Source organism: Opisthocomus hoazin, chromosome 5, assembly GCF_030867145.1.
Source record: "Opisthocomus hoazin isolate bOpiHoa1 chromosome 5, bOpiHoa1.hap1, whole genome shotgun sequence".
NCBI classification, from domain to species: domain Eukaryota; kingdom Metazoa; phylum Chordata; class Aves; order Opisthocomiformes; family Opisthocomidae; genus Opisthocomus; species Opisthocomus hoazin.
In genome coordinates this window covers 50,574,626-50,702,324 of record NC_134418.1, presented here as the reverse complement: position 1 = coordinate 50,702,324, position 127,699 = coordinate 50,574,626, and the positions used below count along the sequence as shown (strand labels likewise).

General features: G+C 47.4%; 4 protein-coding genes across 7 annotated transcripts; all 4 read right to left on the bottom strand.

The window, feature by feature from the left end:
• Positions 1–22,938: 22,938 nt before the first annotated feature.
• PKD2 (polycystin 2, transient receptor potential cation channel) lies at positions 22,939–59,744 on the bottom strand. Of its 2 annotated transcripts, none has more exons than XM_075421243.1 (15): positions 59,321–59,744; positions 52,634–52,747; positions 46,306–46,439; positions 45,709–45,959; positions 44,749–44,973; positions 43,953–44,181; positions 35,309–35,479; positions 33,974–34,155; positions 32,795–32,915; positions 30,570–30,668; positions 29,446–29,567; positions 28,501–28,618; positions 28,083–28,246; positions 27,158–27,305; positions 22,939–26,150 (listed from the first exon to the last, which is right to left on the bottom strand). In XM_075421243.1, the coding sequence occupies exons 1-15, from the start codon at positions 59,742–59,744 to the stop codon at positions 25,917–25,919; spliced, it is 2,736 nt and encodes a 911-aa protein (XP_075277358.1). In that variant the 3' UTR covers positions 22,939–25,916. The 2 variants fall into 2 exon arrangements, with proteins under 2 accessions (XP_075277358.1, XP_075277359.1); XM_075421244.1 differs by lacking the exon at positions 59,321–59,744 and adding an exon at positions 57,672–57,718.
• A 457-nt stretch (positions 59,745–60,201) lies between these two features.
• Positions 60,202–64,681, bottom strand: SPP1 (secreted phosphoprotein 1). Its single transcript, XM_009932280.2, has 7 exons — positions 64,580–64,681; positions 63,270–63,336; positions 63,117–63,167; positions 62,106–62,210; positions 61,952–61,996; positions 61,437–61,685; positions 60,202–60,954 (listed from the first exon to the last, which is right to left on the bottom strand). Exons 2-7 carry the CDS (start codon positions 63,321–63,323, stop codon positions 60,544–60,546), a joined length of 915 nt encoding a protein of 304 aa, XP_009930582.2. The 5' UTR covers positions 63,324–63,336; positions 64,580–64,681; the 3' UTR covers positions 60,202–60,543.
• Positions 64,682–92,418: 27,737 nt separating this feature from the next.
• Positions 92,419–97,845, bottom strand: MEPE (matrix extracellular phosphoglycoprotein). The gene is made up of 5 exons (XM_075422207.1): positions 97,760–97,845; positions 97,004–97,075; positions 95,366–95,413; positions 94,525–94,617; positions 92,419–94,410 (listed from the first exon to the last, which is right to left on the bottom strand). The coding sequence occupies exons 2-5, from the start codon at positions 97,061–97,063 to the stop codon at positions 92,419–92,421; spliced, it is 2,193 nt and encodes a 730-aa protein (XP_075278322.1). The 5' UTR covers positions 97,064–97,075; positions 97,760–97,845.
• A 2,099-nt stretch (positions 97,846–99,944) lies between these two features.
• On the bottom strand, positions 99,945–125,518 carry LOC104327380 (integrin-binding sialoprotein). 3 transcript variants are annotated; one of them, XM_075421236.1, is made up of 10 exons: positions 123,022–125,518; positions 116,784–121,355; positions 115,869–115,942; positions 115,722–115,769; positions 103,683–103,747; positions 103,552–103,602; positions 103,352–103,423; positions 103,100–103,162; positions 101,009–101,110; positions 99,945–100,701 (listed from the first exon to the last, which is right to left on the bottom strand). In XM_075421236.1, the coding sequence occupies exons 2-10, from the start codon at positions 116,882–116,884 to the stop codon at positions 100,111–100,113; spliced, it is 1,167 nt and encodes a 388-aa protein (XP_075277351.1). In that variant the 5' UTR covers positions 116,885–121,355; positions 123,022–125,518; the 3' UTR covers positions 99,945–100,110. The 3 variants fall into 3 exon arrangements, with proteins under 3 accessions (XP_075277351.1, XP_075277352.1, XP_075277350.1); XM_075421237.1 differs by lacking the exons at positions 103,683–103,747; positions 123,022–125,518 and having other exon boundaries at positions 116,784–116,872; XM_075421235.1 differs by lacking the exons at positions 99,945–100,701; positions 101,009–101,110; positions 103,100–103,162; ... (2 more) ...; positions 103,683–103,747; positions 123,022–125,518 and adding exons at positions 112,931–114,833; positions 114,990–115,244 and having other exon boundaries at positions 116,784–116,872.
• Between the last annotated feature and the right edge of the window lie 2,181 nt (positions 125,519–127,699).

Sequence of the window (127,699 nt, the reverse complement as noted above, 5' to 3'; positions counted from 1 at the left end):
ATTTATTGGCTTAACCTGAAAAAATATACTGGTTCCATGCTTTAATTAGCACCTACATTCACTGGCAAGAAATTCAGTCCAAAGTGATGTTTATCAGGTCAGCAACACAGTCTCAACTGCTAACATGGTCACAGTCTACATGGGACAGCAACAAAAGCATCCTCTCCACCCCAGTGCACGTCTCATGCCCTTTTCTATTTGGGAATCTTTACTGCTCTAGAGTGTACTTGACTGATGCCATCAAGTTTTCTGACAAAGCTCAAGTGGTGGAAACACTATTTTTTAAATAAAGGTGACTGTGTACTTTCTTACTCTGCCAGTTCTTCAGTCCATTTAGGAGGTGCACGCGCAGTACAGTAACAGCATGGGGGACACTTGCCTAGCAGTACTGCCTCACCAGTGCACCTGCCATCTTCCAAGAAAAGTCCACACACACGGCTCCTCCTCCACCTTGTAGCTGACCCGATTTTCTCTTTGTGCGCAGCCTGTGTGTTGCAGTAAAGCTGCATCAGCCGGCCCGAGACGAGGTTTCGCTGTGCGAGATGAGGAAGAACAGGAGAAGGGGATGAACCGAGGCAAGGCGAGGCGTGCCACCCTGCCGTGCCCCCTCCTCTGCCCTCACCTTCCCCTCTCTGTTGGTTACCCAAGGGCCACCATGCGCTACCGTCCCGCCAGCCATCAACCATAACCTGGCTGCCACACATTGCCCTCACTCCCGGCAGCCGACCACCGCCCGCCCAGGATGCCCCGCTCGTCATTCAAGGCAGAGTGACAGAACTGGAGAAGCAGTATGAGCGCATGCTCTCCTTTTCTGTCAGAAATACTTGGAAGCAGTGGTGCAGACCTGGGGCAATGACACCAGGCAGAGGAGTGAGGTTGAAGGTGCATAGGAAAAAACCCACCTTGTTCTCCAGCCTCCCTTTGCAAGCTTTGCAACGAGTACCACAGAATGAGGCTTTCTACAATGGTAACCTGTAGCTGTGCTCCAAAATGTTTCACTGTGACTTTTGAAACAAGTAACATGGATCCTGTGGAAAAACATTTTAATCAAACACTGTTATTCACAGTTGAACTGCATGAGAGGAAACAGACAGCTGTAGAACAGTGTCCCAAATAGAACTGCAAGCAGAGTTTTATCATCTTGACAAAGACGTGAGGTCCTTGCTCTGAGCGAGGTCGTTAGTTAACTCATATGCTCAGAGGCTTTTGCCATAGCCAGCAGCGACTGCCCACAGCGGTGGCACAGGAGCAGCTCCACCGCAGCAGCAGCTCTTGGAACGCCGCACCAACGGCTTTCCCACACGTCTGATTTCTGTAGTCAGACATGGGTTTTCTGCAGAAGCCACTGTTACTTTCCACAACATCTGCTACAGAATCGTGGAGTGGCATTTGATGTTGTCAATAAATAGTTGATATTTTAACAGACATCAAATGCTTTCAAAAACATTACGTTTCATACCCTTCTTCATTCAGCTATGTCACACCTCTGCATAAGCACCCAGCAAACCAACTGAAAAGTAAAAGATGAAATAGTGCAATACGGATACAGTCACAGATTCACAGACACAATAGCACACATTAAGTTAAATTCTCAGTTTCTGGTTTAGCCAGAAGGGGATCTTGTACAGAAAGGCATTGACATAGACCTGAATTTTAGGGAAAAACACATGTGACCTTAAGAACACATGCACAAATAGAATAACACACACAAAAGAGATCCTCAACATTACAAAGAGCTCTGAAAAACTAAGGAAAGAACTTGCTCAATCATTAATATTTCTGTATTTAGTTATTTACATGTACTCAGTTTTCAGGCAATAGGTTATGAGCCTGTTAACTTTTAAAATCTATCATCTACCTGACTCTCGCAGTTCACTATTAATTTATACTTCAGTAAAATAACTTAAGTTTATGAAAATAAAAATTTCTTCTTTTTCTTAGATTGTCAGGAAATGGTCACTTTACAACTATACTAACAGATTCTCTACATTTACACCAATATGATTGAACTATAAGTCCAACCTCCTGTATTTCTATGCACGTAACTAACAATTAGAACCAAATATGAATGAAATCATGGTTTAGTAGTACTTGGGCCTTTTATTAGTTGTTGATAGATTTTCATTTTACACTATATCAAAATGGACAGACATTCAAACTAACAAAATGTATACACAGATAGAAAAATTTTGGTTTTGTTTTGCAGTGGGATTATGAGACTGAACCTTAACACAATCTTGGGATGCACTGGTGTGGCAAATATTTCTAAGTATTCAAGCAAAAGATTTGTGCCATATCAGCTGTATTTCCCATCTATGGAGAGCATATGACTACTTGCTTTTGCTATGGGTGAATAGATGTAATAACCCTAAGCATTCTACATTGCTCCTGTTCAAGCCCAGAATTCAGGACACGTACATTCCACTTCTGTGGCACTTCTTTGCTCATATTAGGCTCTTTGATGTTCAATGACGTGATTTGTGGAGCAGAAATATTATCTGTGCTATAAATTTAAGTTCAAGACTTTTGCAAGATGGTACAAAGTTAGAAGAGATCGGCAAAATGAAAACCAGGTTTCTCAAAATGATTGTTCCAGCTGTACTTAGTGACTGAATAAATTTTTAATTTGGAGAGAAAGCCACTTTATACTCAGCAAAGAAGCTGGAAGTATCTATGTTAACTAGATAGGCAAGCCAATATTTTCTTTGCTTTTACTTCTTTTCATTTACTTCTCCGATTCCTTTCAGAATGGTTTTGTTTCTTCTAAGGCTTAGATATTTCAGCTGCAAGGGAGGATGCACACGGGGTCTCTGGAAACATTTTGACATATGTATCTCTGGACATGCAGTAGAGGTAAATAACTGCCTTTTCTGTTTATTTCCCCTAAGGGACATACTCTGCATTAAAATGACCTGAGTCATTCCATGCAGACTTGCACTGAGATATCGGGTATCAAGCTTACTGTGATAAAACCTCTGTATACTAGTTCCAGTACATCGGTATCAACATATAAATATATATTGAATTTATTTCCATATATTGATATGTGGATAATTTATGTACATGGAATTGCTGTCCTATCTCGCATCCCATAATTCCATGGAAAGGATTTGGTTTAGGTTTAAACAACACATCACTTAGGACAGCCTCACTGGGTTAGGTGTCTTTTCTGTTTGAGGTCTGGGAGAAGAGTAATAGTATCACATTGTTCTGTGAGATGTGACCCCACCCACCTTTCTCTCAGCTTTGTTTTTAGGATTTAGCCAATGTCTGTTTTTACCTGCTTCATTTACATCACTATATCATCATTATATCATCACTGTTAATAATATATATTATTTTTAATAAAGAGATCCCAAAAGCTTGTGGAAAGGAAAAAAACCCTGAGACTAAACAGTGTTTTATACAATTCTTTCTTGGGGCAATATCTGTGATGTTATTTTAGCAATCAAACCATCAACAGGATCAAATATTATTTAGCTACTTGCCAGGTGAAGAATTTATCCTCAAGAAATACCATGTGAGCACTAAATCCTAACCTACTCTTTTGCTCAGATTTTATCTAAGCATTTAAAGTCAATGGCAATACAGAATAGAATCACAGAGTATATTTCATAAAAACTATTTAAATAAGGAAAAGGTCATCAAGATTTACAATTACAATTACATGCTTCATATTACTCAGATTTGCAAGCATGCATGTTGTTAGTTATTCACAGCACAATTTCTCACTGAAGGGAGGCAAAGATAAACGCAGAAGTTGAATGCCAGTTCTGTTTCTTCTTTTATGTTCAGGATGTCAAGGCAAGGGAGGACAAGCATCTTTTCCATTCTTCTGCCTCACTGTTCCATATTCAGAGTGTTTGGTAGCAGGCCAGGTGCTCACGGCCTTGCTCACAATGCTTTACAGTGCTTCAGATACATTGGTGAGCTTTCAACAATTGGGCGTTCTGGTCACAGTGACAGGCAGTGACTAAAACAGACTTTTAAACTTTTCACCTTGCGCTGTGTTAATTGCATTTGTAAAGGAAAAAAAATACCAATTTTCATTAGACCTCATTTGGTTATACAAGATAAATATTAAAATGAGCTATAGCTCCCTCTTACAGCAAAGTTTGAGATGTTGCACTGCTGTGTAAAATGCCTATCCCCAAGACAAGAGCTTCCCATGCAGCTTGTGAGGAGTTGCCGCTCTCATTAAAATGCAACAGTACTCTGGATTTAAATAACAACATACTTTGTGTTCATTTAATTCAGACACTCTGGCTCTACTATGAAATGGTTTGCAGGAAATAATTTACCTAAATACTCCGGTACTTGCTCATTGGTTGCTGGGTTAGGAAATGTCCGGTGAATAGTGCTTGCAGTCAGTACGCCCTGCCTCCCTCTCTAAGGTCCAGCAGGACCCTAGTTAGAATTATCAGCCAAAGCACCAGAGTGACTTGCAGCTATTGGGAACAGATATACACAGGTATGTTATCCATTGTATTGACAGTTCAGTTTCTGAGCCAAGGGCGCATTTTAACGTTACTTTTTTAAATATATGGGAAGCGTATGATCTCTGTTCATGTCTGAATTTGGTCATAACTGAACAGTCACCTTTCTAACTTTCCATCTTTCTAATGGAATGAACCAACATGCTGAAACTATTTATGAACTTTAGATCCAATCCTGACCTGAAGACTTTGGCCCTTTGCTATTTCTAGCATTGCTGGGGCTTTTTTGGTTTGTTATCAATAGTACCTGTGTCACTGCTCTTTTAAGACTTTTCCTAGCATTAGACTTAGAGCATTCTGTACTCTTTTATTAATCTTACCTTAGACATTTTTGATGCCCAGTCTTGTTTCAGGTTTTGCAGATTATGAATGTGAGCCATACAACAATCGTGATTTTTTTCTGAGTGTTACTACTGAAGACTCAACTGCTGTGGCATTGAAAAACAGACAGGTGACAGTCCTACTAGTATGATAAGGTGGTTCCTTTATGACAAAGAACATTTCACAGCTTGAGAATAAGCAACAATAATGTTACTTGCAAGATGGTAATCTACTTCCAGTAGAATTATAATAATATTTTGTTAAAAAAATCCGAGGCTAGATTAGTTTTAATGCTCTGCTTGGCTCAGAGCTGCAAAGACTGTAATATACTACTGCATTTTAACCTAAAGAACTCAGTAGAACTTCTTTACATCCAGAACATAAGTAGTCCTTTGTAAAATTTTTGAAAGCTGAATCAGTGTTCATCCTATCAACTATGTCCAACATCATTAGAGATGATACCCAAGAGAAGAATGTCCTGTGTTAAATGAAAACACTTCATTTCTTAACTGTGCAGCTTCCTTGATAGTTGCAATAACCACAAACGGCTGAGGCATAGAGGGAAGATAATGTGGCTTTATGAATTTCTTATTCCTGCCTCACTTAAGCCTCTATCTCATGGAATTGCTATGAATTTCTCCTTCAATTCCTTCCTTTGTGCAGAAGGCAACAGAGATATGAATCAAGAAACAGAGCTTTCAGGATTACAATCTACCATCACGACTGTTTTCTTCAGAATGGAATAAGTTAGAATTTGTGTTTCAATGCTGAAACATGTACCTCTGAGAATGCACCATCATTCTTGGTGGTAAAATTCTGATCATAAAATACAAATCTGTTCAACTCTTTCAGTGGTGTTTTGTATTTAGAGATTTGATTGATCTTCAATTCAGTTTTTATCTTTCCAGAACATTCAGAGGTGGGATGCTACTTAAAAGCAAATGAAAGGATCTGAGCTTTTGGTCAGTTCACAGTAGGTTCTAAACTTAGCACTTTGACACTTATGAATTCAGGATTCTTGATGACCTAATCACTAATTATTGCATTGCTTTGATGGTAAGAAGTAGTGCTGCTGGGGAAAATGAAAGCTTCAGAGTACAAAAATCGGCAGAAAGTGTTCTGTACCTTTAGTTTACTTACACACTTCTCCTTTTGAAGCAGAAGGAAATGGTGAGGAGATGACAATGATGTGGTTGTTGCAAAGAAAGAGGCAGAAAAAGTACTCCAGTTCCTTGTACTACACAGAAATGAAAGTGGAATTAGAGAAGTTGTCTTTGGAGAAAAAAAATCCATCAGCCCGGATTTAAAGCTATAGAACTCTACAGCCCACAGAATTGTAGCTTGTTCTTAAAATTTCAACATTTAAAGAGTTAAAAATGTGATCACACAGACTGTGTTCCAATCTGAAAAGAAAATAAAATTCTGTATACAACAGTGGCTTCTGAGAAAGGAAATAATCAAATTAAACTACTTACATTTTGAACAGACTTTGACATGTTATTGCACAGATAGTATTTACCAAGAAACTCCTAAACTTTTCTTGCTTTATACTACTCATTTTAGCAGTTAGCCATCTACAAGAATGTATTTATGCGAAACAAATGTTTCTTCCTGCACTGTGCAATGCCTAACTCTGTGTTTCACTCTGCAGAGAAGTTAACATACTGCCTGTATGATTTCATTTCCATCGAAGTGGCCCATGTGACCAGAGCAAATCAGAAGTGTTGCCCAGGAAGAATTCCTACTCATCTCAATGAAAGGACAGACTGTCACTCCTAAGTGCATCACTTATTTGCTCCCAGTGATTTTAATGAGAATGCCCTCACGCTAGTGAACTGACACCAGCACAATCTAGTCATCAAACTGTTAGCTGAGCTCTGCAGCTACGTGATGAGATTTATAAATGCTATACCTTAGTTGAATGAGCAGAAATTACACGTCATACTTCACTGACACACTATAGGCTTTAAATTAAGATTATATTTCTCTCTTTTTATCCAGCATCCTACTTTCCATATATATCTGGATCAGAAGACGACAGGACTAATAAATTGCTTGAAATTGATCACTCATGGCAGACTAATTTCTTGCATTTTTGAAAAATTCAAATTAGCAGTGGGCAGTAATGCCAACCTGTTCTCATTCAAGATTGAAGTTAGAACAGCAGGACCACTACGGCAGAGAGATGAGAATTTTCCTTTCTTTCTTCATTCCAAGGGAGAGGCACACAAATCAAGCTGAGAGAAAGGCAGAAGTGAAGTAATAAATATGCCCTTGGTTCTCCCCTTTTGTTTGGGCATTGACTAGTACAATTAGATCGCTTGCATAACCCAGGAGATACATCACAGAATCACAGAATGTTAGGTGTTGGAAGGGACCTCTGCGGATCTCCGAGTTCAACCTCCCTGCCAAAGCAAGGCCACCTACAGCAGGCTGCACAGGACCTTGTCCAGGTGGGTCTTGAATATCTCCAGAGAGGGAGAATCCACAACCTCCCTGGGCAGCCTGTTCCAGTGCTCCGTCACCCTCAGAGGGAAGAAGTTCTTCCTCATGTTCAGACGGAACTTCCTGTGCCTCAGTTTGTGCCCATTGCCCCTTGTCCTGTCACTGGGCACCACTGAAAACAGCTTGGCCCCATCCTCCTGACACCCACCCTTCAGATATTTATAAGCATTTATTAGGTCCCCTCGCAGCCTTCTCTTCTTCAGGCTGAACAAGCCCAGCTCCCTCAGCCTTTCCTCGTAGGAGAGATGTTCCAGTGCCCTCACCATCCTCGAGGCCCTCCGCCGGACTCTCTTCAGTAGCTCCTCATCTTTCTTGAAGTGGGGAGCCCAGAACTGGACACAGTACTCCAGATGGGGACTCACTAGGGCAGAGTAGAGGGGAAGGAGAACCTCCCTCGACCTACTGACCACACTCCACTTGATGCACCCCAGGATCCCACTGGCCTTCTTGGCAGCCAGGGCACACTGCTGGCTCACGGTCAACCTGCCATCCACCAGCACACCCAGCTCCCTTTCCACAGAGCTGCTCTCCAGCAGGTCCACCCCAAGCCTGTACTGGTGCATGGGGTTGTTCCTCTCCAGGTGCAGCACCCCCCATTTGCCCTTGTTGAACCTCATCAGGTTCCTCTCTGCCCAACTCTCCAGGTCACGCTGAATGGCAGCACAGCCTTCCAACATATCCTGACAGTCCTCCCAGTTTGGTGTCATCAGCAAACTTGCTGAGGGTATGCTCTATCCCTTCATCCAGGTCATTGATGAAGAAGTCGAACAAGACTGGTCCCAGTACTGACCCCCCGGGGAACATCACTAGTTACCGGCCTCCAACTAGACTCAGTGCCGCTGATGACAACCCTCTGAGCTCTGCCATTCAGCCAGTTCTCAATCCACCTCACCGACCACTCATCCAGCCCACACTTCCTGAGCTTCCCTAGGAGGATGTTATGGGAGGCATTGTCGAAGGCCTTGCTGAAGTCAAGGTAGACAACATCCACTGCTCTCCCCTCATCTACCCAGCCCAGTAGGGATATAAAAAAAAGTGATTAGTAGGAGAAGGGAAATGACTCCAGAATCCCCGAGGTTAAAAGGCTTTCAGTACGTGTGTGTGTCTGTATGTTGATACGATGGAGATCCTTAATAATTGCTTTGTAAAAGCTTGACCTCGTGACAAGAATTAGACTCTCAAGGATCTCGTTATACCCCAAGGTTAATGGTCCTGACTTGTTTCTCACAGTCTTTTCTATCTCCCCACCCTCATTAGGGATGGATTTTACAAGCATTCTTTTAGGGGTACATGGCTCATTAAGCCATTTTTCATTAATCTGCTCCAAATTGGTCTTGATATGATCCCTGCTTTCCACTGCAGTTGGCTTAGGAGCTGAATTATCCCTGACATTTGCTCCTTTCGGCAGGATCATAGCAATAGGGTACCAGGGATCAAGTGGTTTATAGTGTCAAGACTCATGCATTGCTTGGGCTTAAAAATGACAGAACTGCCTGATACCACTGTTTTCCTGAGATTTTTGTCATTTGAACTTAAACAATTGAGAAGTACAGAATTTAATCATTCTGATTATATCACTAACTCGATTGAAAATGTGGTTTTGTCTATGAAAATCCCTGTTTCATTTTGCTTGCATTTACCACTAAGTGGTTTAATCTGGGGTCTAGGAAACTTTAAAATATTAACTTATGTTTAGGTTTTATATGAAATTGTTCAGTCTGGTTGAAGAGTTTTCTTGTAAATTCTCCTTCTGAACTACTTTAAAATAATTAAAAACAAATCACAAGCTTGTTACTTTCTGAAGAGGTACTGTAATTTGTTTGAACTGATTAGTCTGAAGCAAGTTTTATGATAATAATCTTACAAGCTACTGCTTTTAAATTTTATCGCTTTCAGTACAGAAAGTAAGATTTTTATATTTTCAGTGCCAGTAACAAAGTAATTGCTTATTCCTTCTAATGAATGTTCCATTTGCTGTAATTAATAGCATAGCACTGGTAAATAGCAGGGGCTTTATGTTTCTACTAACCCTTGTTCGTCTGCAGCAAACCAAGGATACAGTGGGAAGTATTTTTCCCCCCAGTTACCTCCATGTGTCATGTGAGGCACTCGTTTTTGACTTGCTCAGTATGAGCATTCTTTTCATGCATTGCCTAAATTACAACTTTTTCATCTGTTGGAGCAGCTGTTACGATCTCTCAGCCATAAATTTTATTACTAGCAACCACCCAGTGTTACTGCCACATAACAGGCAAGAACACATATTAAACTGACTAGAGACAGCTAATACTGACAAGCATGCCTCCCCAGTGCTGCCTGAGAAGCAACTTCCTCCTCTTTGACTTCTTTTACAACATGACTGAAGTCCAGCTTTCAAACTAATCAATAATTATAGGAGAGACATCCAATTTCAGTTAGGATTTTCTTTTTTCAAATTGAAAATTGCATCTTTTCAAGTGAATCGAAGTACTATTTGACAAATGTCTGCATTTATCAATGAAGGTGGGTTCAATCGCTTCTATCAGCGTTCTCACTTCTATCCCAGGCCTTGTTGCAGTTCAAGTACAGGTGCAATTACAGCGCCTACTAAATAGATTACAAGTGACAGATTTATCATTAACCTCCAAGGTTGAAAAAATTCAGAACGTCATAAAACCCTTTTTATTGTTTGTTAATTTATATTTGTATTTGTCTTTTATTTTGGTTGTTACAGCTTTCAACAAGATACTGCCTTCAACAGAAAACTGTAGCTAAAAAAATACTTAATAATCAATAATATCAATGGTTGGAGCAGTTTTGCTGCAAAGAATTATTCCTGTGGAATTTGAAACAGGATAGTAAGCCTGGCAGTAGAACAATTTGAATGGCTTTTGATAAAGCAGGGAGAAGACTAGACACTATAGAAAACAAATTTCATTTTCAGAATTGCTGCCTTGTTCTCAAAACTCATGCTAGCAAGTCAGTTATTTAATTGACTCTGTAAAATATTTACATGTAGTTGTAAAACTACATAGAATCATAGAATTATTTAGGTTGGAAAAGACCTTTAAGATCATCAAGTCCAACCACTAACCTAGCACTGTCAAGTGCACCCCTAAACCATGTCCCTATGCACCACATCTATACATCTTTTAAATACCTCCAGGGATGGTGACTCAACGACTTCCCTGGGCAGCCTGTTCCAGTGCTTGGCAACCCTTTCAGTGAAGAAATTTTTGCTAATGTCCAATCTAAACCTCCCCTGACAAAACTTGAGCCCATTTCCTCCTGTCCTATCACTTGTTACTTGGGAGCAGAGACCAACACCCACCTCACTACAACCTCCTTTCAGCCAGTCGTAGACAGCGAGATGGTCGCGTCTCAGCCGCCTCTTCTCCAGACTAAACAAACCCAATTCCCTCAGCTGCTCCTCATAAGACTTGCATTCTTGACCCTTCACCAGCTTCATTGCCCGTCTTTGGACACAAGGATGAGGAAGAGGCTGACGTACTCAGTGCCTTCTTTGTCTCAGTCTTTAATAGTAAGACCAGCTGCTCTCCAGGTACCCAGCCCACTGAGCTGGAAGACAGGCACAGGAAGCAGAATGAACCTCCCATAAACCAAGGGGAAATGGTTAGCGACCTGCTCCACCACTTAGATACACACAAGTTTATGGGGCCAAATGGGATCCATCCGAGGGTACTAAAGCAGCTGGCAGACATGCTCACCTTATCATCATCTATCAGCAGTGCTGGATAACTGGGGAGGTCCCTGACTGGAGGTTGGCACATGTGATGCCCATCTACAAGAAGGGTCAGAAGGAGAATCCTGGGAACCACAGGCCTGTCAGCCTGACCTCAGTGCCGGGGAAGGTTATGGAGCAGATCACCTTCAGTGCTATCATATGGCACGTACAGGATGACCAGGCTCACTCAGCAGAGATTTATGAAAGGCAGGATGGGTTTGCGTGGCAAGGTTTTGGTAGCAGGGGGGACTATAGGGGTGGCTTCTGTGAGAAGCTGTGAGAAGCTTCCCCCATGTCTGATAAAGCCAGTCCTAGCTGGCTCTAAGACAGACCTGCCGTTGGCGAAAGCTAAGGCAATCAGCGACAGTGATAGCGCCTCTGTGATAACATATTTAAGAAGGGGGAGAAAAAAAACAGTGGTGAAATGGCAGTGAAGAGAGAGGAGTGAGATGATGTGAAAGAAACAACTCTGCAGACACCAAGGTCAGTGAAGAAGGAGGAGGAGGAGGTGCTTGAGACACCAGAGCAGAGAGCCTTCCCTTGCAGCTCATGGTGAAGACCATGGTGAGGCAGGCTGTCCCCCTGCAGTCCATGGAGGTCCACGGTGGAGCAGATATCCACCTGTAGCCCGTGGAAAGGACCCCACGCCAGAGCAGATGGATGCCTGAAGGACGCTGTGACCCCATGGGGAGCCCACACTGGAGCAGGCTCCTGCCAGGACTTGTGGAGAGAGGAGCCCACACCAGAGCAGGTTTGCTGGCAGGGTGTTTCACCCCATGGGGGACCCACGCTGGAGCAGCCTGTTGCTGAAGGACTGCACGCTGTGGGAAGGACTCACGTTGGAGCAGTTCTTGGAGAACTGTCTCCCATGAGAGGGATCCCACACTGGAGCAGGGGCAGACTGTGAGGAGTCCTCCGCTTGAGGAGGATGGAGTGGCAAAGACTAAGTGATGAACTGACCATAACCCCCATTCCCTGTCCCCCTGCGCCACTCGGGGGAAGGAATGAGAAACGGGATTGAAGTTGAGTCTGAGAAGAAGGGACGGGGAGGGGGGAAGGTGTTATAAGATCTGGTTTTATTTCTCACCATCCTACTCTGATTTGATTGGTGATGAATTAAACTCCCTTTTCTCCCCAAGTTCAGTCTGTTTTGTCTGTGACAGTAACTGGTGAGTGATCTCTCCCCGTCCTTATCTCGACCTTCGAGTCTTTCATCATATTTCCTCTCCCCTGTCCAGCTGAGGAAGGGGAGTGGTAGAGTGGTTTTGGTAGGCAGCTGGCATTTATCAAGGCCAAAGCAAAAGGCTGATCTACTTCTATGACAACGTGACCTGCCTAGTGGATTTGGACCCTAGGAACTACCGACTTGTCAGCCTCACCTCTGTGCCTGGGAAGATCATGGAACGGATCCTCCTAAAAGCTATGCTAAGGCACATGGAGGACAGGGAGATGATTCGAGACAGCCAGCATGGCTTCACTAAGGGCAAGTCCTGCCTGACCAACCTAGTGGCTTTCTATGATGGAGTGACTAGACCAGTGGACAAGGGAAGAGCTATGGATGTGATCTATCTGGACATTTGCAAAGCTTTCAATACATTCCCTCACAACGTCCTTCTCTCTAAATTTAAAGAAATACAGATTTGATGGGTGGAATGTTCGGTGGATAATGAATTGGTTGCAAGGGTGCAGCCAGAGTGTAGTGGTCAACGGCTTGATGTCCATATGGACGCCGGAGAAAAGTGGTGTCCCTCAGGGGTCCGTACTGGGACCAGTGCTGTTTAACATTTTCATCAATGACTTAGTGAGATTGAGTGCACCCTCAGCAAGGTTGCAGGTGACACCAAGATGAGTGGGGCAGTTAACACACCAGAAGGATAGAATGCCATCCAGAGGGACCTAGACAAGCTCGAGAAGTGGGCCTGTGTGAACCTCATGAGCTTCAACAAGGCCAAGTGCAAGGTCCTGCATCTGGGTCGGGGCAAACCCCACTATCAATACAGGCTGGGGGATGAAGGGATTGAGAGCAGCCCTGCCGAGGAGGACTTGGGGGTAGTGGTGGGTGAAAAGCTAGACATGAGCCACCAATGTGCACTCACAGCTCAGAAGGCCAACCATACTCTGGACTGCATCAAGAGAAGCGTGGACAGCAGGTCGAGGGAGGTGATTCTGCCCCTCTACTCCACTCTCATGAGACCCCACCTGGAGTACTGTGTCCAGCTCTGGAGCACTGTGTCCAGCTCTGGAGCCCCCAACATAAGCAGCACATGGATGTGTTTGAGCAGGTCCAGAGGAGGCCCACAAAGATGATGAGAGAGCTGGAGCACCTCTCCTATGAGGACAGGCTGAGAGAGTTAGGGCTGTTCAGCCTGGAGAAGAGAAGGCTGCGGGGAGACCATACCGCAACCTTCCAGTACCTGAAGTGGGCCTACAGGAAAGGTTGGGAAAACATTTTCAGGAGGGCTTGTTGTGATAGGGCAAGGAGTAATGGCTTTAAACTAAGGGAGGGTAGATTTAGACTGGATATAAAAAATTTTTACCATAAGGGTGGTGAAATACTGAACAGGTTGCCCAGAGACGTAGTGGAGGCCCCATCCCTGGAAACATTCAAGGCCAGGTTGGATGGGGCTCTGAGCAACCTGATCTAGTGGAAGATGTCCCTGCTTACTGCAGGGCGGTTGGGCTAGATGACCTCTATATGTCCCTTCCAACTCAAAGCATTCTATGATTCTACGAGGGATAGGCTGTGGATGTTGTACCTGGACTTTGACACCATTTCCCACAGCATTCACCTGGAGAAACTGGCTGCTCGTGGCCTGGACAGGTGTATTCTTTGCTGGGTAAAAAACTGGCTTGATGGCCAGGGGCAACGAGTGGTGGTGAATGGAGTTAAATCCAGCTGGCAGCCAGTCACAAGTGGTGTTCCCCAGGGCTCAGTATTAGGGCCAGTTCTGCTTAATACCTTTATCAGCGATGTGGAGGAGGTGATCGAGTCCTCCAGCAGTAAGTTTGCAGATGACACCAAGCTGGGCAGGAGTGTTGATCTGCTTGAGGGTAGGAAAACTCTGCAGAGGGGTATGGATAGACTGGATCGACGGGCTGAGGCCAGCTGCCTGAGGTGCATGCTAGACACTACTGACCTTTCAAATGACACATCTAAAAGGTGCATAATTGTCCTGGGTTCGGCCAGGACAGGGTTAATTTTCACCAGAATCCAGGAAGGGGCACAGCCGGGTGGGCTGACCCAACCCCAACCTGGCCAGACAGAGCCGGGTATTCCATACCATGTGCCGTCATGCTGGGTTCCGGGGGTAGGGGGGGCGGCGCGGCGGGGAACTCACTCGCGGCTCGGGAGCGTGCGGCGCCGGCCCTGTCAGGGAGAGCAGCTCTCTGGTGTCGTGCAGTTTGTTCTGTGTATTCCCCTTTTCTGTATCGTTGTTGTTGCTGTTCCCTCTGTTTGCTGTTCTGTTAAACTGCCCTTATCCCGACCCACCAGTTTCTGCCTGTTTCTTTCCATTCTCCTCCGCACCCCGGCGGGGGGAGGGGCGGCCACGTGGTGCTTTTGTTGCCGGCTGCAGCCCAAACCAGAACAATAATTTACAGTGACTCGGGAATTGGGCCTGTTATTTTTCACAGTGTACATAGGCTTTCCAAATTGTATTGGTTCAAGCAAAGACTTAACAAGTGCCTAAGTGACTCAGCAGCTCTTGCTATAGACTTACACGCCTTGCTGAAGTCGCTACTACTGGCTGGCTGCTTTGGGCTGCATATGAAGTGCCATCTTCTTTCTTGAGTTCTGTGCTGGTAGATACAATAAAAAAAAAATATGCAGACTATACATTCACTACCTGTGCAGAAAGACATCTGCTTATTTTGGGTTTTCTGGGAGGCACAGAGGGAATCTTACTTGTAGAGTAGCATTCTACTGAGGCAGAGAATGCCAACCCATTCTGCAAGGAATTTGGAGTGTAAGGAAGCGTGTAAGCCACCGAAGCCAAATCTGAATACAAGGCACAGAACTACTTAGCTTGGCTCCTGTCTGGTTTCAGGATAGAGACATATTTTTGCCACAAGACAAAAAGATCTTTTTGTTATTACCAGTACAATTACCTCTTGTATTTTATTCTACTGTAAACATATCCCACTGCAATCTCTTCTGCCTCATTAACTAAAAAAAACCCTGCAGAACTAATTTGTGGCTTTTAATTGCTCTTTCTTTAGAATCAATGCTTTATTCGTTCTTACTACCAGTGAGTGTATACTTAACCAAAAAATAAATCAATAGAGATTCACAATTCCAGAGGTTGTTCCAGCACAGATGAAGGAATAAAAAAAAAGGTACCTTGAAAAGCCACAAAGAATTTATGTCTGCTAAACAATTGATGTTGACAGCCCATAAAGATAATTAATACATCCACTAAAGAGAAAAGAAAGAAAATAATTAATATAACATCAGCAAAAGAAAAAAAGTGTATGTCTATCTCTTTTCATCACAGAGACTAAATGGTTACAGATTAAGAGCTCAAAATGACACAGTTTCTTTACATGTGGGAACAGATGGATAAATTCAAGGGCAGCAGTCTCCACTAGATACTTTCCAGCAAGTATTTTGAAGTACAGAATGTATGGACTACTATCAAGAAGCTAGCAGACGAGAGGAAGAGTCAGACAATGAAGATGCACAGATATCTATACCAGAAGTTACACAGTTTCTGGAAATGACAATCAGTGAAACTTTTTTTCAACTCCATTAATGTAATATGCTCTAGAGTCTAAAACTCTAAGTCCAAACCACCCTTGTAGAGGAAAAGCATCTAAGTGCAGTTCTTTGGAATTCCTTAACTATAGGTCCCTTCCAACCCAGACTTTTCTGTGATTCTTCAACTCTGTATTAACAAATTCTTGGCTTGAAAAAGTGGTTGAAATTACTTACTTTCAAGGCATTCCACAGAAGGTTACAAGGGAAATCCAAAATTGTAAAAAGGCAACGTAGTGCCTCAACAAATGGCTAAAAGAGGGAGGATTGAAAATAAATACACAGTTTCAAAAGTGCAAGAGCAGCAATGATAGAATTTGAGGCATGGAAAGACTATAAGATACACTAATAGACTGAAAGGACTGGGATGATTTAGTCCCAATATATTTGTTAAACAGTATTGGGAATATAAATTAACTTTTGTGCTTACCTGGTAGGATCAGCCTCAGCAGTTCTTTTAACAAGTTTTTAATATAGTTACTGTAATTTAGAAAATGTTTTAGGATTCAAATGATTCTGTTTCTTTGAGAATCACTTTCCTTGTGTACACAGTATATTTACTTTGCTACTAAAATATGATCCTAACATATGATTATTTTTGTGTTCTAGACATAAGTATATATGTGGATATTACAGGAAGGCTGTTTATTTGTTAAGATACTGGCTGATTTAATATCCAGCAGGACTTTGCCAAGCATCATCTTCACATGGATAAATTATTTCAGAGTAGACAAGTATTCTGCAAAATTAAAATGCATCAATATAACCCTTACCTATCCAGCAGACAGTTCTGGGCAACCAAACAGTATCCTGATTACTGTTCTTTACACACAAGCAGTCCTCCTCACATTTTTGTCTTCTCTTTCAAAAAGCTTAAATTAGAAATATTTTTTTGAGTGTAAACAACAACAAAAACATGCAACACTGCCAGCCAAACCAGAAAGCTCTGGCCTGGTGAAAGACCAACTAATGTTTTTATTTTAAAGTTTTCAAGCCAAAATTGCAGCCGCCTTCACCATGTTAATTACTCTCATCCTAGCACCTATACAGCCAGTTTGATGACTCTAGCAAAAGCAACTGGACAAAATGTGGTGAGTGTTGCTAATCTCCTGATAAACGTTTACCTTGTTTTTATGACTGAGAGTGCTAAAAGATTTTTCAGTTTCTTCCCCTATATCTTTGGTATTGGGACCTTGACAGGCTGACGAGGTGGGCCTGTGTGAACCACATGAAGTTCAACAAGGCCAAGTGCAAGGTCCTGCACATGGGTCAGGGCAATCCCAAACACAAGTATGGGCTGGGTGGAGAGTGGCTCGAGAGCAGCCCTGAGGACAAGGACTTGGGAGTACCAGTGGATGAGAAGCTCAACATGAGCCGGCAATGTGTGCTTGCAGCCCAGAAAGCCAAACATATCCTGGGCTGCATCAAGAGAAGCATGGCCAGCAGGGCGAGGGAGGTGATTGTGCCCCTCTACTCCACTCTCGTGAGACCCCACCTGGAATACTGCATCCAGCTCTGAAGCCCCCAACATATGCAGCACATGGGTGTGTTGGAGCAGGTCCAGAGGAGGCCCACAAAGATGATCAGAGGGCTGGAGTACCTCTCCTATGAGGACAGGCTAAGAGAGTTGGGGCTGTTCAGCCTGGAGAAGAGAAGGCTCCGGGGTGACCCTATAGCAGCCTTCCAGTAGCTGAAGTGGGCCTACAGGAAGGATGGAGAGGGACTTTTCACAAGGGTGTGTAGTGATAGGACAAGGGGGAATGGCTGTAAACTAAAAGACGGCAGATTTAGATTAGATATACGGAAGAAATTCTTCCCCATGAGGGTGGTGAAACACTGGAACAGGTTGCCCAGAGAAGCTGTGGATGCCCCCTCCCTGGCAGTGTGCAAGGCCAGGCTGGATGGAGCTCTGAGCGACCCGGTTTAGCAGAAGATGTCCCTGCTCCCAGCAGGGGGGCTGGAACCAGATGATCTTTAAGGTCCCGTCCAACCCTTACCATTCTATGATTCTATATGACATACATTATGCTTGAAAAAATAATTTCTAATATATGCACACTTTAAAACAACTCAGTGCAACCCCCTGGAAATTCGCAGTATGTTTTACAACATTATTTGGCACAATGTCTGACAGTGCTGTCACATTTACTACACTGCAAACCTGATGCCTGTAATACTTGAAAAAGAGCAAGTTAAAAGGACAAAGGTACATTGTGCAGAAGAAAACTTATATTTGAGTAACTAATCAGACCTAGTTACTGCCTCTGCAGTCTGTCGCTATTTTACACTTCTGTCTTTGATGAAAGCACTTCACAACTGTATCTCTGAGGCTGTGCAATTTCTGAAGTGCTGCTGTGACGTTGAAAACCATCCTTATACAAAAAGATAAAGACTTTACATGGAATCGAAATAATCACAAAACGCGGGTAAGAGAAGTTATCAGGCATACCTATTAACCCACACAGCTCATCAACCCAAGAACAGGCAAGTCAAAATGTGTTCATAGACGCAGACACTTTCTATCAGTACTTGCCCTTGTTTTTGACTACATTCCTGCTGCAGAAATCCAAACATCACTCATGCCCAATCTAGCCTGTTAAAATAAGTAAATCATGCTTGTCCAGTCTCATGCACTTCCTTCATATTTTGAGGGAAATAATCTTTGCCTCCATAGGGTTTTGAGTCATGTTGTCTAAGCAGATCATTTCACTCTGAAGACAGCTGCCTTACCAATATTCTAGGCACCCTTTTTCTTCAAATAATACAACACTGCAACTATTCCCTTGCTCTCCAGTATTATGAAGTAGCCACCTGCCTCCCGTAAGGCACTGATTATATTTCCATTGACCTAGTGGGCAGCAGAGTCAAGTGCTCAGGATGCAATACCCCGCTCTGTATGACTGCAGACAGGCACCTCAGGTTACTTGACAAAAAATATTTCTGGACACGCACTCGCATCAGTCCACGGTGAGTCAAACCTCTTCAAAACCATCCCTGTTATGGATTTGTAGACACATATTTTCTGTTTGCAGATATTCTCTGGCGTGCTGATAAATATCACAAGTATTCAATTTTTTCTTTCCTGGATGAAAAATTTCAGTGTTCCTCACTACAGCCTGATAGTGCTAGGTTTTCTGCACATCTTATTCAAACAGTCTTCTAAAAGAGACCATCATTTAATTTGGAAAAAAAAAAAAAGGGCAATGGTTTTCTAATATTAGCTGGTAAATGCCATTTTCGTAAACATTAAATTGCTGTCTCTTGAATATTCAGTAAAGTGCAATCACTCAGTGTTTAGCTGTGTATTTTTACACAAAATGTATAGCACAGGATAAGAGAGTATCATCTGATAATGTAAATAGCAGCAATGCCAACAAAGACTCCTGGAGTTGCTCCTCTGGATCTTCCATGTGACACGCTTCTGTTTTCTAAATAATGGTTCTAAATAATTTTCTAAATAATCATTATGGTTCTTACAGAGATAAACAACTTCTTTCAAGCTAAATATTTCCCTCCTTTTTTTAATGGCTTCTCCTTCTGTCAGATAAAGCCTTACATTCATCTCACAGCTTGCTATCAAAAAAAGGGAAAAGACTTCTGACATAACATAAATGCTTTTGTCTCCCAGTCTGAGTCTCTCTCCTATTGCCTGTTGGGCATGAATTAACAGCCAGCTAGACAGTTAAATCTCTTGTCAAACCTGTTTCTTCGCTGAATTGTTTTAAATGACTAAGCCAGGAAACCCAATTGGCCTTTATTACACAGCTCTAACATCATAAGAACATTGAAAGAAACGGAAATTTCTTACCAGGAGAAATGCATGACTCACCCTAGGATTCCTTCCCTGCCTTCCAGGGGAAGCAACGACAAAGCAGTAATTTTTTCGAAATGGAAGCTGGAGGTTCTTGCAAGCAGACTTGCAGCCTGTTTAGAAAAACAGGGAGAAGTGTCACAAATTTTAGGCAAATTATCTGTGCTCAAGTTTCTAAAGCCATGCCTCAGTAAATCCTCCTTGGTCCTTGATAAGCGTTACTATGATGAAATAGATCATATTGGAAAAGGAATTCCTGCTAAAGGAATCTCCTTCTCTTGATATTTACCTGACTTAGCAGGACTGATCGGCCGAGCACAGCTAGTATTTTTACGCTAACATTATCCAAAGCTCGGTAACATATGACAGTTTTAAAACCAGAACAGCTGCAAGCCTTGTCTATATGATAAATATGAAAACCAACTTCAGCAGCTCACGGCCAAATGCCGAGCGTCTCCAGCCCTTGCCAGGCTTGCCGTCCTGCTGCTCACAGCTTCCCATGATGGTATCTCTCGGTATACAGCCATCTGCAGCCAGGGAGACAGGGAACTTGCTATTACAGTGTCCATCTCAGCTGCAGGAAAAGTCGATAGCAGCACAAAAGCATGCTTACCTCAGACGTTGGAATGAACTGGTAATGGCAAGCTGAGCCTGAGAACAGCAGGTTTTTGTTCTGTTTCTCAGAGTTTTCATCATGTCGCTCTCCACGAAACAGTGAAAAGCAGCAGCCTGTGCAGGCACACGCAAGCATTTGTGGCACTCAACGCACTGTTAAGAGTACTTCAAAAATATCTTAGATGTGACTTACCTGAAAACAAAGCTCAACTCTTCTCAGTGGAAAGATATTTTTCATAAGTACAAGTCTCAAAATCTGGACAGCAGTTAAACAATTCTAGCTCTATAGCAGTTTAATATTGTTGATTTGTTTTGCATGAATAGTCTTTCAATGAGCATTTAGTCCTTGGGAACATCTGCTAATCTATTTTTACTGATTTCAAGACTTTGCAAATGAATGAATTTACTTGTCTAAATTTTTGTCAAAATGTCACCAGCAAAGCCGTGGCTGATGCAAACATCACCACTGGCATTCTCAGTATTGCATTTATTACCAATAACCTCTTGAGAGCCACACAAACCCAGTACTCCCCGAGTCTCAAAAACCTTCTAGCTCCCACTGGGGGTAGGCCTGCTCCAAAATACCTGAACTCCTGGCTGCAGGATAGCTGCTCTCACAACAAGTCCAAATTCAGGTTTGTTACAAACAGCACCAGTTTGCTGCCTTCAGGCCTGCTTTTTGCTTCCTGGGATGCAATTTCAGTCTCCCTGAGTACTCCTTAGAGCAGAAGCAAAGCAGAATTGCTGCCAAAAATCTCCAGTCCAAGGAAAACTTGCTTGCGACCCCACTGCTGTTTTAGCATTACTGACATTTCAGCAGTGGCATGTTTATAACACTCCTTGAACCAAGCTGGGACCAGCTGAATTTGCATGTTAACACATCAGGGCGTGGGTGACACATCGGAAGGAGACAGCTCTTACGAATGTCAGGCTACTACCCAAACCATTAAGCTGTCCCTCTGCCTTTCTGTACCTATTTTACATTACCAGTGCTTAAAGCCTGGAAGGACCATTACGGCACAGGAGGTACACAGACATATTATGAAATCAGAATCAGAAATCTTCTAATGCACTCCTAGGTTCCTGAAAAAAAGTCAGAACCCAAGCTGCTGTAAGATTGCACAAAGGGAAAAAGGTTTCTGACAGCTTTTTTGTATCTCTCCATTGTGGAGGACTGGGTTCTTTTGCAAACTATTTATTTTCTTTTGAAATATCATGTTGTATCATCTTTTCTGGAAGACCCAGAGCACAAACTAAACTCGTACTGATGGGGTATATAGCAGTAATGTTTTCTTCTATTTAGCATCCTTTAGTAAATAATACTTCATCATTTGTTTGCTAGTAATTGAGAACTGATTTTTCTTCCAGCCATCCACAGCATCTTTCAGGTGAAAACTGGGCATAACCCAAGTTACTACTAAAAAAGGTTTTCAGCAAAACAGAAGACAACTGTGCTTCTGAATAAATTCAGTTTACATGCAAAAAAGAAAGAATGCTTGGCAAGCATCAGAATTTCAGCAATTCCGTTCAGAAAAGAGACTGACACTACTCAAGCATCTCTGAAATGTTAGGCTCTGCCTCCCCTCTTAAATGCAGTGCTGCTTCTGTATCTTCCTGCCACAGGTTACCTGTGTTTCCTGGGGGGCTCGTTGCTGCCCTGGGGACCCCAGGGGGGCCACCCATGGGGAGGGGCTAGGGACGTAAAAAAAGAGTGCTTGCAGAAAGGACTCTGGAGAAGGACTCCTCCACCTCCAGTTGCTATCCTCTTTGCTCACGTTGCACGTTCTATATAAGCAGGGAACCAAAAAAGCCCTGTTGGTGCCTAAATATACAAGTAACAATTGCTTGCAGGCGTTTTACCATAACGTTAACTTTTTTCTCCTTTTTCTCCATTTTTTTTTTCCTCATTTAGATTTACTGGAGAAGAGTATTTGAATACGCAACACATCCAAGTGATGCCCACGGGATATGGAAGAATTATGTGGCTCTCACTCCAGATATGCACCTCAAATTGCACTCCCTGAAGAAATTTTCAAAAGTCACAACACTATAGCATACACACAGTATTAAATAAAAAAAAGTTCCCACTTCCCACACACTGACTTTTATAGCGCACTGACTAAAGGCTTAATGTACTTAATAGACTCAGCACATATGTATTTCATTAAAGACTGAGATGGATTTACATTAAGCATTCAATTTTCATTAATATGGTATACTTTTGACCCGGTGAGACAACTGCCCAGACAGAACTATGGGGCTGATATGCGAGCCCGGGATTTCCAAGGACCATTCAACCCTCCAGATGCTGCAGGATTCCCTGAAATACAGGGAAAAAAATAAAGGGAAACAGAGAAAAAGAGTAGAGAAATTAACTAACTCAGCAACTGCAAAGTAATAAAGGGACAGAGTTACCAGCAGTCAGAACTGCTACATGAAATAGCACAAGACAGATCTGTGCATTTGCACAAACGCAAATGTGACATAAAGTGTCTAAAAAAGTACTATTTGGGCAATGAGGCAGTAGCATCAGCCCAGTCTTCTCTGTTCATTTACACCCTGTACTCCCTTTTTACATTAGCAGGAAATCTGAGAATAAGGTGTGAGACAGAAGTAACACACACAAATAAAATGCAGGATTCTTAATGTTCCCTTATAAACAAACCAAGTCTATGGCACAATGTTTGCTTTACAGATTATATAAAACATTTATTAGGAAGTAAAGTGCTCAGTTTTACAGAACAATACATTCTTGATCATTGTAGAAGACTTGCATAATTAACAGCTTCCCAATGAGATCAAACACTGTACATTACTATGCAAAAACCTTACCTTTGTAATAAGTGACAAATGATATTATAATCTAAAGTTAAAAAAATGAAATAATAAAATGCTTGTGACATTTGCCAAGCGGCCACACACTTACGGCAAGGCTCATCGTCAACACACAGGGATATCCCATGAAAACTTACTGCACTTCAAGATGAAGTTTGTTATTAAGTAACGACACGTTACAGAAATACACCTCAAGAAACACAGCTATGAATGCACACATTTTCCTTTTCATAATAAACACAAGCTACACATAAAAGATGAACAGCATGACTGAATTTACATTTTGAAAGATACATTTTTACAGGAAACCTATTTAAAACCATACTGATAGGTTTAGTTTTGCTTTCTTTCCTCCCCAGGAAGGCCCTGCCCCGCCCACCAATGATCATCAGATCACCTCTGCATACCCCCCAGACCCTGCTGCCATAAACCTCAGCATGCCACATACTTTACCGGCCAAGGCACAAACCTTAACACAAAGTATTCTTAGTAGTGTTCCAGCTGATTGCTGGACAACTCAAGTTGGGTCATTTGGCCAAAGACATTGATTTTAAGTACATGATTATTTAAATACTATCTTAGCATTTAGGTAACCCTTGACCCTAGAAACCCAACATCAATTACATGTTACACACATGTAATTAGTTAGCATGCCTCAAACTTTAAGCTGTAAATCATGTCACACACCAACACACTATACCTTTTGGATATGAATATAAAGACAAGGCTACGTATATTTAAATTGCTTTATATTGTTTTCTATTTTCCTTGCACACCAGCTGGTCACGTGTACAGCTAGTGGTTTTTTGGTTTGTTTGTTTGTTTGTTTGTTTAAAGTCTGAAATGCCAGTTCAACACAGAAAAGCTTTTCTCAGGAAGGTTTCTACGGTCCAAAAACGTTCAATAAAGGCAAGACAGAGCTTAGCCAGAGTGTCTCGTTTCAAACAAATGCCCTAACCACTGTGGTGTGTGCTGTTTGGGGAAGTCGATGGGGTCTCTTGTGAAAAAGTATGAATTTCTTCCTAGTACAAGACAATATAACCCACAGAAAAAAAAAATATTTCACAAGAATAACCACCTGTTTTTCCACATCATTCTGTTCTCCAGTCAAAGCTACTAAGAAATTCCAGTCTCCACACTGAACTTCCTCCTGCTCCACCTTACATCAATTAAACTTCTGTGCATACGGTTTCTCATAAACTTAAAAATACAAAAATGCATGAAGTCTATTTAGTTTTAGCAAGTTCTCTGGTTAGAGAGAAGGCATTCTGAGTCACTGCACATCCAGGCAATGCAATTCTAAGAACATATGCAAGATGTAAGCTTTGCCTAAGCAGTACTACCACAAGAATGAGGTGCTAACCCCTGGAAACTACTGCTTTTCAAAATAAAAAGCACTAACACAACATATACACGCTACTTCTACTTTGTTAAATACTTTCTTTTTTTCCTCTACATCCCCTACTAACAACTAAGATGCGTTTAATTATGTAGCTTTCCATCTTCCTTTACACCAACTTTTAACTCTTTAAATACAAGACAACTGCCATCTTCAGAAAAAAAAAGCACAGTTGATGACCTCCTTCCTAAACCTGTATTCCAGACACGGAAACATGCTGCTAGGCAAAACTACAAACACACTGCCTCAATGCTTTCTATAGGAAACCCATGTAATTTTAGTGTTGCATCCCCTTTCATAAACAAAGCTTCTGTGACACAAAGCAGAGGAAATCAAATACTAAAAATCAGTGATTATACTACAAACACCTTTCTGAAGGACTCACATATTCCACCTCAGAGAAAAGCATGTGTAGAAATATACCTAATAAATTTACAAGCAGTTCTGTTAAATGTAAATACAGACAGTCAAGACATGATTAGAACCTGATAGAGCATGAGATCAGATTTCCCCAATTGTCAGCAACTTCTCTGCCCCTTCTCTGCACACCCAAGGAAGAGTTAGAGTTTTTCAATTTTATGTGCTTTTAAGTAATACTTTTTCTGCAAAGTATCCATATTTACCTAAGAAATTGTGGAATGTTTATCCAAGGAACTCTGAGATCATGAAAACATAGCATTAAAAAATAGGCACTTTGCAACAAAGATGAAAATGCTTATGTTATTCGGGTGTGAAGAGACAGTTCTCAAATACCACTTTTGAAATGCTAATGAAATGCAAAACCGTGTAATGCATAGAGTTTCTATTACGGAATAATGTGAATTACAGTTGTACAAACTAAGTGCACATTCTTCTGTTTAAAGCAACATAGTATTTCTCAAAAAGAGTGACACACAAATGTTTTAAGTTAATTATTAGTACACCAAGAATAACTCAGAAAAATAGGTAGAAAATCAAAGCACTGGTTTATCTTCTGGAAAAGTGTCAACTGTTATAATAAATCAGACAACAAACTGATGCCACCTTCTTTTAAAAATTCCTTTTAAAAGCATTTTAAAATGGTATTTTCCAATAGAAAGCTGAAAACTCACAGCCTTCCATTTGAGTGTTTTAGCTACCGCACATTATTTTGTCTGCCCTCGCAAAAGTGTTCTCCATAATACATGTATGGAAACAAAATTCTTTCCAGGTACATTTTGTCACACCCAGTTTCCATTCTGTCTCCTGCATTTTTCTTTCCAAGGCTGATAGTCTCACTGTTGGTAACTTGAACATGACATATAGCTTACATAGGTCTGAAAACGCCTTATGAAGCGAATTTTCACTTTTGCTCACTAGTGAAAACTGTCCTTAGTGGTCTGATCAGGATGATCACCTCATGCTGGGAAACAGTGGAGTAGTGTATTTGCTGCCTTAATACTGACCTGAAACATTCAGAATCACCTACAAAGTTAATCCTACACATGGATGTTATTGCCCCCATTTCCTCCTCCCCCATCAATACCATCTGACTGGGAGGAAGATGGCCGAGAGCTCCTCGAACGAGGCTGGCCATTCAGTCCAAGTGGTGTTCCCAACCGATGGCTCATTTGGGATGCCGTATCATCCGATTCCCATCGCTCCAACTCCTCTCGCACAAGTCGCTCCATTTGTTCCCTGTGGATTTCATTGTCACGACCCAGCCTTTCATCCTAAACAGATTAAAAGATACAAAAGCTGGAAGCACAGCTTCCAAACTGCAGTCTGAACAAAAAACATGGGAAATTCTTCTACCACTCAAGTGTTTCCATAAGTTAGTGGAGAAACACAGCTAGTGCAGCAAATTTTTTTGTTTCCAGTAATGTAATGTCCAGGTTGTCACCTTCACTGATGAAAGCATAATTTGTATTACAGTTTCTAATATTTAAATCCACCTCCAGAAATGTAAAATATACTGAGGAGAGCACACCCACAAGGAAACGCCATCTCAAGAATCAAGCAGAATTACTGGCTGGAACACCAGTACCAGCCAGGAACACCATACCTGTGACAGGGCAGCTAAAAGTCTCACCTACATCACTCACAAAGACAGTCCATCTCGCCCACCCCTTCACAGCCCTGTCTGGGCTGTTCTTGCCCCACTAGGAAGCTGACAGGTTTTAGTGTCCACAGAAATAACACGTTTGTGCCACTGGCTACTTCCAAGGGGCCCTCAAGAAAGAGAAGGTGGGAGGGAACACAACAGAAGCTAGATGACCCTGGTGACAGAAGTGACCTGCTTCCACCTGCCACACGGAGAAGAAGAGCAGGCTGCACAGGCCTGCCGGGCTGGATCCCCCAGACTCGAACAGACTAGTCCATAAAAAGCTTTGTATTTAATCCAGCAGACACCAAGGGATGAACGGGCTTTTTCAGCAACTACCAAACATCACCGCTGTCTAGTTTAGGGGTTTAAATGGTGCTCTATTGCCTCAGCGTGATGCAGGCCTCCTACAAGATGGGTTGTCATCTCTGAAAGTTGCACCATGTTCCTAGCATTTAATGTCTTAAATTTCATGTTTTCCTAACACAAAACTGGAATCACTTGACCACTGCCAAAGCACCCACCTCATCTTTACCACCACTCCCTCAACCCTCCCAAGCCAAGCAGCAGGAAGAAGGGCTAACAGTAAGCAAACCATGCAGGTTGTGACCAGACAGGAGAGAGTGTTTTTCTTACTTCTGTCACTCCATCTAGCAGTCTTCCCAACACATCCCTCCTTTTTAGTTTGGCTCTCTCCATCACTTCAAGCTTCACAATAACTGCATCGATCTTGGAGACAATACTGCCGATAGAATGCTCCATGCGATCGACCCGCCTCATGAGCCTGAGGGCAACAAGTATGAGCTTCAGTGACTCTGACATTTCCGAGCCAGTATCATTCTAGCATGTCAACACACAGAGTAGATACGGATGAGACAGTATTTTAATTCAAGCATGCATCTTGACTTTCCATAAATGAGTCCCGCTGCCCAGGAAGGGACAAGGTACACAAGAGCAAGAAGATAACACAGGAGTAAAGCAGATGGGAAAAAAGTACATATTCCACTCTGTTTCCCCTGCTTTTAGGGCATCCTCATCAAAATTTGTTGGTTCTAGTTACTCAAATTCTTCATTCGGCTCACGTTGCTATAATCAATTAATATGAAGATCTACCATTTTAGGCAAAATATACACTCACAAGTATCTCAATCTTATCAAAAACAGTTGAAGTTCTCACTGAACCTAAAACAACCTCAAGGTTTTACTACTAAAAAAAACAGAAAACTCTTCTGACATTATTGTAGCATGACCATTTTCTCTGCCTTTTCAATGACTACATTTTAAGGACAGGGTATTTTTGTTGGGGTTTGTTTTGATTTGGTTTACTAACTGATTCCCATGCGTCTTTCAAAAGTACTTCCAGTTCAGATATTACTTGAAAGCTAGTAAAAGAAGTGAATTAAGCCTCTTAAAAATATAACATTTACTTTTATGGATAATTTGATTAATATTTATAGTTACAGGAGAGGCCACTACATAACCAAAAGAAGGAAACCCACATAGAAAAAAAAACCAGACTAACCACCATGCAGATTCACCCCCCTCAGAAGAGCAAACTTACACTTGGAACTCTTCATAGGAAACCCCACTAGAGCTGCTGCCCCTCCTCCTGGAGCTGTGTCCGCTGTCTTCATCCTCATCCTCCTCGGAGTCATCCAAGCTCCGGGGAAAGCTGCGGCTGCTCAGAGGACGTGGCAGAGAGCTCCTATCCAGGTCCAGATCCTCCTTCATGAAAACACAAGCCACAGACAGAGAAGATGTAAAGACTTTCACTTGTAAACAGGGGACGGGGGAGTCAAGGTCAAAGACCTCCTGCCCTCCATCAGCTCCCCCTTGCCTTTTTACAGTTCTGCTCAGACAGCCAGGAAGGAAAGCAAATGTGAAGGGAAACAAGAGGATTCTTCTGGGGCAGCAAATCAGCATGGGGAGAAGACTGGCAGATGGCGCTGGCGGCACATCACTCCTAATGCTGAGCTCACCCTCTCTTTCTCCAGGTCATCTCTCATCTGCTGATGTTCATGCTCTGTCAATTCCTGGTCTCCATCCTGGTCATATTTGGTAAATATTGCTTCAATCTCTGCATCTGTGTGCCCCTTCCTGAAAAAGCAGTAAAAATAGTTCCCTCACTTTCCATTTTTCAGATGCTGAATGAACTTCAATTATCAGAAAAACACTCTGAACAGACTTTCATCCCCAAGCCAAAGACACAATTTATAGGCAGTGTTGGGATCAGTTAACAACACTGATAACATAAAGCTCAGCCCTCACCGTTCATTAGTTAATAACACATATCTCCCCTAGACTGCACCCTGCTCCTTTGAAACCCTCCCTTTTATACCTCCTCAGTTTGTTCCCTTTCCTTGGACTCCTGCCTGTTCACATACTCCTTCAGTGGCTCCGACAGAAACATTACTGGTTCCTCAAAGGCCTTAGATGTCTGTTTCCTCAGACCCTTTCTCCCCCACAACACAGTAACTCAAGAAGACTGGGCCCCAGAGCACCCAGTCTTTCCTCCAGTGCAAGATGCTGCCCCACTGAGCAACGCAAGCCATAGCGCACACTCCAGGGGCCAGAGTTCAGCAGAACTCCTTAGTTAAGACTTCTCTTCCACCTCAAACTGACCATTCTTTTCCCACTCCTCTTCCTTCTTCTTCCGCAGTTCCATGCCACAGTTCGAATTTGCCTTTGTGCAATGCCTGCAGACCCTTACGCAAAGATTGTTTACCTGTACACATCTGTTTGATTACATAAACCTCCCACCAGATACAGGAAAAGCACATTACCCACTAACTAAAAGAAAAGTACTCTGCTGTGTTGTCTTTATTCACATTAGCTTACTTTTAGGGAGAGAAACTCGCATCAAAGACTTAACATCACATAGCTCTTGGGATACTATTCAAAATAAGAAGTAACAGCTTCCTTACCCTTTTAGGTCTTGCCGGAGTTCATCAAAATTTAGTTTTCCCCCACCTTGTCTCAGACTTTCTGAAATGTCATCAACAGTAGTTTTCTTCAATTTAAGTTTGATCATGGCTTTGTTGTAGCCCTAAAAGTGAAAATTCATGTTTTACTTGCCATGGAATGTTAACATCTGACTTCTAAAAATTTTTTTGATTACAAAAACCAGCTAGTGTACACTATCATTCAGTGGGTTCCAAAAGCCCTGCAAGAATCTGTCTCTTCCTCCAGTTTATCCATCATTTATTTCAGCATTTAAATGGGCAACACACAAATACATCCGCAGTTAGTGGTAAGGCTTTCATCATTCAACTTGCACTGCAGGTCAGTAGGAAGTGGGTTATTTTGTCCCAGTAAGACACCTTTGGCAGTTACTGACAGTTAAGTGACAGTTTTAAGTAATGTTGACAAAACAGGTACAACTTTCTGAGGTCATTTTGCTTATCTCTCATTCTTCAGTTGCAGGAATGACCTTTAAAAAAAGGCCTCATCTCAACAAAATAGCACTTTTCATTTTTCTCTGCTCTGTTTTAGTAACCAGTTCCCAAGTTTTAAACTCTGAGTTACTGGTCATGCCAAGTATGCATTTAGACATTTCTGACCATGGTACTGCACTGCATCCATGTCAGAGCACATGCACATGTTTTTCCTAAACTGAGATTCAGGTCAAGCTCTTAACTTTGTATTCAACAACCTTACTGGCAGCTGCCCCTGGGAGCTCCAAACACAATATTCAAGACTTGCCTCATCTTACTCCCTGAAATAAGGTAATTCTGAATTCTGTCACCAAACCAAACAGTAGTTTAGCTTTATCAGTTCAATATTTCTGTATGTACCTAGACAGACAAATCCTGTGTCATATTCAGTAGGTTGATCATTCAACGCAAAGTTTCAGATGACTAAAATACTTTGTGATGGAAAGTTTTTATTCCTTTATTTTACACTCAGATCACATTCATTTATTTTAACTAAGAGATGTGTATTTTCAGCACCTGCCACCAGCTTTACTTTGTACAGTTTATATAGCATTTTATGACTTCAGTTCAGCTGAGAGGAATGAGATGTCAAACGAACAAAACATTACTTATACCTTTCTGATAAGGTCAGACAGTTCCATTTCTGCCTTCTGTTGTGCCATATCTGCTTTGACTTCAGAGTATGTATCATTGATAATGGCCAAAAACATGTTCTGTTCATGACAAAAACAAAAAAGTCCACTTAAAAAGTGCAACAAGTCTGAGCACTACTACTCCTATGACCTTCATGTCCAGACCTATACATGAACTTTTTAAAAATGGCCAAGAGAAAATGGTGGGCTGTTTTAAAAGCACTAACATCAAGAGCTTGAGATATTGAAATATGATGCACTGCAGTGTAACAACTTTTAATCAAGACTACTGGTTATTAACACAACTGGAGAATTACTTTCCGGAGAGGGTTCATGCCTACACACAGCAGTGGCAATAAACCGTGCCTGTTCAACATTATATGTTTAAGTCTGGCCTTCTACCTGCACAGCCAAATTTATACAGATACACAGCTCGCAACAAAAATGCCTGAGGCATCAAGTTAACTATTCATCCTGTAATAACCAGCACAAACACAAGGTTCTTATCTAGTTACAGCTCTGCTTGCATTTCAGAATAAAGATAAAAAATGAAAAGCAGTGTTAACCTCTGTTTCCTCATGGACTTAAAAAAATGCTTTAGGAGAACAATCTTCCAGTGCTGTATCTTTATGCATTCCTGCCCAACACCAGAGAAGTAAGAGTTGGTGTTTTCTGCCCATCTTCCCTAACTTAGTTTCCAGGTCTCAGACTGGTCTTCAGCAACATTTCTCTCCAGCCAAATGTCAGAACGTGCAGATATTAATAAGCACACAAATTATAGTGAGTATTTGAGATAACCTGCAGTGCCCTCACACTCCAGTGCTTTCTGATACCCCTTCGGAAAAAAAGAAATTCTTTCCCTTGCTGGACACCAGCCTCTGCTCCTCTGGATTTTGTGAGGTGCTTCAAAGCAAATATGAAACCCTCTTCATGTGCTTCTTCACAGTGACCCATATGTTACCTTCCAACTGACTACTGGCCCATCTCACTGAATGCTTAAGATTCTCTGCTTCCTAGCTAGCGAATAGCCAAGATGAAGTCTTCTCCCACAAATAATATCTGAATGCCATATTTCCTCATCTCAATGAATAATAAAAAACCTCATTAAGTACAAGGGTCATTAAATAACTCTAAAAGTTATGATGATACAGGACTGCCGTACCATTTTAAGGTTAGTAAAATCCTGCTTTAATGTTTACCACCTAATCAAATCACCAAAAGACACACAGTTTGGGGAATAATCTAAGGACTTCTTACTGATGTAACAGCTTCCATCTGGTGATATCAGAAACAAAACTACTACATATTAATGTTAGTATCAAACTAACTGAAAGCTACATCCAGGTAGAAGATATTGAGTTCTTATATCCACATGAAAAAAAAAAAAAAAAAAAGAATTTACTGGGTCTCCTAGGTTTCTAAGAGAGGTCTCCTCCCTCCACTTCTGATACATAAATTATTAGTAAGACTGTAATATGGACTCAATACTAGTATTGACAGAGAGTACACAAAAGACGAGTACTCAATCACAACATACTCACTGTTTGAATTTATTTGTCAGACAATCATGTCTACATACTGCCTCTCAGCTAAGTTGACGTTCTTTATAATACTGTTTGTCAAAAAGTGTACAGGTAATCTGCACTTGAAAGGCGAGAAAGACAGGGCCCAACTCTGCCCTGGAGAAAGAAAAGAGGACAGAAAACAGGCCTTTGCAGGCAAACTTGCATATCTAAAAGCTGCCGCACTGCTGATGAATTAGGCTCTTCTAGCAGACAAGCTGTGTGTTGCATGCATGAACTAGGCTATCGTAAATACAGCCAGCCATGCATTAGAGCACTTTATAAACTAAGAGCCTGTATGGAACGTTACAGCTACTTTTCACCAAAAGATAAGTGTTTACTGTGTATGCCAAGCAGGCACTATTCAGATTTTAGAAATAAAAATATTTTTACAATAATAAAAAAAATACAAATTAAAACACACAATGTGGAGCACTATACGGGAATGACAACAAACATACAATGCAAATCTGTTTTAACTGAAGAAAAAATGAAAAGAGTAGCGACTGGCCACGTAACAGTCAGCCCCTACATGGACTGCACACTCACCATTATCAAAAATAGCCCCAAGTAGCAGTAGGAATCAAAGAACAAGAGATGCAAAAATTCCACCTACCCACCCCACATAAACAAAGGCGTACATACCAAAAGAATGAAGAACATAAAGAACACAAATGTAGTGAAATAAATTGGTCCCAAAATTCGATTAGCTTCTTCAACCTCTGTTAAGTTGAAATCTCCCAAAATGATGCGGAACTGAGTAAATCTTAAAAAACAAAACATATCCAGGAGTTGAAAAAAAACCTACTTTTGGAGCTGTGCAAGAATTCTCAATCTATTTTACCCTAACAGTCTGACTGATGGGCAGCAGAGAGGTCTGCACTACTGTAATACTTTATCAGACACTGCAATAGCCAATTCCTCAAGCCCATCTCTAGGCAAAACCAAACTCACAGTCAGATGCCACACAAAGAAAAAAACTAGGGTTGTTAGTTCTGCCTTTCGGTCACAAGTGGTAACGGGGCCAACAGGAAGCAGAGCAAACCAACGATTACCACCGTGAAGCTTTAAGACCCACTCCCGCCCCTCTCCTGTCCCTTCTGCCTCTCGCATGCACACAGCCCCAGCCCTCTCCCTCTGAAGCTGTCTGCACAGTGCCAAGGCTGGAAGATGCTTGGCACTGCACAGTATCACCAGCTTATTTCCAGTTCCTCCACTTCTCTACAAGAAACAGGGGGCAGAGGGAAATCAGTAACTGAACAACCTGATAATTACCCTCAGTCAGAATCAGGTTATGTTGTACCAAACCAATAAAGTGATTAACAACCCTATATTAAGTCCTATCTCTCTCCTGGATTCAGCAGGTACTTGCAAATTTACTAGCTGGCTGTCTAAGATGGACTCTCTTTGTGAGTCAACCAGCTACACGTACTGTCAGCAACACAGCACGATTATGCATACAACATTTCAGTAAGCATTACAAACAGAAGTAAGCATATAATCATTCAACTGCTGAAGACAGAGTTATTGCTTTGTCTAGGAATGTGACCAACAGTTACAAAAACCATGTCACTTCCGCCAACCAAAACCTGCCATTTTCAGCTCACTAACTATAGTACATTTTTAATCTCACAGCAAAGACAGCTTTTGAACTAAAAACGTTATCAAAACATACATTTGCTACTGAGCTACATCAACAGTGATACCTCTGGAGCTTATCTGTTTAGATGGATGTCACAGGATGTGTTTGGTCTCTGATGAGGCAACCAAATCCATTTACCAATGTGCTGAGAAATTCTTTACATCTTTTATTCTTGTACTTACATGCAGTCCTGGAAAGTGCTGAAGTCATTGATTTGAGTGCCAAAGACAAGATAGGCCAACTGAGCATATGCTAAGAAAACAATAAAAAACATAATAGCAAAGCCAATGACATCTTTGACGCAGCGAGACATTGTAGTGGATAACTGACTCATCGTTCTGTTGAAGTTAACAAACTTGAAAAGCTGTTAAAAGAAAAAACACAAAACACAGCAACTGTAAAGACAAGGAAGACAACAGTTTCCTAACACAATCGCCCTCCAGCCATTTACACATGAGATGTCTTATTGAATTTGACTGGAGACAAAGTCAGTTAATGTACATTCAGAAATACATCACTTCCTAAAGCACTGAGGTTTGAAATGTGAAAAAAACTCTGTGAGAACATGAACTTCTTGTTCAGGTGCTTTGGGTGTGGGGTTTTCTTTGTTTTTTCACTCCTCTCTTTGGCACCCTGGCTTCAAAGCAGTGCTACTGAAATGCTTCCAAAAGCCTATGTATTTATCTTTATCTTCAATGAACATCTTGGCTATGAAGTAGTAAAATGCAAGAAAAGACGACCTCACAGCTGACTTTGCTCTGAGCCGGTGGCTGGACTAGAGGCTTCCCGAGGTTTCCTCCAAACTGTATTATTCTGTTACGCTGCAGTTTACCATTATTTCTTATAATGAGCCACTTTATTTCTTAAACCATGATGAAAAAATGAAATGCAACTGTGTCTTGTAAAACAATAAGAGATTAGCTAAGATGCCTGACAAACCTAAGTATCAGTTTGGAGTATCAGAGTGGAAACTCACTTATCACTGGTTTTACATTTTCCCCCTTTAGTTTATTAAGTAAATGTTCCTCTGTGACTTCATGCATACAGAGGACAGGAAAATTAGTATATACATGAAAAGAAGTATCACTAGAAAGGAGGCAGTGAAACAGAGAAAAAGTAATATATCTAGTTTTCAAACGAAGTGGACTAGCTTCATCAATGCTTCAATTCAAAAGTTTTTAATAGATAAAATGGACTCAGTCATACCAGGCCAGGAAAAAGCAGTATCCAGTAAGAATTACTGACTTATCAATTCAGGAATAATAAAAACATTTCTTTACATGTCTTCTGTGACAAAGCACCAGCACTGACTACATCTTCTAGACTTGAACAAGGGCTGACTAAACTTGTGGCAAATTACAATCTTGCTTTCAATTTGCAAGAAGTTACTCCTCTGCTCTAACCTTCTCGCACAAGTGATTTTAGAAGAAACATGACTACACCTCAAATCATATCACATGAAACTCAGAACTGCTTACAGTCTAATATTAGAATAAGGATGTGTGTTTTGGAGTTACCTTAATCCAGACAAAAAACACAGTGACTGCAGCAATGTTGTTGAATTGCATTTGCCAATATGCCAGAGGTTCAAAATTGGGGAACGAGTTCTGATCTTCCAGCAGCTTCTTCAGGAGCATATCAACAGTTGATGTCCTATAGATGTTAATTCCTATAGCTACCACACAGAGCTGAGTACAAAAGAAGCATACAAACATATGAAAGGCGATTAGGGTTTTAAAACAACGTGTTTTAGCCATGTACATCAGACGAAGTTAAGATATGAGGCACTTAACGTTATTTATCGCACTACCTTAACACGAGCTTTAAGTAAAAGCAAATACATTGTTTTCAAGGTGTCCTGACTACAAAGCTAAAGTTTCAAACAGGAAAGTTAACAGCTGGGGATTGGACAGAGCTGGGGGGGAAGAAAAAAAATCACTGATACAAGCTTCTCACAGTCCTTCAGGGTGAACCCCACTGGTCACTGATCACATTAGTACTCAGGGCCAGGCAGCTGCAGGGGCAGGGGGGGAGCAGGCAGGCAGGTCTCATCACCTTTCACTCAGGAGTAATTTAACAGCCCAGTGGCTGCTGTTTCAGATAGGATCCAAACCAGAATTTCTGGACATATCAGGAAACACATTTCACATCAAAACCATTATAGTCCTAAACTACAGACAAATAGCCTGGGAGTAAGAAGATTTAGAAATCTTTTCCTTGCCACAGCTGAAGAACGAGATGACAGTGAAGCCTAAGCGGGCTTAGAAGAATGAAGCTGTCACAGAGAAGGAAATACACGAAAAGAAAGATGACAACTCAAAAAGATTACAGGTGAAAAAGAGTAAAAAGCAGAAAGACAGCAGTGGCCAAAAGGTACTAGAGATTCTCTGGAGTACAGACTGTCCAGTATTGCTCAGAACAAGCAACAGTGGACAATCTGTAGTTTCACCACACAGCTAAGGTTCTTGCTTTGACCTCTGCAAGCGTGCTTTTTTAGTCTAAGTGAACACTTCACCATGTATACAGAGTCATAAAGTACATAATCGTAAATTTAAACAATGCCCCTCAGACAAGGTATAAACACAGTTTCACCCTTTGTGTGAACTGAATTTTACACTCACATCTGTATACACTTCACTGACTAACAGCAAGGCACCTTATTCCCGCCTCCGCTGTTATGTATAAGAAACAGCACACAGTTCATGTAAACATCCTCCTAAATGGTCCTTCGTTTACCAAGCACTGTGATGCAAGTATGATTCCTCTAAGATTTCAGATACTAACTTCAAGATTTAAACCTCTGATTTGTCCAAGCCTTAAGACACAAATCAAGTGTAGGACTGGAACTGTTTCAGCACTGCTGGCTTTCTATACTTTTGGTAAGCACAGCCTGATATATATACACAGAGAGAATTACATTATGTAGCTTTAAATTCAAAGCTCAGATTTTCTGCTACACCAAGATTACTGATGTGCAACACTGTCCACTTAATTAACAAAGCAGCCCTGACAGCTGCTAGCACTCTACACCTTTGAGACACTTCTTCAAATTTGGTACTAGATTCTGAGTATTTTAATACCACATTAAATCTCTTCATGGTTCTTTGCAAACATAATCAAATCCCAGTCCCACTCCTCCAAATCCAAATGCAAATCATTACTTTAAAGCAGGTAATTTTCCACCTTGAAGGCCACTGCAGTAGCCTGTATCAGATACACAGAAGAGAACTGAGAGCGAGTTTGTTACCTCTCATAATGGCTGTGCCTTTACAGACAACTACTGTGAAAAAGCATACTGGACAAATACTCTAAATTTTTCAGCAGTATGCAAATGTTGAAACAACCAAAGACAGAACATGCAACTCTGCAAAACACACCAACAATACAAAACAGAATAAAATTATCTTATTCATACTGAATAGCCCAGTAGTCTGTAAGCGTCTGTCCTGGGTTTGGCCAGGACAGGGTTAATTTTCACTGGAATCCAGTAAGGGGCACAGCCCGGTGGGCTGACCCCACCTGGCCAAACAGAGCCCAGTATTCCATACCATGTGCCGTCATGCTGGGTTCCGGTGGGGGGAAGCTGGGTGGTGGGAACTCACTCGTGGCTCGGGAGCTCGCGGCGCCGGTCCAGTCCGGGAGAGCGGCTCTGTGGGTTGTGCGGTTTGTGTTGTGTTTTCCCCTTATCTGTATCGTTGTTGTTCCTGTTCCCTTTCTTTGCTGTTCTGTTAAACTGCCCTTATCCCGACCCACCAGTTTCTGCCTGTTTCTTTCCATTGTTCTCTGCACCCCGGTGGGGGGAGGGGCGGCCACGTGGCGCTTTTGTTGCCAGCCACAGACAAACCATAACATTAAATTTTATCCACCCCTTATTCCATACCATCTACGTCGTGCCCAGGTCCCCCATTGTCCAGTTGATCACCACCACTTCTCCTGTCTCCAGATATCATTCCCTTAGTCTATGGATCATCACTCTAAAGTGTCCGTTGAGTTCATTTAATCCATGACTTCAGGCTCCATCTGTCGTAATGGTCTTCCGTGGCAGGAGAGTTGATGTGTGGTGATGGGCAGTCACTTGCTGCATCCGGAGCTCATGGCTGATGTATCTGGTGCGGCCCGTGCCCACAGTCTGCAGGTTGGAGACGTCGATCTCGATGAATTTGCTGGGTGCCAGATGTTGAAAACCAGGTCCAGTTTCATCATCGCTGTGCTCTGCTAGGTTTTCATCAAAAAGTCCACCCTTCTTTAATCTGGACGATTCTTACTACGATACTACTGGTACAACACATAACAATCATAACAGTCATAACAGACAGTGACAGGGTTATTTAACAATTAACTTTATACAATTTATTTATGGACTCTTCTCACCCAAAATCAAATTCCCATGAGCTACACATCGGACTTCCCCATCCTTCCGTATTACCCACCAGGTACACCGAGGTCCTTGAGCAAAAGCAATCCCCCGGACGGGCTTGCCTTTGCCCGAGGCAGGACTAACCCAAACCGTCTTCCCTAACATGTTCCGCATGTGCACTACGGGGACTTTATCCCCTTGCAAGGGGCGCTGAGGTTTTGACTGGGCAGGACCAGCCCGGTTGGTGGATCCCCTGGTGTTAACCAACCAGGTGGCCTTTGCTAAATGAGTATCCCAGTTTTTGAAAGTCCCACCACCCATTGCCCTCAAAGTGGTTTTTAGCAGCCCATTGTACCGCTCGATCTTTCCAGACGCTGGTGCATGGTAAGGGATGTGATACACCCACTCGATACCGTGTTCTTTGGCCCAGGTGTCTATGAGGCTGTTACGAAAGTGAGTCCCGTTGTCCAACTCAATTCTTTCGGGAGTGCCATGTCGCCACAGGATTTGTTTTTCCAGGCCCAGGATGGTATTCCGGGCAGTGGCATGGGGCACAGGGTAGGTTTCCAGCCATCCGGTGGTGGCCTCCACCATTGTGAGCACATAGCGCTTGCCTTGGCGGGTTTGTGGCAGTGTGATGTAGTCAATCTGCCAAGCCACCCCATATTTATATTTTAGCCATCATCCTCCATACCACTGAGGCTTTACCCGCTTTGCTTGCTTGATTGCAGCGCATGTCTCACATTCATGGATAACCTGTGCGATGGTGTCCATGGTCAAGTCCACCCCTCGGACACGAGCCCATCTGACTGTCGCGTCTCTTCCTTGGTGGCCCGAGGTGTCATGGGCCCACCGAGCTATAAACAGTCCACCCTTATGTTGCCAGTCCAGATCCACCTGAGCCACTTCAATCTTGGCAGCCTGATCCACCTGCTGGTTGTTTTGATGTTCCTCAGTGGCCCGACTCTTAGGGACGTGGGGATCCACGTGACGGACTTTTACAACCAACTGCTCCAGACGGGCAGCAATATCTTGCCACAATGGGGAAGTCCAGATAGTTTTGCCTCTGCGCTGCCAGTTGTTCTTCTTCCATTGCTGCAGCCACCCCCACAAGGCATTGGCCACCATCCAGGAGTCAGTGTAAAGATAGAGCACTGGCCACTTCTCTCGACTGGCAATGTCTAAAGCCAGCTGGATGGCTTTCACCTCTGCAAACTGGCTTGACTCACCTTCTCCCTCGGCAGTTTCCGCGACTTGTCGTGTAGGGCTCCATACAGCAGCCTTCCACCTCCGCTGCTTCCCCACAATGAGACAGGACCCATCCGTGAACAGGGCATACTGTTTCTCATCTTCTGCCAGCTGGTTATACAGTGGGGCCTCTTCAGCACGTGTCACCTCCTCCTCTGGCGATACTCCAAAAATCTTTGCCTTCTGGCCAGTCCATGATCACCTCCAGAATTCCTGGGCGACTGGGGTTTCCCATTCGGGCGCGCTGGGTGATCAGCATGACCCACTTACTCCACGTAGCATTGGTGGCATGATGTGTAGAGGGGACCCTCTCTTCGAACATCCAGCCCAGGATCGGCAATCGTGGTGCTAGGAGGAGCTGTGCTTCAGTGCCGACCACTTCTGAAGCTGCTCGAACGCCTTCATATGCTGCCAGAATCTCCTTTTCAGTGGGAGTATAGCAGGCCTCGGATCCTTTGTATCCCCAGCTCCAGAACCCCAGGGGTCGACCTCAAGTCTCCCCTGGCGCTTTCTGCCAGAGACTCCAGGTTGGGCCATTCACCCCAGCTGCGGTGCAGAGCACGTTTTTAACATCTTGCCCTGACCGGACTGGACCAAGGGCTACGGCATGAACTATCTCCCGTTTAATCTGTTCAAATGCCTGTCTTTGCTCAGGGCCCCATTCAAAATCATTCTTCTTCCAGGTCACATGGTACAGAGGACTTACAATCTGGCTGTAATTTGGGATGTGCATCCTCCAAAGACCCACAACACCCAGGAAGGCCTGTGCTTCCTTTTTGCTGGTTGGTGGAGACATAGCTGCTATTTTGTTGATGACATCCATTGGGATTTGACGGCGCCCATCCTGCCGTTTTATTCACACAGGTCCCTTGACTTTACTTCGCTTAATGGCGAAACCGGCTTTCAGAAGGATCTGAACTATTTTCTCCCCTTTCTCAAAAACTTCCTCCGCTGTGTCACCCCATACAATGATGTCATCGATGTACTGCAGATGTTCTGGAGCATCACCCTTTTCCAGTGCAGTCTGGATTAGTCCATGGCAAATGGTGGGACTGTGTTTCCACCCCTGGGGCAGTCGATTCCAGGTGTACTGGATGCCCCTCCAGGTGAAAGCAAACTGTGGCCTGCACTCTGCTGCCAAAGGGATGGAGAAGAATGGATTAGCGACGTCAATTGTAGCGTACCACTTGGCTGCCTTTGACTCCAGCTGATACTGAACTTCTAGCATGTCTGGCATGGCAGCACTCAACGGTGGTGTCACTTCATTCAGGCCACGGTAGTCTATTGTCAGTCTCCACTCTTCAGTAGATTTTCTCACTCACCATATGGGACTAATAAAGGGTGAGCGAGTTTTGGTGATCACTCCTTGACTCTCCAGCTGGCGGATCAGCTGATGAATGGGGAGAATGGAGTCTCAGTTGGTACGATATTGTCGCCGGTGCACCGTTGTGGTCGCGATTGGCACCTGTTGTTCTTCAACCCTCAGCAACCCCACAACAGAATGATCCTCCGAGTGACCAGACAAAATGGACAGCTGTTTAACTTCTTCCGTCTCCACAGCCGCTATGCCAAAAGCCCACCGATACCCCTTTGGGTCCTTGAAATACCCTCTCCTAAGATAGTCTATCCCAAGGATGCACGGAGCCTCGGGGCCAGTTACAATGGGGTGCTTCTGCCACTCCTGCCCAGTGAGGCTCTCTTCAGCCTCCAATACACTCAGCTCTTGGGACCCCCCTGTCACTCCCGAAATACAAATGGACTCTGACCCTTTGAACTCTGATGGCATTAAAGTACACTGTGCACCAGTGTCCACTAGAGCTTTATACTCTAGTGGACCTGACGTGCCAGGCCACCGAATCCACACCGTCCAATAAACACGGTTGTCCCTTGCCTCCACCTGGCTGGAGGCAGGGCACCTCTAATCCTGGTCAGAGAATTTGCTGCTCACCTGCTGTAAGAATGCCTTGGAGGTCCCCTCCAGAGGATCGGAATCAAGACCAAACTGTCTACCTGGTCTGGAAAGCTGGCTGCTGGAAACTGGAGCGGCATTTTTCCTAACAGAATCCCCTTTGGTGATTGTTTTACCTCGCAACTCGCGCACTCGTGCCTCTAGACTTGAGGTGGGTTTTCCATCCCACTTCCTCATGTCCTCTCCGTGGTCATGCAGGTAAAACCACAGGGTGCCCCGTGGTGTGTAGCCTCTCTACCCTCTCTCCTGAGCAGAGAAACACTTGCCCCTAATAGCTGAGATGCTGCCCCATACAGGTGGGGAGTAGGACATGCTCTCTTCGAGTCGTTCGACCTTCTGCGACAGTTTCTCCACGGCTGAAACGAGGGAGGAAGAGAGGCTTTCTTCATATTGCCGGAGTCTGACAGCCACCTCACCCACTGTTGGTACCTCCTCACCTTTCCAGTTTACTACTGCCAGTAAGGTGGCATATGAGGATGGTGCGCTCCGCACAAAATTCCTCCACATAGATGCTGTGCACTGGACTTCATCTGGGTCTGTGGGTACCTGCTCATCGTCTGTGTCACAGTAAACCAGCTCCCGCATAGCTAATTCCCTCTAGTACTGAATACCCCTCTCCATATTGGTCCACTTGCCAGGATAACATACAAAATCGTCACTGAAGGGGTACCTCTCCCTCACACCTGACAGAAGTCTCCTGCAGAGGCTGAGGACTTGTTCCTTTTTCCCAATGGCCTTGTCAATGCCCCCATCCCTGGCCAGGGATCCCAGCTGCTTGGATTCCTTGCCCTCTAATTCCAAGCTGCTGGCCCCGTTATCCCAGCACCGCAGCAGCCAGGTGGCAATGTGCTCGCCTGGGTGGCGGCTGAAGTCTTTCCGCAATGTCCCGCAGCTCGCTCAGGGACAGGGACTGGGTGATGTCCTCTGTCTCTATCTCCCGCGATGACCCTGGCTCATCGTCATCCCTCCCGGAGTGATCTGCTCTCTTTGCGTCTTAGTTTTACAGGGGCGACTGCTACCTGCACAGGTTGGTCATTGGGCTCAGCCGCGATGCCTGCAGCTGGAGCTGGGGCTGGAGCAGCTGCTGTGCCCACCGGGGAAACCGGGGCCACCCCTGCGACTGTGGCAGTGGCACCCATGGTGCTGATCGGGGGGGCTGTGACTGCCTGCTGGGCTGGAGGGGCTGCAGGGCCGGCTGGGGGGGCAGTGCCAGTCGCAGTGCCTGCCGCTTCGTTTCCCCCCCTTTCCCCTTTAGGGCACTGAACAGTGTTGAACAGGGCAGCTCGGTAGGCGTGGGCCAGACCCCAGCACGTTGTGGTGATTTGTGTGTCTCTGGAGTTCCCAGGGTGGCAGCACACTTTTTGCAGATATTTTACTAGATTGTCCGGATTCTGTACTTGTTCAGGGGTGAGTTTCAAAAACACCGGAGGTGCCCACTGCCCTAGGTACTTGCCCATGCTGTCCCACACACCCAGCCACTCACAGCTATCCAGCCCCAGGGCAGGTCTCTGCACAATGTTCTTAACTACTTGTTTAACCTTACCTTGTTTAACAAAACCTGAAATCCATTCAGGAGGCAGAACAAAAGGAGAGTGCTGGCCTGAGCATCCCACGGGTACTTGAAATTCTCAAAAGCAGTTAGGAACTGCCTGAGGGAGAGAAGGGGGAGCGAAAGAGTGGGGGAAGGTATCCCCTCTGGTTTTCCCCACAGGCTGGGTTTGATTATTAACAAATTCCAAGACATAGGATCCGAGGTATGGAAATGACCGCAGTGCCGCATGCAAATACAATCCTAATTTTCATGCACAGTGATGTTATCGTGTCATAAGTTGACATCGTACAGCACAGTAAAATCGTCATCCTGATCTTTTTCCCCAAGGTAATAAACAGCATGGCAGCGAACACATACAGCAAATAAGGATTCAAATACCACAGCCATCTGATCAAAGTCAGCAACATTTTTACCGGCGACTATTTAACTAACACAGTAAATGCGTATAACAAAAATTAACACATGCGGCTCAGCCCTGCCGTTTTCCCCAACTCACGCTTGGGCACCACATTAAATGTTATGGTTTGGCTGCAGCCGGCAACAAAAGTGCCACGCGGCCACTCCTCCCCCCACCGGGATGCGGAGGAGAATGGAAAGAGAAAGGCAAAAACTGGTGGGTCGGGATAAGGGCGGTTTAACAGAACAGCAAACAGAGGGAACAGTAACAACAATGCTACAGATAAGGGGAAAACACAACACAAACCGCACAACCCACAGAGCCGTTCTCCCGGACTGGACCGGCGCCACACGCTCCCGAGCCGCGAGTGAGTTCCCACCACCCAGCTTCCCCCCACCGGAACCCAGCATGACGGCACATGGTATGGAATACTGGGCTCTGTTTGGCCAGGTGGGGTCAGCCCGCCCGGCTGTGCCCCTTCCTGGATTTCAGTGAAAATTAACCCTGTCCTGGCCAAACCCTGGACAGCATCCTTCCTAACAATGGCCCTATTCCTTAAACCCACAATACAAACTCGTTAACATCTCCCACACAGTGCATTTCAAAAAGCACTTTTAGCCTTACTATAGATTACTTACCACAACAATAAGGATATCAAGGCAATTCCAGAGACTTCTGAAGTAGTGCAGTCTATGAATGTGAATTTCTAAGATCTCTTCCACCATGTAATAAAGAACAAAAAGGCAAAATGCCATTTCACAGGCTGCCAGAAAAAAGTCAAAAGTAGAGATGTAGTGAATTAGCCTCACTGGCTGAAACTGCCAAGACGTAACAAGGCCTCCAGTTGCTGGAAACTCCACTAACAACCTGCATTTCAAAAAAGGCAAAGAAGAAAAGTTTCATTTATACAGTCTTGATGAAAAGCACTACTATAAGATATACAGTTTTATTTATATAATTATTTAAATAACGGGAACAGGGAAAAGCCCACATATGATTCAGAGAAGGCACTATACAGAACAGAAGGTATAAACCTGACCGCACTCAATTTTGACTAAAACCCAAAACACTTCAGGAACAGTGAGAAAACAGAGATGAAGACCTGTCTTTATCTGCATCTGTCTCACGCTTTCTAAACTAAAGATTGATGTTGTATATCCACATATTTAATAAGCCGACTCACTGGAGAAGTCGCCTGCAAACTGCACCGAAGCCACTGCAGCATCAGGGAAGTCAGAACTGCCTCCAGACGGTGAGTGCAGCTGCCCTGCGGAGTCCCACTTATTTGACAGAGAGGCATGCCACTTCAGTTGTCTGTCCCCTTTATACAAAACATACGCCTACTCATGTCCTCAAACTAAAGCAATCACGAGAAAACCCCAAGTCTACAGCCTACAGTGTGCAATATGAGCACTGTCATGGTTCTGTTCATACCTGACAACGCAGAATAGGTTAATGTTTGCATTGTATACAGAGAAATCAATGAAAGCTGCTCTGGTGCCTCTGTCCAGCCAAAGGTTCTTCTTAAGGCTAGCAATCTGCACAGCTGTCACTTCTCTGGTCCTTGAGAGGTCTTGGTAATAACCAGCCCCACTGTATGTGGCAATTAAGCCCCAGTGGCTGCTCCCATTCAAATCCTTCTCATTGGTGTATGTCCAGCTAGTTCAGAAGTAAGCGAAATGGAGCATGTTAGTCCTTCCACTTTCAACTTACAACCAACAAAACACCACACCAACAAAACCTGACCAAAAAATCTATCAGTTACTTACAGATGCTTTCATTTAAGAGGTACTTGTAGAAAGTTTTGATGCTCGTACCGTAGAGCAAGAGCTTACAAAGTCCCTTTGACTAACACAACAAAATTCAGATAGAAAGATGGATCACAAGCATATTAATTGTGAAAACACAAAATATCAATCCATTCACATAGAATAGGTAAAGAAAGAAAACTGACATTTACATAGCTACGTTCCACCTCCAAAACCTTTCACAGTTCAACTCGCACGTCGTCCTCCAAGAGAGGCAGTGCTACTCCCATTTTTAGCCAGGGAAGACAACTCAGTGAAACATACTGCATTACTACAATCTGGAGTTACAGAACAGGTGCTCATGAGCTGCATGCTGCACTCAGACCACAGCACATCTCCCATGCGTAGCAGCTGCCAATGGCGCAATGACAGCACCTAAACTCAGGCGGCTCAAGAGCACGGTCCTCTCCAAGCTCGCTGAGGTTTCTCCATGAGCAGAACTGGCAGCTGCTCTGGATTTACCTGGCTTTCCAGAAAGAACATACAGCAAATGCAGAGTTGCCTCTGCCAAGTGACTTATTGTGTAATTTAGCATAACCCAGCTCAGAAAAAAAATTAAATAAGTGTCTACAGGAATACTACATACGCTGTTCCATTTCGAAGTCCAAATGGAGCAGTATCTTCATTAGCCACAGAATAGACATCATAGCAGTCTTTGATTTCATCCTTTAAATCTTCAGGTATTGAGCACGAACCATTTCTCACTTTCAACTGCCGAATGCGAGGAACCCCTAGCAGCAGGTTCTCATAATAAATGAAGCTTTTGTTTTCTGCCATGGTTTCATTGTTGAACCACATCTCCGAGTAAAGACCATCCAGCAAAGGGCCTTCAGTGAACTGGGGAGGAAGACAGAACTTTACTTTGCATGTTGCCAGCACTGTTTTTATAGATCTTCATTCCGTGGATGTGCTAGAAATGCAGTTGATAATTTTTCTGATGTAAGACCTTACTTACCTGTCCTCCAAAGACGTTCCTTGCCCTACCCTGCCCCACTAGCATTACGCAGGTTCTAAACTCTCACAGATTAAAGGCCTACTTTGTTCCACAGCTTTGACATTGTACACAGAGATCTCATGCACAACCCCCACCACATCAGAAAAAAGATTCTGCAGGTCAAATTGACAGGCCACGACAGTACAAGCAAATCACAGCAAGAGAGACAAAAAACTGTTTGTGGATTACCTTCCAGAAGTCATCCATTGTGGATAAAGTTTTGAAATCAGTTTTCTCCATTTTTGATACAGGTGTTTCCAGAAAGAGCTGTGACATAACCCTTGTGTAATAGTACATACTGGAACTCACTGTCCCATAAGTCACTGCAAAAGATTTGGGGTAAGGATTGAGAGATAAAGGAGTGGGGGAAAGAGAAGAGGAAAAAAAGAAGGAAAATAGAAAAGAAAACATTAGTACTTTGCTTCGTTTTGAATACATCAGGTTGTATTTCTATAGATTTTGCACTGAAAAGTTTAAGCTTCAGAACAAAACAAAACCCACACCTAGCAGCATTTGTCTGTCAACTGTGATTAAAATACAAAAAGTAGTGAGCATAGCTGCCATCCAAGCAGTTGACCCAGACTTGTTCCCCAGCCAATGCACCACTACAGCAGCCATGGTCACCAACAGACCTCTTAGGTCCCACAAGTGAGGAGTCATAAAGGGTGACACTTGCAGGGAGGGGTGGACAGGACAGGTGACCCAATAGAATCACAGAAACACAGAATAGTAGGGGTTGGAAGGGACCTCTGTGGGTCATCTAGTCCAACCCTCCTGCCAAAGCAGGGTCACCTACAGCAGGCTGCACAGGACCTTGTCCAGGCGGGTCTTCAATATCTCCAGAGAAGGAGACTCCACAACCTCCCTGGGCAGCCTGTTCCAGTGCTCCGTCACCCTCAGAGGGAAGAAGTTCTTCCTCATGTTCAGATGGAACTTCCTGTGCCTCAGTTTGTGCCCATTGCCCCTTGTCCTGTCACTGGGCACCACTGAAAACAGCTTGGCCCCATCCTCCTGACACCCACCCTTCAGATATTTATAAGCATTTATTAGGTCCCCTCGCAGCCTTCTCTTCTTCAGGCTGAAGAATCCCAGCTCCCTCAGCCTCTCCTCGTAGGGGAGATGTTCCAGTCCCCTCACCATCCTTGTAGCCCTCCGCTGGACACTCTCCAGTAGCTCTTCATCCTTCTTGAACTGGGGAGCCCAGAACTGGACACAGTACTCCAGATGGGGCCTCACTAGGGCAGTGTAGAGGGGAAGGAGAACCTCCCTCGACCTGCTGGCCACACTCTTCTTGATGCACCCCAGGATCCCACTGGCTTTCTTGGCAGCCAGGGCACACTGCTGGCTCATGGTTAACCTGTCCACCAGGACACCCAGGTCCCTCTCCACAAAGCTGCTCTCCAGCAGGTCCACCCCACACCTGTACTGGTGCATGAGGTTGTTCCTCCCCAGGTGCAGGACCCTGCATTTGCCTTTGTTGAACCTCATCAGGTTCCTCTCTGCCCAGCTTTCCAGCCTATCCAGGTCACGCTGAATGGCAGCACAGCCTTCCGGTGTGTCTACCCCACCTCCAAGTTCAGTGTCATCAGCAAACTTGCTGAGGGTACATTCTAACTCTTCATCCAGGTCGTTGATGAAGAAGTTAAACAAGGCGGGGCCCAGTACTGACCCCTGAGGGACACCACTTGTTACCAGCCTCCAACTAGAATCAGAGCCGCTGATGACAACCCTCTGAGCTCTGCCATTCAGCCAGTTCTCTATACACTTCACTGACCACTCATCCAGCCCACACTTCCTCAGCTTCCCTAGGAGGATATCATGGGAGACTGTGTTGAAAGCCTTGCTGAAGTCCAGGTAGACAACATCCACGGCTCTCCCTTCGTCTACCCAGCCAGTCATGTCATCGTAGAAAGCTATTAGATTGGTCAGGCATGATTTCCCCTTGGTGAATCCATGCTGACTACTCCTGATAACCTTCTTTTCTTCCACTTGCTTCATGATGGCCTCCAGGATAAGCTGCTCCATCACCTTTCCCGGGATGGAGGTGAGGCTGACCGGCCTGTAGTTCCCTGGGTCCTCCTTCTTGCCCTTTTTGAAGATTGGAGTGACATTGGCCTTTCTCCAGTCCTCGGGCACCTCTCCTGTCCTCCAGGACCTCTCAAAGATGGTGGAGAGTGGCTCAGCAATGACATCCGCCAGCTCTCTCAGCACTCGTGGGTGCATTCCATCGGGGCCCATGGATTTGTGGACGTCCAGATCGCTTAAGCGATCCCTCACACAGTCCTCCTCGACCAATACTGACAAACGCAGTATTCCATGCCATGCACGTCACACTCAGTTTAAAGCTGGGGGATCACGAGGGTCTCACTCTCCTCATCCATGTCCACCTGCTGAAGAGGACCCTGCTCGTTGCCCTGCCTGCGATCCTGATCCAGATTCCGATCCGTGCATTCCTGAGTCTGGTTTCTGTCTGCTGCTGAGGCCGGTCTGGGGCTTCCTGGTGCTGCCCAGAAGCTGCTGGCGGGACCCAACTCCAGGAAACTCAGTGTTGATTTTGTATATTTTGCCTTATTTCTCTTATTATTAGTAATATTAATAAAGCTGGTTTAATATCCAATTTGTAAGTCTCTCCCTTTTCCTCCTTTTTCCCTTCCCGTGGTGGGAGGGCAGGAGCTAACAGAGAGCATCTGCTGCTCTGCTTATCGTCACCCTGCTCTAAACAGTGACAAACAGACTGATCATTCAGTTTAAAATACTCAGTTCTTCCCACACCTCATTCTATTATTAATGCCTTTACAGAAGCTAACTTCAAGAAAAACAAAGGCACGATTCAGCAGCCTGAAGAGACGCAGCTAGTGCCTTTTTAGGTGACTTGTGCTCCCCAAGGCACCCATACAGCACTGGCACAGATGGCACAAGACCTCAGGAGAACTATGTCCTGCTTGAACAGATAATGATGGTCAACCAGGACACTGCAGGGCACTGCGAATGACATTAGCCGCCTATGGTTAGACAACAGAACTCCACGCAAGACATGCAGTGCTTCAAAGAGAATCTCCCCACGGAAAATAAATGACTGTTACTTCTCCTGAAGCTGGGCCAAGCATTTGGCTGAGGACCGCAAAGCTCAAGTTACAAAATTACATACAAAGCCAAGACGGCTTGAGAGAATAGTCTCTGGCACTGATACTGTTACTGCCTATAAATACTTAAAACCATTTTACGGCTAAAACTCAGAGAAACCTCAAAGATTAAGTCTACACTGAACAACTTCCATCAGTTCTGACAATTTTATAAAAAATACTTTATCAAAGGGAAGAAAATGCGTTTTCTCTAGCAACCAGAGAACAACAACTATGTTTAATAGACTTTTGCTGTGGCACTTGGAATGTATCACATGACTGTGCAATACCTGGATTCTCTCTAAACAGGTAGTCTCAAAAATACAAGAGTACAAGAAATGCCCACAGCATTTAGCCTGCACTGGAAAACTCTCTCCTAGGGCATGCCAAGTCACAGACCACCCTCCCCATAGTTATTGCTTAAGTGTAAAATTTAAAAGGATAGTACTTGAAAAAATACTAATGAGCTAGCAATATCTGCAGATATTTAACAGACTATACTTTTCCTTTATTCTGTTACCAAAAATCTTTTTCTACAGTGAAACAAACTGTGAACAGCCTGCAGTCAGCCTCTTCCCACTGAAACCAATTTCACTTTATTTTCATTCGGGTCCCTGTACTGGGTTTGCATGGCAAGGTTTCAGTAGATGGGGGGGCTGCAAGGAGGGCTTCTGTGAGAAGCTGCTAGAAGCTTCCCCTACATCCAATAAAGCCAGTGCCAGTTGGCTCCAAGATGGACCCACTGTTGGCCAAGGCCGAGCCCATCTGTGACAGTGGTAGTGCCTCTGTGGTAACCCATTTAAGAAGGTATAAAAACACCTGCATAATGGCATTTTGCAGCTGGAAAAAGGAGTGAGAATATGTGAGAGAAACAACTCTGCAGACACCAAGGTCAGTGAAAAAGCAGGGGCAGGAGGTGCTCCAGGCACCAGAGCAGAGGTTCCCCTGCAGACTGTGGAGAAGACCCTGGTGAGGCAGGCTGTCCCCCTGCAGCCCGTGGAGGTCCATGCTGGAGCAGATATCCACCTGCAGCCCATGGAAGGGACGCCAAGCCAGAGCAGATGGATGCCTGAAGGAAGCTGTGATCCCATGGGGAGCCCACACTGGAGCAGGCTCCTGCCAGGACCTGCAGACCCATGGAGAGAGGAGCCCATGCCAGAGCAGGTTTGCTGGCAGGGCTTGTGATCCCAAGGGGGACCCATGCTGGAGCAGCCTGTTCCTGAAGGACTGCACCTCGTAGGAAGGACTCACATTGGAGCAGTTCTTGGAGAACTGTCTTGCATGGGTGGGACTCCACACTGGAGCAGGGGAAGAGTGTGAGGAGTCCTCCCCCTGAGGAGGGAAGGAGCAGCAGAAACAACGTGTGATGAACTGACTGTAACCCCCATTCCCCATCCCCCTGTGCTGCCGGGGGGAGGAGGTAGAGAAAATCAGGAGTAAAGCTAAACCCAGGAAAAAGGAAGGGGTGGGGGGAAGGTGTCTTAAGATTTGGTTTTATTTCTCATTATCCTACTCTGATTTGATTGGTGATAAATCAAACTGATTTCCCGAGTTGAGTCTGTTTTGCCCATGACGGTAATTGCTGAGTGATCTCTCCCTGTCCTTATCTCGACTCAAGAGCTTTTTGTCGTAGTTTTTCTCCCCTGTCCAGTTGAAGAGGGGGAGTGATAGAGCGGCTTTGTGGGCACCTGTCATCCAGCCAGACTAAACCACAACAACCCTCACTGCTACACCTCTCCTGGTGGTACAGCATACCAGCCACAAGCAGTCCATAAACCTGCACTAAGCATTCTTAAAGGACTTGGGAAGGAAAAAAACATGATATTTAATATATAAACATGCTTCCAGTACAACAGCAGAACAATTGTGTCAATGGTATGTAGTTTAGGGGTCTGGGGTTTTTTGGCAATTCTACTGCAGACGAGCAAGGCAGACTTGCTCTCAGAGCCAGTCTGCCACTCTAGTTTTGCATTTTCTTTTTCACTCCAAGATTCTCTCTCACAGAAAATAAAAACATTACTTTGTCCTATTACAACTAATCATAAATGACAATTTAAGTGTCACTGACATTTCAGGCATTTAGAACAGAACGGCCCACACAAAAAATTGGAGGCTTGAAACATACCGGCTTTCCGAAGATATACTAACTTAAAGCATACAGATTTTGCTGTTATTCTGCCTAGTAATCAAATAAAACATCTATTTCACAACTCCATAGTAAGTTCTATTTTGCATTGTCTTGTTATTCTTTTATACAAATATATGAACATGCCTTATTTTGATTATTAACTTAAAAAACCCTAGAAATCTTTAAAACAGAATTGTATAAGGGCTTCAAGTTCCCAAGGCCAGAAAAGCAGATCGCTCTCAGAACCATTATGTTATACCACCCACAACTGTTCACAGTGCTGTGTGAGGCCTATAATAAACATACTGTACTATCTGTGCTCCAGCATCACTAAGGTTCTTCACCCTGAGAAAAGAACAGCAAACTCAGTTCAGGCTGCCTTCTTAAACTCCGTTTGGGTCCACAAATATTGCTATGTATGAGGCTGGAGATCCATCAAGCTCCTCACTTCTGTATAAAGTTTGTATTTAGGAGAATCTGCTAATACTATCTTCAGTGTTGATTCTAGAGCACCTACCCCAAAACAGTCACCTACTTAAAAGCCAAATAAAATTTTAAAAAAATTAAAATAATAAGAAAGAGTAGGTTGAATGTTACTCTATTCTGTGTTCTACAGTGTTACGATATGTGATATGACATATGTTCATATGTATCATAGACCACAAAACAAATGACACACTTAAATCATGGAAGTCTCCAGCTGTGATCCATGTATACTTGAGTATATACAGGCTGCAGATGCATATAAAATGTCCAGCATCATGCAAACACAGATTATGAGATATTTCTAAGTAGCTAGCATTATCTCTGCCTTTACAGCTACTATGACGAACTTTTATTCTTAGAATGATCTGTACATAAGCTTGGTGACAAATTTGAAACTCGGTGATTTGATTTTTTTCTTCTAGATGACTAACTCCTACTCTTCATATTTAACAGTTCTGTTCAATGATTTCAAAAGGTGTAGCAGAAGCATTACACTGCAATGTGGTACTACATTAAAAAAATTCTCCCTAAAACCAAAGAATAAGTATATTATCATCCTGCTTAAAGGTTCAAAACTTATTAAGGCACTGAAAGTACAGTATTTTCAATCTCAAGCAACAATCCAAGCCCAGAAACAAGAGAAACATTTAATTCCAAATATTTGCTTATACACTTGCCCATTAACTCTTCTCCCACGTGATCAAAACAATCTTCACTCTGGAATCACAGACAGCAAGCAGACAGTACAGAACTATATGCATTAATGCTGAATGGTACTTACAGACACACAAGATCACAAGGAAAATCATGTATGTAACCAACTCCCGTAAAACACTTTTCAGATATCGCTCTCTGCTGGTGTTGCTTTCTTCCATGAGTCTTGTCCCCCACAGACCTTAAAAGGAAAATATATATAAAGATATACACAGATGTCCCATACTAAATACATAAGTGACATAATAAGTTAAGAGGTTTTGAAAGCTTAACCTGTCATGTCTGCTGCAGATTCTTCTATGGATTTTAAACTGATCTAGGTTCAAGCAAGAACTTCCCTGGGTTGCCCTTCTGTAGGCTGAACAGGGTCTGAGGTAATAATAGCTATTCATGATATCTCATGAATACTGTAACATGAATGTTACTTCAGTAACAGCTCAGCAGAACTCTAAGAAAATCTGCTGAAGATCTGTCAGAAGTGCTGCCACTTAAAATCACATGGTATGAAAACAGACAGAATTATACAAAGACATACACAGATAGCCATCCTTCAAGAAACAGTGCAGTGTTTTGGGTTTTTTTAAAATATGAAAAGCATCTTTAGATGAATGAAAATGCATGTTCAGTATCGAATCTTTATTAGTACTCTTAACTAACTTTCTACCTGAAATGAGGATATGTCAGTCAAACATATTTTTAAAGAAAACAACTTATAACCTTCTTCTCCCAGATAGGTAAGGCATGTCCAACAGAGACACAGCAGGGATCCTGGTAAGTATTTCTACAGGGCTTCTTTCCGTGGTAACAAACAGTTATCTTTGGAACATTCACAGTGGCTTAAACGAGCAACCGTTGCCTAGCTGTCAAACTGAGCGACTGCATTAGCAGAACTATTGCCCCCTGTTATGAGCTTCATATTATACTTCACATTCTCAAGAATACAGCATAAGGGAAGTTATTGACCTTTGGTGATCACTTCCAAAACGGTAACAGAAAAGCAAAAGGATCTTTTAAATGGAGTCACTAAACGGAGCAACCATATGAGAACAGAAAGCAGTTAGTAACTACCGTACTTATTTCCTGTGCCTAATACACAACAGAAAAAAAGCTGGGAATAGCTTGCTGATGCTCAGATCAGAACTGCTACTTTCAAGGAATTTCTCTTCACTTAAGCATAAATAAAGCAAGGTGACTCGATTTTAGTTTATGGTGGGAGAGAAAGCATAGAAAAATTCACTCTTGCAGAATCTTTTACAATATCCTTAACGTTCCCAGCAGATGGAAGTGAAGTAACCTCAAATTCCCTAGGAAAAAGAATCTTGACTCCATCAAACATACCACAGTAAATTGAAGTCCAATGCAGCAGCAGTAAGGGATAGCCAAAACACGCTATAAAGCTGACAATGAAACAAGAGTTCAGTTGCTTTTGCAACCACTGCTGTGAGACTAAGACAGACAAAGGGCTGCCTGCTGCAGAACTTCATTTGCTAACAAAGAGATGGGAATAACAAAGCTCTTCCCTCTACCTGCAAATACAATGTTTATCCAGAAAAAAAAAAAAACAACAATGTATCAGATGTTTTTAGAAGTCTTTCAGCTACCACATTTTTAAGTTCTGACCTAACCACAAGGTCAAGCAGGAAATTTCTCTTGCATAGGCACAGCAAGCACTAGTAGTATCCACATTAACTTCGGTTCACACTCTTTAATTAGTAACTTACAACCCTCACTAGTGTCAGCCTCCAAAACATGAGAGCTTTTTCAAAGCTGTTCTTTAAGGCTAGGTCTGAAAATTTGAAAGACTGCAGCTTAACCACATAGCATGCCAAATCCTCACCATTAGGTCATTCTTGAAGACAGAAACATGAAAACAAGAACATTTACAGAGTCGCTAATAATAAAGAACTTAACAAATTCAGCCTCTAACACACCACAAGGTTGCACTAGCAACCCTCATAATAACGCAGGAAAACATTACAGAAGAGAGCAAGAAAAGGCAGGAACAGCCAGTGAGCTAAGCTGGCAAGAGAGCCAAGTCCCAGCTGTCAGCACATTACTCACCAGTAAGAAATGTCACGAGCAGAAAGCTTGCAAGCTCAAATTCTGTCAGAATATCGTTAGCAGTCAGCAAGGAACAGAAACTTTCACGTGAAAAAAAAAAAAACCACACCAAAAAAACAACTAAACAGCATCAGAGATCATACAATCATCTTTGTGTTGAATGAACTCTGGATTTGCCCATCAACTAGCTTGAAGCTTTCACTAGTTGCCACATTTTTAAAAGATACGTATGTTATTCCCTTTTTGCCTTATTAGAATATTGATTTAGATGCATCAAGAATAGTGGGACTACGCAGTGCTGGATTTCAGCTGCCATCTACTGCAAGCACCAAAAATGGTTAACTTCTAGCCTCAATTAATCATTTTCAGTTCATTCCTTACATAAATTTGCTATTCACCAACTTTTTGACAGAATCTATGTAATCTTTCATTTATCAAACAAATCTGCAACTAACAATTCTCTCATTCTATAGCCCAAATGGCTTACCCAAAGTGCAAACTCAGAAGAGTTGTCAAAAAATAACAATCAAATGCAAATAAAAACCTCGTTGAAATTTCATCTTACAATAGAAAGTCTAGCTTGCTAGGTAATACAGGAAATTAAAATCTTTCTGTTTACACATACCTAAAATGTTATACTCGTATATATATATGTAATATATATAATGCATATGTACTTACATATACACGTATACCTACATAATCATAAAGCCATGTTTATAAGGTATAGAATGCATATAAAGTAATTCAGATTTATGTAGAAGTCTTAAGTTCTGAAAGTGCTCAAGCCAAGACACATATCACTAACTAATCTGCCTACACAGAAATTCAGATGCTAGCGAAAGAGTTAGGCTGGGGGAAGGAGAGAAAGGTGACTCTCAGGCAAAGATGTTTTGTCCCCAGACAACAACAAAACAGTCTCACAATTCTTAGTTCACATTCCTTAGTAAGGTACCATCGGAGCCTGCACTAGTTCAGATCAGTAAAAATGTCATGATCCATTCTTTGTGAACGTAACAATTAATGAGTGACTGGAAATTATATTGTATACTTCCATTTAACAGTAACTAAGAAAATCTTTTAAGAAATACCCCACAAACACTCCCTACTACTGACACACATGAGGACACAGTATTACTGGGTGACCAAGTACAGCTCTGAGGGGCAGATTACCTTTCCAGCCTGGCTCTGGAAAAGGACTTTGCTCTTACCCATCAAAACTTTTGATAAATTTTTCCTCAACACAGTCAAATAGACATCCACTCCTCTCCCTTCAGCATCTGGGATGTATGCTGAAGAGATCTGCAAAACTAGAGGGACTAAAGCTACTTCACAGAGACTGATCTGAAAAGAATCCACAAAGAACCTAAAATACAGATAGTCTGAAGTAGTTGACTTTCTATTCATTTAGTAACTCCTGTTACAGCCTCCCCAATAGCTGCAATTACCAAAATTCCACTACCTTAAATCCCCTCTGCATTTTTATTTCACAATTGACAAGAAGAACAGTTTAAGCTGTCATTCAATATCCCTCAGTTGCTAAATGACAACTTGTTTAGCCATGGTAAAAATATTACCTTTGATATCCAAAGGATTCCCTCTTGTTGAATTCTGTCTAGTGAAATGCAGTTTTAATAAATAAATCTATGCTAACTTTCCTCTAGGTATCTTGAAATAAAACTGAGTACTGAGCATGCCTTTTTCCAGCCTTCAAAGATCCTCACAGTTATTCACGAAATGTCAAAAGAACTACTGAGTGCTCTTTCAAGTATTAAAATCTCAGTTGCCCTTCAAGTTCCCTATATAAACTTCAGTCTTTGAATCAGCCCTTTTGCTATGTAGCCTGTAGCAATTCTTCAGAGAAGGTTAGTTACCTTATGCAGCAGCCAAGTACAGCACCCTGCAGTACCTCCACAGCATGAAAGTCACACCTAGTTATTTAATGAGCCTATGAATTAATGGCAACACTCTCATGAAAGCACCAGAAAACAGCCTGTCTACTATTGTACCTTTAGCTACACTTGCCTATAAACACGAAATGTACACAGGTCAGAAATCAACAGAAACTGTGGATACTAACCACAGGGATAAATCTGCTCCGAACATTCCTAGAACACAAAAACAAGTTTCTTCATTTTACAGCTAAAAATAGAATGCTAACAGTGTACACCAAGCAAGAGGCAGGTTGGTCTACAGCCATTATTGAAAATATTTTTTTCTTGCACTGCAAGAACGTGTAACTTTGCACCATTCTCCACACGGTGTACACTTGATTAATAGGCTCATACCCAATAGTGTAAAGAGAACCACACCAGTCAAAAGGATGCATAATGTTACCATGTCAAAGGTGGTCCTCATCTTTCAGCCTGAAAGCAGAAATTAACAGTTCAAGCTACAGATGCCTATCAGCTCCCAAACTGGTTATTCTAGCCCAAGACACACTGCTTTTAGGCAACAGGACAGGCAAGGGATCTGCCTATTAGAGCAGGGCCAGAACATCCCCTCTGGCAACATCTGCCTGATGCTGATGCCCCTGGCAGCTCAGCTGTACTCACTCTGCCCAGCACAGCACGCAGCTTCACCAAAAGCCAACTCCTCTTTGTTCTGCTGCTTGCTCAATTGAATGAGGTGAAAAGACATATATAGGCTTAAAACCAAAAAAAACTACTAGAAAAAGTGTACAAAAAATACGCAACTTTCTCCACCGAAAACCAACCCTAAGCTGTAGATGCAGATGAACTCCAGATGATTCAAGCAAGCATTTTACCCAGCCTTCATTAGAATGGCATCTCATCGCGGAGGCTGGAGAGGAAATAAAGTCAGTAAGTCTGTCTGATGGACTTTCTTTCCATATGCAAATACTCTGACCTTACACAAATCACAGGTTATTAAGCTCTACCTTCAGGTTCAAAATGGCTCAGAAGCCAGCACCAAAATCAGACCTAGTGTGGACAATCTGTTTTCAGCATTACTGCAGAAACCATGATGGAGATGAAGCAGTAGCAACTTACGCTAGGTCATCACGAAGTCACTTTCACACTCACCTCACGTTCAAACACGCAGGTTCCTTCTCGGCAACAACTAGTGTGTGATGGAAGCATCTGAACAGTCTGCTTAGATAAAAATTCTTATAAAAAGACTTCATTTTCTCCATGTGAAGCAGCTCCTTTCCTAGGCATTTACATATCTCAGCAACAGACTAAACTAAACACACCACTGAAGACTCCGAACAGTGCAATTCATGCATAACACATAATTATCATTGATATTTTTTCCCAGTCATCCTGGCTTCTTGTTATGAAGTGACTTAGTTCACTGAACACTCTCCCAATAAAATCTGTTGAAAAGAAAACATGCTCTACTCCATAATCTCTGCAAGCCTGACTTGCATCCAAGTAACACTTTATCTTGGTGCAAGACAGCTGAAGTCAGAGAAATCACCATAGTAAGTGATTTCTGAATGCACATGGCAGCCAAAGTCAAGATGTACAGGACATACAATACGCTAATTTACGAGTCCCTGCTTAAAATCAAGTTCGTTCTGACACCTCTGCTGATGCTGTGCCAGCCAATGACAGTACTATCACTTCAGAAAATTCACATTTTAAAATCATAGAATCGTTTACGTTGGAAAAGACCCTAAAGATCACCAAGTCCAACCATAAACCTAACACTGCCAAGCCCACCACTAGGTTACTTCTTTTAAAACAATATTTTCTAATATTCTCTAAATAGTAGAAATATTTATAATATTTTCTAAATATGGCTTACTTTTCCTGCAGCTTTATAACTACAAAGATTTCATCTGACACTTAAAAAAACTCTTATGTTTTAAATCCTCATGATTTGAAGCTGACATTCTAAGCTTCTCTGAAAAGGAAGGGGGGTTCCTCACGTGCTCCCACAACCTTGAATCCAAAGAACTCCCCATCCACCACTTTCTCTGCCGTGTCAAATCAACCCTGCTCAGCACAGAGTTAATGCAGCAAGCTTAGAACGACACTCCAAATGCTGATTTTCATGTGCTCCGCTTATGCTCCAAACTACTTCCCCGGTCACCAGCTGTGCATCGAGGCAGCTCTCAACAACCGAGGGCAGCTCCAGGGCACTGCACTGTACTGCAGAAAAGCAAAAACGACTGAAACACCCTCCCGACAACCCCACTCGGCACAAATGCCATCCCAACCACCTCTTCTACGGGACAGAGGATGCTGAAAATGAGAGAAAGCCATGTATTCTGCTCCAACTCTCCAAAGACCTGGTGTTGAGTCAGAAGAGCCACATGGATCCAAACACTACTTGGGAGAGTCTTCCACATCGAAAGCAGCCAGACTAAGGCCTGCGGGCGGGCAGAGAGCTCCATGCTCCAAAGCTGTGCATGCACCCGTGGTGTGGTGGGGGCCACAACCCGGACAGAGACCAGAACATGGCTGTGCATGGAGAGGCGGGGTCACAGACGAGGACAAGCACGGATGGACAGGCGGGAGGCGGGAGAAGAACCCGGGCAGAGGGAAAAAGAGGACAGGCAGCAACGGGACGGCGGGCAGAGAAGCAGCAGGGACTACAAGCAACTCGTAAGTGCTCCTCTCGGCGGCAGCCTGAAGGGAAAGGCAGCAGAGCCCCCGGAGCCAAGCGAGCCCCGGCGAGCCGGGCCGTCGCCGGGGGGTGCAGGGGAGGGGGCCGGAGCTCTCACCTCGCAGCCGCCGCGCCAGGCGCTTGGCCCAGGCCGCTCGGCGGGGCGCGGCGCCCTCGGGCGGCGCCTGGTGCCGGCTCGGCCCCGCCGCCCCGCCGTGCCCCGCCGGAAGCCGCCGCCGCCGCTGCTGCTGCTGCCGCCGCCCGCCGCCACCCTGACCCGCCGCGCCGCTGCCCGACGACGACGACGCGCCGGCCGCGGGGCCGCCCCACTCCACGTCCATCTCCATCACCGGCCCTGCCGCCGCCGCCCCCTCCTCCTCCTCGGGCTCGAAGCCCGGGTTGTCCCGGCTCCAGGCCTGCCGCGAGCAGGCGGAGAGCGGCGGCGACGGCGGCGGCGGGCAGGAGCCGGCGCGCGCCGCCTCGCCCAGCCGCTCCAGCTCCAGCTGCTCCCGCCCGCGCCGGCAGCCTCCGCGGCCCGCCATCGGCCCGCCGCCGCCCGGGGCGGGGCGCCGCCGCCTCCGCCCCTTCCCCGCCGACCCGGAAAGCCCGGGGTACGGAGGGAGCTGTAGTTGCCCGGCTCCCAGCGGGAGCGGCGGCCGGCGCCTGCCTCCCTCAGCCCCCCCGCCTCCCCGTGCCCTCAGCGGGGAGGTACCGCCCGCCCCCAGGCCGGGAGCCTGGAGCCGCGCCGTCAGGCGGGGAGCCCGGCGGCGCCTCTGAGGTAGCGGCGCGGCGGTGACGCCGGGCGTGTCGGGCCGCTCGCCGCTTGCCCTCGGTAAAAGCAGAAGGAGGCCCCGCGAAGGGGTTTTACCCGCTTGGTGAATGGCGGGGGAACAGCTATTTCGGGGAATGTTAAGAAGGAGAGGCATTAAAGCTGCGCACGCAGCCACGAAGCTGCCCCCTGCCCCGACCCAGCAAACGGTAACGCAGCCCCCACATGTACAGGGTTTTGTGTTTTTATTCAAATCCAGTTACAGCAAAATACAGGCTGGTGGTGCAGAGCGCAGCACGCCGGAGAGGCGACGCTTGCCCTGTGTGTCCGGCAGCGTTCGTCTCGCGCTCTCACACCTCGGCCGGCTGCATGCTGCGAGGCCGGCCTGGCGTGCATGGCAGAAGGCTGGCACGGCGGGCATCTGAGAGGAGGCCACCAGGCAAAGAAGCTGCCCCAAACCCAAAAAGTCACCACGCGCACTACATTTACAAACAGGTACCCAAAATGAAGCTACTCCCCCCTCGCCTTAGGCAGGAGTGGAAAAAGAAGGGAAACATTACATTTGCCTCCCTTTAAAGGGTGACTTCGTTATTTTCGATGCTGTGACGATCTTGAGCATCCTCGGCACTCTCCGCTGTTTGATTGCTGTTATCGTCGGGGACCTCAGCTGAAATGCGGACCTGGCTCTCCCTGCTTTCCACGCTCTGGTGGCTATCCACTCTGGCACCAGCCTTGCTATCATCCCCTTCCACCTCATGGCTATCAAATTTCTGCCGGCTGTCGTTTTCTATGCTCTGGTCATGCTGCTTGCTGTCCAGCTCGCTGCTGTCCTGCCTGTGGCTCTTGTCAGCCCACTCCCCCCTGATAGCATGCTTCCCCAGGGAGAGGCGGGCAACAGGGTCCTCCCAGGAGAGTCCTGCTTGCTGGCTGTCTGCATCCAGGGCACTCTCATCACGCTCCTCGGTGGCATCATACACAATGAGCTGTGTTAGAGACCAAAACAAGAAAGAGCCATTGTCGCTCCTGAGGAACTGATCTGTCAACAGGCTCTGCCATGCTGCCCCAAAGCAAGCTGCATAGGCTGTGGGGACAGTCAAAGCCTGCATGATACGTCTCTGCCTGAAGACACTGTGGTATTTTATGGAGTTACATGAACCTTTCGCATTTAGAGAAACTCATGTTTGAACCTGGCCTCAGATTTCACGTACATCATGATAGTGCAAATTTCAGTATTGCAGAGCTTGCAGCAGCAGGCTATGCTCCTCCCTCAGCACATCGACAGCCCTCTGGCTATCAATACCCCCTAATTTGGGGTATCCAGAAAAAGGAAATACATTCCTTCACTTATGCCTACTTTCCCTCCACCAATCCTGTTCAAAACTGAACTCCCATAAAATAACATGTCCATTTTCAAGTTCACTACCCTTTTCCAAAAACCTGGGTACCACTGCTCAGCGCTATTTACCTTTTTTGCAGCTTTCCGGAGTCTGCTAGACTTCACTGCTGTGGCTTTTGGCCTCACCCTGTAGGCCACGCTGTCGCCTCTGCCGGCATTGTCTCCCCGGGTGAAAGGGAAAGGTGGGAAGGGTACAGTTACTGGAATGTCTGTGGGAAAACTTGTGACAACCTCATCGGATTCATCCGTGTCACTGGAATCATTATCATCATCATCATCCACATCTTCATGGCTCTTGCTTGACACATCAGGAAAGTGCTGGAAAACATTTAATTTGCATCAGGGAAACAAACATGTATGTGAGATATGCAGACTGGTATCTGTCCTGCTTACCCAGGGCCTATGCACTATTGAGGAGCTATGTGGACAAATTGCTCTGAATTCGCCTCACCTTGGCCAGAGGACTTGCTTTATTTAGGGAGAGATGTTGCCACAAGAGCCACATTTGATTGAGAAAAATGAGTGCTGGTACACACTGGGTGCCCTGCAGCACTCAACTGGATTTTGCTGTTCAAAACACTTACTGGTTGTACTGGGACATCCACGCTTTCTTCTGAAGAGTACAGAGTCTGAAAACAACATAAAACTCACCATTAGCACACAAAGGCATACACAGCAGAGCTGATCAGCATGCCGTTGAAAGATGCTCTGCTTTCTCTTCCAGTTAGTTGCCCATACCTGCTGAGGTGATGCCAGGTCATTCTGTGGGTGATGCAGACCCTCCCAAGACTGAGAATTCCTGTGGTGGTGGTGGTATCTGTGTGTCTGATGGCCCCTGGCGTCCTTCAAGAGAAAAAAATAGGGGGGTTAATCCACAAAGGAGCATACAGGAGCAGGCAAAGCTGCCTTCATCACAGCCTCCATTTGCAGGCAGACATGGCAAATGCAATACATACTCCTTTTTTACAGGATGTATCCTCTGCAATTCATTGCAGTAGCAAGAGGATTCAGAACAAGCCATGATCCCATATGAACATTATACCCAAATTATATAATACAGATGTGCCTCTCCCACTGGCAGAGCCTGGGGAATTTCAGATCAGTTTCTCCAGCTCGTTTTTATTGAGTGAAATTTGGAGTTACATCTAACGACTATCTGCTCTGCTAATTCTCAGGTCCTTCTCCCAAGTGTGATTTATCTCCCACATCATGAAGACTCTAAACTAAATGCAGTATCTGATTCTCAGAGCAAAGAATTGATTTCACATAGGTAGTAGCTGGCAATGGAGTATAAATCAAATAAATAGCTATACACAACACTAATAGTGTTCACTCACACCACTCCAGAAAATCATGGGAATGAGATTAAAGTGCTCTTCCAACATCAAATACTGTCATTTGATCCACACTAATGAATGCGGATTATAGTAGTTGTGCCACACTACACTCCTTTTCTCTTTTTAACTGACAGCTTACACATTTTTCAGTAAGAAAAAAGGTTTCCAATGCTGGTCCAGAGATACAGCTAACAAAAGTCCGCAACCAGGACATCTAACATGGCGAAAGTCTGATGATGTCAGTGGCTCTGTGCTTTGGCTACCTGAGAAACTGGCTCATAACAGCCAGGTGTGGACATGTTCTGCAAACGGCTACAATCACGAATCGAGTATCAGACAATGTGTATTAAAGAGGAAAAAATTAAAAAAGGATTTATTAGAGACAATGAATAGAAAGACAAAAGGAGCTTACAGATTTTTCTTCTGAGCTCACAGAAATGGCATGCTGCTTGGATTTACTCACCTGGAAGGGAGAAAAGAGAAAGCATTTGTCAGTATTAATTTCTTGCTAATACGCAAAGAAAACATGCAAGTGATTGCTGATAGGCATTTGTGATTTACTCACTGGCCATGCAGCGGTGATGCTGATAAGGCATAAACACAGAACTGTCACCTTCATTGTGAGATTTTACCTAGAAAATAATTTGGAACAGTGAGTCAACAAGGTAAAATACCACAAAAATGCCACAGGCTTTTTTTTTCTCCTGGTGTACTTCGCCGTGCCAAGACAAGCTCTCTGCTAAGGATTCAACCTGCCCATGCCAGTCTTTTTCCTCTGTCCCCCACCACCACCCCACACCCAGCTGGTTTTGTAATGACTTAGCAACTCAAAAGCTACAAGAATTTTAAAACCAGGTCCTGAAAAGTGCTGAGCAATAGTGATAGTAGGCACAATGCGAAGGCATGCAGACTCGTTCTGTCATCTGCCATCCTGACTTGCACTGGCAAAGGAAAAGCTTTGTGAAAAACGATGTGCTATAAAGATCAGCTTTGGTTTATCTTTGTTCATTTAACATCATTTCATCAGAAGAGACATGACAAGACACACTCAGCTTGGATTCTCTTTTCAGGTATTTTAAAACTAGTTTTCAGGGTTATTAACTGGAGTGGCTGTGAGTAAACTCAGTTTATATGAGCATAAACTGCTTTTATTGATAGACCTTTATATCCCCCTCCAGAAGTCTGAGCAGAATAACCTGCATTTTCAAGCAGGAGATGAAGTGAAATATCTGCTCACACTGCAGTTTTAGCAATTTAATAAATTAGTGATTCCTGCTGAAATTAGGAGAGCCCAGAGCTACAGCAAATTTTGGTGCTGACAGACCAGTTCCCAGGATAAGGAACATCCCTGAGAAATTAAACTGATTTACTGATGAACAACAGGCATTTAAAACTTTTGTAAACCATAGCAGGAAAGAAAGGCTACTAAAGGTGCATTTAAAATACATTAGTAAGACTGGCCCTCAGACTGGACACTCAATTTCAAGAGTCCCACAGAGAAGGGTGCATGTCCTTCCCATTCAGCAGCGTGCAGCACAAACTACAAGCCTGCCAGGAGAAACAGGGACACTGCCAAACAGTGGTTACACGAGGGAGGAAGCTTTTTGTGTTTAAGTACCAGCTTTGAGTTTCCAGCAGTTGATTCAGTGGCAGGGTTTTCAGTCACCTCTATCAGCACACAGGTTTAAAATTATGATTATGTATAATACCTTGCATCACTAAAGCAACCTTTCTCCTATAAAAGCACACCTTTTGCCACAGAGAAACAGCAAATGTCCCTGTCCAGTGAAGCAGTTTTCAAAGTCCTGTCCAATGCTTTCTTGACTAAAGCTGCAGACAGAATGTTACGTGTCAGGTAAAAAAGCAAAACGTTACCTATTCTGATGCTGGAGGTCAGCTGCGAGAAGAGTGCTCTCAGTGATCCCAGCAGCAGCTCCAGCCAGTTGGCTCCCAGCAGCTCTGGCTTTCTCCCCTCGTCCCCCGACGCCTGACATCTCCGACCTGGCCTCAGGGAATTTAAACCCTGTCCCAGGCACGGCCACCAATCCCCGCGTGGTGGAAAAAGATGAGGTCATGAGGCTCCTGGCCACCATCCTGCCCACGTTCTCCTACACTTCCTCTTTGGCTTTGTGGCTTTTGAAGCAAACAAAGGCCACTCTATGGTTAAAACATTACTTATGGGCAAGATCATTAACCAGCAGATCTGTTGAATGCACAGCATTTGGTATTGCGTAGGAGGACCTCGGGGCATGTCTGTCCTCCTCTTGTGAAAAGGGAGAGCTCAGTTTCCCAGAAACCTTTCATGCCCTGTTCTGTAGGGTGTAAGAATATGTAATGTGTGCAGGAAGGAAGAGATCTGAACAAAAAACTCCCAAAAAAGGTGTTAATGATTCCACAAAGTTATATATTTGCTCTCCAGAGTATATCCTGTTGCAACAGAAGTCGCAAAGACAGGGTGCAGAATATGGCCTTTTGCCTTTTTGGTCTGAACTAAGTCCAAAAAAACCCATAAAATCAGTGTGCGTCAGTAGGCATTCTCCATCAGAAACTTGTTTGTAAAGGTATACAAGAGCCACAGATAGTCCAATTAAAAAGGGTTTGTGCACCATTATCAGAAATTCTCACTCCTTTTCTACTCATTAGTATCCCTTCTGGGACCTTTCTAGTTTCATTTACTCTCTCAGGTGGTTCAGCTGAGTCACCTGCTACTGCTGTCTGCTACACCAAACTTGTTCCAGAATCCTTTTCAGGGACCAGATGCCTGATACTTTTCAAGCCAAAAAGAGAAAAAAAGGAAAAAAAAAAAAAGGAGCTATAGCTCCAGTATGGGCAGTGCCATGACTAGCATTGGGAAGTAAGGGACATCATGGGATGAAATTCCATGTCTGCTACAGAGCACTGCATCAACTCTGCTGACAGGCGACAGACTTATTTTGGCAGCGCCTTGTTTGGTCAGCCATAGCGTTGGATAGATTCTGCCTCGTCTGCAATGTGCTGTAAGACTCTCAGACCCTCTCCTATTCCATGTTTCTTTAAAATGACAATGAGGTGTCATTCAACCACAGGAAAACATTCCAAGCAGCCCTTTTAGAAGGCAGAATATTTTTAACTCTTTCAAAGCAGTTATCTTTCTCCTCATTTTTGATACCCAGCTAATGTTTGGTGTGTCCCTAGTCAAGCAGCAACAAAACAGATACCTGTTGTCCCAGTCCATGTTGCCGATTGTCCTGTGCTCACTAACACTTCTGTGGCATGTTTAGAAACACCATGAGAAACATCCCCAAGTTAGCTGGAAACTGGTCATCACATCATCACATAGACCTGTCTAATTACATTTTTGAGCTGAGAGCAGCAACAGCTAGAAGTTTAACTTTGTCTGCTTAATGGACATTCTAATATCCTAGGAGGAGAGTTGGACAAGAAGGTAGTATATCATTAGTAGTTCTGCATGTCCATAAACCCACATATGCATCCACCTGAAAGGACTGTCCTAGTTTTTCTTTTTGGAGCTGTGTGACCATTATTTTTTACTAACTCTGGAAAGACTTTTCAAGCAAAAAAAGCCTTCAGTGATTAGGATTTCAGCAGCATGGTCTTCTGCAGATTTAGATAGCCTATGTCATCTCCCATCATATCTGCAGCTCAGTGCCTCTGGAAACCAGACAGTTTACTGAAGACCTTGAATGCAGATGTAGGACTCGAGCTGTAAGTGGATGCTATTTAGGAGTTTCAGCTTGAGCATTATGTAGTAGCTGATACATCCGGATTATAATACGTCACTATTACTTAGTAATTAGAACTGCTTCAAAAGGCCACTGTTGTTGACTCCAGGGGATCCCAAACAAGGCCCTCAGGTAGCCATGTGCCTTGGATTCCAAACACTGATACAAACTAACAGTGCATCTTGCAGCTCCCCTGACTGTGAAGAAAAAACTACTTCCATCTGACAGAGTGAGAAGGCGAGACAGAGACAAGCTGTGTGGCTCACACCACTGAATGTGCGACTGGGTATGCTGGGTCCTGCTTTCCTGTCCACATACACTGGATCAAATTTTAAGCCTGCAAAGATCTACTTTCTCTACCAACCATTCATCAAGAGACCTGTAACTGAAAAAAGAACATTATACTGAAAAATCCCCTAGAGCTGTTGTCTGTCAAAAAAAAAAAAGAACCTTGCAGCACCTGCAGTCTGCATAATGGCATATTACTGTCTATCAGACTTTCAGAAAAATACAGATTATGTCAGGACTTGTAAACAACCTGTTTTACTAATTTCAGCAGCAGTTATCTGTCACGCTAATGGAGAAGGCCAGAGCCATTAGAAACACAGTCTTCCTGCAGTTTGTTAAAGACCTTCCTGTGCAGGTCAGTTATCACTGTGGCTTTTCAAGGCAAAGGTTTTGCAGGTACCTGGAACACTTGTCTCCCAGCAGAGGCACTGCGTGACCCCCAGGGAACTGTTCCTGGCAAACAACTGATAGTTCCAGTGTGGAAATACCACAGGTGGCAGCATTTCTGAGTACCGTTGCCAAAGCTATATGGTTTATTTTGTAAGAACTGAGGGACAACAATGATGTTTTGCACTAATCCAGAAGCAGGACATGAAGCAACAGTTATTACTAAATAGCTTCATTTTGTGCAAGATCAGCCAGTACAGAGCTGTAGTAAATTTAGCACTTGTCTCATGCCTGTCATTATGTGGTTATTCATCATGTAAATCATTTCATCTAGCTGAGAAATCTTTTGCGTTGGTAGGAGGTAGTGCTTCTCACCCTCTTAGAGATAACAAACAAGCAGGGCAGAAAGGGGAGAACTTTCACCATTTTCACGTCCCACATTAAAATGAACGCAATTAATTCTGGAGAGAGCACTTGGCTGGTGGTGGCACAGCAGAAGCAACTTGCTCAAATTTGTACAGGTGGGAGGGTACATGATTTCAGCTTTCAAAAGCTGTCAGGGTCTGTGTGGAGCACAACCGTGACAGGCTGTAATTTGTTGCACATAGGTGACATTTTCTACTTGCCTACCCTGTCAAACAAAGCTTTTGACCACAATTCTTCCATCCTGGGCTGAGTTAAGAACATGTGGTCAGGCTGCCGTTTCATGTCACTGAGCAGCAGTATCACTGCCTCCCCGTGTAACCTCCGACACGTACCTAAGAGCATAAGCTGAGACATCAGCGCAATCCCTGGCAATATCTCTGGCTGGCGTGGGAAATCCCAGCCTGTCTGCAGCAACATGTAATGCCCAGTCTTTCAGGAGAGCTGGCTTTTGTTTAGATTTGTTCACCAAAATGCTAGTCTCAGGGGAGAGCAGAGCAGCACCTTCTAGATGACAAAGGCTAAGACTGGGAGAGAGAGATTAATTTCTTCAGCAGCATTAAGAATGCTATAAAGTAAAAGCCCCAAGAAACCCCAGCTTAGTAGTGATCTTAGAAACAACTGGTTTGCAACCAGAATGTCCCGAAGAAAAGCAGACTTTGAAAAAATTGGTTTCTGTGAAAAACAGATGGAAACCAAAACTTTCTTGCATGGCTAACATAAAATACTCCTGAAAAGTACCTTGGAAACTTAGCATGTCAGCCAATATAATATAGCCCCCAAAGTCCTTAAATTTTCCCAATTAAAGCTTCAAAAGAGGGGAAAAGCTTACATTCAGTATTTGGTAGGCTTTAAAAAACCTTATGCCTCTTGAATAAACTACACCGACCACCATGGTGTTTGTGTCCAGACCTAGGGGAGTACTTGGTATGCAGAAGGGATACGGGTGTCAGATCTGTTTATCTGATAAAGAAATTACAACAGAGATTTGCTCCTTGCATGTGTGAGCAGGGCACCTCGATAACGCATGCTGAGCAGCACAACTGCATATCTTTTGCTTTGCACCACTTAGAGCATTTCCAAACCAGAGCAGCAATCAAACAAGCAGCAGCAGTCCTTATCTCTCTCTGCATAAAGAGAGCCCACTTGCTTGTCTCCTCTGAGTTCTGAAACTAGTTGCTACCTCTTCACATTTTTAAATGCCTTTTTAGGAACAGCTTTGGAAACTGAAGAAAAAAAACATTGAGAAACTGGCATACAGCTATGGCCCACAAATCGTGGAGTCTGAACAGCCTGAGTCAGCTCCCAGCTTTCACAAAGCCAAGTGGCTGCTCCTACTACAGCATAAATACAGTCCAGCTGTTTGTAACTTCCTAAAATGGAGCCCTACTGACATTTCCTCCTTTGACATTCACAGCCAGCTAGAAAAAACAATGTTTCCAGATCTTTTTCCCCTGTTGAAATTCATGTATTTTAATCCTGAAGTCCATGGAGGAGCAGCAGCAGGAATTTAAAACAGCACAGAAACATGATGTTGTTTTCAGGTCATCATAGTTACCAGCATGAAGAGCAAAACACCAGATATTCCAGTGCTGATTTTGTGGCTGTGTTTCCACTCTGAACTGACAGAAGAATTGCATTTGTTTCAACTGGAAAATTTAATAAACACAAGAATAGTCTGAACTACTATTAGAAACAAAAGCAACCAGTGAAAGTATATATGGTGTACATCATGTTTTCATGACTGCCATTTTGTGATTTATGTAACCCTCAAAAAGCAATTGTTTGAGAACAGGAGGATGAGATTTTCAGCATCTCAACAGAAGCTGAGCTCAATCTACTCTCTTAAGATGCTGGCTCTGAAGCCCGAACACTGCCGCAGAGAAAACGCTCCAGGATGAAGGAAAGAACCCAAGTTGCATGTGTTTAAATCCTCTGTATGCCCATAAAAAAGTAACCATCAGCTTGCCAGCTCAGGGCTCACAGTCTGAGTACCGATGGGAATTTGATGGTAGGAAATAGTTTCACAGACGACTGCATTTTGGACAAGCATTGCTAAAACTTTGTGACAAGTTCTTTCCCTCTCGCTCCCCCCTGCTATCTCAGTTCCCTGTTTCCTATCCTACTGCAAAATTTTCTCCTCCCAGTGAGAAAGGACACTAATGGAAATGTCTGAATATGCAGAATGGGTATGGAAAGAAGAGCATTGTCTTGTTCTGTATTGTGAAACTGTTGGAAAGTCACAAGTTGCCTGTTCCACCTAGCGCAGGGACTTTTGGCAGTGCACCACAGGAACCATTCTGCACACCCAGCATCCCTCCGCTCCCATCCTCACTAAACTCCAGTGGCAAAGCACGAAGAGCCACCCCCTCACTGCAAGAAACAGAATAGATCACAGCACAGCGTGACAGAGAAGAGGTGGACAGGGAGGATGATGGGCCAACTCCTCCTCTGCAGTCAGCCGCACACTGCTTCTGTGCATAACTGAGATGAGCGCTGCAGCCCTATACTGCACGCCTGAGGGAGGGTCCTAACTGTGCCCTGGTAATATGTATCACACAGTAGCCTTGATTTTGCATTCCACATATACCATGTTGAGCTCACATCATGTTTCCATACACAACCACACAAGACTCGCAGCACGAGGATCAGAAAGTCCAAAAAAAGGCTGCTACCAAACCCAGAGACAAACCTTTTACAAGGCACAGTTTCCGAGTGCCTCGTGCAAGAGGCCAGCACAAAACATAATTTGGAGAGGTGCCAGGTATTACGCAATGCAGGATCGCAGCCTGCATACCTGTGGTTGTCTGTACACAAGGCATCCTTTCTGCTGCCTGCCCTGACTTTTCTGTCTCCAGAAGGTCTGTGGAAGGTGAAGCATGTCCTGTACAAGCAGTGCAGGACTGCTAGGATGGGTTGTGACCCTGACAGTAAGCCTGACCTCAGACCCAGGCTGGGCTACACACCAGAAAGCCTTCAGATTTCACATGGCTTCAGGTTTTGTTGTGAGCAGTTTTCGTAACTCTCAATCTACAGTTGCTGTGGTCTGAGGTGGGACGAATGCAGAACTGAGTCAGTGTGAAAGCAAACATCTCCTGGGCACTGTGTACCAGGCTGTGGACCCCGTGCCAGCAGAGTGGGAGGAAAAACCCATCTGTAGGCCTGATGAAGGGAAATTAAAGAGTTTGGGACTGGATATGGGAAGGAAGTTGTTCGGCTGAGAAACTGACTTGATTTTGTGGGGAAACCAAAAACCAGCAGACTAGGGTCAAGGCCTCTGCCATCCTGACTAAATCATGGAGAGATTCCCCACAGCTTGCTCAAGCTTGAAGGTGATGAGGTGGTTTTCCCTCAAAGCCCACCCAGACAGGAGCAATGCAGGAATCAGGCTTCACTGCAGCAATGGATCATTTTGGTTCTGGCTTGGATAGCCAGGACACATCTCCTGCATGTCAGGATACTTCTTCTTAATTCGTATTGGGGTAGCCACCTCTTGTACACAAGCTATCAATGGGCCAATAGAGAACATCACTCAGACCCAGCAATTTCTCCTTGTGTTTTGACTATTAAAATTGTATTAATCCTTTCAATTTTAAAAAATTGGAGGTTTTTTGAATGGAAGTAGTGACTTACACCTGACAGGTATTACCATCAGCAAGTCAAAGGAGATGTTAATTTTCTTAATTATGTAATTTTTCAGGTAAATAGGATAAATTGATATATTGAATAGTTCAGATGATGGGTAATACAAGTGTCTGAGAAAAAAGTAAAAAAGTTTCTTTCCATTAGAAAGGTACCTTCCCGCCCACTCTCTTCTCCAGTCAGTTTTCTTTTCCTTTCCAGCCTTCCCTTTAGCAGGACTGGAATGCAAAAATGTGTTGTTTTGGAAAGTTTCTGTGTACTATCTGCTGAACTGGCAGTTCACGTACGCGGGGCAGGTGTCCTTACTCCTCAGGTTTGTCACCTCCTGGACCAGCCAGTTCCTGACCCTGACGAGCACCAAGGACCAGAAGCCCAGCAGCCTGCAACAGGAGGGGACTGCGCAGAGGCACACTGAGCTTGGCTATGCAGGAGGACAGACAGCCTGCTAGGTACAGGAGGACAGCAGCATAGACACTTTTGGCAAGCCCCTGCTCTCCTTCCTTGCTTACCAGTTCTCTTCGGAAGGGAGATGCTTTTCTGAAAACACACAGTTGAGAGATAATCACATCCAGATTTAAGAAATAACATTTTGCACATAATTCATACTGGCTACCTAGACAGATTATTGGTTGAGCATGTAGCTATAAATTTGGCGGAATAAATGGCAAACTGTGGTTGGCATACGGATGCAAAGCAGGAAGCCAACTGCAGCTATATATTAACTAGAGGAAAGTAAAGCCTAAGAAACTGGGTTAATCAGCAGGCTCTGAAGCAAACAATAAGAAGGGGCAGCTGATGGGGAAACTAACTCTTGAGGAGTATATGCAGCATCAGGGCTCTTTGCATTAGGAAGAACATTACCAGTCAATAAATAAAAAGCCAGAACTGCTGTTTTGCTCACTGAGTCCTGTTTATCACGAAGTCAAATGACTTCTCCTCACCCATGGAAAATGTGAACACAGAGGATGACAAGCAATTTTGGGAAGGAACATCTGTTCTGTATGGAGAAACTTGATCTGCTATACTCAAAATAACTGATGTTGAAACACAGACTGTATCTCATCTAAGCAATTGATTAGACAAAATGAGGAAGCACAACTACTTGTTGGAGCTGTGTTGGTCTCACCTCACGTAGCAGGGCAGTAACAGTGCAGAGACATATGGACTGAGCCAGACTGGAAACAGCAGATCTAAGGAGGCAGGTTGTTAACAGACAACTCTGTGCCCTCAGCACGCTGCTGAAAAGCATTGATTATGGCACCTGGTCCCTGAAGGAAGCACTGTAGAAACTCTGGCACTTGTACCTTCATTGGCACCGACACAGTCACAGGAATCTGTCTGAGCCCTGCAGGACTGCGCCGCTGCCTGCATCCCTGACACCTACTCCTGCACTACCCTAGTAGTCCAGGCGACTGCATTCAGAATCAGCCACACTACTCGGGCTCTCTGGGTGTGCTAAACAGAGGAAAAGAACTAGTGTGGTGGCTACAGCAAAAAACAGAGCTGGCTGCAGGTCAGGATTCAGCTAGCAAAGCTGCTTAGAGAAATGACTTCTGCAGAATGGGTTCTATACTCACCTTTTGCAAAAATAAGCTAACTTCGCATGGGACAGGCTTTGGTATGGAGAGACGCCCCAGTGTTTTGCCTCCATGCACAATGTGGCTAGTATTTTACTGATTGAAAATTGGAGGAATAATTACATCCCAGGCTAAAAGTCTGATCAGAGCAGGCTTCCAGCAGCACTACTTCGCTTTGGTTCAGCCACTGCTATACACACACACAGATGAATGTGTGTACTAACATATATACGCACACATAATTAATATTTTACATTCCACTTTCTGGACCAAATGAAATTCTGGAATTCTGAGTCACATGGAGGCAACACAAAAAAAAACCCCAGAATCAACAGCGAAAGAGAGTGCTGGGCCATGGCGAGTCCCGGTGAGACTAGTCCAAGCCACCTGTTTCAGGCTTGAGTAAAGATGGAAAGAGAAGGGCTTAATTTCAACAAATACTCAGAGCCACAGATGTCTCCTTTGCTTCTGCCCCAAGGCAAAGAAGCCAGGCTGATGCACTAGGTCTCTTTAGGTATACCATCCAGTCGTTCAGATCAGTTGATTCATTCATCCTACCTCTTTGCTAGGCGGCTGCTATCATGAGAGGGATCAGCGTAACACAGCAGCAGTCCCATTTGACACAGATTCCTACAAAAGGAAATGCAGGACCAAGCCTGAGAGCAAGGGCGAGAGGAGGTGGGCTGTCCAGGGATAACTCACTAGGGCGTTTTTTTGGCCAGGGCCATGAGTGTCATTTCTGGGGTATAACACTGGTGCTTTTACAGGCAAGTTACAAGGCATGACTGCTGGCTTGTCTGGGATCTTAAGATGATAGGAATAATGCAAATTTTCAAATGATTACTAAAAAAACGGTACCATCAAAATATTAAGAAATGCAAACTACCATGGCAAGATTTTTTTGAAGTAGCCTTTCATTTAATTCATGTCTACCATACCGGCCCTTCCCATGTGGATGTTATAGCATCTGACATAGTTAATATTATTTTTGCTGAAAATTATTTATGTCTGTGATCTTGCAAAGCTACTATATGGGCACAAGCTTTCTCTTATTGATCATACAATTGTGAGGTCCAGTTATAGGGCAAAGACTATTAAATATGTTTAAAAAAAGGGGCAACTATAAGACTTAGTGAAAAACAATTTGCCTGTTTTGTTCAGCAACTCCTGGCTCAATACTGCCGACACATCAGACAAGGCATAGATGGCAGAGAGATACTAAAAAGCTCACACTGAACTCACAATTATGCTAACGTTGCTCTTAACACATTGATTTCCCATCACTATCATCATGGAAAGCAAGGAACCATACAGAGGCAAAATAGCAAAAAAAAAAATTAACGTGGCCAAGTTGCATTCTCTGGCTGTAGGTTTTAAATATCTTTCTTTAACAGTAAGTCTTCCCCGTAGACTTCAGTGGAAAACAGCTATGTTTGCACATACACAGACTGTGCGTTGGGGGCGGGGAAAGAGGCAGGCTTTTTTTACTACGTGGGCTACACAGACACTGCAAATTGAAGCTTGAGACAGCCGGGATGCTCCTGTTTCACCACAATATGGCCTGCTGACAATTAGCCTGTCTGCTTGGGCTGCTCTTCTTCACTATCCCATGCCTTCATAGCAATTGACAGGGCTGAAAGCAAGCCTGTGCTCTTCCTTGTTACATGTTGGAGCCGCTGCTTGGACTGTCCAGGGGGTCCAGGTCCATACCCAGAAGACCGTTTCTGGAAAGCCAACAACGTTTTCAGGCCTGTATTTCTAGTATGGACAGACTAAGAGAGTCAATTACCACTGTGTATAGATGATACATACCAGAGGGCGAGGATCTGTGCATTTTTAGAGCTAAAACAGACTATCTTCTGCTTTGGCCTCCCGCACAAATCAGACTGAAGAACCAACTCCGGATACTACTGAGCCTAACAGCTTGCATTTGGCCAAATCCAGTTATTCCTCCTGAACTGGGGTTATTCTGTGTTAAAGACATTTTCCATGAAGTCACATTGATGAGCGCTGACTACACCACACATCCGTAACTCTAATAATTAAATTATGCACAGGCTTTCCCATTGCTTTTTGTGTGCAAGAGGTTATTCATGCCATTTACACAATTCAGCCATCTATAAACACAGCAGCCTTGCAGTTGTATTCCAGCCCCTCCAGTACTGGGATTAACAAGCTATATTCTAGTTTTAACAGAGATAACCCTGACAGAAATGCTGGAGATTTTTTTCCAGCACCCTTCTGCTCACAGCTGAGAAAGCCTCCACAGAGCATTGGCTTCTCACCCTGCTCCAGTCTCTGCTGCCCAAGAAGTCTTTGTTTTACTGTACAGTGAACAGGTCTGTGCCCTCTAGGGAAAGAGGGACTCCCACAACTGCATTAGGCTGCGTGTACATCTCCCGCCTTTCTGGAAATAAGATTTCTCCTCCCAGTGATCAACTCTGAAAGACATTAAGGTGGTCAAAGTAGCTGAATCACTGATGGACAGGGGATTAGAAACACACAGGTATTAAAAACCCTAGAAATTAGTTCTGGAAGTGACCAGTAACAGTATCTCTCCATCACTCTCTGAATGTGATACAAACTCCCTGTTGTCCACTGTCTTATTATCCAAGTTTTTGTCGCAGAAATCCTGACGAATAACTTTTCTGGATTTGATGGAACTAAAGCAGAAGCATAGGGGAAATCCCCAAGTGGAGTATCCTTTCTGCCTGACGCCTGTTCAGTATCTCTGTACATAAGAAGCAGCGTCACAGCTTTTCAGGTTACCTAGTGTGGTGCAACCCAGCTGCTCTATGCAAGGTGTCCCCCTCAGAGGGGTCTCACCCACGTACACTCTCCCTCTCGGTGAGGGCCTGGTAGGGTCAGCATCTGTCATGCTGGGTCTGCAAACACTTCTGTGTGTTGTCAACATGCAGGGCCTGTGCCCAGCAGGAGCAATTCTTCGCGTAGGTTATTCAGCTGTTACTCTCCAGGAAATCTCTTCATCAGCATAGGCCCTACTCTAATATTAGAGTGGCAAGGTGGAAATCAGGCTTTCCAACGAAAACAGCTATGGGTTTATTTGTCTGGTTTTTTTTGTTTCAACATAGTAATCTCCCTACAGAAGGTTCTAGGAAAACACAAGAGAAATGTTTCTTCTGTTAAATGTAATTGACATAGTTTTCTTCCTGTTGCAAAGTATAATTGCAAATATAAACCAAAGCACAAGAATGGGGTTATTTTGGGCAATGGTTTGTGCATTTCAAAATACCGTGACGAGTTTGGTTTGTCAAACCGAAGACAGGGCAGACGTCTCTCTCCCTTCCTGTTTAAGCCAGTGGTCTGGGAAGGGCTGCCGTAACCTATAATGACAGTTAGCTTGCCAAAAGCAACTTGTTTCCCCCAATCGATAAATGCAGTTTTCCAGACATTGAACATATGCCACAACATGCACATGCTTTGTGATCCTGTTTGACATGGCAAACCCTGTTCTGATCTCAAGTGATCTTAAAAACTACACAGAAATATTCAGTTCTGACAAACCATATATATGTGTATTTTCTCATACACAGCTCATATGAAGATGCAGAATATTCGTTCAAAGTCAAAGAAATGAGTCAAACTTTCCACTGCAAAAGCATTTCCTAACCATGGAAGAACTTGACCAAACATGGGACCTTTTTCATATTTCACTGTGTATTTGCAATTGCTCTTGAGGTGGCAAAGCGTTTAAACATGTATAAAGCTGAGCCCCAGGAGCTGTTGAGAGAAGTGGGGTGCAGCACAATATGGCTGCACGGTCGCAGCCTATGAAAGCAGTGGTAAGGCACCTCCTGGCCAGAGGTCATTTTACCCAGATGGGTAATTCCCTGCTATGTCTCCCCACAGGCAAAATGTATAATCCAAGATGGAAGCAGAGGAATGAAATAGCAAATGGTGTACTTCCCCTGCTCTCCAAACAAGGTCAATCATTAAACAAAAATGAAAAATTACATCCTGTTTGTGGAAAGCCTTACTAGTATAGGTAGGTATAACACACTTACTGAACTTGTTTGTGTCTGGGCTCAATAGTTATTACTATAAAAATTTCTGAGCCAATGTACCTTAAAAAAAAATCAGCTTCTTCCTATCTTATTTTCTTGAGTCACTGTAGGAATTTACAGGTAAATACTCTGGCCTCCATCTGTAAGAAAAGACACTGCAAGCACAAGTGGCATGGCTCAATAAACCACTGGGCAAAAGCAGGGACCAACATCACACAGACAAACTCCTCCCAGGTGAAGTGAAACAAAGCTGGTCTGGTAGGGACCACATGGAAACAACACCCATTAGCCTGAGAGCTGCTCTCCTCTGGTGCTTGAACACAGGAGTGCACTGCTGTGGCCCTCTCCTCTCTCTGCAGAGCCTGCCTGGCCATCCCTTTGTGCTGTCAGGGCCCCGGCCAGGCTTGCACATCTTGGTGAGAAATGTGCTGAGCCTTCAGCAGCGGCATCACAGCCACTGCCCAGGGGCGTGGCAAAGCAAGCTAGAGGCCATGCAGGGTGTTTCTCCCAACAGTCAACGCATGTGTTAGAAGGCTATAGGACTGCACATAAATAAGCAGAAGCAGTATATGCATATAGCAAATATTTTAAAATTAATTTTCTAGATATCAGAAGATATTTATCAGAAGGTATCCTCACGCAACCTGGAAGGTGTTTGTTAAGATCTAAACCACGCACACCCCTACCCTCCTGAAACACCATCAGAGTGCTGGTGTGAGCAGCTGCCCTCCTACCCACCCCAATTCTGGCCACCTGCGGCTGGGCAAGTGCCAGGGAGCTGTGAGCAGCTTCAGGCATCAGGCACATTTCACTCTTGCCTGCCAGCACAAACCTGCAAAGAAAATCTGATAACTGTAACAAATGTAACATGTAGGGGATGTTATCACTTCAGGTGGTCAGAAACAAGTCTTGGTTCTTTGTGAATATTGGGACAGTTGCAAGACAAGGGACTCCTGAATAATCCCTTTAGGCGTCTGGGCCTTGGGAGAACAGGTATGCAAGCTACAGAGATGAGGAGGCTGCAGGACAATATGAAGACCCCGCAGAGAGACGCCAAACAAACATGTGCGATGGACATTACCATATATTAATGAGTTCTTGGAAAAACCATTACTATGATAAGCATTTCTTGGAAATGTAATGAATATGTATGTTACCATAGCATAAATACCTAGTAACTGTGTCTCTTCGGTGCACATGTTTGGAGGAGAGATCCCCCGTGTGCCCGGCGCCGCAATAAAGAATACCTGCTTAATAGTCTGCCGACTACTGAGTCTTCAGTTCCGGCTTTTCACGGCATCAATCCAATCACACAAACAGAAGTCACTTACTTCCTTAGCCACGCACGTGAGGCACCGAATCCTAAACCAGCCCCACTACTCAGCAAGGCTTCACGCTCCTGCTGTGTTTTGTACTGACTCAAGCAGGGTGCTGACAGCAGGGTGCATCTGTAACAGCCAGGGCCACAGTGGCCCTTGCCTGGCCAAGGTGACAACACAGGCAAGCAGGTCCAAGGAGAGTGGGGTTGCTGGGCACAGAATGGATTTAGCATTCATCCGACACTGACGGCGATCGCTGGGGTTACCACAGGGTCACAATCACAAGCACACCTTCCCATAGCCTGTCAGGGTGTACAAAAAGGCTTGGAGGTTTCTTAAGGAAAAACAACCAGGTAAAGGCACAGAAAATTTGTCAGCCAAGTCAGAGCCAACCAACTCACGGGGAAATGTTTGAAGCCATCCATTGTGTGCATTTGCCAGTGTAAGGGTCCTGCCTCATGCACAGCATGTGAGGCGCTCTGCTTGCTCGTGACCCCCAACCGCAGGCTCTGTTTGCTTGAAGCCTATTGCAGGTACATATCTCTCAGCCCAAACACCTGGCACACCTGCAGGCTTTGAAGAAACAACCTGACCATCAGGAGGAGCTGAGGTCCAAATTGCCTCTTTGTATATCAAACACAAAGAAACACAAACCAGTTCTGAGCAGCTCCGGAGGTGTGACAGACTGCTTTGTTTTAGTAACATGCAAAGCTTTTAAACTGGGATTTTCCCCAGAGCCTTCCAGTTCCAGGCTGGTGGCTTATGAATTGTGTTTTGTCTGTCACATCAGCAAGGTGTGTCAGTTCCTGCAGCAAAGGGGGTTAAAGCTCTCTGTTGCTCACCCTAATGAGAGCAGGATCCAGGCTGAGCAGTGCTTTACTCGCTTTAAAGAAAGGGGAAGACGCTTACACCAGCCACAGAACAGCTCTACAGTATAAGCTTTGCTTTCCTGGGGGTCTTCAATGACAGCACACCATTACGAGACAAGAATAACCCCAAGCAAAAGTCTCTCTCAAGCACACAAACACTGAATATCCAGCAGTGTTAGGAAAACACGAATAGCTATCAGTAGGTATTTATATACGAACTGAACTGAATCATACCAGCACTTTTCAACCTACACCACAAACTAATTCCTTTATGGTTTCGGCAAGAAGGGGAGGTAAAAAGAGCATGCCATGCCTCGTACTTTGAGCAAAACTCATGGCTGGCATGCTGACTGGTCACTGGCCCTTGCTAAGGGTCAAAGCCTGTGGCAGGCTCTGGAAATACAGATCCGACAAGCAGAAAGAGTAAGAAACATGCAACATCACCATTCCCCTTCCTGATGCAAGTTACACCAAGGGATTGGTTAGTGACAGTGGAAGATCAAAGAGAAAGAAAACAAGTAAAATACCCTTTTTTCACTTATTTCTCATCTCCTGGGAAAGCACATCACAGTAGCTGCTCTAAGTACTTTGGTTGTCACCTGCACACAGACCCAGCTGTCCCATGCTAAGCTGTTTACAACCTCAGGGCTGTGTCTCCCCTTGAAGAGAAGAGCTTTTGTCCCATGCCCTTGCACCTCCTACATCTCTGAGCAATTAATAACCTTTTCCATGCTCCTCGAGGCTATTGGAAAACTTCTGCAAACTCAGAGAAGCAGAACAGCTGTTTTGAAAACAGCCTGACAGAGCAAGTTCATGCCAGAGCCCTGCACAGCTCTGCCTCCTGAGCCCTGCATCCCTGGGAAGGGGCCCCCTTGCTTTCCCCTTTACAGTGCCCTGGATAAGGCCCTGACTTGACATTGTGTACCAGTCACTTTGTCACTGACAGCATGATCTTTGAACAGGAGAGAAACTGAGGCTGACGTCAGCTACTGGTAAGGCTTTTGTACCATGAGGCTGAAGTATTTTATTGCTATTGTTAAATATCCAGAGACTGAGTCTCACTGGTGTCCTAATGCATACCTTGTTAGCTTACTCTCATTTTCTAGTTAGTCATGAACTCTCAGGCTGCATTCATGCCTTTAAACCAACAGGACTTTCAGGGATGAAGTGAGGTGCATAGCTGGCTGCTGCCAAACCCAGCTAGTACCTTCCCCTCCCTTTAGGTGTGCCAGAGCAGACTGCCCAGACACCACGACCCAGGGCAGCTCCTGGCCACAGAGCTCAGTCCCTGGGGCATTGGCGCCTCCGTTTCCCCACCCGAGAAGCGGATGCAGTGGCCGTGGGTTGAGGCAGAGAGGATGAAAGCTTCTCCCTCTCTGCAAAACTCTGCCGGATGACACGGACGCTCCCCCAGATCCCCTCCACATCCTCGAGTGGAGAAACACAGCCCCAGCAAACGCCTCCACCTACCAACTCGGGGGAGGTTTCTCCAGCACTGAAACCCCAGGCCTGGGCAGTGTTTGAACCACATGGAGAAAGGGCTCGGTTTTGTTTTTCCAGTGACCATGGCGATGCTCTGCTCTTTTTTAGGGTCTAGCCTTTTGTTTTAAGTGGCCCAGGGCCAGGCAGCACTAGTTAAGCAAGAGAAAAACAGCTCTGGTCTAGCACAGTCTGTGTTAAAATCTTACTCCTGGCTCAGCTAACAGGAAGCTGAAAATTAACTACCTCCCTCGAGCATACCTCCAAAAAGCCCCTTTTGTAGGGCACACCGGTAAGGGCAGGCAGGACAACACAGGGGCAGGGGGAGCATCCAGGGCTTACAGAGAGGGCTGTGCGGGTTGGCAATAGGGAGCAGAAATATCCTCTTGAGCAGGTTGCTGGGAGAGGACGAGAATATGTTAGACCTCGTGTATCACAGCATGTCACCTTAAACACATCTGGTACCCACCACAGCCATGGCCGGTGACAAGGGAGAGGGCACCCAGGAGGGACAGATCATTTTTTTCCCAGGAGAAATTCAGAGTTTCCTGCCACTCATTTCCAGAATGACTTACTCATTGCTGGGAAGTGCTGAGAGCAGCAGCTGTTCCCCAGTTCTTGCATAGCAAATCCCAGCTTGCCCCCAGGCACGTGTCAGAGCTAGTTTCCAGCAACCAAAGGAAGCCCTCATAAACTGGGAGGGAACAGGAGAGTCACCAAACGGAGGTGATGAAATAATCACCTGCTTGTGACCCACCTCAAGCGACTTTGCTTCAGGCAGTTAGCTTGGAGACCAACATAGCTGCCTGTTACTGATTTACATTCATGATTCCTTAACCTCCACGCATGGGAGCTGTCTGTGAAACCCAGGGAGCCCATCCAGGGAAACCCAGCCCAAAATGTCCCTTGTTATCTGCAGCACAAGCCTCCTCCTGCTACGTGGAGATGGGACCTGTGCAAACCAACCTACAGGTCTTTAATATCTGACTTGTTGCCAGTTATGTACTTTTTTACAGGTGACCGTTTCACAGCAAGAACCATTCCTCTGCACTAATGATCTTGATTCAGACACATTAATACTAAACAGGAATAAAGGCAAAGATTTTCCAGACGGCAAATAAGACTCTGAGGAGGTCTGCCAGGCCACAGCAGCACTGGGTCTCCTGAGCGTCCCTCACAGTATCTTCCTTTCACTCCAGTTTTGGCTCATTTCGAAAAGCGGAAAATGAAGCTTGGAAGCACAGAAGAACCAGATACACTGAATAAGCAGGAGACTATTTCACAAAACTGGTATCTAAGGAATTTCATTAAGGAATCTCCTGACAGCTGTTTGGCTGGGGATTTTGGGCAGTTGGAGCAAGAAGCCAGCACCAGTTTACTCAGGATGGAGCAGAGGAGGTAAGCACTGATGGAGGGCAGAGCAGGGAGAAATGAAACACCGGGGTGGAAATGCATAGCAGAAGAGGCAAGGCTGGAGAAACAGGAGTGGAAAAAAGGCCTAAGGGAAAAAATGCATATAGAGGAGAAAAGTCAGAAAGCTGACAGGGGACAAGGCTTGAAGCACAGGTAGCTGAAGAAACTGAGCTGGAATGGAGGCAGGGAAAGCAAAGTAAGAAAGAAGAATCCACTACAAAAGGCAGAACTGGTTAGTCAGAGGCAGAGCTGAAGCACAGGGAAAGAGCACGACCCTGAGCCACCCTGCTCCCACCAGCACTACACAGCCTTCTGCCCAAGTCTGTGTCAAATGGTCCCTGCTGGGGCAGGTCCACCAGCATCTATACTCCTGCATCAGCTCTGTTTTCATGAGCCTAATCACTTAATTATGTATTATCCTCATGGAATCAAATCGCAAGCTCTGCCTCAGAGCTTGGTGTGATCTGCATAAAAAATATAGAGTGTAAACTTAACTGCAGCTCTCTGAATTTCCACACCTTACCTAAAGGTGTCCCCAGTATCGCTGGCATGTACAGCGTACACTGTCAGGACTCCACTCAAATAAGATGCCAACGGCAACTATTTTATCCAGTATCTCCCAAGGCATTTTCCACACATACCAGCACCCTCCATCCTGCTCCTCTGCCATATGCCAGCAAACCCTGTGCTAGAGCATCACCTCATATCTGCACAGGCTCTTGGGGACATGCCACCTCCTGCTAGCCCTCCTGAGTGCCCTCAGCTGCCCTTGCCTGCCTGCAGGGAGGCAGCCCAGCCCTGCTTTGCTCAGGACACAGCAGTGACCAGTACTTTGCTGCCGTTCATGTATGCATTCATCTGCTCTGATAGAAAATTAACAGCAAAGAATCAAAAGCTGGTGTGTTCCCCAGGTACTTGACTGATCCTGCCTGAGTGTAAGCATCCCATTTCCAGCTAAGTCTGTTTCTAGCTCTACAGATTCAACCCCATCTGTACTTTCTGTTGAGCAAGATGCTTTCTACAGTGCTGCTTTGCACTGCTAAGTATTTGGCCTTCAAGAGTAAACACTACAACTAAAAAAAATATGTATTCAATATATATTCCCAAAGCATGCTATGCAGCTGAGATGGAAGTCAGGTGTTTAATCCAGGGATTAGTGGCTGCAGGCATGTCAATGTAGCATGTTGTGGCCAACAATGCTAACTCCTCTGTCCACAACTTTTGACTACGAGTGGGGTAAGGCAGGCGACAGAAGTAAGAAGAGATGCTCCTCAGAAAGGATGTGGTATCGTGACCTGACAAAAACAACCTGTGTTCAGCATGTGATGGCTGATCCACATCATCACTTCCCGCAGCAGCATCCCCTGGTCCCTGCCAGACAATCATTATATGCTTTTGTTAGATTTCTATATATGCTTTTTTCTGCAAATTTAAAGAGGACGTTCCCTTCCAGTAAATTACAGCTTTCTTTTGGCTTTCAGGCCAGTCTGCAGCTCATGTTTTCATACAGTCTGAGTTGCTGGCATTTGGCTTTTCTGAGGCACTGACTGCAGAGAAGATTAAGCAGTTCAGCGGTTGAGTCGCTGGTACAAAAACAAACGTACAGATTTCTGACCCAGAACACGCACCAAAACAACACGCTATACAGAAGCAGCCCAGCTGGAGCCAAGTATACGTGCTATCGTGTTAGACACCCCTGATGTTTATTTACAAAGCAAGCCAAGCAGGATGGCCATCCCTCCAGGTTTCCTTAAGCCTGTACTTTTCATACCCAAACATTGCCCTTGGGTCGGGTTTTTGGTGGGAGAGGGGGGTAAAGCAGCTGTGTGTGCAGGACCTGTGTACAGCAGGCTTCTCCAGCACATCTACCAGGAGGTGAAACACAGGTGTGCATGGGAGGGCTTGTCCACAGCTGCTGTGGGCTCTGAGGTACCCAAGACAACAGTGGATTTTCTACACTTACAACATGGCTTTCGTCCCAGAGAGCACACCCATCATCCCACCCAGGTGACCCCAGTTGTCACCACAGAAAAAACCACCTTTCCAGGGACTATGCAGCTTCCCACAGCCACACTGCACACCACGGTCTACAAGCCACAGGACTGCACTGAGCTGGGTCCCTGAAATCTATGGGAGCGTTTCCAAGTTTTGAACTGGACTGGTCCAAGGACTGTGAGCACAAGCAAGGAGAGGAAAGTGGTGGTAAAAATGTCCCAAAAAGGAGAGTTCCCTGATATGCCGACCGGACCATTCCACGGGGAAGTCTGCTGCCTCCCTGGGGCCCGGGTGAGAGACATCGCTAAGTAACTCCCTGGTCTGGTACGGCCCTCTGACTATTATCCGCTCTTAGTTGTTCAGGTTGGCAGTGACAAGGTAAAGGACAAAAGCACATGGGCAATCAAAAGGGACTTCAGGGCTCTGGGGCAACAGGTTAAAGGATCAGGAGCACAAGTAATGTTCTCCTCTGTCCCTTCAGTTGCAGGGGAAGATGAGGGAAGAAACACGAGGAGTCAACAGATCAATACCTGACTCCAAGCCTGGTGTCATAGGCAAAATTTGGGGTTCTTTGATCATGGGTCAGTTTACGTGGCACCAGGCCTGCTGGCAACAGATGGGGTACACCTATCGCAAAAGGGGAAGAGGATCCTAGCTCAGGAGTTAGCAGGGCTCATTGATAGGACTTTAAACTAGATTGGAAGGGGGAAGGGGATAAAACCAGGCTAGCTAGTGAAAAGCCTGGGGGTGGCAACTCAGCTGTTAGTGGATGGTGTGCTAACGAGGACCTTCACTCTGCTGAGTTAATGAGGGTACAGAACAGGGAGCTGTGTGGCAGCAAGGGTGCAGCTTCATCGGGGGCTCAACTCAAATGCTTTCATGCAAAGGCACGTAGCATGGGGAATAAACAAGAGGAGCTAGAGATGTGCGCACGTGTGCGGGGTTCTGATATCATCGGCATCACAGAGACGTGGTGGGACAGCTCCTGTGACTGGAGTATTGGGATGGGAGGATACAGGCTCTTTAGGAAAGACAGGCAGGGGAGACAAGGCGGAGGCGTCACCCTCTATGTCAAAGATCAGTTGGAGTGCATGGAGCTCCGACTGGGACTGGATGAGGAGCCCACAGAGAGCTTATGGGTCAAGATTAAAGGCAGGGCAGGGACAGGCGACATTACAGTGGGAGTCTGCTACAGGCCAACTGACCAGGACGAGCGACCGGATGAGGCCCTCTATAGGCAGATAGGAGAAGGCTCACGTTCAAAAGCCCTGGTCCTCATGGGGAACTTCAGCCACCCCAGTATCTGTTGGAGGGATGACACAGCAGGGCACAGGCAATCCAGGAGGTTCCTGGAATGCGTTCAGGACAACTTCCTCCTCCAAGTGATAGCGGAGCCCATGCGATGCTGGACCTTGTTCTCACCAACAAGGAGGGGCTGGTGGGGAATGTGCAAGTCAAGGGCAGCCTTGGCTGCAGTGACCATGAAATGGTGGAGTTTAAGATCCTTAGGGCAGAGAGGAGGGTGTGCAGCAAACTCACTACCCTTGACTTCAGGAGAACAGACTTTGGCCTCCTCAGGGATCTGCTTGGTAGAATACCGTGGGATAAAGCCCTAGAGGGAAGAGGGCCCCAAGAAAGCTGGTCAGTATTCAAGCATCACCTCCTCCAAGCTCAGGAGCGATGCATCTCAACCAAGAGGAAGTCAGGCAGAAATGCCAGGAGGTTTAAATGGATGAACAAGGAGCTCCTGGCCAAACTCAAGCAGAAAAAAGAGGCCTACAGAGGATGGAAGCAAGGACAGGTAGCTTGGGAGGAACACAGAAAAATCATCCGAGTAGCCAGGGAGCAAGTTAGGAAAGCTGAAGTCCTGACAGAATCAAATCTGGTCAGGGATGTCAAAGGGAACAAGAAAGCCTTCTATAGGTATGTCAGTGATAGAAGGCAGACTAGGGAAAATGTGGGCCCTCTCCGGAAGGAAGCTGGAGACCTGGTTACCCGGGATGTGAAAAAAGCTGAGGTTCTCAACGACTTTTTTGCCTCAGTCTTCAACAGTGAGTGCTCTAGCCACACTACCCAAGTTGCAGAAGGCAAAGGCAGGGACTGGGAGAATGAAGAACTGCCCACTGCAGGAGCAGACCAAGTTCAAGACTGCCTACGGAACCTGAAGGTGCACAAGTCCGTGGGGCCTGATGAGGTGCATCCATCATCAGAGGGAACTGGCAGACGAAGTTGCCAGACCACTCTCCATCATATTTGAGAGGTCGTGGCGGTCTGGGGAGGTCCCCACCAGCTGGAGCAGGGGCAACATCACCCCTATTTTTAAAAAGGCAAAAAAGGAAGACCCGGGGAACTACAGGCCAATCAGTCTCACCTCTGTGCCTGGTAAGGTGATGGAGCAGATCCTCCTCGAAACCATGCTAAGGCACATGGATAACAAGGAGGTGACTGGGGACAGCCAACATGGCTTCACCAAGGACAAATTGCGCCTGACCAACCAGGTGGCCTTCTATGATGGGGTTACAGCATTGGTGGACAAAGGACGGGCAACTGACATCGTCTACCTGGACTTGTGCAAGGCATTTGACACTGTCCTGCATGATGTCCTTGTCTCTAAAATTGGAAGGACATGGATTTGACTGATGGACCTCTTGTTGGATAAGGAACTGGCTCGATTGACTCAGTCAGAGAGTTGCAGTCAATGGCTCTATGTCCAGGTGGAGACCAGTGATGAGTGGTGTGCCTCAGGGGTTGGTACTGTTCAATATCATTGTCGGCGACATGGACAGTGGGACTGAGTGCACCCTCAGCAAGTTTGCTGATGACACCAAGCTGTGTGGTGTGGTTGACATGCTGGAGCGAAGAGATGCCATTCAGAGGGACCTGGACAGGCTGGAGAGGTGGGCCTGAGTGAAGCGCATGAAGTTCAACAAGGCCAAGTGCAAGGTCCTGCACATGGGTCAGGGCAATCCAAAACACAAGTACAGGCTGGGCGGAGAGTGGCTCGAGAGCAGCCCTGAGGACAAGGACTTGGGAGTACCAGTGGATGAGAAGCTCAACATGAGCCGGCAATGTGTGCTTGCAGTCCAGAACGCCAAACATATCCTGGGCTGCATCAAGAGAATTGTGGCCAGCAGGGCGAGGGAGGTGATTGTGCCCCTCTGCTCCACTCTCGTGAGACCCCACCTGGAGTACTGCATCCAGCTCTGGGGCCCCCAACACAGGAAGGACATGGATGTGTTAGTTGGAGTGGGTCCAGAGGAGGGCCACGAGGACGATCAGAGGGCTGGAGTACCTCTCCTACGAGGACAGGCTAAGAGAGTAGGGGCTGTTCAGCCTGGAGAAGAGAAGGCTCCATGGTGACCTTCTAGCAGCCTTCCAGTACCTGAAGTGGGCCTACAGGAAGGATGGAGAGGGACTTTTCACAACGGTGTGTAGTGATAGGACAAGGGGGAACAGCTTTAAACTAAAAGAGGGCAGATTTAGATTAGATATTAGGAAGGAATTCTTTACCATGAGGGTGGTGAAACACTGGAACAGGTTGCCCAGAGAAGCTGTGGATGCCCCCTCCCTGGCAGTGTGCAAGGCCAGGCTGGATGGAGCTCTGAGCAACCTGGTCTAGTGGAAGATGTCCCTGCTCATGGCAGGGGGGTTGGAACCAGATGATCTTTAAGGCCCCTTCCAACCCTTACCATTCTATGATTCTATATAGGCTGTGGATCTTGCTATCAGTACCTGGAGCTGCATACCAAAGCCTCTGCTAGCTTTTTACAGTTCCACAAAGGCCTGACTTTTTCTGCCCTTCACATCCAGTGAAAAAGCACTTCTTGCCCTGAAGAGAAGAGGTGGTTTAATTCTCACTTCTGCAGAACTATACAAGTCACAACATAAGGCAGGTGAAAGCCCTTCACTTTATAAAAATGCCTCTGTATCCTCCAAGAGCTGAAAGAGGCTGAAAGTTAGTAACCATTTTTCTGAAACCCCAGTGACATTCCTTTGCACTAATTTGTCCAAGGGCTCAAAGTCATCTAGACCTATGGCTCCAGGGCAACAGCTTCCTAATTACCTAGGTTACAGCATCATCTGCCAGATTAACAAATCATTGGGAGGTGACTGAGACCACGTTACAGACTGTGATGGAGAAGAGAGGTGATAACTCACCTAGCATGCCCAGGAAGTCAAGGATACCTGCGAGGCACTAGCAAGCCCACGCCACACGAGGTCCTGCTGCAGCATGCTGAACACACACAGGGCAGAGCAGCTCACTTTGTCATATAAGCCCTCATGCAGCCACAAGGCAGAAAATCACAAAGAGTAATTACAAAGAGAATGGTTTTTAAGGTGAGTAGCAAAGGTTTAGGTTTTTTTGTTGTCGTTCCCTCCTCCTCTCTTTGCAGCAAAGACACTGGGGAGTCAGCCAGGTTCCCCATCCCCAACCTGCCCAGGTAAAAGCCTGCCCTAGTCCTGGAGGGCTCAGGAAAGGCAGGGCAGGCTGGCCCTTGCTTCCTCGCTGCCCAGCAAACCCGGGGAGACAGTGCCCTGCTCACACCCCACTGCTGGTGTTGGTACCTGCACTGCTGCCAGCCCCACCACTGGGACCACAGATGCTGCTCCCATGGCCTTGGCACCCTGTGCTGGTTTCGGCTGGAATAATTTTCTCTCCAAGTAGCTGCTGTGTTTTGGATTTGGTATGAGAAGAATGTTGATAACACTGATGTTTTTAGTTGTTGCTAAGAAATCAAGGATGTTTTCCAGTCTCCCATGTTCAGCTAATAAGCAGGTGTGCAGGAGCTGGGAGGGAGCACAACCAGGCAGCTAGCCCAAGCTGGCCAATGGAAATATTCCATACCATGGGCTCTATGCTGAGTATATAAATCATGGTTGGCTGCAGGGCAGGAATCTCCTCTGTTTTCCATGAATTCAAATCCTCTCTTGTGTAGGAGTTTGAACTTTCCTGGGAGTTCAGTCTTCTTCAGGAGTTCCATGAAATTCATGAAATGCTGTGTTCGGTTCCATGATCGCTGCTTGGGAAGCAGCTGCAGATAGGTCATCAGGCCGTGAGAAAATTGTATTATTTGTTTTGTATATTCATCATTATAATTTCCTTTGTTGTCTTACTAAACTATCTTTGTCTCAACCCACGAGCCTTACCTTTTGTCCATTTGTCCTCCACATCCCACTGCCCCCAGGGGTAGGTGAGGGATGAGTGAGCATCTGTCTGGGGCTTAGTTGCCAGCTGCGGTGTTGAACCGTGATGCACTCACGGCTCCCCAGGCAAGGCTGGGGGTGGGTTTGTAAAGGGGCTGGTACCAGTGCCTAGGGCAAGGTCCAGCTCACAGCCAGTCACTGCCATCCTGGAGGAAACAAGGATGCTCCCCTAAGGGGCTAAATTCCCAAAGGCTGGGTTCAGCAGATTTCCCTAGGGAGGATGCTGCTGCAAGATACATCACTCGAAAACCTTTGCAGCTGTGTCTGCTGTGGAGAAAGTACCTGACCTGAGCCTTGCCCAGCTGGCCTGCTGTGGCCATCCCCAGTTAGGGGTCACGGCTCACCCTCCCCCTCATCTGGCTCATCTGACATGTGTGGGAGCTGACCCCTTTTCCAGCCAGTGCCAGCTTTTTCCAGTACTGCTGTGCACACCGACCCATGTGCAAAAGCAACATTAACAGAAATCTGCTTTTGCAAAATCTGAGGAGTTTCCACTGCCACAGCTGCTGCAGAAAACCCTCTGCACCTCACGTGACAGGGCTTCTAGGCACTAGAAATCAGTGATAGCCCACAACAGCAGATGTTTCTGCTCTAAGCACAACATTTCCCTGAATAAACAACCACCCATACTCACCTGGCCACATTGCCACAACTAATATTTGTAAGGGAAGCTGGGAATTTTAGGGGCAATTTCATTCCACTTGCACACCCTCAGAAAGTACTGTAGCGTGCATATCACTCTTCACTTGGGATCGCTCACAGGATGCGTGACCCTAAAGCACTTCAGCAACAGCCTCTGCTGTCCCCACGTGAAGAAATGCCTGTTAATAAATTGCTGCTGCCCTTCAGTAAAATCAAAAAAACACATGGGAACAGGAAGTAAATGCATATATATTAAAGGCCTAAATTAAAGCTTTTCCTGAAAAATGCACAGCTTAGCAGAGCCAAGGACCAGAGAGCCACAGAGGTACACCTCCCAGACCTGGTGGCCAGATCTAGCCCAGCTGTAAGCTTGCTGTGGGTGTCAGGCTATGACGGGTGGCGGCGAGCTGCCCTGCCAGCTCCTGCCCTGCCAGCTCCTAACCTGCCAGCGCTCATCAGCCCAGCCTTCACTGCGAGGAAAAACCACCTCCCCACTTTGCTCCAGTACACCAGCAAAACCCTTCCCTCGGGAAACTTGCAGTTTGTCCATTCAGTGGCCGCTTGTGCTATTTGACAAGCCAGTTTTGGAAGAGCAGAGCCAGGCACCTCGGTGGTTGTGAGGAGGGGCTTGGGGTGAGCATCCCAAAATGCCACATGCCCCAGGACGTAGAGGCAGGATCATCGCACAAAAATTCCAGGTGCTTTAACAGCAGCTGTGCAAGGAGGTAGAGCTGTTTCATAAATGTACGCCATTTATACCTGAACTAGCCAGTTTTGTGCCTGACTTTGCCATTCGGGCAGGGTTCCCCCGGAGCTTGTGGAAGCAGAGGGAAGAGAGGCAGCGCCTGCCCCGGCGCCAGGCAGGGCTGGGCATCATTCGACAGGCACGAAACGGTCCCAGCAAAAGGCTTTTTATTCCACTAGATGGTGCCCAGGCCTTGCTCATGGCTGTTGCTTAACGGTGTGGACAAGGACGAGGTCAGGGCTGAGGATGGAGGTGGCTGGCCACCACGCCAGGTTCTTCACGGAACTGCAAGCCCGCCAGTCCCAGCCCTGCCAGGAGCGAGACCCCAAAACCAACCCCCCCGTTTGCCAGGCAACGGCATGAGCTGAGCCCGAGCTCCCTGGAGCATCGCTGCAGTCCATCAGACGTGGGGTGTGACATGCCACGGCAATTCCGGGGGCAAGTCGCCCGGTCCAGGCTGCCACAGCCATGCGACTCCTTTCACTCTGAGCCGGGTGGGCTGCACAGGAGGTCCCTGAGCCTTTGGGGGTACTGTGGATGATGCCCGATGCCTGGGAAACTGCAGGCAAACCACTGCCCCAGGCTGCTTAACTCTCCATGTCCCTGTAGCACTGGCACCAGGCTGCCTGGCACAGCATCGCTGGGAGCACCGGGGCCTGATGCCCTGGTGTGTGGTGTAATGGGCACATGCAATTTTTTATCCTTTCCACCGGAGAGCACAAATTTTGGCAAGGCAGAGCCCTGACAGCTGGTGCTGCTGACACCACCAGTGAGATACACAGTGTAATCCTTGTCCTGCTGGTCCCAGCATCAATCACCCATGCACTGATCCCTAAGAACCAAGTCTACAGCCCAAAAGGGGACCTGCCCCTTCCCTGCCTGTGGCTGTGCAGCGGGAAGGGGAGCAGGCGCTCTGCAGGGACATGGCGGCCGTCACCGCTGCTGTCGCAGCTCAGTGGGCGCAGCGCCAGCGGGGAGTCCCCTCCCACGAGTGCCAGGGCCACACCACTCCCTGCCAGGCTCAACGCCGCTCTCACTGTGCCCTTTACTCCGGCGTGTTGCCAAGTGCAGCCATTTTAGCAGCTTCTCGGACAGAAAAAGGAACCTGCAATTGCATAAACAGTGATTAACTTTGGGCATCATCGGCGGCACGGCTCCAATAGCAGCCCAGCCTGGCTTGTGTGTGGGGGCAAGCGATGGGAATGGCAGTGGCATGGCTGAGGTGTTACAGTGCTGCTGGAAGGGCGATGGGGCCGGCAAGCGCCCCGGCAGCACACTGGATGCCATGGTGGGGATTTCTTGTTATGGGAGATGGATGAACAGAGGGGCAGATGTTCTGTGGGGCTCCCCAGCAAGGACAAACTGCCCGGGTCTGGCCTCGGGCAGGAGCCAGCGGGGTTTTATACCCCAAGGGAAGGATGTGCAGGGCCAGTTGGCCAAATTGCAGCCCCAGAGGTGACAGCTGGGCCAGTGATGCACTCGGGCAAGAAACCCCCCTGAGCCCAGAGACTGGCCACCCCGCAGCACACTGCTCGCTGCAAAGCAGCTGCCTGAAGTCCCACTGCTAACACCAAAATCAGCAGAGCCTTAGGTACAGAAATGCCTTTATTTCTCCGTTGGGCTGGAAGGGAAATCGCGAGGACAGAGGCTTTTTCTCACTGTTTATGTACTCACTTCACATCAGTGCACAAATAACGCTACCGTACGCCATGTAGCACGATTGCTGTTGCGTGACTCCAGCACAGCAAATCCGTGCATCGCTGTCGCAGCGCCGGACACAGCCCCCCCCCTCAGATTAACAGCAGGATTGCATGAACCGGTGATTTTTGGCTCCTGGGCTGCGAAGGACCACTCAACACTCAGCAATGGGCAGGGTGCCCCTCACCCAGGCAAGAGCAGCAGCGATGCTGGGGGGGGGGCCACAACACGTGGGACCCCTCAATTCCACCGCTGGAGCCCACTGGGGCGGACACCGGCAGCCCCTCAGAGGGTCCCCCGGCTCCAGCGGCCATGGGGGTGCCCTGGGGCCCCCCACCCGGAGGGCCGCAGCCCCGTCTGTCGGCTGTCGCTGTGGCTGCCCCGCTCCGCCTCAGAGGACTGGCTGCTGTCGGCACTCCCAAGGGCAGTGTAGGGGCCGTGGGGGCTGCCCCCAGCCCTGCCGAGGGTGTAAAAGGCCCTCTCGCGGACGTGGAGCTCATCGGAGTGCTTCACGTGGTCCACCTGCCTGCTGTGGCCCAGTGCAGCAAATGCCCCCGGCTCCCCGGCCCCCAGCCTCCTGCCATGGCGCCGGGGGAGGCGTCCAACCCCGGCCCCCACCACCGACACGCTGGTCTCGCCACCTCGGCCCTGCTCCCAGCCTTCCCTTGCCGCCGCGCTGCCCCCGGCTCGCCCTGCCTGTGGAAGGAGGCTGCCCCCCACATCGGTGGCGCGCTGCCTGCCCCTGGCATCGCTGCCATGGCCGCCAGCACTGGCTTGGGTCCCGCTCGATGCTCGGCTGCCGGCTTTCCGGCGTGGGGGCACCACTTGGTCTGTGCTGGGTGGCTTGTTCAGACCCGCTCCCCCTGGCTGGACCCTCGCCCCTGCCCCAGGCTGTCCCTCCCCGCGGGGCTGGGGGGTGGCTGGTCCCACCTCCCCACTGCCACCTCTCCCGGCCGTGGTGTGCTGGCTTGCCTTGCGGCCGCCGGCCATCCCCAGGACAGTGGTACAGTCCCCCTTGCTCACGCCGGGGGAGGCCATGGTGGCCCCCAGGCGGACCCTGACCCCCTTGGCTGGGACAGCAGCGGTGGCCTCTTCGTCAGCCTGCTGGTGGGGAGTGGTGACAGCCAGGTGTCCAAGCCTCCCATCGGACCTCTGACTCTCACCTCTCCCCTCACTATCACCATTCCCACGGGTGCCAGCCCCCGCAGGGACAGTAATGTCACCACTAGCAACCCTCCAGGGGCCGGGGGCCACTGGTCCTGCTCCATCACCAGCACTGGTGTGACCATCCTCACCATCTCCTGTGGGATGGCTGTCCCCAGAGCTGCTGGTGACGCTGTCCCCATGGCTTGGGATGGCTGTCGTGACAGGTCCTTCAGGCTGCCCGTGAGCAGGGATGCCATCATTGTCATTGCCATCGTGTGCCACAGTGATGCCCAGCCCAGGCAGGGGGCTGCTTGTTCCCGCCGTGGGAATGTTGCCATCCTTGCTGCCACCACCCTGGCTGGTTTCTTGCTCCCCCACGTGGACCTTAGCCCTACCAATGAAGATGTTGACCTTGTCGTCCTTGTCCGGAGAGATCTGGGTGAAGCTGGTGGCCTTTGCTGTGCTGCCCACCTTCCCGCGGGTAACAGTGATGCTGCCTGAGTCGGGGATGTAAGTATACTCATCCACACCTTTGGTGTCAACTTGGATGTTCTCCATCTTTTCAGTGACAGAGGTGAGAGCAGTGCCTCCCATCCCTGTGCCCTGCGTGACACCCTCCTGCCCTTGGCCAGGGACAGTGGCCTCACCACTGCCCTCGTCCACAGCTCCTGTGGTGGTGGGGGCCCTTTCCCTCCCAACTGTCATGGCCCCCTCCACTGGAACCCCCCCGGGGGCACCATCGTTCCTGTCCTCCTCACTCTTGACACCAGATCTGTTCCCCTCCATGGCCTTGCTGGGGTGTCTGCTCTGGGGGACAAGGGAAACACCACCATCGACTTCAACCACCAAATCCAGGTCACCGCTTCCCTCCAAGCTGGCCAGGGTGGGACCTGCGACACCAACACCACCTCGTGCTTGCATGCCGGTGCCCGGGTGAGGGCTGTGAGCATCCCTGCCAACACCTTGGGCACTGTGGTTTTTGGGCTTGAGGCCGGTCTCACTCTCCATCACATTGGTGCTGCCATCGTCACCTCGCTCTGGGGCTGCCCCATTCTCCGATGGCCCCCACCTGGCATTGTCCTCGTCCAGCTGGTGACCAGAGACAGTGCTCTGGCTGTTAGCCTCTTCCTTCTGTGCAGTACACACAAGGAAGAGGTTAGGGCAAGCCTCAGTGCTCACCGGCTGCATGGGGAGACACAGCCAAGCTGGGGTCGGTCCTGTCAAGGTGCCTGGCTGCCTCCTCACCTTTATCTGTGTCTGGTTCCTCCGCGTCGAAAATGAGTAGACATATTTGAAAACGTAGAAGCCATGGTTGGCATTGCAGCCTTTCAGCAGTATCTGGTGGGGAAAGAAGTAACCAAAACCCACAATTTTCTTATTAAACCCAATGGCAGTATCTTCCCTTGCTGCGCCTGGCGTCGCAGCAGGGTCCCACCAACAACCAGTGGGACCTCAGGGCGGGTGGTAGCTCACACTGCCTTGTGGCCACCAGCACGGACAGGGACCTGGGCAGGATGCGTGTGTTCGCCGCCTGGGCTACAGGGTTTGATTTCCCCTTGGGCTCATTTTCTGCCTTTGTTTACTTTCAGGAGCTGTGGGTTTGATTTTTTTCAAGGTAGCTTATGGCTTGAGTAAACAACCTGGTTGATGATCAGAAATGAGTGATGGGGCAACAGCAACCGAAGTGCTGGAAGCACAGCAGCTGCCTTCCAATAGACAAAACCAGGAATTTTCTTCCACACTAATCTGAATTTTGTTATTGATGCATTTTACACTGACGCACCTTGACAAAACCCCATAACAGCTTGGCTTGGGACTTTTACAATGTCACCTGTGGGTACAGCAAGTATTTGTGCTCTGGGGCTGGGCAGAGGCAGAGGAGCAGGCAGCAGGGGGAATCCCTTCCCTCACCTGAGCACATCACACATTTCCCCTCCCCTGTGATTTGTAAGGGCTACTCAGACGCAAGGGGACTGCCCATCTCTTTCCACGCCTCACTGGGGTTCCCTCCAAAAGAGGCTTTTCCTCCCCGTGCCCCTGCTGCAGGGCACCCCTTGGGGTCCAGATAGGGCAGATGGGGACATACCCGGTGCTGTCCTACACAGTTCCCAGCAGCTCTCACGGGCAGCGGCACCTGTGGGCAGGAAAACACAAGCGGGAGTCGAGGTGTGAAACACTGCCCTGGCAGCCAGGCAGCTGCCAACACCCGCTGCCAGCCGGCCGCCCTGCACAGCGTGATGGGCACGCCATGGCATCCGGGGAAGGGTGGGAAAAAAGTGCTGATAAGCCAGTAAATTCCCAGGCACTACCTGGGGTGCTAGCTTAAAGCCAGCAATAAGAAAGGTCAAAAACCCATTTTCAGGGTCTGAAAAGTATTGCAAATTCTGCTACAGCATGCCTGTGTTGCATGGTACTTTTAAGAGGCTAGTGTTGGTCTGCAAATACCCTCTTACTGGATTCCGATGGAGAGTATTTTTATTGCAGAACAGTTTTAATACGTGGCACTGCTGCTCATACCACAATGCTCCAACTGACAGCCTGCTATCTGACTGCAATGGGAGCCTGGAGGTGGCTAACTGGTGGTGGTTCCCAGTGTTTACTGGGCAACAGATCAGTGACATCTGTGCCCTTACAGACAGGTTTCTATACATGCTTGCAAGCTTCTGCCTTCCCCTGATTATCCTGGCATCTTTTGGGATGTATGGGCCACTGTATCTCTCAGCAATGGGGGACCTGGAGGTGGGAGGTACCTGTGAGCCCCACCAAGCCATTTCAGGGCATCCCTTACATGCCAGAGGGGTAGGTGTCCCCATGGAGATAGGGCCCCCTCTGGTCTCAGCAAAATCAGCCACTGAAGCCCCAAATCCAGCTGAAAGGGGCAGAAATGCACCCAAGAGTATTAAATATTCCCAGCTTATTCCAATGTTTGTGAACAATGTCAAAGGCTCAATTACAGCCCCGGTTACACAGCACAGTATTAACTGGCTCTCTTCTGTGCCCCTAGCTGAAAAGCAAATCTGCACTGATTTATTGCCTTTCTCTGTGCTGCCCTGCTTAGAGACCCAGTAGCACAAGCTTGCCCTGGGGGCTAAAGGATACACGGCCCAGGCCCAGCCCTCAGGGCAGAGGTGGTTGTTCTCCTCCTTACCCTGCTGGAAAAGCAAGCCTTCGATAAGAGCAGATTTTCACTCTAGCTGTGTATTTAGTATGCTGGGCAACAGTTATGCAGGACAAAAATGGCTACTATTATATTTACTTCACCTTGCCCTTTGTTTGAGTTGTGTCTGTCCTAATTTCACATTAGGAGAGCTGGAATATAATTGCAGGCGCCCCTCCGACCCCTGTTACCCAAGTGGGTAAGGCGAGCATCCCCTCTGTGCCTCCCTTTCTGTGGCCCTGCTTGGGCCATTCTCAGGCCAAAAGCTCTGGGCAGATCCCAAATCCGCAGAATCAAGGGAAGAGTCACAGCGACCTAGACCAGCCCTTGTGCGATGCCCTAACTGCTAGATTAAAGGGACATGCTCAGGCACCTAAGTGCTAATATGTGGTTTTCCTGCTGAGTTCACCTCTGTGCCAGCACCTCAAAACCCTCCCCAAGCCCCAGAGGTGCTATATGCAAGTACAGCTCCTGTTTTGCTGCTGCTGAAAGCATGCCAGGACGCACTAGGTGGTACACCCTACGCTTTCGGTGGCGCGCTGGGAAGCCGGGGAGAGCCATACTCACGGGTGTCGAGAGGGCCGTGCTGAGCAGGCACAGGCACAGGCACGCAAGGGCTGTCTGCATCTTGGGCAGCTCCTGGGGACACAAAGCAAAGCATCACTGGAGTTTGTCTTCCTGGGACTTGCAGTGCCCAACAGTCCTGGTCAGCAGCAACCAAAAAGCTCCTGCTGTCCCAAAGCCCCCATGGCAGCGGGGTTATCCAGCCAGCCCGGCTTTCCCCAGCCTTTGCGGTGGCCCTCAACATCGCACGGCCAGCAGCACCGAGTGGGAACTCCAACACCGGGCATTAAAGCTTCTTAACTCTCTCTGTCAAAGCAGCTTGGGTGCTTAGTTGCAATAAATGACTACCAAAACCACTGCAGGCTAAGCCATGCATCGTTAAGTCTGAATGAAGAAACTTGCACACTGTTTGCAACAGCACTGATAAATGGCAGGAGATAATAGCTCTGTTGGCAAATAATACTCATTGCACCCATCCACCCTGGCTTGGGCTTGCAGGTCCAGCCTGGAGACTGTTTTCAGCCATGCAAGCATTGCTACAGAAAACATCGGAAGGCAATTCATGCACAAGGATCAGCAGTACAAAGCAACGTAGGCTCAAGAAAGCGCGATGCGGAGACACGCACAGCCGAGACTTGGGTAATCTCCCCATCCCCACTGCAGCTTGCCCAGAGTGAAAGCAGGAGATGCCCTGCTCAGGGAGGACAAAGCTGAATGGCCGGGGAGAGACAGAGCAGGCAAACTAGGTAAGAAGATTACCTTTCGCCGTCGGAGGCAGGTCCCAGTGGCAGACCGTGGAGGCTGTGCCCACTTTGCTGAAATTTAAAGTTGGCCCCAGGCACGTGGAGCCAATCAGCTCCTGCCCAGGGACATTTGTCAGTTCTGGCAGTGCCCGCAGATAACCAGGGGGAGTAATTTCCAGCTAAAAATGTGTTTGTGGTGGAAGACAGCTATCAAATGTTCCACCTGGCTGGATAAACAGAAAGCATGGTTTATAAATATCTGTTCTGAAGGCGAAATTGCTCGATGATTAGCGCAGATCTTAGTGTGGCACACATCCAGGCTGGTTATTGATAAGAGGGGGTGCAGTGGGCTGTAGCGTGCTCACCGTGACTGACATGGGAAAGCTGGCTGGGCTGCGGAAAGGAAAGGGCGATACACTGAGCCTGGCCTGGTCACAGCCACGACCAGCACTGCAAGTCAGCGCTGGCCAAGCTGAGAGCCACCACCACACAGTAGCCTCCAACACTTGCTTCTTGGGTTTCAACCTCAATCCCTGCCCCCAACCTAAGCCCAGTGCAAGTGCAAAATAGCACAGTGGTAAAAAAGAAAAAAAAAATGATTTTTTTAATGTGCTGCTTACACAGGTCACTTTGAGCCCACATTTGCTGTCGGAAGGTGCTACAAGGAAGTGCCTGACATAGGTACTCTCCTCCTGCCCCCCTCTAGCTTCAGTGGTATTGCTGGTCTCCTACGCATATGCCAAGGGGGGGTTCCCCCTGTTGCGGCCAGCCTAGCTCAGCAGCTTACTGTGGTAATGGTGACAACAGCTCCCACCTCACCCACCACCCTGCCCCTGCTCAAACCCTGGGAGCAGACACCATCTCTGCATTAACGCCAGGAATGCTTAAACCATCATCATCCAACCTCAGGTGGGAGAAAATCTCGGAGCCAGAAGGAATCTTGCACTTTCCCTCTGGCCAGGGAGCTGCAGTCGGATGCTGCCCAGCGGGTACCGGTGCAGCCAGCCGGTGCGCCTTAGCTCAGGGAAGCAGAGCTTTGGCCAGGTGCCCGGAGGGCTGACGCACATGGGGCCAGGCTGGGCGCCCTGTGCTAGTGGGACCCGGCCCACAGCAGTGCCAGGGCCCTTTGTCCATGCTGGTTCCTTGACGTCTTTGGGCACCCCCTGGGGATGTGGACGACAGGGCTCTTGCGTCCCCCCACCAGCTGCAAGCATGTGCAGGGCTCCTCAGTGCTGCGGTAGGGATTTGGCCCCGGAGGTGCCTACCCTGCAGGTAGCACCCCTTGCCACTCTGGTGGCAGCCAGCAGCTTGCTGCTGTGAGAATAGAAACTTCTTCTGCAGTTAGACCTGTATCGGGAGCTGAACACAGGTCTGCTTTCCAAGAGCACGAGGGCAGTGCGGTACCTGCTGTAACCTGTGTGTGAGGGCCATTGCTTTTCCTAAATGGGGGCACCTGCCTGGAACGCCACAAGATTTGGTCCTTCCCCATCCCTGGTGCTGATCCCCAGTTGTCTGGGGCCACACTCGCAACAGGGAGGTGACTCTGGACAGGGATCCTGGGGACCGCAAGCTGGGCATCCCCATCCCTGATGCAGGAGGCAAGTGGGTGCACCGCTGTCACTGTGACAAGCCTACCTTGCCCTGGGGACGAGGCTGAGTGGCGGGGATAGACATGGACCTTTTGGCCTTTTTGGGCTGCAGCACCAGTGCCTGAAACATGTCCGAGGTGCCCAGCCTCAGTGGGACCCCCATGGCTGGCGCAGGGATGCAGAAGTAAGGCTTTCATTACAGGGGTGTGCATCTACAGCTAGCTAGTGATGCATGGAAAGAGAAATCAATGTCTTCACCTTTATGAATATTGCCTGGTGTGTGGTCAGGCCACAGGAGGCGTGCTACCAAGGAGTGGAAGATGTGGCAAAGTTGTCACCCACATATTGCAAATTCACATCAAATCCGCATAGGACATGGCAGTAAGCCCACAGCAGTGACCTTAAAAATGCCCTTCCATTTTTGGATGGGAGTCTACAGACTACTAGCTAGCCTTTCTGTTCCTCCCTCCTTTTGTGTGCATCTGAGCTGGAATAAAGAGATTTAATGTGGAGCAGCATGAGCACCTGTGGCCCCTCAGCCCACCAAGCATCGTGCCGCCCCGTTGACTGCGGCAGCAAACCCTCCATCACCAACATGCTCAGTTCGGTTGCTTTATTTCATTTCGCTTTGTGAGATACAAAAAAAAGGCCTGTGACGGAGCCAGTGTGCACCGCAGGCTGCCTGGCATCCCCTTTGGCTGCGGTGAGCCTTCGGCTGCACGTCCCTGAGCGGGACAGGGCAGGCGGGGGGCCACACCAAGGCTGCCCTGCCACCCACTCACTGGCTGTAGTAGTAATCCTGGCCATACACATCGTAGCCATGCCCCTTGTAGTAGCCGTACTCATCCTCGTAGGCCCGGTAGCTGTCCCCACGGGCGTACTCATCCTGCTCCCCATAGTTGCCATCGGTGGTGCCCTCATCTCCCCGGCCGTGGCCCCCTGCTGTCACCTCATACTCCCACTGCTCCCCAGCTGTGGTGGTGTCCGTGGGTCCTCCATCTTCTGTGGTAGTCGCCTGAGACAGCCCCTCTTCGCTGGTGGTGCTGGCAACAGTGGTAGCTTCGGTTTCTTCCTCCTCCTCTTCCTCCTCTTCTTCTTCTTCTTCTTCTTCTTCTTCTTCCTCCTCCTCTTCCTCCTCCTCCTCAGCTGCACCGGTGCCCTCCTCAGCCACCATGGTGCCATTGCCGTGAGGTCCATCTGCCCCCTCGGTAGTGTTGGTTCTTGTGCCGTTGACGCCATTCTCATTCTCGACTACCTCTTCTTCCTCCTCCTCCTCCTCATTCTCATCGCTGTCTTCATCTTCAGAGTCACCACCCTTGACGACAGCACTGTTCCTGCCCCCCTTCCAGGGCCCTTGGCAGCCCTTGCCCTGGCAGGGGGGAAATAACACAGCATTAGTTGAACATAGGGAAGTTGCAACTTTTCAGTTCTGCATGGCATGGGGCAGGCGTGGGCACAGCTGAGCAACTCCCCGCACCTTGCATGGCAAGGCTGCCTTTTTGGGGGTGCCCCTTCTGACCCTCCCGCTGGGTTAATTCTTGGCCCAGCCATGGGCATCTTGCACAGCAGACTCGCAAGCAGAAACAGGGTGCAGGGCATCCCATGGATGCAAGTGAGCATGCAGTGGACACAGCCCCCGCCCATGGGTGCTCCCCTCCAGCCCCCCTGAGCCACACCTGCTGGGAAGACGTGAGGTCTCCTCCCGGCCCGGCCTGGCTGTCCCCGGGAGCTGCTCCAGCGGGGTGGCCAGCTGCCTTGGTGCCTGCATGGGATGACTCCTGCAGGGACAGGGAGAGAAGGTGGTCAGCAGTGGGAGTGGAGCACAGCCCTCCCAGCAGCGAGAAGGACATGCAGCATCCCCACGCATGGCGTCTGGGTGCTGCTCCGGGTCTCCTGCTTTCCCACGGGCCTCGCCCCAGGCTGAAATCAAGAAGCTGTAGCAGGGCAGCCTGAGCCATGCAATTAAGTGGTGGTGGCTGGAGCTGGGTGTTCCCATTCTGGCTACACATTTTGCTTTGCAAAGCATCTAAAGGTTTGCTTTTGAAGTTTCCTCTCCCAGTTTCCGATAAAAAAAGAAAGCCACAGGCATGCTGCATGCGGACACAGTACACACCGCGTGTAGACAGCTGGTGAGAGCAAGACAGCTCTAAGCCAGGCGCAAGCCCAAACCCCACCAACAATAAGTTGTCAGCACTGCTCGGCCTCAGAGACCATGCAGCAGAGCAGTTCTCTCAGCGGTGTGCATGGCAGTCTGTGCCACTAAAAAAGGCAATGAATAACTGAAATGCAAGCAGAGCCTGGATCAACCACTAAGTAACTGGTGGGGGAATCTCACCCTGTCCCCAGACCGGGAGGAGGAGCACCTTGCTGCCGGCAAATGAACCCAGCCATGGCAGGGAGATGTGGGGTCACTGCCATCCCTGCCCCAGACAATCCCCACTGCTAGCATGCCAAGACCAAGGATGCTCACTTTGGCATTCTGAGCCAAATCAAACACTTAAAATATGGGTGCATCTGATGCCAGAGAAAACCCAGGCTGTTTTCCTCTCCGCTGGAGGAGCCACCAGATTGCATGCTGCAGCTGGCTGTGCTGATGGGAGCAATGCTCCCCATCTAGCAGCTGTTATAGCGATGCTCTTTACATACTTAAACCTGACCTTGGCACCTTTCACCATGATTTATCTTGCTGACCATCCCCTGCCAGTGAAGGCACGCAGCATCCCTGCCTGGGAACGGCCACTGCTCTGGTGCCCTTGCAGTGAAAGGAACGGCCCCAAACAGCAGCTGCATTCCTGCGCTTAATTTTGTCCTCAGGAACAAAGTTCCCCCTTTAGCTGTCTCGTCCCACGACTCAAAGTTATCCCTAGAGATTGCAGTGCTGGCAGAAAGGGGCAAATTGCAGGGAGGTGCCGGGGCTGGCAGAGGCACCGGGGGCAGAGGGGCCACCCCGTGCTGCACCTCAGCCCCAGGCAGGCCTTCAAAGAGGGTTTTAAGACCCAAAGGCCAGGCTTACGCTGCTGTTAAAAAGACCCCTGCATTCAAATCATTAAATTAAAAAAAAAAAAAAGAATACAATGAGACCCAACACATAGGTTTCCAAGCATGCCGGATCCCTCTCTCAAAGCACCTGTGTGCCTGAGACCACGGGATTATTTTGGAGCATTTGCAGGCTGCTGAGGCACAAGAGACCTTTGTAACCCCTGGCATTTAATTTTGGACCTGGGTGACTCGCACCAAGGCAGTGGTGCCTGAGCTCATACTGTCCAAGGAGACAGGAACAGCGTTACCGGCTGGGCTGGTACAAACGTGCGTTTCCCGATCCAGCATCAGTTTGTGTCCCTCCACACGCACGTGTGCAGAGCATAACTGTATTTTCCATAATAGTTTTATCAGTGCTATGGGGGCAATGTACTCAGAAAACAGAAGGTATGAGGAGTCTCTAACAGCACCTTTTGCCTCTCAGGTGAGCCTCCCTGCTTCTACCTGTCCTGCTCCTTTCCGAGACACTGAAAATGGAAACCCGGAAAGTTTCTCTCAGGGTTGTTTGGTGCATACCCCACACATCCTCTTTAAAAAAAGAAGAAAAAGGAAAAAAATGCACGAAAAATAATAAAATAAAGCCCAGAGTAGAAAATCCAGTTGCATCCAGAGTGCAAGGCTGTGGGCGGTCAGCAGCCACAAACACTGATGAGCAGAGACTACAAAAACCAAAGACAGTTCCCAAATTCCCATATTTGTTTTGCAGTCTGCTGGTTTGCCGTACTCACCCCACCTTCGTCCTCCTTCTCCTCCTCTGAGCCGTCCCCCTCTTCCTCCGATGAGTCACTTCCCTAAGGAGAGGGAAAATCGAGCAGTAGCCAGGCTGGCGGGTCTCCATTGGTGCCACGAGTGCAACGGTCTCAGCCCAGCCCTGCAGACCAGTGGCAGATGGGGCACAGACCACGCCCCTGTCTCATTTGGGCTGATATCTCTGCATGTGGTGGGCAGTGAAGCATCAGCAACCCCTCTGAGGCACCCACCTGGTACCGTCGCTGCGGGGGATACACGTAGGTGTATCTGTACAGGTAATATCGGTGCCTGTTCTTGAACACCTACCAGGAGAAGAAAGGGATAAATGCCGTCACTATGGGGGCTTGGGTACAGGAGTGACTGAAACATCCTATTCCTCGAGGCCAGCACCGCATGGCGCCAGGCACACAGGGCAAGGGGAAGAACCTACCGCGTTTTCTTCTGAGTCGTCTGACTTGGCTTGCCGCAGCCAGCTCTTGACCTGGGGGAAAGATTGGGTTGGCATGTGCCCCATAGCTGCACCAGTGAGGCCAGGGGGTCTCCCCCCTGCCTGGCACTCACCGAGAAGGCGCAGGCCATCCCCACCAGGCAGGCGAAGACCAGGGCCGTCCTCATGGCTGCCTTCTCTAGGAACAGCGAAACACGACAAGGACTTGCTTTTCGGCTAGAAAGCACCATCACTACCCCAAACGGTACAGGTGTTTGTGTCCACACGGGTGAGAAGGGAGCAGAGAGGTGGACCTCCAGCCACATCTTGATAGGATCACCCAACCCCTCCAGAGACCCAAGGCTTTTTTATTTTTTTTGACAGATCTGCCTCAATTTCCCTGAATACGTTTCGGTTTTGCAGGAAGCCATGAAATACCAGAAGAGTGAGTTTCACTCTCATTGCTTTCCCTTGAGCAGAACTACTGCCCTGCAACCTGCTCAGGCTCTGCCCAGGGAGCAGCGCCTCCGGGAATTACACCACAGAGTTTAACCTCATTGAGGAAAAAGAAAGAAGCAAACAAATAAATGAACATCATCCGCTTCTACAGTCTGCTATAGACAAAAATAGCAGCGGCAAGGCACCAGTTCAAGGAGCCCCCCGTAGGCATATCCAGGGGTAAAGCTTGGCTCTGGACAGGTCCAAGCTGCACCCCCTAAGCACTAAAACCCAGCCTGCCTTCCTCCATGCCAGCCCCAGCAAGGAGCATGCCTGACCCTTCCCGCAGCCCCCCAGCCTCCCCCCAGGGAGGGGTGCTCCCAGCAGCCCCCCCGGCTCAGTCAGAAACACCAACCTTCCTTTTTCCTACCCTTCCTCTGGCTGAACTCACCATCAGCTGTGCTGAGGTTTGAGGGGAATTGTTACCATATTTACCTGCACTTGAAGTTTCCCCATCTTCATTTAAGCCAGGCTAGAAAAGAGCTGGCCACAAGCTAGCTTCCCTGGCCATGCAGTGAGGCTCATCCCCTCATCCTGATTCCTCCGTGAAACGACAGAGCCAGGAAAGGGGAACACCAGCCACATCAGCAAGCTGAGCCCCCTCATACCCCCACAAAAAGCAGACGGCAATGCCAACCGGGCTGGGAAAAGCAGCAGCAAGCTTACCCCGCCACAGCACGGACAGCTGCCCGCGAAGTCGACCAGCACAGATTTCCTCCTGCTGCTGCCCTGCCGGGATATAAGCTCTATTTTTGCCCCCCCCAAGCCAGTCGCCGCCCTGCCCGGAGTGACGCCAGCCCACCAGTGTGCGCCAGAAAACCCCCAAACTTCAACGCCGGCAGATTTGGTGCACAAACATAGCGCCCCGTGCCGCTGCCAAACCTGGGGAGGTTTGCACTGTGCCTCTTAATTGATGGTCTGGCCTTAGAGGAACGGCCGGGAGGCCAGAGGGTATAATAACACTCTGGGTTTAAATTAAAATAAATATTGGGAAATCTGTTCTCAGGGGGTGTCTGCCTTCTTTTTGGGAAATTCTGTCACTGTTTTTTCAAGAAGACAAAAAAGACCAACCTCAAAGGCCTGGCTCCACAGTTACTTGGGCATAGCTGTTAGCCAAAAAAAGGCTAAATCCAAACAAATCCCTCTCCAGGCTGCTTGCAGAGGTGAAACAGGCCTTGGGAAAGGCAGGGAAAGAAAAGGGGACCCGGATACAGGTGTCACCAACGCCCCCTTTGAGAGCCACAGAATCACTGCCACAGAGATTCTACAAAATGCACGTCTGCTTTGTTGCTTTGTGCCCCTGAACCACACAGACCCACGCAGGGGCCAGCCCAGCCTCCCACTCTCTAAGTCAGGTATTCCCCAGCTGAAATCTGGTGGCTCTGCGCACATCCCCAGCAAAGCAGAACAACTGCCTGGAGCAAAAAAATAATGCAAAAGACCCACCTTCATGGCCACCTAAAGCTCAGCAGGAACCTTAGTGGCAGGAACCCACCCCTCCTGCCCTTCCCCTGATGGCAGGGGATGGGGGCACGTGGGTACTGCAGCTGCCCCCCTGCACCCACCTCTGCAGGGACATCCTTTCTCCTTTCCCTGTATTTATCATTCCCTGCTGGGATTTCAGTCACCCAGCTCTCTAGTGCACCTCTGCTCCTTCTTTCCCAGATTTTTCTTGCATCGACTAGCAAAGGCCCCTTGCTGCTCCTGCAGGCACCAGGGCTGCAGCAGCTCAAGGGGACGACTCCTCGCTGAATGTGGCTTTGCTTTCCACAGTGGCAATGAGAATCGCAAATCCCAGCTGATGCCATCAGCCTTACAACCCTCAGAGATGGAACAGCGGGGCTGGAAAATGCATGCCTTCATGCAGGTCAGCGATGCGCAGGTTAGCCAGCGATAGAACTATAGTTATTTAGGGCAGAAAAACCTACTTTGCAGTGGAAGACCTGAATGCTCATGTTTCTGCTCAAAACTGGGGGCTGCACTCACCAAAAGCCTCACCCCCATCCAGGGGAGCTCAGTTTGAATCTGAATTTGTTTGGGAAGCAAAAGATTTCCAGTTAACCAAATTTCCAGGTTAGGACCAGAAAAACAAAGCTTCTTATTATTTTTTATTTTTATTTTGCCTCCTTGCTCATTGCCACATCAACAGGTAGGTTGTGGGGAGTTGCTAACTGCTGATGAAATGCCATGCACATCACCTGCTTTTGGGGAGGCAGAGGTCCCCTGCAGCCCCCCGGGGGTCCGGCAGCAAGCCAGGCGGCGTGCCCAGCGTGCAAAGCCCGGGGGCACAGGACGCAGCTCTGCCTGCCCCGTGGGCTTCAAAGGCCGTTGTGTCACTGCGAGGAGCCGTAATTACAAGGGAGGCCTGGAGCTGGCCGTGGCTTTCAGCTGGCACCTCGCACCAGGAAAACCCACGCACACACACACACAAAAAAAAAGAAAATAAAAAAGGAAAAGAAGCCAACGCAGTTTTCCGATGCCAACGCAGCAGCCTCCGGTAACAAGAGACACCAGCACTGAGAGGGACCCAGGCACCGCCAGCTGCCCCATGCTGCCACAGGCTGCCCTGTGCGGGAGAGCTGCGAGCACACGCCGAGCTTTGAGCTTGAATTTCGTCAGGGCTGGTGAACAGAGAGTGCTGGTGGGGGGCATTTTTTGGTGTAATTAAAGGGCTGGTACTCCAGGCTGCTTAAAAAAAGAAAACTGACTATAAAAACACGTATTTCACCCAAGATCCCTAAAAAGCACCAGGATAATTAACATGTACCGAAGTGCCTCGTGCGGCCAGCACCTATGTTTAACTCCTCGGACAGGGAGTGGGTGCTGCCTGGACAGGCCACCGGCAGCGGCAACCTCACAGCGCCATGCAGGGATACCAGCAGGGAAGTCGGCTAAACACATCCAAAATGCTTCCATTTAAAATAATAATTAAAAAAATAAATTTTAAAAAGCATCACATCTCAGGGTTGGAGCATTAGTCTCTTCATGCTTTTGCAAGAGCTGCGGCTCTGCAAGGCAGCAGGGCTTGGAGAGGTCATTCCTTTGCCCAGAAGCAGCATTTGGTTTCTGTTATTAAAAGTGATAGGATCTGAAAACTTCATGAAAATAATCTCCCCTTTGTAGATGAACAACTGGAAACAAGACACAGAACAGCTCGCCTGCCTCTGGGGGATGTGTCAAGAGGTGACAGGAGCAAAAACCCATATTTTGGGAGCACATTGAGACGATGAGGCAAGCGTGCAGCCTGCAGCCCACATGTGCAAATGCAATGGTTTCCCTTCTGCGCTCCCGTCAGTTTTTTAACACGCACAAGTACACTGCCATGTTGCTCATCACAGGCTCTGGTGAGTGAGCTGGGGGTTAGGCAGGCAGCCTGCTCCCCAAGCCCTGCCTGGGCACATCACTACCCTCGCACCGCAGATGATGACAAACCCCCAGGCAGCTGCTGCTGCTCCCAAGCCCCGCCGTCGGTTCCGTGACCCTGCGCTGATGGGGTTTGCACAAGCTGCTGGCACCTGCTTTGTGCTGCAACTGGGTGGGCTTGCACCTGGCATGGCCTGGCAAGGGCACTGCGTTCGGTCTTGGTGTAACTGCCCGAGCCCATGGAGACCTCATGGTCAGAGCGTCCCTGACTGGTGCAGGCTGACATGGCTCCTATGTCCGAATTTAATTATTATTTTTGCAGTGCGGTAAATGAGCAGAGCAGCGTGCTCCGGTCCTGCTCGGGTCCACCACGGGGCTGAGGCTGCACTGTCCTATTTCCACTCCCTGGAGCTATTCTGGAAGGAAACCTCAGGGCCGAAAATAAGTAAAGAAAACAAAACCAGAAGGACACTTTAAGCATGGTGGGGAGAGGCCAAGGTGCTGCTGCAGCCAGAGAAAAGAGCACCCTTGCCATGCAGTACAGTGGCCAGGGCACCTGCGAAATGTGCGTGAGGGGCACTGGAGGCAGAGGTTACCCCGGCTCCCACCTCTCCCCACGTGCTGCCAGGGACAGGCGCGTGTGTGCCACGGCGATGAACTGGGGAGTGAAGTGATGAGCATGGAGAGAGTGCACCAGCAACAGCATAAGAATAATGGATCCCTCTCTCATCCCCCTTACCTCTCATGGCACAAACCCAAATGCAAACCAATATCAGCTGGGCATGTGGCTTGTTATATTTTTGCAAGCAATCAATTTTAGAATAAAAGCAGGACCGGAGAATACCTAAAATGTACCACATATCAATCTCAGTTATCAGTACATAACCTTTATATATTGGCCCTCTCAACTAAACATTTCATACGATTTTACATTTTTTTCTGAGGCAGGAAACCAGATACAGGAAATTAATTCTATTCACATGCCTGAAAAATATCGGGGTGCAAATAGCTCTGTAAAGTGAGCACTTTGAGGCAGCCTGAGCTCTGGCGAACAGCAACGCAACAAATCACTGAGGCAAGGCCACAGCATTATCACAAAACTTAGCACTCGCCACCACCCTGGTGCTCACGAGTTTGAGCAGTTTCTGTATATCATGTTTCCTATGCTTTTTTGGCTTGTTTAATTTTTTTTTTTCAGGAGGAAGAAACTGCGCACCAGCTAGAAAAAGTTATCAGGACTGGTCCTACCACCAGTCTGCTGCCTCCCTCCACGTGTGAGAGCCCTCAAACACAGCCATATGACAGAAACAGCAGTGAAAAAACAAACCAACCCCAAAAAAGGCCTGATATTTGGCAGGAGAGGAGGCAGAGAGCCCAGGTTCATCGCAGTGGTACCCACCGACAAACTGTACACTCAGCTCAGGATCTGGGCTCTCTACCAAAGTCAAATCAGTATCCCTGGACATCTGACAAAGATGTCACACATCTGGATGGCGTAGAGGTTCATTGCTCCCCACGCTGTGCTGGTGCTGGCTGCCTACCTCCCCGCCACTGCAGGCCCTGTCAAACCTGCAAAAAACCCTGTGCTGGAGCTTAAAAAGTTGCCATTTGCAGCAAAGGCAGTGCTGCATGTGTCAGCAGGGAACTGCTGCGCTTGGACTGGGTGTTATCGTGTACATACACGAGTTGCACAACATGTGTATATGTATCCATATATACACAAACACGTCTGTTGCAATAAGCATTTAATACTCAGGCACTCATTTTCTTTTCAAAAAAGAAGGTTTTGAAAGTTTTCATGCTATAATGAACCTACTTTTTTTCTCTGTATGTGAAACAGCATCAGGTCTGGGAAGGGAAAGGGCAGGTGCTGCCTCTGCTCCCCAGTTGCAGGTTCAGCTCCTCTTTTCAGAAACCTGATGCCCTCTGCTAAAACAAAACACCAGCTCTTTGCAGCTTTGCATTTCAGGGTGCAAAAACAGAGAAACCTGAATTGCAAACCACTTGCTCACTCTGCAGCTTTCAGGTCCCCATAGGGAGTTCAGGGGATGCAGTACAGGTGGATGTCTGCACTTTACGTGCCATCTTGTGGTGCCCGATTCCTTGGGGCAGTGCTGGGGGGAACCACAAAACTCCCAGGACACGGCTGAGCTGGAAGGGGGAAAGTTACTTGTCGCTGAAGTGTATAGCAGTAAAGGGAGTTGCAGGAAAAATATCCTTAGCGCATTTGAAAGGTTTGTAATATTCTGGGGTTTCACTGAGGTCAGAGGCTGTTTTCCCACGGCTGAGACATTTCTTTTGTTCAGATTGACGGCAGCGGTGATTCTGTCAGAGGTTTTTCCTCCAGGTTGAAAAGGGCAGAGAAACGCAATCAAACTCTCCCAGCCTCACCGCACGCTTAGCAAGGAGTGGTTCCTATCACAGAAATCCATCACAGGGGGCACAGAAGAGACAATCCCATGTGATTGTTTCTTCCACAGATATTCCCATTTTGCTAAAGACATACAGGGGCCAAGGGGAAGCCCTGCAGCCAGCTGCAGTGCTCAGCCTGCCATGGGAAGCCCAGGGCGCTTGGCTGCGCTGCCAAAAAGGCCGCTGCTGGATGGAGAGATGCTCTGCTGGTCATGAGGGTCTCTCCATTTCTCCAGCCAAAGCCAGAAAAATAAGGGGGTTGAATAAATACATCTTGTGTGCTGTTGCCACCCCAAATCCAGCTGTTGCAGCTGGGCTTGCTGCTGCTGCCTCCCACCACTTTGGCCACACCAGCTACTTATTAAAAAATAGATTTTTTTCTTCTTGGAAAGGACAAAAAAACAAACAAGCAGAAACCTTTCTTTTAAGATGATGCAGACTCATGTTTTCACAAACCTGAATGTGACCAAAAATATCTGCTTTAAACCCCAGTGCTGATTCCTGGGTAAATCACTGCATTCAGCTCTAGAGGCCACCCCCAACACACCAAAAATGCCATGTGGATGCATAAGAAAAGTACATACATTGATGTGGGCATTTTTTTTATCCTTGGCTAACCCACTGGGCAAGCTGATCAGTACAACTTCATCGCACCCGAAGCGGGATGCAGGAACACCTCCAGTGACGGCAGATCCTGCAGCCAACCTTCCCAGCCTGCTTCTCCTGCCTGCCCAACAGCAGAGAGCAGGAGCACTCCCCTCAGATGCTGACCACGCACAGGCACATGCCGCAAAAACCAAACACATGGGCTGCTGCCAAAAATGCCTTAAAATCCTCAAAGCAAGCATCTTTTGGCCACTCTATCTCTGGCCATCCAAAACTTCACCCCACGAAGTGTTGCCTGCCACCAAGGCCCTCCAGATGGCAAGTGGGATGGCCCCACTCGCACACGGATGAACAGCATTTGATGGGGACAGCCCAGTGTTACCAGCGTCTCCAAAACACTGCCTGTCCTCGCAGACAGGTGTTGAGCACGTCCCTGCGCAGGGCCACCACGAGCAGCTCCCTCCCTGCAGCCAGGTGGGAGGGTTCCCCAGAAAAGGGTTGATTTTCGCCCCTGCCACGATGCCCGGGAGGGATGGTCCTGTGGGAAGCCATCCCAGCAGGCAGCAGCCAGCTCTGGCACCGGCTCCCTGGCCTTTGGGGAGCAGGCAGCCAGCGGGAGGCAAATTTTGGGTGTTGCTGGCGGGGACACACGTGCAACTGCAGCAAATCCCTGAGAAGGCACGTGAAGGGGACTCACGTGCGGGGGGAGCGCAGCTGGCTACCCCTCCAGCACAGGGTGCAGCAGCATGCCACATGCCCTGTTTGCAAGGCACACGCCCTCCCTGCTCAAACAAAAGCCAAATCAAACCAGTTTTTCTCTCTGCGCATGGAACAAGAGGAGGACAACTGCTCGCCATCCCCTTTGCAGGGGGGTGAAGGTGAGCAGCCCCCTCCCCAGCTGTTCCGTGCTGCCGCTCATCCCAACACCGCTTGCACAAGGACACTCTCTTTCCTGGAGCGAGTCGAAAAAAACCTCCCGGTCCCCATCCCCACCAGCTGTCCCCACACAAACACCGCTGCTGATATCCCCGGGGATGCGACCCAGCCCCGTGGCAGAGCCAGCACCCGAAACGTCCCTGCTGCCAGAGCAGCAGCACCACTTGCCGGACACGGGAGAGCTCACAGCAGGGCCCGACCCTGCGCCCCCACGCAGAGGAGCCAGCAAACACATCATTACTACAATTTTAAACCAAAGCAACGGCAGTCATCCAGTCCTTTTTGTACCTCTGGGCTGCAGCCAAACCCATGCCTGCTGTCTTTCTGCCCAGCGATGGGGCTGTACACCAGCATTTAGTACCAGTGACCCTGACAGGCATCATCATCGTCACAGCATTATCAACTCCTTACGCAGCTAATGCAAGGCATCCAAAAAATAAGGGGCAAGTCGCAGCCAAGGTATCCACTGAGAAGTGGGGATCAGTGGGTCAGAGAAGGCAGGGCCAGGAGAAAGGCTCGTTCCAGGGCAGCAGCCCGGGGAAGCTGCACATTTCAGAACTAATCTCATACAGAAGCAAAAAAAGCTTACACAGGGTGGAAATTAAATATAAATGCCACTAAAACCAGCAGCTGTTCAGCTCCTAGCTTTTTGTAGTGGCAGAAAAAGTCAACAAATTCAGTGCAGTTTTGCTATGAGTCATAAAAAATTATTTCATTTCTCTACTGGTTCCTGAACTCAGTGTCACAATGCCCAGCAACGACACTGCTGACCCAAGGCAGCTGAAAAGGCATGCACCCACTCATGCTGACCCCTTGGAGACTGTCCCCTGCAGAGCCACAACTCCATGCTGCAGAACTGTGCAGCCATGCAACAGCCCACGGCTTCCTCCATCAGCATTGATATCCGTGCTGTACAGCTCGTCATACACACGTGAACAAGTAAGAAGGGCCAGGATGTGCTTTTAAACAAATAACGCGTGGTTTACGTGCTTGCTGGTGTAAGAAAATAAAAAAAAAAAAAGCACACTGAGTAAAAGAGGCTTTCACCATGATCTACCAGCCCACAAGAACCTCCTTTCCCTTGCTCATCTGCGTCTGCTGCAGGGGACCTGGCAACAGGGGCCACCATGGGCACCCAGAGTCACTGGTCCAGGAGAGACCCCATACCCTGGGTCATCTCCTTCCCAGCACCTCAGGAAGAGCAGAACAACCCTTACTCACGCTGCAGTAAGTTATGGCCGTTATATAGCAAAGCCCCAGGCCCAGCTCATTGGGGTCATTGGCCAACTCTTCCACCGCACTGCTGGGTCACCTAGGGGCAGGGCTGGCCCTTGCCATGCCTGAAAATAGGAGGGTGGGAACACCCCTCAGCCTCTGCTTTCCCCCTTATCCCCACATGCTGCGGCTACCTGTGCAAGCAGCCTGCTCTTTGCTCCCTGCTTCCTCCAGTCCAACCCCAAATTGCAGCACCCGACTCCCCCAGGAGAGAAAAACAGCAGCACTTCAAACCGCACCACTGTGGAGTTTGATGGTTTTAATGTTTATTAAAGAAATTAACAGGGTACATTTCAGCTTTGAAATAGAAGTTCAAAAAGGATACAATATAATGTTTTCTGTACATTTCTTACAAAATATTACATACATCCCTTCCTGAAGTGGTACTTCACGCTCCACTGAGCCCACGCACCGCGTGTGCACACCAGCTGTAGCTTTTCTTCCTTATGTGCAGGACGTGGAACTTAGCAGAAAGCTCCCGCTGGAGTCTGGGCAGGTGCTTTAAGGGCAGTGGTAGGTAAATACAAGGGGTGAACACAGGGACCTTTCTACCCACCGTGCCCAGGCACAGCTCCCGGAGTGCCGAGCCGCCACTGTGTCCTCAAGGCAAGCAGGCAGCATCACCCTGCTGGCACTCGCAGCGCTCAGCTGCTCTCTGGTTTGGTGTAGGAAATGGCTTTTCTCACTGCGGTTTGGTGTGTTCCCTGTGTCTAGCATCACCTCCCACTTCGCCCAGGTCAAGCCCCGGCGAACCCACCTCCATTTACCCACAGCATCTTCCCAGGAAGATGTCAACCAGCCTATGTCGCAAATAAATTAAACCCCTCCTCCCCCCGCACCCCCCCAGCACTGACGAGGCTGTGGGGCATGTGTCAGTACCCGTCCTGGCAGTCGTTGTCATCATAGTCGGCAGCAGGCTTCTTGTGGTAGGCACCCAGCCGTCGTCTGCGACTCCCACTCTCCAGGCTCTGTGGCGAGCTGTCATCTCCACGGCTGCTGGACTCACGTGTGGCATCCTCCTGGGAGTGGCTCTCCTCATCATCATTGTCATCATCCTCCTGGGACTCGCTGTTGCTCTCTGTGGACCTGCTGTCCTCATCTGCATTGTCCTCTTGGCTGCCATCTTCCTCCGGGGATGCACTCTGGCTCTCAGCTGATGTGCTCAGCATGTCTCTATCAGGGCCGGAGTCATTCTTGTCCTCCTTTGACTCCTCCACAGTGTCCTCTGTGGACTGGATCTGGTCGCCATCATCTTCCCTGGACTTGCTCTGGTCACCCATGTCTTCCCAGGACTCACTGTCAGGTGTGGATGGCACACTCCTGTCCTCAGCAGACTCCCGGTCTTCCTGCCCTTCCTGGGACCATCTGCTGCTGCGCTCACTTGACGTGCCTACTGCCTCCTGGGAGATATCCTCCGGCGACTCCCCCAGATCTTCGTCCAACCGGTCAGCAGTCTCCTCTCTGGACTTGCTGCCCTCACCCTCCATGGAGGGGCTGTCCTCCCCATCCCTGTCCTCCCCGGAGCGGCTGGCGCTGTTTTCTTCTGACTGGCTGGTGACAGGCTCTTCCAACTGACTGTTTTCCTCCGTGGATGGGCTGTCTTCTCCCACGTCAGCATCCTCCACCTCCGGGGACCTGCTGTCACCCTCCTCCCAGGGGTGGGAGCCAGCCCCCCAGCCACTATCTCGGCTGCTCCCCGGAGTGCGGGGGCCAGCGCGGCGCCCCTTGTAGCTGCTGCCTGGGCCATCGAAGACGGAGGGATCGTCACCCTGCATGGCTTCATCCTTGAAGTCGTAGCTCTCCTCCTCCTCCTCCTCCTCCTCCTCCTCCTGGCTGCTGCTGCTGCCCCCTCCCCACCTGTAGGTCCGCTCATACCGGCTGCCAAGGTAGTTCCTGTACCGGCGGTGGTCTGCCCCAACGCTCTCACTGCTGCTACTGCTGCTGCTGTCGCCGTGCCCTCCAACAGCCCCTGCGTCCCCACGGCCAGCGTCGTGGCCACGTTTGCCTGCCCCATTGGCACCAGCCACATAAGTAGGACCTTCGCCCCCCTCCTCTTCCCCATTCTCGTCAAAAGTGTCATCCCCACTGTCATCCTCCTCATCCAGTAGCCCACCAGTGCGGGAGGGAAGCCCTATGTCTCCAGTGCCGTAGTGCTCTCCATTGTCACCATCATCAGCATCGCGTGCATCCTCCTCCTATGGAGGTGACAAACGGAGATGAATGCAAAGGCTTGCAGGTCACAGGCGCTATCGGCACTGCTTGCTGGGCAGGCCAAGCGCTATTCTGAACACCAGATTTAGGGCTAAGTGTGCTTTCCTGGCAGAGAAAAACACCCCTCTCCGCACACTCACCAGGAAACCAAGGCCATTTCCATCCCAGGCACTCGTGTCCTCATGGTCCACCCGGTTCAGGTGCTGAGCCTGCCCAACTCTGCCTCCCTTGTCTTCACCACCATGCTCAGCCAGCTCCTCGCCCACGGCGTTCCCACCCTGCAGGTCCCCGGCAAGTGTATTGTCCCCCCTCTCTGCACTGGCAGAAGGATGTCTGCCATCTCCACCACCCAGGAGGTTGCCCAGCTTGTTGATGTAATCTTCACTTGCTGTACCCTGGAGGCAAAACATGACACAGTGCTTTGGTTTATTAAACACCACTGCACATTTAGTGCTACTGCTACTGCTGCAGGATGATATATTGCTCCTAAGCCACGCAAGTGCTTAAGCCTTTTTCATCGCTCACACCTCAGCCCTTCAGCTGTTTCTTCTGATGCAAAAAAAAGTGTAGCCACCAACAAAAAGGCAACCCAGAAAGCGCAAACTGTGATGGTTCATAGCACAGCAACTCCTTTTCAGGACCAACACAGCAGAGCACATTAGGTGAATTTGGAATGTGCACAGGGAGGCAAGGCAAAGCTCAGGTGAGGTGATACCAACCCATCTTGAAAAGAATGGATAGACAGACAAACGTCAAAGACCCACAGAAGTGGCAGCTCTTCGCCCATGGTGCCTGCCCAGGGCTGGCTCCTCATCCCAGACTTGCTCTGCAAGCGGCTGCCACCCGCAGGACTGGGGCACCCCCCGGCTTACCTTCTGCTGGGTGCTGCGGCGGGGGCGGGCGAGCTCGCGGCCAGGCACCTAAACACATCCAGGAGACATCTGATCAGTGATCGGCGTGCCTCAGCTGGGTGAGACCGCCGGGGTTTGGGGCTGAGTACCTGTCCAGTGGGTACTTACGGGGTGAGCGCAGGCTACGGCCCAGAGGAGCAGCACCAGGAATGCAGTCCTCATGGCAGCTGTGGTCCCTGCGGCTGCAATAGGGAGCAAAGTATTTGCACACTAGAGCAAAGCATTTGCACGTGCCCCTGACTGTAACCTGGCCCCAGAAAGTGCTTCCAACGGATACAGCCTTGCCATCCCAGCATGTGGTGCTCAGCCTGGCATGTCATCAAACAAGCCAAGAATTTGTCCTTGTGCCACCTCCTCGCACCTCCTGTGCAGGAACTTCCCTTTAGTTTGGGATGTGAGATACCTGGCCGTGTCTAAGCATCATTAAAGAGCAGGAAAGCTCCTGTTCCTGTGAACAGGAATTCCCTGTTCCCACGGTAAGGTCACTTGCCACCCCGCTGAGCTCGGTGGCCGTGACAGGTGCCGGCACCGCTGATGGGCAGCACCATGAGACTGTGGGCTGCAGAGCTGCACTTCCCACCCGGCGTGGTCCCCACAGCCCCATAAAACCCCCTACTGCCCCAAAGCAGGGCACTCTGGTAAGATAGCCCCGCAGAGAGCTGCCTCTCCGGCGGCCGCTGGGTCGGTCCAGCATCCCAGCAGCACTGCTGCCTGTGCAGGCGGGTAAAGCAGCGGGGGGATTTCCCCCAGCTCTGCTCTCATTTTCCTAGTCCCTTAAGAAGCCCAGCACCGCACCCCCACGAGGAATGCTAACTGCACTGCACATCACCCTGCACCCAAAACGTGCTGGACCAAAGAGCCACGCTCCTGATTTCTTCCCTTACAAAGCAACACCTACGTCCCACCTAAGTCTCTCCCGCTTTCTACCAAAACTTGCAAGGAAATCTACAACCCCCATCCCCAAACACTGCCATTTTCACTCCAGGCAATACCAAAGCAACCCAAAGAAACCAAAATCTTTACCCTGAGGTATGGCTCAAGCTGGTGTCTCCTCTGGTGCTTGGGATGAGGCAAGCTGGCTGCCCGTGCTGGGATGCCCTGGGCTGATGCACCAGCGTGGGCATTTAACCAGTGTCCGGCGCCGGGGCAGCCAATGGCATCCGCAGACAGCACTGCCGCGCACAGAGCTGCCGCCGGGAATTGGCCTCCCACGCTTCCTCCAGCCTCCGCCGGGACGCCGGCCCTAAAAAAGCTCCTTGTGGTTGCAGGATGACGAGATGGGCTGGCAGTTAATGACCGACTGTGCCGGCCCTATGTTTTGACTGCTAAATTTATTCCGTTCACACACTTCCCGCCGTGACACGCACAAACAACTACAGCGTCGCCCACGCCACGCACCGGACCCCATCCCAGGGACAGCTTCCTCCTAACGCGTGCACTTGGGAGCAGCATTTGCCCGGTGCCACGGGCCAGGGTGCTGAAACCCACATGGGACCATTCTCCTGCCAGGACTCAGCCTTCCCCTGTGCTTCAGGGCAGCAGGACAAAACGCCATGCTAGAGGGAGAGGACATGCCTTGTTTTCATGCCCACACGTGCACTCGTGCAAGAGAGAAAGGAACTGCTAAATGGAGGTGATCAGGGAGGCTCCCACCCCCTGCACAGAGGGAGTGTAGCACCCCCAGCGCTTCTTCCATCTGCTAGTCAGGGGATGAAACCTCTGCTCTGGAAAACACGGGCAACAACACCTGCACACGCGTATGGACATGCATGTGCAAGCTACGAGAATACACAGACACACACCGCATATACCCCAGGGTTTCTTGCTGCAGCAGGGGTTATCCACTCCAGACAACACAGTAAGCCAGCAGCGCAGACAGCCCCTACTTGCTCATGGGTAATATGAGACAGAGAGTTTGCAAACCTCCATGTGTGCACACATGCACACACCCTGACACGGTGCAACTGCACCTCTCTGCCTGCGCGGTTTAGGACAGGACCAGCACACCCGAGCCATACGCCCGGCTTTTCCCTCTGCCCCAGCCTGGGTGGAAGGCAGGCAACTTCCTTGACTGTATTTGGCCATTGCTAAATCCTCCATGCCTGCAACACCCCCTCTCTGTTAATAAAACACAAGAGCAACACTGCCACAAGTGCAAATAGGTCGCTTTGAAGCAGGCAGTGTGTCTCTGCTCTGCAAGCTGGGTTCTCCCCACAGCCAAGCCACGGACAACGGGCATGGCCATGGGGTGAGGGGGCCAGCGAGAAGGTGCCTACGGGTGTTTTATTGCAGGGGAAGGAAATGACAGCATTAATGCTCTGTGAGGAGTGTTTGCATGTCCTCCCCAGGTGGAAGGAGGTGTTTCTGCTGCCCTGGGTAGAAAAAAGAGGCCTTCAGAGTGCAGAGCCCTGTTCCGGGGTGCTGCCGTGCCAGGGGAAGCCTGTGAAACACAGTTCTCCTTCAGCGGCAAACAGCTTCCGGCCTGCCCTGCTGTAACGCCCTGGCAAACCACAGCCACCCGCAATGGCCCCTTGGTGCAGGGATCCAAAGCCCCAGAGGTGGAGGCACAGCCCAGAGGATATGGCGAGGGCTGCAGGCTCACAGGGATTCACAGGAAATGCTGGTGCTGCAAAATAAGCGACTTAAGGGAACTTGAGCAGGGTCAGTACTGAGCCAGGGCTCTGTAAACTGCAGATCATCTGAATTTGCCCAGGATGTATCATCTGCAGACAACAGCATCCAGAAAGCATCTCCCATGCTGTGACACCACCGCCGCTTGACAGCATCTTGTGAAACCAGACATGTCAGTCTGCTGTTGTGGATGCCTGTTTAATTTCATCCTCCCCAATCTCCTGCCTCTTCCTCCCATCATTACCAGTCAGGGGACCACACATGTCTGCCCCGTGAGGACTGTACCGTGTGCCAAGTGCGACGAGCTTCTTTTTTTTCCGTCCTCCTGCCCGCCAAGCAGAGAGGCCTTGGCGCTGCCCCGGTCCCGCTGCTCTCCCCACAGCCCCTCAGCCTCGAGAACGGCATCGTAAAGCCGCTCACTCTCACGCACGCTCACACCTTCAGCACATGTTTTCCCTCTTCTTCCCTACCCGACCCCTGCCACAGATACCGTGGGATGTATTTTGCTCTTGACCTCTGACAAAATTATACCCCTATTCCTGGCCAGGTATTTGCCAACCTTTTTTAGACACCTACAACAATTACCGTGTTTTTGTCGGGTTTGTTTTGGTTTGTTTTGTTTTTACATCAAACCTGCATTTAACTCAGCCCCCAAAGACCTGGTGCTGCCTTGCGTCCAAGTGCCGCTGTCCAAGAAGGAGACAAACACCAAGCTGCGCGTACCCGGCTTTTTCATAACACAGGTCACTCGCTGCCCCACCAGCCACCCATCTCAAGGTCACTTGCTCGCCTCCAGTGTCCCCAAAATGCCCATGGCACCAGCACACCCAACAGCGCTTGCTGCCAGCACCCTGATCTGACCCCAAGTCCCTGTGACCTCCAATAGCCCTGGGTCAAAAGTCCCCCAGATCCCTTCCAGTGAGCATCCCACAGCATCAGCCAGACTGTCCAACATCTCTCCCTTTGCTTTGCTAGGAAAGGAAACCCCAGCCCACACATTGTAACCTTACAATAAGCTGTTAAAAAAACAGTCACACCAATAATACTTGTTGTTACAGCAGAGGTGAGAAATGGACTGAGGGTGGGGGAAGTGGCTATCTGATCGGTGTTTTAAATGCTACTGTGCATTTCCCCAAGTCCTACTGTCCCGAGATGCTTGGTCCCTGGAGATGGGGGTATGGGAAGCAGCAGGCCAAGGAAGGTGGGGGAAACCTGGCCAGGCTAAAGCTGTCGCCCTCAGGCTACCAAGGAGGAGGTGGCTGAGTCAGAGATGAGAGGACTGGCAGGGCTGGTAAAAAGATGCAGGACTATCACTTTTTTCTTTCTCAAGTTGGACTGTGCAGTGTTCACGAGGACAGGGAAAAGATATGAGCACAGACAGCAGGAGGGATTAGAGATGCCAAAACAAAGACAGAAGCTGGCACTGCAGAGAGCAAGCTGACAGTGGAGGCACATAACAGCTGCTCTCCTCTGCCATCTGAGGCATCCTGGGAAACTCAAGAAATCAATATTATTCCAAAAAAATAACTGTTCCCTCTCTTTTTTTTAGTCCAAGGTATTTTTGTAGTATTTGTGTTGCTGGATCACTTTTCTCCTGATTATATCTATGAGTTTTGACATCAGCATCAAAAGGAAAAGGATCAATGAACAAACTGGAGCAGGAGAGACCAGGATGAGAGCAGGACTCCAGGCACATGTCCTCGGCCCTTTCCCAAACAACACCAGCTCCTGTCTTATGCTCAGGTCCAGATCCAAATCCAAATCCATTTCCCGAGTGTTTACTGGTGGCAAGTGCTACAGTGCAGTGCTGCATTTTCAGTCGGGAGCAGGCAGGAAAAACCTTGCCTCCTGAACATTAATTTCCCTCATACATGGCACTTTAGCACCAGGAATTACCCAGCGCCCAGTTCCAACGGATTCATTCCCACACTGCTCCTCTAACAAACAGATGCTCAGCTCTGCAAACCAGCCAGGTTCCCAAGTCACTCCCTGCTTTGCAGGTGGACAGACCACAGCAGGCAGCTGCGGGTGCAAGGGCGTGAAGCAGCCTGGCTTTGGCTCCTCTGCACACACACGGGGTGCAAGCAAAGGTGTTGTACCTGTTCCCTGAAATCTGAGTAAATATTACCAAATACAGGTAACATTAATTCATAGCATTAATGTGACACATAATGCAGTAGGTTAATGATAACATTTTAGCTGTTTGAAGAACAGCATTGATACTTCAACTCCTCCTGGCAGCAAGCCTCAAAGTTACAAATGCTGTGATATACGGCAGATGGAAGTTACCGTCACGTTTTTCACAGTGCGGAGGCGTGCACAAGTTTGGTTTATGCTAAGCCTTTAAAATTTGCTACTTTTCCTCACTGGAAAAAAACACATCATAGGAGCCTGAGTCCCAGAACCCTGAATAATGGACACACAAGCCCACCCCCAACACTACAGACCCCTGCACAAGACCAACAGCCCTCTCCCCGTGCCCCCCAACAGCCCAGGGTAGGATCGTTAACCCACCCTTAGGTGTCTACCATGGAATTTCCTTTACAGCCAGAGAAAACAAGCACTTTTAAGGCACCAATCATTTGCCCTATTTCAGGATGAAATACATTGCAGACTGTTTGAAGTCTCCATAACACTGCCAAAGGAATTCAACCAGCATGCTAATCTTGTCCTACCAACAAGATGTACCATGCTCTTTCCCAACACACATGCAACGCAAGTTCCTGAAAGCCCTCTCTCCCCACCTCGCATGCCACACTCCCTTCACTTCGATTTCTAGCATTTTTATACTACCCTCCTCTGAGCATTGGGCTCCAGGCTCTTCGTGAAATGTTTTTCCCCTCAGAAGAAAATGCCACGCAGAGATGCTTGTCAGAACTAGACCTGTGTGGTAACCCCGTCTCTCCTGGAGGCTGTAGGCAGATGGGCTGGACAGTAAGGACCCCGCCTGGCAGACTGGGCTCCCTGCAGAGATAAGCAATTAACTTTTGAAGTTAGAAACAACTATAACAGTAATGACGTGATTACTTTTTCCAGATGCAAGAAGTGCTTGCCTACAGGTGCCAGCTCCATTTCTTTTATGGGAGCCAAAAGTACTACTTGTGAACAATTGGGTATGGTCTATTGCCACTGCTTTTTTTTGAGCACACTCAACCATAACATGCAAAAGCCCCTTCCCAAATGCCTGCAGCAGCTGGGAGGTACAAGTGGAGGCTGCTCAGCCCCTTGGACCTACGTTTCTGGGGACAGGACAAGGCTGGTCCCTCCACAGCCCCCATCCCTCCTCTCCACCATCTCCACGCACACGGCTCCAGCCTCTTCTGGGCAAGGGAGCCACAAAGCCAGCACATTGCCCTGATGGTCCATTTGGATGAAGGCTCACAGATGTTGTATCTGTTCTGTGCTACTTTGCAGCTTGCGCTTCTACCTGTTGCCTAAGCAAAACGCATGGAGCAATAGTTGGTATTCGCATTGTGCCCACTGCAACTGGAAATCATGACTCGGCAGGTGCCTTGTGCCATTTCTACCAGATATATGTGACCAGATTCTCAGGGACTATAAATCCACATTCATCAGCCAGCTTGGCTGAATTCGTTAATTTGAGGCCACGATTTCATCAGCTGTGGACCAGGTGCCTACTTTCTCTCTGGTTACTGTCAGCTCTAACATGTCTTCCTGCACACAGGCACCACCACAGCTTTCTGCCCTCGGTCAAAATAAGGGCAGGGACAGATGCCTGGCTCTGCCCCGCAGCAGGGACCCGTATTGACACTGCTGGCACCGGCACCAGGCAGCCCCGTGCGGCTGGACTGTCAATAGCTCAGCACTTACAGCAGTAATCATAGCGACAGCAATGGGTAATTACAGCTCCTAAAACTTCATTCAGAGTACATCATCTTCTGCAATCATTCTCTGCTCAGAAGTCAGTCCCTTGGGAGGTGGGAGCAGTAAGTATTTGCCAACCTCAAGCTGGAAATGGAATGATAACAGAGCCTTGACAGGAAAGCCCCTCTCCAGCCATCTCCCTGCACTCACCCCCACTCCAACTGGAATTGCAGAGATCTGTGTCAGACACCAGCAAAGCAGTGCAATGTCAGTGCTCTCAGGAAATAAAATACAGCAAAGAGCTGGGGCTGGCTTTGCCCTCGCATCAACTGGCAGCTTGGGGTGACCTGCTCCAAGTTGCAGGTTTGAAATACGGCCAGCTGTGTTGTGCGTGCCTATCAGATGTCTATACACGTTTCACAGTACTCTCACTTCTTGTTGGAGGGAAAAAAAATACCATCAGAAGGAAGTGACTGATTGAAACGTTTGTGTGTAATAGGGACTGCATGAGTGCAAACAGGTGATGCGGAGGCACAGGCTGCCCAGAGTACGCAGAGAAGTCAGGGCAAGGTTAGCAGCTCAAGCGATGAAGACATCTGTACTGAGAACCAGATCCTGCTCCTGAAGGGTGGTCAGCACTCATCTGGTTCCTGCACTGTCATTACGGCTCACTTAGTCGAAATTTATTGCTGCTCAATGTAGCTGGACAGGAAGAAATACCACAGTCCCCTGGGAGCCTGGAAAAGCTGTATAGACACTGCCAATGGAATCCTGAGGAGGAGACCAGCAGCAATTTGGCTCATACCTCCAAAGGACAGAAGACCGCTTGCAGCGTTTTCTCCACTACAAACTTCATCCCGTGAAGATGTTGAGCAGCTGTGAGCTGGGGCAGCCCAGCCTTCGGTCAGCTTTCTGGGTGCACAGAGCACACACCTCCTTCAGAGAACAACAGAGAAAGATGGTCCCCATCACTGACTAACCCTGTGAGTGGAAAGCCTGCCCCATCATCAAAGCATCATCTGTCATGACAAGGTCTGCACACTCCTTGCAGGTGTGTCCTGCCCCAGGTCCCACTGTAAAGAGGGTTACCAGACCCTTGGTCTGGCTTGGGATGATAAATCCAAGTTTTTCCAGCTTGCAATGAGCTAAATCCCCAAAATGCTTGAGCTGAGATGCTCTCCCCTAGTGCTAAAAACATGCTTTTCCTTGGCCTTAGTCATCTTTCTTTTAATCTTCAAAATTATAATAACTTTAAAAAAGAAAAAACACAACAAAAAAAACCCAAAATAAAACACTACCAAAACTCAAACAACCCAGAAAACCCCCCAAAACAGAGAAGTCTCAACCAATACAACCATAGAAAATAAAAGCAAGACAGAAGATATTAAATCTCTGGGACAACAGAAGCGCTTTCCAACAGTCAAGAACACCTATTTGAGGGGAGACCTTATCGCTCCCTACAACTACCTGAAAGGAGGTTGTAGTAAGGTGGGTGTCAGTCTACCGATAAGACAAGAGGCAATGGCCTCAAGTTGCATCGGTGAGGTTTAGATTGGATATTAGGAAAAATTTCTTTACTGAAAGAGTTGTGAAGCATTGGAACAGGCTGCCCAGGGAAATGGTGAAGTCACCATTCCTGAAGGTGTTCAAAAACCGTGTAGATGTGGGACATCAGGACATGGTTTAGCGGGCATGGTGGTGATGCCATGGACTTCATGATCTTAGAGGTCTTTTCCAACCTTAATCATTCTATAATTCCTTTATATGCAAATTTTCTCCCATGCATACAAAGTAATTAAACATTCATTGTTCAAAACCCAACCCAAGCCCAAATGTGGGACCACATCACCCACCGGGTGAGTTTCCCTTTGATCTGATCTTGTTCAGCACAGCACCCATGCCGTGCACAGCCAAATTGCTCATCCCATGACAGAGAAGGGAGTCAGACCTTCTGGGAAATGATGCTCAGGGCAGAAGAGGCAGCAGAATAGAAAGTCCGAAGTTGCCTGCTTCCTTGGAGTATGAAGGATGGAGGAGGAAGGAGGAATCCAGATGTGTCCTTGCTTACCCATCAACTCTGTAGGCAGACATGACGCCTACAGCTTTGCAGTAGCAGAGGAGCCCCATCGCTGCCCTTCTGCCCTCACCAGCCAGAAAGGCACAGTGTTTCTCCGATTCATCAGGAACTGCCTCATTCCCAATGCCAAATGCTTAGCAAACCCTAAAGGCATTTCACAGGTCTTTCGGCAAATCCTATTCACTTTGATGATAATCTAACTCTATTATTACATGAGTCCTATAGCCACATCTTTCATGACATTCTATATTGTATAAGGGTCTGTATAATAAAAATACCATAGAAGTTATTCTACATTATATAGGAATCTATATGCTTACATTAAACCACTTTCAGTAAGAAATAAGTATTAAATCAAATTAGATGTTTCTTGGTTTTCCTTAGTTCCTAAAAGAATGTATAAATACTGGGGGGTGTGGTGAAACTGTTTTGAATGTCAGAGGAACAAAGAAAAACATGGAATGATTAAATGGAAATACTTCTCCTGAAAACAACATGTGGGGCTGTACGTGACAAACCTGTAGAAGCACTCGACTCACAGCCAAAGCGCTGGTGTGCATTTCCCAGGGAGGCACAGTGCACCGGCAGCATACTAAAAGGCAACTCAGGAACATCACCCCAGCACTTGACAGCAGCCACCCCCAATCCTGAGACAAGAATCTGCGTTTCTGCTCCGCATTCACAGGGACTGCAATAGGAATTGAATCTTACTGCTTTTAACACCTAGATTTATAAGATCTCCTATTTATTCACCAGTTTACCTGATTCTGATACCAGTTATATGGCTGGATCAACTGTTCTCTCTCAGCAACATGGTGACTTTAACACTCTTCGCTGTTTGATCTATTCATGCACAAAGCTTACCCCCTCCAGTTGTTCTTTGTAACTCTTTATCAATCAAATTAAATGAGCGTACTGTAAATGACAGACTGAAATCTTACACAACAGACTAATTCTGCTGGACAAGTCTACTCACACTCTGTTAAACTTCCAGCTGAATACAATGGTACATCTCAAAGAGTTACATACGTAACCCCTCTTGTCACACAACGCTTTTTTTCTGCATGCTGAACCCACAGAAGAATATTGCACAGGAGACAATGCAAGCAGAAATATTAAAAAAATGCTTGTAGGAAATGAATTCTGGGTAAGCAATTACCTTCATGCACAGAATTCACACTTTTGCATAACCAGTCACAAACAAAAAGATGTGAAGATATGTTTAATAACCAAGCAGGGAAGACTGACGCAAATGCAGGCAAGGTGCTGGCTGGGGAAGCAGGGTCAAGAACTGCTGCCTGTTCCCAACCTGTGCAGTCCCACAGCTGGAGCAGGTACACAACACTCCCCTGCAATTTTTTTTTTTTAGTAACTTCAGGGCTTCTCATTGACAAATCTTTCCTGAGGGTTTCTAGTATTTGCGCCTCTTGAAATGTCTGCAAGCTCCGGCACTGCCCTGCCTTCTCAAGTCACGTATGCCAACTGCAAGGTGCCTGTGCTGCCGGAGCAGCCCTGCTCTGCCCAGAGGTAATTACACAGTATAGTGGGTGGCTTTCTATAAGGAAGCGGCATCGCCACCTCTGTCTTCCGCCAGGCACCCCTCCAGAAGCAGCTCAACTGGGAATGCAGAGCCATGAAAGGACTTCCTCCATCCGCCCAGCTGCACGGAGCAGGAGCAGGAGGATCCCTGGAAGCATCACCCCAGCTTACACACCAGGGCATCCTCTGCCTTCAGCAGCAGCTAGGCACTCCCCAATGAAGAAGTTGGTCCAGAATCACAAAACCTGATCCATCTCACCCGTACTTCTCTCAGCATTGTGGGCTTAAGCACTTCACTACCCAGCCCACAAATTTTGCCCATGCCCACAGCCATCATCTCTTCATATGACTAATGTGCTCCAGCAGGTAAGTTCAAATCTTTCCGTTCCCTCCAACTCCTAGTCACACAACTGAAAAATAAATGGAATAAAGGGAGGTTTCATTTTGATCCTTCTCCCATTTTTTTTCCTTTTAATGAAACCAAAACCCAAAATAAAGCTAATGAAAGCTGGCTGAGCATGAACGCAAACATGCTCAAACAGGCCTCATCAAAAAACACCTACTTTTGTGACCTTTTCAAGAAAAGCCCTTTCCCAGCATAGATCCATCAGCAAAAACCAGCCCATGCCGGCTGTGTGCTGCACCAGGGCAGCCCCACAGCACGGCATCGCTGTTGCTCGTGGCAGTCGTAAGCTCTCTGCGGAGCTGGTGCAGACTGGGGACTGATGCCAGCCAGACTCGCTCTGTCTGAGCTTTCCCTGACCTGCCTGCAGCATGCGTTTTACCAGGTTTGGCTGCAATGGCCGTTTCTGTAGCTGACCAGGTGCTTACAGCCATGACTCCAGCGCAGCGTAGGGAAATGCTGCCGTGATGGAGATGCGGGATGCAGCACGGAGGGGCACAGGTATTGGGGGCAAGACATGGGCACATGCTGGGCACTGCAGACCCCTCAACTACACACAGCTCACCAATGCTTGGGCCTGGTGCTTCTGGCTTTAGGGGTAACAAAGAAACTAGCAAATGTATAGTATTACTGAGAATTTTACATGTAGGAACATTCTATAAATATATATATAAAAATATATAAACAAATTATTATGCATTCTTTCTCTCCTTTTGTGCAACGGCCGTGGAGTTCTTGCTCTACAATGTGTGGTGCTGCTGACAAGCTGGTTTTTTTCTGTCTGTGGACCTCAGGAGCTGAATTTCTGGGGGAAGGCAGGCAACAGTCACAGCTCCCTGCAAAGTGGTGCCTCTGCACAGTGCTCTATTTGCTCCCAGTTTGGGTCCTGCTTCCCTCTGAGCACTGGGAGACAGGCACCCGGTGCCCACGCAGGGAGAAGGTGCAGAATCCTTCCCACCACCTCATCCCATGGCAAAACTATAATTTGATTCCTCTCCCCACAGCTATTTTTGGCTTTTCAGCACTGAAATTAGTATAACTCGTTCAAGACAGGAAGTCATTGCTGCAGCACTAGAGAAGGGTACTTGGAAATGAATACCAGTCTTTCATTAAAACACAGATGTCTAAAACCCTTTTAATAAAATGTACTGAAACAGACATATAAATAGAGGCCCGTCAAAAGAATGCTCTTCTCCCTTATCTTTACTTCATTTAGGGAAAAGGCAATGGAAACACTTCTAACAGTACTGTATAATTTACCAAGGAGTTTCTCCAACGACAAGGAAATGATCGAACAAAGCTCTTTAAATAAAAGTAAATAACAAGAAAATTAAATAAATAAAAATCAAAGTTGTACTATGTGGGACACATTTTGAATGTCTAGAGTAAACACAACCATCTGGAGTCATCCACAGAGCCTTCACTCAAGAAATAACTTAGAACCCATATAAAAGAGGTGAGATG

What these genes read in the sequence shown, in the direction of transcription:
- PKD2 (XM_075421243.1), bottom strand. Translation starts at nt 59,744, where the DNA reads ATGGCGGGCCGCGGAGGCTGCCGGCGCGGGCGGGAGCAGCTGGAGCTG. An exon ending in TGTTTTTTGTCTGGATTAAG is followed by an intron (nt 34,156 to 35,308) that starts GTAACTCCAAAA and finishes TTCTTTTAACAG; the next exon opens with CTTTTCAAGTTTGTTAACTT. An exon ending in ATGACCTGGAGAAAGAGAGG is followed by an intron (nt 28,247 to 28,500) that starts GTGAGCTCAGCA and finishes GTTTTCATGAAG; the next exon opens with GAGGATCTGGACCTGGATAG.
- SPP1 (XM_009932280.2), bottom strand. Translation starts at nt 63,323, where the DNA reads ATGAAGGTGACAGTTCTGTGTTTATGCCTTATCAGCATCACCGCTGCA. An exon ending in GCATCACCGCTGCATGGCCA is followed by an intron (nt 63,168 to 63,269) that starts GTGAGTAAATCA and finishes TCTCCCTTCCAG; the next exon opens with GTGAGTAAATCCAAGCAGCA. An exon ending in TGAGCTCAGAAGAAAAATCT is followed by an intron (nt 62,211 to 63,116) that starts GTAAGCTCCTTT and finishes TTTCTCTTGAAG; the next exon opens with GACGCCAGGGGCCATCAGAC.
- MEPE (XM_075422207.1), bottom strand. Translation starts at nt 97,063, where the DNA reads ATGCAGACAGCCCTTGCGTGCCTGTGCCTGTGCCTGCTCAGCACGGCC. An exon ending in GCACGGCCCTCTCGACACCC is followed by an intron (nt 95,414 to 97,003) that starts GTGAGTATGGCT and finishes TCCTGCCCACAG; the next exon opens with GTGCCGCTGCCCGTGAGAGC. An exon ending in ACTGTGTAGGACAGCACCGG is followed by an intron (nt 94,618 to 95,365) that starts GTATGTCCCCAT and finishes TTTCCCCACCAG; the next exon opens with ATACTGCTGAAAGGCTGCAA.
- LOC104327380 (XM_075421235.1), bottom strand. Translation starts at nt 115,922, where the DNA reads ATGAGGACTGCATTCCTGGTGCTGCTCCTCTGGGCCGTAGCCTGCGCT. An exon ending in CCGTAGCCTGCGCTCACCCC is followed by an intron (nt 115,770 to 115,868) that starts GTAAGTACCCAC and finishes GGATGTGTTTAG; the next exon opens with GTGCCTGGCCGCGAGCTCGC. An exon ending in GCCGCAGCACCCAGCAGAAG is followed by an intron (nt 115,245 to 115,721) that starts GTAAGCCGGGGG and finishes TTTTGCCTCCAG; the next exon opens with GGTACAGCAAGTGAAGATTA.